The 124,013-nt window shown below is 36.7% G+C and overlaps 2 protein-coding genes across 4 annotated transcripts; both read left to right on the top strand.

Moving 5' to 3' along the window:
- The first annotated feature begins 12,709 nt into the window (after positions 1-12,709).
- On the top strand, positions 12,710-15,734 carry LOC127790133 (uncharacterized). The gene is made up of 4 exons (XM_052319424.1): positions 12,710-12,959; positions 14,458-14,520; positions 14,695-15,203; positions 15,303-15,734. The coding sequence occupies exons 1-4, from the start codon at positions 12,710-12,712 to the stop codon at positions 15,732-15,734; spliced, it is 1,254 nt and encodes a 417-aa protein (XP_052175384.1).
- A 14,624-nt stretch (positions 15,735-30,358) lies between these two features.
- Positions 30,359-123,454, top strand: LOC127790235 (1,4-alpha-glucan-branching enzyme 1, chloroplastic/amyloplastic-like). 3 transcript variants are annotated; one of them, XM_052319568.1, is made up of 22 exons: positions 30,361-30,648; positions 37,449-37,606; positions 40,157-40,449; positions 57,622-57,720; positions 61,006-61,048; positions 74,547-74,606; positions 75,670-75,750; positions 77,939-78,055; positions 78,752-78,835; positions 80,682-80,803; positions 80,953-81,072; positions 84,855-84,984; positions 85,098-85,208; positions 87,288-87,416; positions 90,643-90,746; positions 95,428-95,572; positions 118,459-118,606; positions 118,722-118,822; positions 119,179-119,256; positions 120,524-120,679; positions 122,634-122,708; positions 122,802-123,454. In XM_052319568.1, exons 1-22 carry the CDS (start codon positions 30,525-30,527, stop codon positions 122,952-122,954), a joined length of 2,631 nt encoding a protein of 876 aa, XP_052175528.1. In that variant the 5' UTR covers positions 30,361-30,524; the 3' UTR covers positions 122,955-123,454. The 3 variants fall into 3 exon arrangements, with proteins under 3 accessions (XP_052175529.1, XP_052175528.1, XP_052175530.1); XM_052319570.1 differs by having other exon boundaries at positions 30,515-30,648; positions 37,454-37,606; XM_052319569.1 differs by lacking the exon at positions 119,179-119,256 and having other exon boundaries at positions 30,359-30,648.
- Positions 123,455-124,013: the final 559 nt, after the last annotated feature.

Raw genomic sequence — 124,013 nt, 5'->3', positions numbered from 1 at the left:
TAGTTTAGTGTTAATTTAATTTAGTTTAGTTTATGTATATAGATATGTGTGTATTTGATTATGTGTATGTGTGTATCTAATTGTTTGTGTATCCTATTATTTTCTGTATTTTTTATACTGTTTTATGTTTTATGTGTATTATTTGATTATGTATACAGATATGTGTGTTAATTTAGTTTAATGTAAATTCATTTAGTGTTAATTTAATTTAATTTAGTGTTAGTTTACTGTAAATTAATTTAGTGTTAATTTAATTTAGTTTACTGTATACAAATATGTGTGTTTTTTATAATGTTTTATGTTTTGTGTACATTTGATATTTTAAAATTATTAATTTAGTGTATTATATAGATATACACGTGTGTGTGTGTTAATTTAGTGTGTTAATTTAGTTTAGTGTAAATTCATTTAGTGTTAATTTAATTTACTGTATACAAATATGTGTGTTAATTTATGTACATTTGATTATTTGTATCATATTATTTTGTGTATTTTTTATAGTGTTTTATGTTTTGTGTACATTTGATATTTTAAAATTATTAATTTAGTGTATTATATAGATATACACGTGTGTGTGTGTGTGTTAATTTAGTATAGTGTAAATTCATTTAGTGTTAATTTAATTTAATTTAGTGTTAGTTTACTGTAAATTAATTTAGTGTTAATTTAATTTAGTTTACTGTATACAAATATGTGTGTTAATTTATGTACATTTGATTATTTCTATCATATTATTTTGTGTATTTTTTATAGTGTTTTATGTTTTGTGTACATTTGATATTTTAAAATTATTAATTTAGTGTATTATATAGATATACACGTGTGTGTGTGTGTGTTAATTTAGTTTAGTGTAAATTCATTTAGTGTTAATTTAATTTAATTTAGTGATAGTTTACTGTAAATTAATTTAGTGTTAATTTAATTTAATTTAGTGTTAGTTTACTGTAAATTAATTTAGTGTTAATTTAATTTAGTTTACTGTATACAAATATGTGTGTTAATTTATGTACATTTGATTATTTGTATCCTATTATTTTGTGTATTTTTTATAGTGTTTTATGTTTTGTGTACATTTGATATTTTAAAATTATTAATTTAGTGTACATTTGATTAATTAATATACACGTGTGTGTATTAATTTAATTTAGTTTAGTTTATATATACAAATATGTGTGTTAATTTAGTGTATTTGATTATGTGTATGTGTGTATCTAATTGTGTATTTGATTATTCATTATGTACATTTGATTATGTGTATCCTATTATTTTGTGTACATTTGATATTTGATATTTTAAAATTATTAATTATATAGATATACACTTGTGTCATCGCCCCCGTTGCCCCTGCAGTCGCTCACACCCGTCGTCGCCGTCACCAGGCCACAATGCAGCTCGCCTCGCCATCCCCGTCGCCCCTGCTAATGCCACATATATGTGCATGTATTTTTGTGTATGTGCGCTAGAAATGATGGTGTTGTTGTTTACATACATATAAATATATTTTGTGTGTTTGTTGCTCACTATTAGATTGTGAAGGAAGTAGTCAAATGTTTAATGTTTTCAGTTTGGAATCTAATGTTTGCAAATCTATGTATACATTTCTGTTTGTTATTCTTTGTTTAATGTTTATGTATGTACAAAAGCAATATAATGTTTCCTGTTTAATGTTTGCTGCTCATTCGAGTTACGTTTGAAATCTAATGTTTAATCTATTTGACAGAAACGCTCCCATCTCAAATGAACTCCATTTGCATTAATGTTTAATGCAAGATTTTTTTCCTATTAATTCCCACTCCACTTCCCATCTCACTTCATTTTAACTGTTTCCTCATTTCACACAAAGATTTCTTTCACATAATTCTTAATGCAAGATTTTAATGTTTAATCCATTTGCGAATAATGTTTAATCCATATGGATTAACAGAAATGCATATATATAGCGTTTCTATCAAATTTTTAATTAACGAGCGTTTCTCTCTTTATTTGAGTGTTTTTGTCAAATGAAGTGAAATGGGAGCATTTCTATCAAATGGAGTTCGTTTCTGTGTATTTATGTGTATGTATTTCTATCAAATGGTTTCTATCAAGATCTTACTGTCACTTGAATGAGCAAATACATGTCTGAGTTATGAGCATTTTTATCAAAAGATGCTCTATTGTTAATTAAAAATTTAATTTATGTATGTGTATGTAGTAAAAGATGCTATGTATGTATATAGGCATCAAAAGATGTTCCATGGGTGGCAATTTTTAAATTTTTTTAATTAAGATTAATTGATTCTGTGCATACATAAACATTAAACAGTTTATAAGCAAACTAATGTGTATTTGTATGCACAGAAGCAAACTTATGTGTATATACATAATGTTTAGAAGCAATTAAAACATTATGGACTACATTACATGTTTATGTATGCACAGATGCTCACGTTTAAAATGTTTTTTAATTTTTAGTTTGGAATCTAATATTAAGTATTCTAAATATCAATTTTTAAAAAAATTATGGACTATAACATTTGAAATTTTTTAAATAAAAAAAAACAGTCATAAATGATTTAATTTCAAAAGAAATAAAAACTTCTTTCTTTAATGATGATGAAAGGTGATTTTAAATCGAAATTGGTTACTAAAAAAGAATTCATTTATTTGTGTTATTTTTTTATTTTATTAATTCTATTTTTTATTTTATTATAATCAATTTTTTTTAATTACAATAACATAAAAAAAATGTGTTCTCGACCAAGAGTTCCTGACTCATGGGGGTCAGGGAACACAAGGGTTCCCAACCACTCATAGTCAAGAACCCAAACTTCTTCGACCTCGAATTAGGGTTCTTTTCATTGATGGCCGTAGCCATGGCGGCCAGCAACGAGCGACGATTGCCATGGACTTTCTAAGTGATAATTATTCATACCAGGTTTTGATTTTTGTTTTAATTTCATTAATATAAAAGTGAAGTCAGTTAGGAAAGATAAGAGTTCAAATTTGAACAATTGTTGTGCTCCAATTTTAATTTTATCATTTTAATGTGATTGTTAAAATACATCTTGATTATAACCCGTTAAGTATTTTTTATGCATGACAGTTATTTATTTAAATAAAATATTAAATTTTATTATTTAACTAGGAATAACCCGTGCCTGAAGGCACAGTGCAAATAAAAAGAATTGAATATTGAATTTGAACCCGAAATAATGAAGCACTGAACTTGAATATGTACTAAACTGAAAGTCTAAACTCGTTTATATCACATATCTGAAGACAATATATATAATTTTTAAATACGAAATTATAAAAAATTGAATATAAACATGTCTAAAAGTACAATATAAATAATATTAAGATTAAAATGCAATAATGTTCACTAATATTGTAAAAAAAAAATGATAAGCACTGAACAAAAAATAGAAATTCAAGTTATTATATAATTGTTAACATTTTATAATAAAAAAATTACTAAATTTATATAATAAAACACATTTATTTACAATTTGAACTAATTAAATTAAAAATTAAATATCAAACCATACATATTAGCTGCTGCCGAGGACCCTTGAAGCCCCCAACCGTTGTTGGTCAGGGGCTTCAAGGGCCCCTGACAGCGGTCGGTCGAGGGCCCGTGGGTCATCTCAGACTACTATCGCCCCCTTACCAGCCCTCACAATGCCTTGCCCTCATCTGTTGTCGCCCTTCCCGCCCCCCTCATTACCGGCTTACTCGCCGGCACCCCCCCAATGTTTAGAATAGATATATTTTAACAATCACATTAAAACTGAAGGCACGGTGCAACTAAAAAAAATCATTAAATTTGAATACAAAATAATTAAACACTGAACTCGTACACGTACTAAATTAAAAACCTAAACTCGCCATATATCACGTGTCTGAAGATAATGATATAATTTTTAAACACGAATATAAACATGCATTAAGCTAAAAATTATTTGTTCAATTTTAATGTCATAACTTTAATGAAATAAAAATGATCAAAATGTGGATATTTTGCCAAAAATTTGAGAGGGTATCATCTGAAAATATGATGCAACAACATCATTCTTCCTACACAAACACTTATATCAATGCTTGTAAAAGTGACAGACAAAATAAACCTATACAAACTACTTTAATCACAAAACAAAATGACATAAACTACTTATAAATCAATCGCTATCTCAATGAATGAACAAAAATCAAGGGAGAGGTATTGAATTACATTTTGGGTCACTAAAAAATTTGCTTAATTCAAAAACCATGTAATGAGAGGGTATGCTTTGAAAATGTAAATTGAAATCAATATAAGAAATTTTCAATTTTTCGGCAGAATATCCTTTAAAAATATGATATCACAAATATATCAATTTGTCTACAAAATTTATAAATTTTATAATCATAACCAAACCATGTCATATGCATGCTGATTACCACAAAACATCATAATATTAACCATTGTCATGCTTAAACATGACTATTTATCAATTGCCTTAAGCATCAATACAATAATAATCATTGTTCTGCCTATTTCGAACTATTTACCATTGCAAAATAAATTCATAGTTGTGGCTAAACATAAATAAGATTAAAGAATGACCACAAAACGTAATTATATATAGTAAATTTGCAAAATGGGTCATTCTTTAATTTAGCGTATGCCCGTGCCTAAAGGCACGGTGTAAATAATATTAAAATTAAAATATATTTATAATTTATACGTATTATATTCTAATAATTTTACTTGTATTAAACGCTCTATAAAACTCAAATAAGAAACAAACATATAAGATTTATAATGTTCACTAATATTATAAATCAAAATATAAGAGCAAGTAAAAAAAAAAAATTGTAAACAATGAACAAAAGATAGAAATTAAAGTTATTGTATACTTATTAATATTTTATAATAAAAAGAAAAAAATTTCTAATCCATATAATAAAACATATCAATACTATGCACACCAATTAGTGCATAGTACTCTGCACAACAACCAGTACTTTATAATCTAAAAGAAATTAAAATTAAAATACACACCAATTAGTGTTATTGACATCAAATTGTAGCTATATAAGAAAAACAAATATTATATCGTCATAAACTAAAAAAGTGAGTTAAAACTTTACATGCTATACCCATGAGGTAAGGCCAAAATACACATGGTACCACTTAATTTTAAAAGATTACATTGATGATCACTTATTTCTAATTTCTGTAACAAAAAACTCCTATCATTGGATTATCGCAGATCAATTAAAAATGTATGAAATTTTCTTCTTTATCCTTTACCAATGAGCCCAAATCAATTTTGAATTTGTCAACCCTATCTGGATTTGGACTCAGACCCATATTAGGATTTCAACTCAATCTGTGCAAATCTAGATAAAAGTTTGCCTATATTTTGGTCACAGAATCCAATTGCTCTAGGTTTGTTAACAATTGAGAAAAGGAACAACAAAAAGGAAGAAGAAAGAAAGAAAAAGAACAAAAAGTAAAAGGATCAGGGTAGTTTGCCTAGAGCAAACCTAGATCTAGGTTTCTGACAACTTTCTCCTTCTCTACCATATAAGATTAGCACAAACTCTACCAACAGAGATATCTATTATCTATAAAAATCAAGAAATGTGCCATGTTTATTTTGACTAACCTCAAGCGCACTGAATATATTTACCCAAATAATGTTAAGCACAACCCAACTCTCTGTATATTAGAAAACTCAAATGGCAAATGCAAACAACCCATGAAACAAAAAGTCATACTATCAGGTAAAAGAAACGAAATGCATTTTAAGACCCTTGAATTTCCTTCTATAAAACCATAGCCCTGTTAAACCAGATATTTGTTCAAAAATAATTAATTATTCCAAAGTGAATATTAATAACAAAAAATTTGCCTTCAATGAAGTCATAACAGGCAAACCATCCATATAATTCATCCAATACTTCATAACCATGAGATTCAATTTCAACTATAAGCTTCTTCAAGAAACTTTTCAATTAAGGTATATGAAAATTTCATCCTGCATTAGTAACAGAAATAAAATGAATAATAAAACTCTGCAAAAGATAAATGTTTAAATATTGATTGTTTGAAAATTATGATAAAATAAATCAACAACAGTAGTAAATACATTTAAAAATTAGTATCACTTCTGCTTTATATGGAATAAAAAAGGTATAGTTCTAGTTAGCAAAAAAAATAAAAGAACTACATTTCTAAATTCATAAAGTTAAATTCAAAATCTCATTCTTAATCAATTGGTAGTCATCCCAATATATAAGATATGACAAATTTATGATTGAATCATCTATAAATTTAAAAACGAATTCATATTTACACCGTAACCAATTTCACATTTCTTTAAGTACCAAAAATTCAACACCTAAAGATAAAAATATTAAATTTTGAATTAAGTTTTCTATTTTTGATAAAAATATTTAACACACTAAAAATAATATTTGATCATCCATGATTTAATAAAAAAAAATTCTAAATGTCAAATTCTTAAAAAAAAATAAAAAACAGTGGTGTTTTTCATATTGTTTTTTTTAAAAAAAAATTACACACAGTCGTGTTTTTTTATTTAAAATTTAAAAATTATACTATTTTCTTTACTGTTGATTTAAAATTTATACTTGGATGCTAGGCACATGAAATCAAAACAAAACCCAGATCAAATCAAATCCAACTACATCGAAGGAAAATGCGTAAAGGCAAATTTGCAGCAGACTCACCATAATCAGACGCAGTCTTGAACGCACGGAGAAAATATGAAAGAGAGAGAGACCCAGAAATTTGAATCAGTTTGCATGTAGCGACATATGTCTAACATTCCCGCAAGAGAACAAAACCCAAAAACTATACTGCACAAAAAATCCACTGCGCTCTCCATCTACTTGAGACCAAATGGCAATTTATTTATATAAATATTTATGAATACAACAAATACAGACCCACATTATATTTTCTAGAAGAAAAAGAATATTTAAGTATTAAATACTTTAAAAATTAATTTTAAAACTACAAGAATATATATACATACACACAGTTGCGATATACATACACTTAGGAGAGAAAGAATGAGAGATACATACACACAGAAATAAAGGGATGAGAGATACATACACTATGACTTAGAGCTTCATGTGCGGCTGTAGACAGAAATTGAAAGCACCCCCGCCCGGATATCCCAACCACCCGGTCTATCTGAACGAAAATGCTTACGTAGAGGAGAGAAAAATAGACAAGACAAATATTCCCAGGCATGCATACATAGACAATACGACAGCAAAAGCAAAAATAGTAAACGAGCATGCCCACAAGTACCCCACTGAAACAGCGGTCATGGAGTATATAAAAATACATACAGACCCTGTGCCGACATTAGGAGATGCAAGTGACAACCTGGCACAGTCAAAATAAAAGATAGCAACTCTGTCAAGACATCAGAGATGATGGGGGCAGCTAATTGTACACCTTACCAACACGGCTGGCTGCTAGGTGGTACGATCCTCGCTCTCAACTCTGTCAAGACTCAACAAGTTTATATGAAAAGGAAGTCTATAACATGAATCGAAGAAGAGATCACCCCAAATACAAACCCACATGTACACACAAGCCATGTGACGCCACCAAACAATAGTGCCGCGAAATAAAAACACATACCGGTCCTTGGGGCCCACATAACACACCTAGCACCCATGTCCCATACCAACCTGCGGTTGCCCTGGAAGGCAACATATATCTCCATAAGTCTGTGCGCACTGTCCCGGGTCGGTACTCCCGTCACCCGTATCCCTGCCGGTACTTCCGACAGCTAAGCCAAAGGCTCTCTCGGAACGGTACTCCCGTCCGAGAACTAAATAATACCAGTATCCATGCAATGCACATAAAATGCAATGGCGTATTGAGCATCAACATGATACAAGGCGCCCATACATCCAGGCATCAGGCCATGCTCCGCCCACATAGTAAATCACACGCGATGCATATGCCCGTGCTGGATGCAACCTAGCCAACTAGAATGTCCGTGACCAAGTATAACCAAATCATGATAATCCCAATATGTAGCCCGTACCCATGTGCACATCATACCATGCAACAAGAATAAAATATAGCAGGCATGCTATGATCACATAACGGCAGAGCTAGTCAGCAGTGCCTGGCACTGGTCAGCAGTCAGTGACTAGGAGAGACCATCTGACGGCCTAAGACAGACCGTACGACAGTCACACCTACACCGAACAGCCAATCCCTGCCCCTACTGCACAACTGCTCTAACCAATAAATAACCAAAAATCCAATAATAATACCCAACAGCTAAGAACCTAGCCCCGGGTGAGTACAACATCATTCCCATAGATTTGGGGGTGGTACAAACCTCCGTAGGCAACCAATGGATAAAACCCTCGACACCCGGTTAATAAATTAAATTTTTAAAACACACCGTTTTAAATCCCATAATTTATTAACAGCTGAATCAAACGAAGGGAGGTCAAATAATTTGACAACGAAAGTAACGACGAGGTGGGTGAAAAGAAATTGCCTTAACAGAGATATCCTTAGGCTCGTTTGGTCCAAAAGCAGTAAAAATTAAACCAACTGCAATATCCCAATTAATTGCCAAAATTAACAAAATTGGACGCAAAACGAAATTCTGACCATACAGAATATTAATTACTAGCTGCTCTATATACCTGGATAATTAAATCTGGAATTAAACGCAATTTAATCTGAATTTTTCAACCCCCAAATCTCACAAATTTCTCCTGTGCGCGCGCTGGTTTTTCTCCGAAATTGCTGCTGTTTTTATGCTCAAAATCACGCCCGAAATCGGGTTTAAATGCTGCCAAAAAGAAGCGGAGGAGACGCGGCCATGTGGCAGCGCGCGGGCCAGCCATTGGGAGGCCACCGCCTCACCAAAACGACGTCGTTTCGGACGTCCAGTGGCTAATTAAAATCAGCCAAAAATTCTCCCCTCGCGCGTAGCCCCCGCGACTCGAAGCCGCGTCCACCGCCTGGCAGCCTCACGCGCGACCGCTCGCGCCCGCATGAGTCTTCGATATATATATAACTTATATTATATTTAAGGTGATTTTGAGCCTTTTCTGTAATACACGCCAGCACCCGAAACTTCCCATTAATTACACTCTCACCCCCTATAATAATTACAGTAATGCCTGAAACTTCCAAAAATCACAGAATTTAATTTATTTTAATTTTTTTAAATCCCAGAAATTCCTAAAATAACAAAATTAATTATCCTAATTTTTTATTTCCATAAAATCATATAATTAAATTTTTATTTAATCCCAACAACTTATTTCAATATTTCTTTTAAATCCAATTACCCCAAAATTAAATTAAATTGACATTTATGGGACGTTACAGAAATGAAGATCAGCAACCTTAGAGCAAAACGAACAGGAAAAAAAAAGAAAAGAAATCTAGATAAAGAATTTCCAACAAACAGATACAGAAAGAGAGGAAAAGGACTTTCGAAATAGAATAACAAAAAAACAAAGAATATAACATAACAGAAATGCACATACAAACATAAAATCTAAAGCCTCGACTGAGTGGAGTGAAAAGACTTAGCAACCAAATTGGAAGCAGCAGCAGCACCACAAGAACTAAACTTAAAGGAACTATATACATACAGTCGCAATGGATATACATACAGTTGCGACCGCCCCAAGCTGCTGCGCCACCGCCATCACCGGTCGATTCCGCGGCGACCCATCACGGCCGCACCTCACACGACCGCCTGCGCGCAGCTGCTGCTGCCATGGCGGACCCCCAGCCAGCCTCCAACGTCGTCGCCTGCTCGCCACGACCACCACTGGTAGCCTCCACCAACCGCCGCTGCTCTGTCGGCCATTGGTCGATCACTGCTGCCGCCCTACTCGCTACACCGCCACCGCCTTCGGCCGCCTCCACCGTTGCTGCTGCCTTAGCCGCCATCGTTGGTCACCGACGCCTCCTCCGCGACTCGCCGCTGCCACCGATCGACCGTCTCTCTCTCGCGATTGCTCTTGGCCACCTGCTATTTCTTCTCTCTCTCTCTTCATTTGCTCTCTCTTCTTCTCTCGGCCACAATCCCAATGCCTAAAGGTTTTTAAATTTTGAAGGCCACTGTAGAAACTTGGTTGTGTGAATGTGCGTTGGGCAGAGAGGGAAGAACATGTGAGTGTGGAGGATGGGATGGTTTTTGGAGGGGAAATGTGTTGATCTCATCCATTGAAGTTCTTGAAAATTAATCTCAACCATCCAAAAAATGTCTCCCTCACATTTGTCTTTCAATTTCAAAAACCATCCTCCCTTATTATATAGATTTAGTAGCAACTGATTTGGAAATAACATGACATTGCCAAATAAATCCATGTTAACTATTTCGTATTGCTAATTTTTTATTTTTTGGTGTCTAAAATTATATAACCAAATATTTTTAGGTTGAAGTACAACAGTTATGAACAATATCACTATTTTTGTCAAGTAATTTTTTTTTTCTTCATATAATTTTAAGTACCTCTCTTATAATGTAAGGCCTATTTTTTTTTTAAAAAAAAACTTATCATATCTAATTTTCTTCTAATAGAATGTTTTTTTCCTCATACTTTATAGGTGGATGGAGACTTACACCGAACCGTAACATCAATTCCGTTTATTAATTTTTTTATTTATGTGTATAAAATTTTATTTATCACTCTAACGTGTTTGTATGTATAGGTTCAATTTCTTCAAGAAAGAAATGTTAATATTGTTATTCGCGATGAGCGTGACCTTAATACTATTTGCATTCGTGAGGTAAGGATATACATTTTCTTATCATTTTAAAAATAATTTATAAATATATTTTACTTATTTTTTATTATAGACAAAGGCAAAGGAAAAAAGAAAAGGCTATCCCTTCTGGCAAAAGAAAGAAAAATGCACATCATGTGGTATGGTTTCTCAACAAGTTTTAAAAGTTTCTTTTTCGAATATTGTCATATTAATTTTTTTAGGAATTACATAGTGTCATGTACTCTTTTCTATGTACATTTTTAAAAAGTTTCTTTTCAAATATTTATTCAAAATTCTTTTTATTGAATGTGGAATGTTTTTCTAAAACATGTTAAAGTAAGCATTAATCTGAATTTTTAATATGTTTGTCTATTAAAAAGAGAAGAAAATTTATAAGAGAAAAACATAAAAAAAATAGAAAACTACATAATATAGTTTTTTTAATTTTTTATTTTTCTTATAAGAAATTTTTAGGGATAGAACATGAAGAATAAAAAAGAAAGTAGAAAACATTACACACTAAAGAGATGGGTAGTGTCTTTAAACCAACAAGTGCATACTCCTAAAATATTCTCATTATAGGCACACAATGATAATGTGTTATCAAAAGCTACATTGGCCCAACGTGCACGACGAGAACGTGAAAAAAATCAAAAGTCATGTTCTGCATACCAATTGGGACAACACCTACGACGAGAACGAGAAAGATCAAAGGAATGTATTAACCCAAGACAATCTTCTTTAACACCAATTCGTCGCGATCGCACTGGGCTGGAGTGGGAAACAATAACTGAAGATTCTTATTCGATAAAAAAACAAATAATGGTTACCCATCATTCTACATGTTCGTTTTCTATGCCAATCACATCTTTAACTCCGCAAAGAAATCGGTAAACTACTGTATATAATCTTGAAATACATACTTTTACTCATATCGTTTTGTTTTACAAATTTTTATTTATACACAAATATTCGTAGGTCTACTCCTATAAATCAATTTCTTCAAGAAGATTTATGTACTAATAATGAATTAGAAGACATGCCTATGAGTACATCAATTGACGTCCGGGTACACAAGGATTCTTGCCGCCATTATCTTGGCAAAATGGATGTATTATGTCCTTATTGTTCAGCCTTACATTGGATGGATGAAAAATTGACAAAATCATCTATGAAACGTCCCTTATTCGGAACTTGCTGTTTGAAAGGAAATGTTAGGCTACCTTTACTTATTATACCCCCTCCACCACTTCAGGCGTTGTATGATGGGAATAATGATCAATCAAAATCCTTTTGAAGTTATACTCGAGTGTACAACGCAGCCAATGCTTTTACGAGTCTTGGTGCTACATTAAATCCTAGAGTACTCAGTGGAATGGGCCCTACATCATTCACAATTCATGGGAATTGCGACATCGAACAGGATCACTATAACCACAACCAGGACAGGATGCGAGTTATGCTCAATTGTATATCTATGACCCTGATTCAGCTTTAGAAATTCGTAATCGTAGAAATCCTATCTTGAGAAGGGATATTCTCAAAACTATTCAGGATAGTTTGTTACAAGTCAATGCATTTGTAGATAAATTTCGCCAGGCTCATGTCATTTTACATCAATTAGACTCTGTAGGACACAATCTACCTGCTCATCTTCATTACAATTCAAGAACTGATTGACGTCGGTATAACCTACCAATTGTAGATGAGATTGTGATTGTAATACTGGGTGATGGAACAGAGATAAGTGGAATGAGAGATATTATCTTACATTTTCGAGGAAATAATGAGTTGATGCAAATTAATGAATGTCACCTAGCATATTTGCCATTACATTATGTTCTATTATTTCCATATGGTGAGCTTGGATGGGAACCTGAATTGAAATTGTGGAATGTTCAATATGATCGACCTTCAATTGATCAACTTACTCAAATGGATTTTTATAGTTATCGTTTGTTTGAACGACCCACAGAGTATTCAACAATTTTGAGAGGTGGAAAACTATTTCAAGAGTTTTTGGTAGATGCTTGGGCTGCAACTGAGCAAAATCGATTGACATACTACAAGCTTAATCAAGTGAAACTTCGGGCTGAGCTTTACCAAGAGTTGTCAGATATGGATCCAGATTATATGCGACCTAGTCAAATTGGTCAAAGGTTTATTTTGCCATCTTCATTTACTGGTAGTCCAAGACATATGTTTGAAAATTTTCAAGATTCAATGGCTATCACGCGATACAATCAACACCCAGATATTTTTCTGACCATGACTACAAATCCCAATTGGCTAGAAATTACTTCAGCATTATTACCACATCAAAAACCTATTGATCATCCTGATTTAATTGCCCGTGTTTTTAAGTTAAAGAGAAAATGTTTGATGAAGGTGATAGAAACAAATAAGGTGTTTGGAAATAAAATTGCACATGTTTTTATAATTGAATTTCAAAAACGAGGCCTCCCTCATACGCATGCACTTTTATTTCTTAAGGGTCCAAACAAAATTCAAACATGTGCGCAAGTAGACAAATTAGTCTATGCAGAATTTCCAGACCCAAAAGATGATCCTGTACTTTTTGAAACTATCAAATGTTGTATGGTACATGGATCGTGTGGTGCTCGAAATCCGCAAGCACCATGTATGGAAAATGGTAGATGCACTAAGAGATACCCTCGAGTTTTTATAGAAACAACAACTATGGATCAAGATGGATACCCTATCTATCGTTGTCGCAATAATGGTCAAGTACATACTGTGAGGGGGCAAGAAGTTGATAACAGGGATGTCGTGCCATACAATGCATATATTTCTAAACTTTTCAACTGTCATATAAATGTGGAAATTTGTGTCGGGATGAGATGTGTCAAGTATATACATAAGTACATTTATAAGGGTTATGATCGTACAACGATGGTGTTAGGAATGATAAATGAGATTCAACAATATCTCGATTCAAGGTATATTGGACCTCCAGAAGCTGCTTGGCGAATATTTGGTCATCCTTTGCATGCAGAGATGCCAACAGTTGTACGATTGACACTTCATTTACCCGGAATGCATCGCGTTGTTTTTAACCCAGAAGAGTCATTAGAAACGATTCAAATCTAGAGTTGGTCAACAAATGTCAACTCTTACTGGCTTCTTTGCATATTGTGCTAGCAGTGAAGATGAATGTCCATTCATTTATCAAGAATTTTCACAACATTATGTTTGGCTCAAGTCGGAAAAGAGATGGAAATCAAGAGAAAGGGGATTTGCAATTGGTAGAATGTATTTTGCTAGCCCTAATTGTGGTGAAAGATTTTATCTGCGTTTATTACTAACCGTTGTCAAAGGACCAAAGTCGTTTCAGTCTTTACGCACGGTCGATAATGTTGTGCATGATACATTTAAATTAGCATGTGTTGCAAGGGGGCGTTTAGAAGATGATGAAGAATGGATACAATGCTTGAAAGAGGCGGTAGTTATGAAAACTGGATATCAATTGAGGAGATTATTTAGTATTATTCTCACCCAGTGCTCTCCACTAAATCCATGTGCATTATGGAATCAATTCTCAACGCATATATGTGATGATCTTGCACATAAGATTCGTACATTGTTTGCCATTTCTAACCAAATTGAGGCTCAAATTAAAGATTATGGTCTCCATCTTTTGAATAAAATGCTTCATGAATCAGGCAAAAGTTTAATTGACTTCCCACCCATGCCACAACCTACTGCAAATTGGAGTGCAGTAATTGGTAATCAATTGATATTCGAACATCGATAATTGCAGAGTGAGGCACAACAGATAGATCCACAAATTTCTATTGATTGTCTCAACAATGGACAGCGGAATGCTTATAACACAATCACTTCTTCAGTTTTTCAAAATAAATGAGTTGTTTTCTTTCTGAATGGGGGTGCTGGAACAGGGAAAACATTTTTGTACAATATGATAGCATTAAAATGTCGCAACCTTGGGCATATTGTTATTACTGTGGCTTCATCTGGAATTGCATCATTGTTACTGGTCGGAGGTCGCACTGCACATTCAACATTTTCTATCCCATTAGATGTGTTGGAAAATTCAAATTGTGGGCTTAATAAACAATCATTACAAGCTGAGTTATTTAGAGAAACAAAACTCATAATTTGGGATGAAGTTCCGATGCAACATAGACATTATGTTGAGGCGGTTGATCGTACATTGAGGGATATTTGTGATAGTGACAAGCCATTTGGGGGTATTACTGTTGTTCTTGGTGGAGACTTTCGACAAATCTTACTAGTTATACCCAAAAGAATTTGTGAGCAAATTGTGAATGCATCATTAAAACATTCTGTTCTATGGAAGCATATACATATCTTAACTTTGGATTTGAATATGTGCTTGAATCATGAAGACCGTGAAAATGCTAATTTTGCAAATTTTTTGATGGAGGTAACACTACTATAACCTTTGTGTCATATTATATAGATTATTTTAAATTAATAAATTGTGTTTTCATTCTTATTTTTTTCTTGATTTCACTTTTTTTAGATTGGGACCAATCCTCAAGAAATCGTTAACCTTCCATCAACAATACACAAATGTCAAGATTTGAATGAATTACTCTCTACAGTTTACCCACGGTTGAACATAATAGAGACGTCAACCCCAACATTTTTAACTGAACGCACAATTTTGTCTGCGCGTAACAATGATGTCAGTGACATCAATACTACTGCATTGAATATCTTTCCAGGGAGATTACATACTTATCTTGCAGCAGATAAAATGTCTGAAGATAATGAAGTCGATCCTACTATTACAAATAGATATCCTAATGAATATTTAAATTCATTGGATCCTTCTGAATTGCCAACTTTTAAGTTCGAGTTGAAGGTGGGTTGTCCTATAATATTGTTGAGAAACATTGCACCGAAAGATGAACTATGTAATGGTACAAGATTGATGGTTACTAGTGTTTAGTTACATAGATCTTATCATATGCGCAGCGGAAATTAAAATTTAATTTGGAGGTATCCCGTTTTTCAGAAATTATGGTTTAATAAAACGAAGGCATAAACGAAAAATACCTCTTTGATGAAATCTTATTTCACCGTTAGATTTCCCGCCGTATAATCCTCCAAGTGTAGGATGCCGAGTCGGTCCACCCGAAATCACTTCTATTCAAGAATATCAAAGAGAGAAGATAAGTAGAAGAAATTTTTCACAAAAATTTCTAACTTACCTCTTGGATTCAAGAACACTTCTCCAAAATTCTCTCTACATTCAAGTGAATCAAGAAGACACTTATTAGAGAAAATAAGAGTTTGGAGCTATTTATAGTTCCAATTAAAAACTATTCTTCATTAAATGGGTTGGGCTTCTCAAGCCCATTCCATTTAATGCAATTGGACCAAGCCCAATCCAATGGAATTTATTTGAATCCAATAGTGCCATTGGGCCAAGCCTAATGTACTAGCAAAAGGCCCAACCCAATCTATGATTAAATAATTACATTCATAATATAATTATTTAATTACTCTTATTTATCCAATAAATAAATGCACTATAATTAGTAATTATAAAATTACTAATTTATTTATTTTCTCTTTGAAAGTAATTTCTTTTTGGGTGGGACTTTCTGGGTCCACAAATAAATTGGCAACAAGAATAATCAACAATTAATTCTCGTAAACCATGAGTGACATCTAGCAATATATCATGATTACCCAATTTATTGTGAAGCGGGTATTGTGAACCTTTTACTACGTTACCATACAATACGGTCCTTCTATCATCCTATATCCCGACAAGATATGAGATCATGGTCAGTAGGTCGAATCTCTTAATCTTGTCATATGACCAAATCCAAAATCAATCTTGACAAATTATGACACAACCCGTATGGAACAAATTCCATCGTCATATTACCTCGGCCAAGGATTTATCGTCAAGTGATTACTGGATCGCATAGGATATCTTCCTCATAAATCTCGAGGTGATAGATTCCATGTCTAATGCACACATACCTCATGTATCACTGAATCAGGCACATAGATACGTATGATTATCCTTGATTAGAACAACCACATGATATCGTTGATATCCTAATCCACCAATACACAGATATCCATGTCATCTCAGGTCTAAGGACTAGTTGTAAAATCGCAGCTAACATTAAATCATTGACCCGTGAGAAATAACCCATGTGATTTAATGTTAACAGTCCCGTTCAGTGAACTCGTTCTTGTAACGAGCACCCACTTATCTTCCTTCTATAGCTCATACAGAATGGCACGAGACTCACCAACCTTATCTTTCAGTATCTCATACTGAAACAAGGAGGAAGACAATGTGCTGGCCTTTACGAGTTGCTATCATCCATGATAGGAATTCTATGGCCAGGAACATGTTTATAGTATAACAAATTGTGGATTATCCGTAACTCGTATTCTTAACACTTAAGAATGGTATCCACTTCTTATTATACTAATGGATATATGTTTTATAATTTAAACCATATTGCAATTTAAATAAAAACATAAACTTGCCATTTAAATAATATTTAAAGAATTACAAGATCGAGTCCCTTTGTGTCACTGGAACTGGTCTTTAGGGCTCATATCTAACAATCTCCCACTAGCACTAAGACCATTCAGTGTGGTATCTCATACCCCACCTATCTAGATGAAAATCTAGTTGCTTCTGGTTCATGGCCTTAGTCAGTGGATCTGCTGCATTCTGTGATGTATCTATTCTCTGCACATTGACATCTCCTCTACCAATGATCTCTCTAATGAGATGGAAGCGTCTTTCAATATGTTTGGACTTCTGGTGAGACCTCGGTTCCTTAGCTTGCGCTATGGCTCCATTGTTGTCGCAAAACAAGGGGACGGCAGACTTTATAGAAGGAACCACTCCAAGTTCTGTCACAAACTTTTTGACCCAGACTGCTTCCTTTGCAGCATCCGATGCTGCAATATACTCGGCTTCTGTTGTAGAATCGGCAGTCGTATCCTGTTTGGAACTCTTCCAACTGAATACTCCTCCGTTGCAGGTAAACACATATCCAGAGATAGACTTTCTATCATCAACATCTGATTGAAAATCAGAATCTGTGTAACCCTCCACTTTCAATTCTCCTTCACCATAAGTAAGGATCAAATCCTTAGTTCTTTTCAAATATTTAAGGATATTCTTAACGGCAATCCAGTGTTGCTCACCTGGATTAGACTGATATCTGCTTGTAACACTTACAGCATGAGCAATATCAGGCCTAGTACATAGCATTGCATACATTAGGCTTCCTATTGCTGAAGCATAAGGAATCCTAGACATGCGTTCTCTCTCTTCTTGTGTCTTGGGGCACATATCACGAGAGAGGTGGATTCCATGTCTAAAGGGCAACAGTCCTCTTTTGGAATCTTCCATGTTGAACCTCTTCAACACTCTTTCTATGTACTTATTTTGGGAGAGTCCTATCAATCTCTTGGTTCTATCTCTATAGATCCGTATACCGAGAATATAGGCTGCTTCTCCCAAATCTTTCATGGAGAACTTACTTGACAACCAGACCTTTATTTTTGACAACAACCCTACATCATTCCCAATGAGTAAGATATCATCTACATATAAGACCAAAAATGCTATTGCACTCCCACTAGCCTTTTTATAAACACAGGGTTCATCAACGTTTTGTATGAAACCAAACGATTTGACTTCATCATCAAAACGAATGTTCCAACTTCTGGATGCTTGCTTAAGACCATAAATGGATCTCTTAAGCTTGCATACCTTCCCTGCGTTAACTTTAGGTGTGAAGCCTTCAGGTTGTTCCATATAGATTTCCTGATCTATATAACCATTTAAGAAGGCTGTTTTCACATCCATTTGCCAAATCTCATAGTCATAATGAGCAGCAATGGCTAGTAAAATTCTGATGGATTTAAGCATGACGACTGGAGAAAAGGTTTCTTCATAGTCAATCCCTTGTCTTTGTCGATAACCTTTTGCCACAAGTCTTGCTTTATAGGTCTCTACCTTTCCATCTGAACCTATCTTCTTCTTGAAGACCCATTTACATCCAATAGGTACTATACCTTCTGGTGGATCTACAAGAGTCCAGACTTGGTTCTCATACATGGAATCCATTTCAGATTTCATGGCTTCTAGCCATCTTTTCGAGTCGATATCTGATATCGCCTCTTGGTAAGTGGTAGGATCATCTGAGTGATCATTGTCTCCTACAAGGAACAACTCTTGTTCATTTAGAAAACCATATCTCTCAGGTTGATGGGGTATCCTCTCACTTCTTCTAATGGGACGTGCAACACTCGACCCTGGCTCCTCAATTGGTACTTGGACATCTCGTGGCATAGTTTCAGGCTCGGTGAACCCTTCACCAAGTTCTATTTTCCTTTCATTGCCTCTTTCTTGAATAAACTCTTTTTCAAGAAAAATGGCATTCCTGCTTACAACTACTTGTTGCAGTTCAGGAATATAGAACTTCATATCCTAAGGTATCTTTAGGATAACCCACGAAACTACCCTTTAAAGATCGTGTCTCAAGTTTCTCTGATTTAAGCTTTTTCACAAAAGCTGTACATCCCCAAATCTTAACATGTTTAAGACTGGGCTTCCTATCAAACCATATCTCATGTGGTGTTGTAGGAACTGACTTGGAAGAAACTCTGTTTAAGATATATATTGCAGTAAGAAGGGCGTGTCCCCATAGAAACAAAGGTAAGTCTGTACAACTTAACATACTTCGAACCATATCTAATAAAGTCCGATTCCTCCTTTCTGAAACTCCATTCAGTTGAGGCGTTCCTGGTGGGGTCCGTTGTGAAATAATACCTGAGACTTTAAGAAAATCTTCAAACTCGTTACTAAGATACTCGCCTCCACGATCTGATCGTAAGGCCTTTATCTTTTTACCAGTTTGATTTTCTACTTCAGCTTTAAAATCTTTGAATATTTCAAAAGATTCAGATTTATGTCTCATGAGATAAACATATCCATATCTAGACATATCATCTGTAAAAGTTATAAAGTATTGATAACCTCCTCGGGCTATTACATTAATAGGCCCACACACATCCGAATGTATAAGTCCTAATAATTCTGTGACCCTTATACCTTGCCCAGTAAAAGGCAATTTTGTCATCTTTCCAAGGATACAAGATTCACAAGTTGGATATGGTTCAGAACCTAATGGACCCAAAAGCCCATCTTTCTCCAACTTAGTGATTCTGTCATCCCCTATATGACCCAATCTGTAATGCCACAGAATTTTAGAATTTGGGTTATCACGTGGTCTCTTATTATTATTTGATACATGCAGATGCTCACTATTATCAACAGTCACATTCAAAATGTAAAGACTATTGACAAAATTACCAGTAGCAATCAATTTATTTCTAAAATAAATTTCACAAACATTATTCTTAAAAGAAAATTCATAATTTTCTTTCACCAATACAGGAATAGAAATAATGTTCTTAAAAGCTCCAGGTACACATAAACAATTGTTTAAAATTAAACTATGTTCATGTGATAAAATTAAAGATACAGTGCCGATAGCTGTGGCTGCAACTCTTGCCCCATTTGCTACCTTTAGCACAATCTCATTATCTGCAAGCCTTCTACTTTGTTCCAGATCCTGTATAGATGCACAAACATGAGTTGTCGCTCCAGAATCTAGAATCCATAAAGTAGAAGAGTAAGCAATGGAAAAATACTCATGAACTATCATCATACCTGTCGCTTCCTTCTTCAAGGAACTAAGGTAATCTTTACAGTTCCTTTTCCAATGTCCCTCTTTGCCACAATGGAAACATTTTCCTTTGGCAACAGTTTTTCCCTTCTTCTTTTCAATCACTTTAGTTGCTTGGGTGGCCTTCTTTTTACCTTTCCCCTTTCTAGTCTTACTAGTAGAGGACACAGCCATCACAGTGCCTGTTTTCATGGTACCCTGGGCCGTTATTAGCATATTCATAAGTTCCGCCGGGGTACACTCAATCTTGTTCATATAGAAGTTTGAAATAAAACCCCCATACGAATCTGGCAAAGACTGAAGAATTGCATCTATTTGAAGATATTGATGCATTGGAGCATCTAATTCATTCAGTTTATCTATCCAGGAGATCATTTTGAGAACATGGTCTCCAACTGATCCTCCAGCAGACATCTTTGCTCGAAAGATTGATTTAGATATCTCATATCTAGCACTTCGACTTCGCTCACCATACAACTCTTGTAAACGAGCAATAATCGAATACGCATTTGGCATCTTATTATGCTGCCGCTGTAACTCTTGACTCATAGTAAGCAAGATGTAACTCTTAGCAACAAGATCATCATCTTGCCACTTATTGAGTGTATCTTGTTCCTCCTGAGTAATATGTTCAACAGTTGGCTCAGGGATAGGCGTTTCCAAGATATATGTGATTTTTTCCAAGTTTGTAATCAATTTCAAATTTAGAAGCCAGTCGTTGAAATTTGGTCCAGTTAGCCGGTTTGCGTCAACAAATTTAGAAAGTGCATTTAGTGAAGCCATTTGATATATCTGCAGAAAATAAGTAGATTATTAGATATCTTGTTTTCTTAACTATCTGATTTTGGTCTTTAAATCAAATAGTACCTCCCACTGAGTTTTTCAAATTCCTTACTCCCATTTAAAGGAACAAGCAAATTCACATTGGCATGAATTCTAGTGGGTATTTGGATTCTTATTAATTTTATTACTCCTCACATAATAGATTCTTGGAATAATAAATTCAATAAGTGGACAACGCTTGTCCAGTACATCTTATGTATGGCCCAAATATTTTGTTTCGGCTCCCAGTCCAATGTACCTCACATAATAGTTTCTTGGCAATTGAACATAGTTAAATCATACCATCACGCTGACAAGTCTGCACAGTTGAATATCGATTGCCTCACATAATAGATTCTTGGGTCACGATATTTGTGCATCCCCATCTCATCAAATGTTTTAAATAGAAATTAAAGTATTTTAATCAATGTGCAACCCCTATGTATCCATAGCCGATCAACACACAAATTAAAAAGCCCCAATTTCTACCGTGATGGAGAGCCCCGATTAGATTGTCTTAACTCTTAAGGTCCAACCGGTTACAATTTAATTTTATAAATATGGGAGATTTTTTTAATTAATTGGTCTCACTTTTCACATGCAACGTTTTAACATACATCAACTATGTAAATAAACATTGCATAAAATTAGTCGATATGGTCATGGACTCAATCATGCATTCTAAGCGCAATTCCAGCCATTGGAATTGTGCGGTGCATTCGTGGGTGAATAAATAAGGAAACGCCTATAACTATTACAAGCATAACCCTTTCACATAGGGTCTTCATTTCCTTGATTATTTTGCCATCAATGACTTTACTCCAAGCCGTGCCTCGATTGATGTGAATCCATTGCTTTTACAATTTACTATAAACTACTTTTACAATAAAATTAAAACAATAAATAATTATTTTACAACCGTCATGAAAAAGACGGCTACCTTCGGCACGCAGGCCGTTAAATAAAATAATCCATACATCCACATCACACATACATCATCCATGTAGTGTCCTAAGTCCATGACCATTACCGATATGCAACAAGGCATCCACAACATGCTATTAACAATTAAAAGCATATTATAAGCAATCATATGATTATTGGACAATTGTATAACTAATTATACATTGGTATTTTTTTAAATAATAAAATAAATAAATAAAATAATAATAACAATTATTATTATTTATTTTATTCATTATTATTATTATTTTAAATAAAACAAATAAATAAAACAAATAATAATAACAATTATTATTATTTATTTTATTCATTATCATTATTATTTTAAATAAAACAAATAAATAAAACAAATAATAATAACAATTATTATTATTTATTCTATTTTTATTTTTAAATAATAAAACAAATAAATAAATGAAATAATAATAACAATTATTATTATTTATTTTATTTATTATTATTTTAATTATTTTAAATAAAACAAATAAATAAAACAAATAATAATAACAATTATTATTATTTATTTTATTATTATTTTTTTTATTAAAAAATAATAATAAATAAATAAATCTGCCAATGGCAGACAGAGGGGGGGGCAGCCCCCACTGCGCGCACAGTGCGCGCGCATAGTGCGCGCACTGCGCGCGCATTCCGCGCGGTGGTGCGCGGGCGGGGCCCGCGCACCCACCAGCGCGCGGCGCTGGTGCGCGGGCCCTGCCCTCGCACCTGCCCGCGCGGCGCGGGCTAGCCCCGCGCCTTGCGCGCATGGGCGCGCATCTGGGCGCGCCCATGCGCGCCCAGCGCGCCCAACGCTCGCGTCTGGGCGCGCTGGGGCGCGCCCAGCACGCACCCAGCGTGCTGGTTGCCCCCCGGGATGCACCCGGTACTGCCCGTCCGTCCCGAAACAAATTTCGATACTTCCAGCTACGCCAAAACTGATTCCAGCACTGTCTAACAGTGTTAAATCAGTTTTAAAACGCTGCCGGCATGCAACTCTTCTTCGGATCTCATCCAAAATTGTTTTATTTTTCAAAATACCAATTCAATGTCCAATAATCACATGAATAAAACCATAAAACTGAAAAACGATGGCTCTGATACCACTGTTTAGTTACATAGATCTTATCATATGCGCAGCGGAAATTAAAATTTAATTTGGAGGTATCCCGTTTTTCAGAAATTATGGTTTAATAAAACGAAGGCATAAACGAAAAATACCTCTTTGATGAAATCTTATTTCACCGTTAGATTTCCCGCCGTATAATCCTCCAAGTGTAGGATGCCGAGTCGGTCCACCCGAAATCACTTCTATTCAAGAATATCAAAGAGAGAAGATAAGTAGAAGAAATTTTTCACAAAAATTTCTAACTTACCTCTTGGATTCAAGAACACTTCTCCAAAATTCTCTCTACATTCAAGTGAATCAAGAAGACACTTATTAGAGAAAATAAGAGTTTGGAGCTATTTATAGTTCCAATTAAAAACTATTCTTCATTAAATGGGTTGGGCTTCTCAAGCCCATTCCATTTAATGCAATTGGACCAAGCCCAATCCAATGGAATTTATTTGAATCCAATAGTGCCATTGGGCCAAGCCTAATGTACTAGCAAAAGGCCCAACCCAATCTATGATTAAATAATTACATTCATAATATAATTATTTAATTACTCTTATTTATCCAATAAATAAATGCACTATAATTAGTAATTATAAAATTACTAATTTATTTATTTTCTCTTTGAAAGTAATTTCTTTTTGGGTGGGACTTTCTGGGTCCACAAATAAATTGGCAACAAGAATAATCAACAATTAATTCTCGTAAACCATGAGTGACATCTAGCAATATATCATGATTACCCAATTTATTGTGAAGCGGGTATTGTGAACCTTTTACTACGTTACCATACAATACGGTCCTTCTATCATCCTATATCCCGACAAGATATGAGATCATGGTCAGTAGGTCGAATCTCTTAATCTTGTCATATGACCAAATCCAAAATCAATCTTGACAAATTATGACACAACCCGTATGGAACAAATTCCATCGTCATATTACCTCGGCCAAGGATTTATCGTCAAGTGATTACTGGATCGCATAGGATATCTTCCTCATAAATCTCGAGGTGATAGATTCCATGTCTAATGCACACATACCTCATGTATCACTGAATCAGGCACATAGATACGTATGATTATCCTTGATTAGAACAACCACATGATATCGTTGATATCCTAATCCACCAATACACAGATATCCATGTCATCTCAGGTCTAAGGACTAGTTGTAAAATCGCAGCTAACATTAAATCATTGACCCGTGAGAAATAACCCATGTGATTTAATGTTAACAGTCCCGTTCAGTGAACTCGTTCTTGTAACGAGCACCCACTTATCTTCCTTCTATAGCTCATACAGAATGGCACGAGACTCACCAACCTTATCTTTCAGTATCTCATACTGAAACAAGGAGGAAGACAATGTGCTGGCCTTTACGAGTTGCTATCATCCATGATAGGAATTCTATGGCCAGGAACATGTTTATAGTATAACAAATTGTGGATTATCCGTAACTCGTATTCTTAACACTTAAGAATGGTATCCACTTCTTATTATACTAATGGATATATGTTTTATAATTTAAACCATATTGCAATTTAAATAAAAACATAAACTTGCCATTTAAATAATATTTAAAGAATTACAAGATCGAGTCCCTTTGTGTCACTGGAACTGGTCTTTAGGGCTCATATCTAACAACTAGGTGCGACACTCGCATAATTGAAGCTCAAATTTTAACTGGAGAAAAGTTTGGCAATTTGGCATTCATACCAAGGATATCTTTGGCACCATTTTCTTCAGAAATGCCTTTTTAAATGACAGGACGTCAATTTCCAGTCCGATTGGCATATGCCTTGACTATTAATAAATCTCAAGGACAATCTGTGAAATTTGTTGGGGTTGATTTGAGCATACCAGTGTTTAGCCATGGGCAATTATATGTGTCATTGTCCAAATGTACATCATTTGATCGTATAAGTATCATGCTCCCTAAAGATTGTTTGGATTCTACTACAAATATTGTTTATCCTAAAGTGTTGTTGTAATGTTCAGAAGGTAACCGTGTAGATTTATTTCTATTGATTATATAACTTTTTTAAAAATTTAAATTTGATAATAATTTGAAATATGGACTTTTGTAGGATTGGATGGAAAAATATATGGAGCTTAAAAAGAAAAATACAACTATCTTACTTCGATGGGGATGTAATAAGGTAATTTCAATCTCAAAGTATATTTTTATGTGTATATTTCCAACAAATGTACTAATCTATATTTTTTTTATTTCACAAATTACCAGATTATTGTGCATGTTCATCATTGGGGATACATACAAGTTGATACGAAAACTTTTTGGAAAGTAATGAGGAGGAAGTTTGGGCAAACACATGTTTGAAGACATGTTATTGACATTTTTTTGTAAAGCATACATATTTTGTAAAGGTTTAACCTATTTTTTGTAAAAGTTTAACCCACTCTTTTGGTGAATGACAATATAATGTTTATTTTTTTTTATAATTATAATTTGATTGGCAGCAGTAGCACTAATTGGTGTGTATTTTAATTTTAATTTCTATTTGCAGCAATAACACTAATTAGTATTTGATATTTTATTTTTTTTTATATTTGATTGGCAACAATAACACTAACTAGTATGTATTGTTTGATATTTAACTTTTAATTTAATTTATTCAAATTGTAAAGTATTTTTTTAATTTAATTTTTATTTTTTATTATTTTTTTAATCTTAATATTATTTACGCCGTGCCTTTAGGCACAGGCATTCCCTAGTATAAAATAAGGCAGCACTGTTTTTGAATTGTCTAACACAAATGTACACAAATGTGAGCAAGACATTTTTTGAATGGTTTAGATGAGTTTTGAGTGTTAGTGAATGGTTGGGATTAATTTCACTTCTCGCCCAATATCAGAGACATCTTTCTCTCTCTCACCACCCACCCACTCCCTCAGTCACTGTCTCTCCCTCTCTCTCACAGACGCACCCACTCCCTCACTCATTGTCTCTCTCTCCCTTTCTCTTTCTCTCTCTCACCCACCCATGCCATCGCCGCTCCTCTCTCCGTCGTTCGCTGCACCCCTTCTTGGTCCAGCCCCGCTGTCGTCGTTGCCCCCTTCCGCCGTTTCGGCCCAGCCCCAACGTCACATACGCATATACACACACATACGCATATACGCATACATATATATGCGTCTTTCTCTTGGCCGTTGGTGGCAGTCTCCTCATGGGTGTTGCTGGTTTGTGGTCGACCATCGATTGTAGATCCGCCATGGCCGACAGCTAAAGCTTCTTTGATCGATCTTCCGTCCGCCTTGGTTTTGTGTTTGAGATGGCTGATATGTGGCCACGAAGTTCTGAGGTGGTGAGCCCGGGGCTAAAGCCGCCGACAATGAAGAAAGAAAGCAGCCGGCGTTGGAGAACAGAAGCTGTGTTAGCGACGGTGCAAGGAGGAAGATGCAATCGGCGGCAGTGCAAGAAGGAAATGAGGCAAGAAGAAACATAGCTAAAGAAAGAAGAAGATGGGTTTTATTAGGTCGGACTAGGCTATCAGGTCGTATCTGGGCCGCCCGATCTGTAAAAGATCCATTACAGGATCTGGGGTAGTTAAAGAAAATGTATAAAATGGATCAGAGTTGGGCTTGGGGCATTTCAGCTAAAGAAGATGGGTTTTATTTCAAATGGGCTAGGCTTGAATCTGGAGCATTTATTTTATTAAATAAAGTGGACCAATTTTATTTTTAGGCCTCATTTCACTATCTCAACCCATCTATATATTGAGCTATATTTTTATCATGGATTTTATTTAATTTGTTTTGATTATATTTTTAGCTATTAAGTTAATATTTGATTTTGAGCCTAAAATTATAAATTAAATAATAAACTCAGTTTTTTATTTAAAAAAATGAGATAATTAATATTAATAGTCTCATTTAATTATTCGGTGCATATGATTCTTTTTTAAGGCATGAATTTGAAAATGTATAAAATGTAAGAGATGGATATTTTAATGGTTGAAATGAATTTTATATATTTTTAATAACTGATATTACTTTGTATTCCAACAATTTTTCTTTATCTTTCTTTTCCGTCTCTATCTACCTTCTATCTCAACTTTTGCTTTTCCTCTCTGTTTTTTTGATACAAGCACATATATATACACTCATATATATATATATATATACATAGCCCCTCTTGCTCTTGTTAGGGCCAACGGCCAATGATTACCATCGCTCCCAAACACACACACACACATATATATATAGATATATACACACCCGACGAGGGTTTGAGGAACCCCTAACCCGTGGGCCCTTGATTGGCTACTGTCGAGGGCCCTTGAAGCCCTTAACCAGCGACGGTTGGCGGCTCTCCAATTTTTTTTAAAAAATTAATATACAATTTTTTTAATTTCTAAATATCAATACTTCATTTTATTTGAAAATTTTTAAATAAAAAAACCATTAAAGATGCAAATATTCAAAAAGATTTCACTTATTAGTATTATTTTTTTATTTTTAATTTATTTTTATTAATTTTTTTATTTTATTACAATAATTTTTTTATTTTATTACAATAATTTTTTTAATTAAAATAATATAAAAATCAAAAGGTTCCTGACCACTTACGATCGAGAACTCAAGACTTCTCCAACCATGCACTGTATATATAGATAGATATATACACACCCATTGCCCCCGATCGGTAGCGACGGGGGGTTTGAGGAACCCCGACGAGGGTTTGACAAACCCTTGGCCCCAACTGATCGCTATCGGGGGCCCTTGAAACCCTCAATCAGAGACGGTCGTTGGCTCTCCAATTTTTTTTTAAATTTAATTTTTTAAAAATTTAATTTACAATTTTTTTTAATTTCTAAATATCAATACTTCATTTTATTTGAAAATTTTTAAATAAAAAACCAATAAAAATGCAAATATTCAAAAAAAATTCAATTATTAGTATTATTTTTTTAATTTAATTTTATTTTATTATAATAATTTTTAATTAAAATAATATAAAAATCAAAGAGTTCCTACCCACTCACGATCGGGAACCCAAGACTTCCCCAACCATGTACTGTCAGGGAACTCAAGGTTCTCTCTGATATCGAGCCGGGGTTCCCCCATTGATGTCAATAATACTAATTGGTGTGTAATTTAATTTTAATTTCTTTTAGATTACAGAATAATGACGGTTGTGCATTATTTGATATTTAATTTTTTTTATATTTGATTTGTTTGAAATTATATAATACAAGTTGATATGTATTGTTTAATATTTAATTTTTAATTTAATTTATTCAGATTGTAGAACACTTATTAATGTACTTTATTATATAGATATAGTATTTTTTTATTTTTATTATAAAACGTTAACAAATATACAATAACTTTAATTTATGTTTTTTGTTCGGTGTTTACAATTTTTTACTTGCTCTTATATTTTAATTTGCAATATTGGTGAACATTATAAATCTTATATATTTGTTTCTTTTTTGAGTTTTATAAAGCGTTTAATACAAACAAAATTATTACAAATTATTCACAAATTTTTACATGATATATATAAATTATAACTGTATTTTAATCTTAATATTATTTTTCTTATGTAGTTATAATTTGATGTCAGTAGCACTAACTAGTGTGTATTTTAATTTTTTTTAGATTGTAGAGTAAGTGAGGTGTTGTGCATTATTTGATAACCATGTTTAATACTTGATTATTTCGCATTCAAATTTAATGTTTAATTTTTTTTAGTTATGCAGTGTCTTCAGGCACGGGTTATTCCTAATACATATATAATATATAAAGAGAGAGAGAGAGAGAGAGAATAAAGAGTCGGTGATGGAGCGATAGTGGCGGTGACAAAGGAGAAGATCGAGGCAACGACGCTCAATTAGATACAATAGAGATCTAGAAGCTAAAGGTGGTGATAGAGAATATGATGATAGTGACGATGTTGGGTTGAAGGTGACAACAATAAATGCAACGAATGAGGAGATCCAAGCGACGATGATAGCAAAGGCGTAGGGCTGGAGCAACAGGGATGGATCCAAAGGGAGGGCTATAGCTTCAATGTAAGGGTTTGTGGGTATATATATATATATATATATATCTATTTATCTATTTATATAAATGTTTTGGTTGAGGTTGACATGGACTGAAACCCTTGCCAGCCCTTCCCTAAATCCGCCACTATAGAGTAGTGATGATGAAAGTGGACAATGGAGGATAGGCGACCAATTAACTATTTCATTTTGTATTTTATTTTTTATTTTTTTTATTGGTGTACATGTGAGTTCACTTATATAGTTTTTAATGGGAGGTGATGTGTCACATTATTAATGATAGATGTTTTTTAAATTGATTTCAGACATTTAATAAAATTTGATAAAATTGTAGAGTAATTTGAGATATAATTATCAAAATTTAAATATTTAGATAAAATTAAAAAATGCAAAAATATTTTAAATTTTATTGCTATTTGCCCTAAATTTATCTAGTAAATTATTAAAATTATAATAAATTTAAAAATTAATATTATTTTGTAATTTTATTCTTAAAAAATAAATTATAAAAAAAGTTAGAACTTTTTAAAGGGTAGATACTCCCAGTCCCAGCAAGTTACGTGAAAACGTCCTTTTTGCCTTTCTATCAAAGGATACCCGATGCTCCCCAGATACCTTTTCCAATCTCACCAGGGCGCTCATGCTGGTGGCCTTTCGTTTCTGATCTTTCAGGGAAACACCGCGCCCACGTGTAGGGTCTCTGCCTTTCTCTAAAAAGAATACAAATAAAAGACAAACAAATAAATAAATAATAAAATAAAAAAGCCATGAACTCCAAGTTGACGCCTCGACGGTAGGCAGGGGCCTCGCTGCCTCAGCTGGGCCCCACTGACATCATCTCCTATCATTGGTGCCCTCCACACCGTCCACGTGTCCCCCCATTTCACAGCGCGCCACTCCGCCAGTTCACGGTCACCACACCACCTTGAACTCAGCAAATACTCTCTCTCCCTCTCTGCTTAGATCTGAATTCTGTTTTTGATTTCTCTCACTCTCTCTCTCGCAATACTCGCGAGTCTCCGCTGAGTCTCCTCCTTTCGCTGTGTTTTCTGGAGGAAGCCCTAGAAAATGGTATACTCTCTGTCTGGGATTCGGCTTATTTCTACGCCGTTCGTGTACAGGCCCGCCGGATCGACCTCTCAAGGCGACCGCAAGACTCCCAATCTCTCCCTCTACTTGAAGCATCCATCGCGTACTCCCTCTCCCTCCCTCCCTCCCTCTCTCTCTCTATATATATATATATACATGTACACACACAGAGACACAACATTTACGTGCATGTATTGTACAGATTATGATTCGCATACCGTTATATGTACTTGATTCGATTTTATATAGTGTGTACTTGATGCTTACAGTATATACGTACATGTGTGTGTGTAGGAGTTGATAGGCTCCGGCTGTACATGTACTTAGGCTTGTTTTGTTGGAGAACGGAATATCCTTACTCCAAATATGTTGGAGAAAGTTTTGTGCGTCTCTGTGAAGAAATCAATAACTGGGAAAATAAATCTGCTCAAAACAGAGAAGAGAGAAATGGAATAAAACTTCTCTAAATCATAATCTGTCAGTTCAAGACTTATGCCTACTAAAATATATATATATAACATGACTAATCCTCTACATCCGTTTCTATTTACATACACTGCTGCTGCTACTGTACATATATGTAAATAAATCTAACAATATAACCAAGAGCCCCCCCTCAAGTTGGAGATTGGGGAGAGCACAAGCCCAACTTGACAACCATAGATTGATGATGAGCAGCTGTCAAAGGTTTGGTGAACAAATCCGCAAGCTGCAATTGAGAAGGAACAAAGAGTGGAGCTATAAAACCTTGTTTGAGATAATCGCGGACAAGATGACAATCAATATCAAGGTGTTTGGTGCGCTCATGAAAAACCGGATTGGCAGCGATGTGTAGAGCAGCTTGGTTGTCACAATGAAGGGTAATCGGCAAGGGAACCGAAATATTTAGATCCTTGAGAAGATTAGAAATCCAAACAAGCTCACAAGTAGTGGACGCCATGCTGCGATATTCAGCTTCAGCAGAGGACCGCGATACCGTAGGCTGTTTCTTAGTCTTCCAAGAAATCAGAGCACCACCCAGAAAAACACAAAAACCTGTTAAGGATCGTCGTGAAAATTTGCAAGAAGCCCAATCTGCATCACAATAGGCTGAAAGTGATAGGCTGGTAGAAGCTGGATAAAAAAGACCATGAGAAGCAGTGTCCTTAAGGTATTTAACAACATGGAGAGCTGCATCAAAATGAGGCTGACAAGGAGATGACATGAATTGACTCAAGTGCTGCACAGCATAACTAATGTCTGGCCTTGTAAGATTAACATATAACAGCTTACCAATTAGCCGTCGGTATTGATCAGGATTGGAAAGAGGAGTACCTTGATCAGGTTCTAAAGATAAACCCTTAGACATAGGGAAAGAAGAGCCTTTAGTATCTTGTAAACCAGTTTCAAGAACAAGATCCATTATGAACTTATGTTGAGATAGAAATGTTCCAGAAGAGGATCTAGCAACTTCCAAGCCAAGAAAATATTTGAGATATCCTAGATCCTTAATAGTAAATTTCTTATCAAGAGCTGCCTTAGTGGATTGAATGAAATCAATATCATCTCCAGCAATAAGGACATCATCAACGTAAACAAGTAAGGCAACAAAATGAGAATCAGTTTTGTGTGTAAAAAGACAATGATCATAAGGAGATTGAACAAATCCAAGCTGAAAAAGAAAACCACTAAACTCCAAATTCCATTGGCGTGAGGCCTGTTTTAGCCCATAAAGGGAACGTTTCAGCAAACAGACCTTGCTGGGATCAACAGAATAACCAGCAGGTGGAGTCATATAAACCTCCTCATCAAGATGACCATGTAAAAAAGCATTATTAATGTCAATCTGATAGATAGGCCAAGTTTTGACAGTAGCCACTGCTATAAACAACCGAACAGTCACTAACTTGGCAACAGGAGAAAATCTATCCTTATAATCCAGACCTTCTATTTGATTATATCCTTTGGCTACTAATCGGGCTTTGTATCGATCAATTTCTCCATTTGGTTTATATTTGACACGATATACCCATTTGGAACCAATGGGTTTCTTACCCTTAGGTAAATCAACCATTTCCCAAGTACCATTTAACTCTAAGGCCTGCAACTCATTCTCCATTGCTGTAACCCAGTTAGGATCTTGAGATGCTTGATGAAAAGTACATGGCTCAGGGGCTGAAGATATATTGTTTAGGAAAGAAATATAGGCCGGAGAAAAAAAGAAAAGATTCAGATTGAGAAAGATGACAATTACCTGTAGACGCAGAAGTGGAAGCATAGGCAGGTGAAGTTTGAACCAAGCTGACAAAGTCACTAAGCCAAACTGGTCGTTGTGGGACACGAGTACTGCGGCGAGGTTCAGGTAAAAAGGATTGTAAATTTGAAGTTGGAGAAGAAACATTTGATGTCCTGTCAGTCAAAGGAATAGAAGGCAAACCTGAAGCTGGAACAAATTCAGGTGTAGGTAAGCTGATTGGAAATTGAGGTAATGGTGTATCTAGTTGACTGGACGAAGATACTTTGTCTTGAAAAGGAAAGGTAGATTCAAAGAATGTAACATCTCTACTAACAAAGATAGTGTGGGTGGCAAGATCAAACAATTTGTATCCTTTGTGACAATGAGAATAGCCAATAAAAACAAATTTAATGGCTCTTGGAGAAAATTTATCTTTATGAGGGAAGGTATTTGTGGCATAACATAGGCAACCAAAGGTTTTCAAAGAAGCATAATCAGGTTCTTTATGAAACAATCGAAAATAAGGGGTTTCCCATTTAAGAACTGAAAGAGGCATTCGGTTTATAAGGTAAGTAGCAGTAAGCACACATTCAGACCAAAATTGTTTAGGTAAATTAGAACGTAGTTGTAAGGCTCTTGCCACTTCAAGTAAATGTCTATGCTTGCGTTCAACCACTCCATTTTGCTGTGGAGTGTAAGTACAGGTTTTTTGATGCAAAATACCTTTAGATTGCAAGAAAGTAGACACAGAGTGGTTAAGAAACTCTGTACCATTGTCTGTTCGAATGGATTTGATTGAGGTTTGAAATTGGTTTTCAACTAGCCGAATGAAAGCTTGAAGAAGAGAAAGGCTTTGACTCTTGTGTTGAGCCATGTAGGTCCAAGTGGCTTTTGAATAGTCATCAACAATAGTAAGAAAGTATTTGGCACTAGTTAAGGAAGGAGTTGAATATGGACCCCAAAAATCAACATGTAAAAGTTCCAAAGGATTGGTGGTTTTAGGATCATGAAGAGGAAAAGGCAACCTGGTTTGCTTTGCTAAGGGACAGACATCACATGAAAAAGTACCATCAAACAAATGCTTCAATGTAGGTATGTATTTCAGGTTTTTAACAGGCATATGCCCTAATCTGTTATGCCACAAATCACAACTAGAAGTAGTAACAAAGGAATTACCAAAGTATGGTAAAGTAACAGGTAGAACACAACTAGAAGTATTGGTAAATGCTTTATTCTTGTAAGAAATTGTTGGTAAAGTATCTGATACAAGAGGTAAATTGAGAGATTTTAGCTGGAAAAGAAAGCTGGTTATAGTGTCCACAAGGAAGCTTGACTTGTCCAGCTTGTACAATCTCCCTTCAACCTTTCCTACCGCCAACACTTTATGCGTCCTCAGGTCCTGTATGAGGCAACCAATAGGAAAAAAAATTACTTGCAAGTGATGATCAAAAAGCAATTTACTAACAGATAAAAGGTTGAAGTGGAATGAAGGAATGAATAAAACATCTTGAAGCTCAATAGCAGGACTTAAACAAATAGTTCCTGTTTGTGTAACAAATGTGGTGGTGTGGTTAGGTAAATGGATTGAAATTTGGTGTGACAATTTGTGTAAAGAACGAAACAACCTTTTATGATATGTAATGTGGTCAGTAGCACCACTATCAAGAATCCATGTACCCTCACCAAGCATATCAAAAGAACAAGAGTTAATAGATCTTGGGTTACCAGCAAAATCATTCAGAGCAGTATTGAGTCTAACATTTGCAGCATTGGGCTTGAGCATTTTTAGAAGAGCCGCTGCAATTGAGTTTCCCAATTCTTGATTATCCGACCAGACAGCATCTAGAGGTGTATCAGAAGTTAATTCAGCCTTGTTAGTCACATTTGCAATAACCTTTTGTGTTGAATCTTTATTCATCTTCTCCTTATACCAATCAGGATAACCAATCAATTTGAAACAAGAGTCCTTCAAATGCCCATTCCTTTTACAGTTTTCACAAAAACTTTTGTTCTTGAATTTCTTCTGATCTCTCTTATTGTTTGGACTTTGCTTAGAGAAAAACACAGCTCCTTCATTAGTTTCATTCAAGGTAGAAACTACCTGACGTTGTGACTCTATTCTCAGAATCATCGAGTAAGCCTTATTAACACTTGGCAAAGGATCAAGTAATAAAATCTGACTCCTCACCTGATCATAACCATCATGCAACCCCATAAGGAATTGCATCAACTTGTTTTCTTCAGCAAATTCAGATATAGCCTTAGAGGCACCACAAGAGCAGTTTGGTAAAGGCTTTACTGCAGCCAATTCATCCCATAATCGTTTGAGTTGAGTATAATACACAGATACAGAAAAATTATCCTGACTAACGGAGCTTATCTTGCGTTGGAGTTGATACACAAGTGCTCCATTACTTTCCCCAAATCTCTCCTCTATCTCACGCCAAAGTTGTCTAGCATTGTTAGTGTAAATGAAGGCATCTACAAGATCCTTAGAAATCGAATTTAACAACCAAGAGGTAACCATATAATCGCACCTCTTCCAGAGATTAAACTCCTCACTATTTTCATCCGGAATCGGAATTTCCCCATTTACAAACCCTAGCTTGTTCTTAGCACCTAGGGCAATTTGTATTCCTCTACTCCACGATCTATAATTGAGACCAGTTAGTGGAGCAGAGACTAAGATCATACCTGGATGATCTGAGGCATGAATTTGTAGCGGATCTCCTGCCGCAATATTAGATCCGTTCGAAGCCATGAAATGCTGTCGTTGGTTTGATTAAAACAGAGAATCTGAAATTGAAGATCGCTTCGATGACGGATCTGAGAACGTCAAATGAAATTGGTGAAACAAATCAAGCAGATCCCATTGATCTCTGCTCTGATACCATGTGAAGAAATCAATAACTGGGAAAATAAATCTGCTCAAAACAGAGAAGAGAGAAATGGAATAAAACTTCTCTAAATCATAATCTGTCAGTTCAAGACTTATGCCTACTAAAATATATATATATAACATGACTAATCCTCTACATCCGTTTCTATTTACATACACTGCTGCTGCTACTGTACATATATGTAAATAAATCTAACAATATAACCAAGAGTCTCTTTTCTTTTTGTGGATTTGTGATCATAGGTGAATTGGATTCTCGAGTGTTATTCATTTTAGTTTTGTAGTTTGTGGGATTGAAATATCCGGTAACTTGTATCAAATTTGATTTACTCTTTTATGGCTATAGACGTGGATTGGACTTATATATGTTTTATGAAATCGGTTAACTCCCAGGGTTGGCGTGCTGATAAGAGGCTATAGTGGCCAGGCATCCTCTCCCACCAGGGTTCAAACCTTCCACCAGGGTGCTTACCTTGGTACAGGAGGTTTGTAGGGTAGTGCACGTGCTCGGCGAGTCTACTCAGTGTACACATTAAGGGTAGTAGTTGTGCTCTATCATTGACAAAAAAAAGAAAAAAAAAGAGAGATAAGTTGTTTGCTTGCTTATGTTGCGTCTCAAGGGGTGAAATTTTTAAGAATAGTTTGCAAATAACTTCACTCGTCTCTAAAGTCCATATAGAATAAACTAAAAAAAAAAAAAAAAAAATTTCTGGCGGCCTGTCAGTGGACTAAGTCTAGACCTGAACTCGATCTGGTTTTGATCCATTTAGCCCTGTTTGTACTAAATATATATCCACTTACAGATATAATAAGCGGTCTGGTTATGGATTTATTAGTTCCTACTCTATAGGAGCCAAATCCATTTAGAATTTAATATATGATATATTGTATAAATATATATATGTATATTTATATGATATATTATATGATTATTCATGAAATATTTTATATAAACATAAATGTATGTTACAGTTAACTGGTTCTGCTTAAACGGATTGGAACTTCAGTCTTATATGGATTTGGAGGCAAACCTACATATTGAGACCATTTGGGTAATTGGACAGGTCCTGGAGACATAATCAGAACCAGGTCTGGATTTGGCAGTTTCGACCGGTTTACAGGCCAAATTCTGGACCTGGAAGGTGAAAAACAAGAATGAAAAACTCATCAATGTGGTGTTGTTTTCGTTCTTACTTCTTATTTCCTTTATTTATTTTGATGGGGGGGGGGGGGGGGTGTAGGGGGTGGGGTGTGAAATATGTTAATGGTTGTGTAACATGACCATTTGAAATGATACCACTTTGTAAGTGCCTTTTTTCTTTGAGAATAACATGTAGAAGTCAAGATGCTGTAACTGCAGTGGAATTGCATTATTTGTGCCTTCTGCTTTTAATTCTTAGTTTCCTTTTTCTTTTGGTGGGGGGATAAAAATGTTAATATATAACTCAGTATCTTAATTGCTAAGATGTTTCCATTGGTGATATTAGTAAATTCTACTGGATCCTTGCATTATTTGTGTCTCATTAGTATGGACATCAATTTAGTTTCTTAAATGCTCGGATGTTGGCAATATCAGAAAATTCTATTTTTCTGCAAGGACTCAACGGCATATAGCAACCCTGCTAGGACTATTAGATTATGTTCTTCTGCAGACATACTGAACTGGTCCTTCTTTCAACTACATAGAATCTAATCATCTACTATGTTCCCTAGCATCTCTTAGGTATTTGCGAATCATAAATGCCTATATATCAGGGGGATGTGGAGCTAATTTTCTGCTAATTTGTAGGGAAGATTTTTGTCCAAAAGTCGTCTTATGATTCCGACTCCCCTTCTTCTACGGTTGCTGCATCTGAGAAAGTACTAGTTCCTGGTGGCATGAGCAATGGCTCTTCATCTACAGCTGATCAATTGGAAGTTGCTGAAACAGTTTCAGGAGATTCCCAGGTGTTTGAATATACATATCACGCACTTATTCTAGTTCTCTTTTTTACACATGCCAAGACCTTAGTGTGGCCCTTTGTTGCATTTCTTCTGGTTTCATATATCATTGTTTGGTTATATTCATCTTTGTTAGAAAAGTAATTGCACATTTAGCATAGCAATTGTGGACAAGCATTTTGCTAATGAAGTGTGCCCAATATAATTAACCATATGGACACTCAAATGATTATGATGTACTATCTTCCGTACACATGAAGATTAACTGTCTAGTATTCATGCCATTATCTCTTGCTATGAGATGCTTTGAATTTGGTAGCATTCTGAACTTTGAAATTGTACATGTGTGAAAGGTAATGACTTTAGAGTGTGGAAGATATCCAGTTATATGTTAGAAGAATATGGTGTTCCATCTAGAACTGGAAATGAGATGACTGATATAATTGACCCTGGGCAAAAGAAAAAGGGAAAAAAGAAAAGAAGGAAAAAAAGAAAAGGAGGGGGAAAAAATTCCAGTTGGGGGGGGGGGAATGTCAACTCCCTTATAAAGCAACTCCATATTAGGGCTTGTTTAGCTAAGATGAGGAAGTTCCAGCACATGCTAAAACACAAATCAATAGGATATGTCAATAAGCCTGAAAAACTTGTTTTGCCGCTTATAGAATTCAACATGGTTCATAAATTATGTAGGAATTTACTCCATAAACTATGCTGTAATTAGTTTTTGAATAAAACCCTAAAGGTGCATACTTATTCATTGCAGGCCTATTTACCTCTCTGGTTTAGATGTGTTACTGACATTCTTCGTTATTTTCCTTGGGTTTGTGCCTGGAATGTCAACCTTATTTCTTCTCTGTTCTTCTTTTTTCTTCCATCCCAATGAGAAACGCCACAGTTTTTACAAAGAACCTCTCATAAAGGGATTAGGATAGTATTCAACCTCGTCTAAGCTTTGAAGCTAGGTTTTTAATCTACTTTTAAACCTCAAAACAGTCTAGCTGAAATGGTGGTCAATTACTGATCTGAAAAATCCTGGCTTAAGCCAGTTTCTGAGTTACAAAATTCTCATCTACTCTTAATCTATAAATTATTACCTCTAAATGGTATTAAGTGAAACCTATATGGTTGCAATAGACTGACCTATTTGGTACCTTTTTTATGATATGTCAAAATTTAGAATTCCTTTGCAATTTGATTATTATTTTGTTGTCCTAGTATTCCATTTCCCTGCGCTATCTAGATATTGTGAATCTAATTTTTTGCCCATTAGATATTTTTAATCAACTTAAAGAGTACTGCATTATTTTGGGTGGTTTTTTTGTGTGAAATGCAGTTAGCTCTAGAGAAACAGAACAAGATTTTGTTTCAGTTTCTGAAATCAGCCAAAATGTTTTCTTTTCCTAAGCAAGTGACATAGATACTTCATTTAGAAACAAAATTTCAATGTTTCTGTCAGAATATGCCAAATGCACTGAAACTACAAAGCAATGCTTGGTTAGGCAATATGAGAAATATTGACAAGGGTTACCATTATTTCTCTTTTCAATTATATGAATATATTTTGTGACAAGAAAAAAAGATTGTGATATACAAAATATAAAGTTGAGTGAATGTAAAATGGAGGAGATTTTCTTTGTTTTACACATGGGTGCTTTCCTTACAGAAATGTTCTCATTGTAATTTTTTTTTTTTTTTTTTCTGTACTACACAACTGTAGTCCAGCTTCTTTATGAATCATATTCCAAAACTAACCAGGTAAAACATTCGACTCCAAGTTCATAGCCCTCATTTTCTTATTGAGCTTCATTCTTAAATATATTTAGAAAAGAAAATTAACTATATTTCATTAAAGACTGCCCACATAAATGATGTAATCTTTTGTACAAAATATATTGTAGTTATTGTTGCATTTGTAAATTTTCTTTGTTTGGAACCTTGTGTATATTTAGAATATAGGTTCTTGTGGTTCATATAATTAGTTTATTTGACACTCATGGTTGGCTTTACTTTCAAATTTTTTTCTATAATGTTATATAAAAAGATGTGTAGACTTCAGTGATTGAGTTTTTATGTCAGAAAACATTATGTTAATTACAGAGTTTGTACCAAAACTTATATAAGCACTAGTTTTTGTTTCCAAAATTTTCACAATTTCAGTTTTTTAAACTGTTCTCCTCATGTTTGAAATGAGAATGAGTTTTGGTAGTAATGGTAAGGTTGCTCTTTTATAACCAGGAGGTCATAAGTTTGAGTTCTGTAAATAGCCTCTTTCCAAAGTAAGGGTAAGGTTGCCTATATACACCAACCTCCCCTCAACCTTGCAAAGTAGGGAGCTTCGTGCATTAGGGTCGCCCTTTCCTCATGTTTGAAGTGTTTTCAGAACATTTCCGTTTCCAAACTAATTGAAAAAATGCATTGAAACAAAATATCAATCCTCAAATAGAGGTCATTGGCAATGACTGCTTTAAATATCATACTATTTTTGAGATCTATGTTGAGTGGACTATAATTTCCCACTCTAATTTTATCTATTCTATGCTCATTCTTTGTTTGCAGATTTTACCTGATATAGATAGTATCGAGATGGAGGATGATAGTGAGATAGAAGATGATGATGTACAAACACCCAGTGGTTACCAAGAGGTTGCTGGCAAGCAGGATTTTGTTTCTTCTTCTACTGAAGAGAAAGATGTTACAGTTGCAAATGTGGAAAAATCTGTTGCTTCATATGATATAAGCATGGAAAAGGATCTGGTTCGGCAAAGATCTATTCCTTCCCCTCACACCGGGCAAAGGATATATGAAATAGATCCACTTCTGAGAAGTCACCGTGAGCACCTTGATTATAGGTCAGATTCTTTTCATCTCTGGCTTTATATGTAATTTTCATGCTCTTATTGGAAGAATATTTTAGCAACATGCTAAAGTATTTGTTGGAGAAAATAAAGGAAAAGCAGCTGAGAAGATAAGGGATCGTGACCAGCTTGAAGAGAGGAAGATATACTCTATCATAAGAGAAATTCTAATCCTTATTTCTCCTAAAATTAGAGATTATTGTTGTTGTAATCTATACCTAAAAAGTAGGAAATTATCTAGTCCTATATTTTAGGAGATTTCTTAGGAGATCATGTGTATAAATGAATCCTTTATATTAAGTTTGACGGAAGTAGTTTTCTAGTCAAGGAACTTCCGATTCATCTATTTTATCATGGTATCAGAGCTCCAGGTTTCATAGCAAGGTGGTCCTCTCGTTTTTTTCATTATCTTTCAATTGGTCTAATTCTGTAAGTTCTCGATATGACTAGAGATTCATCAACTAGTAGAACTTCTACCCCCCAACCAACTGTTACTAGTCTCTCAGGTTCCTCAACCTCCAACCACTCTTGAAAATCATGCTTTCCAAATCACCCAGCATAAACTAATTGGAACCAACTTCATGCAGTAGTTACAATTTGTGTTGCTGGTAATTCGCGACAAGGGCAATATCAGATATCTCAATGGAATGATCTCTAGTTGAAGTGCTGATTCAGAAACGTATAGTATATGGGAAGCTGAAAACTCGATTGTTATGGCATGGCTAGTCAACTCCATGGAGCCTAAGATTGGAAGAACTTATTTATTCTACCAAACATCCCAAGAAATATGGGAAGCCGTGCAGGAGATCTACTCAGATATAGAGAATACTTCCAAAGCTTCCAGCTACGTTCCACTCTCTGAACAACACGACAAGGTAATAATTCGGTGACTGAGTATTACAATACATTAACCGAATTATGGCAAGAAATAGATTTGTTTCATGAGATTGAATGGAAGTGTGCTGAAGATGGAAAGAAGTTTGAAAAGATGATAGAAAAAGAGAGTTTTTTGATTTTTTACATGGTTTAAACTCTGATCTTGATGAGGTGAGGGGGAGATTGTTTGGAACAAAACCCTTCCCAACGATAAAGGAAGTGTTTTAAGAAGTAAGGAGAGAGGAAAGCCAAAAAAGGGTAATGCTCAATTCCTCAGGGGTTATTCATTCTGATGTATCTATTCAGTCATCAGCATTAGTAATGTTGAGGCTAAGAACTTTCGGTCCACCTAAAGGTGAGCCATTGAAAGACAAACCTTGGTGTGATCATTGCCATAAGCCATATCATACCAAGGAAACTTGCTGGAAGATTCACGAGAAACTATCAAATTGGAAGCCTAGAAACGTACGAAAGGGATCGCAAGCAGCCTATGGAGGAGAGTCAGAAGTTGGAAAAATAACAAATTTTACTATATTGACAGAACAATTGGAGATGTTACAACAACTTTTACGTCAAACTAAGGAAACAAAATCAGAGACAAGTGAAGGATCTAATCCAGTAGCATCTCTTGCTAAGCAAGGTATATCTAAACACTCACTAATCTCATTTAAGTTCCCTATAGATTGCTGGATACTTGACACAGGAGCCTCAGACCACATGACCGGTTCTATGCAATTGTTGTCAATTTATGAATCATTTGATCGAGGAATACCAGTCTCTATGGTTGATGGTACTACAGCTGTGGCTGAAGGGAAAGGCTTAGCCAAAGTAGCAGGCTTAACCCTAAGACCAGTGTTATTTGTGCCCAATCTAAAGTACAACTTATTGTCTGTAAGTAAGATAACAAAACAACATTAGTGTGTGGTAATTTTTTCTTCTTTTGGATGTGAATTTCAGGATCAATTTTCGGCGAAAATGATTGGTAGTGCTGAGGAAGCAGGAGGCCTTTACTATGTTACAAAGAATGGTCAGTCTATTAGATCTAGCTCCCAACCAACAACCTCTTTGTCTACTGTTTCAGATTCTGCACTTATGCTATGACATAAGCATTTAGGGCACCCTAGTTTTCATTATCTCAAGACTTTGTATCCTTCTCTTTTCATCAATAAAAGCAATCATTCTCTTCATTGTGAGCAGTGTATTCTTGCTAAACAAACTAGAATTGCTTATCCTTCTCACGCATATAAGCCTACAAAACCATTCTACTTGATTCATAGTGATATTTGGGGACCTGCAAGAATATCTAATTTAACAAACACCAGGTGGTTTATCACTTTCATTAATGACCACACAAGGGTTAGTTGGATATTCTTGATGAAAGATAAATCTGAAGCTTACGCTACATTCAAATAATTTCATCAAATGGTTCGGAATGTTTTCCAGTCCTTTATCCATGTGTTACATTCCGATAATGGTAGAGAATATTTTTCCAATGAATTTACCAATTATCTAACTAACCATGGAATTATCCATCAAAGTTCATGTCCCTATAATCCTCAACAGAATGGTGTGGCAGAACGAAAGAACTGCCATCTCCTTGAAACTACTAGAGCACCGCTATTCACTAATTCAATCCCTAATGTTTATTGGGGGGAGGTGGTTCTCACATCTTCTTACCTCATTAATAGACTTTCGTCCAAAGTCCTTTCTTTTAGAACACCTTTAAGTGTTCTCCTTGATTCCTTTCCTCACTACAAATGTGCCTTAAACTCTCTCCTTCCAAAAATTTTTGGGTGTACTGTATTTGTTCACAACCACTCAATTTCTCAGTCCAAGCTTGATCCTAAGGCCCTTAAATGTGTGTTTGTTGGGTATTTTCCTACTCAACAAGGTTATAAATGCTATAATCCATCTACTAAACGGTTTATAGTGTCGTGTGATTTCTCATTTCTTGAAGACCAACCTTTCTTTTCCATCTCTCATTTTTATTCTATCACAACTCGAGTAGAACAATGGGACTCTCTTTTCTCTTCTCACCAGTTCCAAAGTCTCGAATCCTCTTCTATCATTGAATCAACCCTTGAATCGTGTTTTCCAACTCCCAGTTCAGTCTTGGATAAACCACTCTTTGTATATTCTAGAAAGCCTCATGACCCTTAGTCAAATCCAACATCTGATCCAGAAGTTGGTTTAGAAACAGAAAGTGCTGACAATATACAGGAGGCTGAGGCTACTTCTAATGAGGAGGATCTTCTTCTTGATGTTCCTATAGCCATACGGAAAGGAGTAAGGTCATGTATACAACATCCGATTGCTAACTATGTGAGATATTCTAAACTCTCTCCGCAATTCAAAGCATTCAGCATGAGTATAGAGGAAGTGGTTATTCCTAATGACATAAATCATGCGTTGCAAGATGAGAGGTGGAAGGAAGCAGTGATGAATGAGATGCAAGCCTTGGAGACTAATAACACATGGGATATAGTAGATTTACTGGCTGGAAAAGTTGTGGGAAGCAAATGGGTGTTCACAATCAAATATCACTCAAATGGGAGTATTGATAAGTATAAGGCAAGATTAGTAGCCCAAGGGTTTACCCAAACCCAAGGACTCGATTATGAGGAGACATTTGCTCCCGTTGCCAAACTAAACTCTATTTGAGTGTTGATTTCAGTAACTATTAACCTAGATTGGAAGTTGCACCAACTGGACATCAAGAATGCATTCCTACATGGAGAGTTGGAAGATGAGATCTATACGAGGATTGCCCCCGGTTTTGAGAAAGAAGACACAAGAGGGAAGGTATGCAAATTGAATAAATCACTATATGGCCTAAAGCAATCACCTAGGACCTGGTTCAAAAGATTTAGTGATACTATTATTCAGTTGGGATATACACAAGGAAAGGCCGATCATACCCTATTTACAAAGGTGGAAGAAGATGGCAAGAGGACTGTTCTTATTGTATATGTTGATGACATAATCATTACAGGAAATAATGATCCCAAAATTGAACGGTTAAAGAACAACATGAGAGCTGCTTTTGAGGTAAAATATTTGGGGGAATTAAAGTATTTTTTGGGCATGGAAGTAGCCAGAAGCAAGGCTAGTATATGCATATCTCAAAGAAAATATACACTTGATTTGTTAAAAGAAACGGGCAAGCTTGGGTGCAAACTAGCCAATACACCATTAGAGTCTAATTGGAAGAATAAATGAGACAACAAGCAGGATTATCCAGTAGACAAGGGCAGATATCAACGTTTGGTGGGAAAACTAATCTACTTATCCCTTATAAGACCCGACATTACATATGTTGTGAGCATAGTAAGCCAATTCATGCATGCTCCCAAGAAAAGACATCAAGAGGCAGCTTATCATATACTTAGGTATCTCAAAGGAACACCAGGAACAAGACTCCTGTTTAGAAAAAGCTAAAATAGAGGAATTTGTGGATTTGTGGATGCTGATTGGGCTGGTGCTATAGAGGACAGTAGGTCTACATCTGGGTTTTGCACAAGATTATGAGGGAATTTAGTAACCTGGAGGAGCAAAAAGCAATCGGTAGTGGCAAGAAGTAGTGCCGAAGCAGAGTTTTGAGCCATTGCACAAGGAATATGTGAGCTGATTTGGGAAGAAAGAATAATTGAAGATTTACAGCTACCAATATCCTCACCAAAGATGCTGTATTGTCACAGTAAATTGGACATTAGCATTGTCAACAATCCGGTCCAACATGACCGGATGAAACATGTAAGGATCGATTGGCATTTTGTCAAGGAAGAAATAGATAGAGGAGAGGTAAGCCTAACCTATATACCTACCAAGAATCAAGAGAGAGATATCCTTACTAAAGCCATGAATAAGCAAGGGTTTGAATCCATTAGAGACAAGATGGGAATGATAAATATCTATTCACTAGCTTGAGGGGGAGTGTTGGAGAAAATAAAGGAAAAGTAACCGAGAAGATAAGAGATCGTGACCAGCTTAAAGAGATAAAGATATTCTCTATCATAAGAGAAATTCTAATTCTTATTTCTCCTAAAATTAGAGATTATTGTTGTTGTAATCTATACCTAAAAAGTAGGAAATTATCTAGTCCTATATTTTAGGAGATCACGTGTATAAATTAATCCTTTATGTTTCAATAATTTATGTTTCAATAAGTTTGACGGAAGTAGTTTTCTAGTAAAGGAACTTCCGATTCATCTATTTTATCACTATTTCTTGGCAATGAACTAGTGCAAGCATTTGTAGTAAGTTCCTTTTGTCCGATTTCTCTCACACACAACCAAGTGTGTGCTCTTTTTATTTTGAAAATGGTAGACTCACCTGAAAGATTTGGGGGCACAAGTGTTGCAATGACCCTTCCCCCCAGGTGTGCCACTGTTATTTACAAAATTTGGGTAATTCTTTTATTATCTAGTTCTTATTTATTTAATTGTTCCACCCATCCAAGGTTAACCTGACCATACTAGGGTTTCACACTTACCCTAATTAGATTATACATCCACCTTGGGTTATCCACTTGGATCATCTTGTTGGGCCTCAACTACACCCATGGTTCACGATATACTTTTTTTTTAGTTGGGCCAAAATTAAATCTTATTGGGCTCGAGTTCTTTTAAAGTGGGCTACAGGTTTTTCAGCAGTTTTTAGGCCCAATTTGTAATTTCTCTTGGGCCTCACCTTAAGCCCAAGTCACCCATTCTCTTTAATTCTAAAACAATCCCAAATCCTAAGCCCTTTCTTTGCAACTGAGCCCAACACTCTAAAGCTCAAACAGACCCAAAGTCCTGCAATCTCCATGGCCTATAAACAGCCCATAGCTAAGCGGCAATTCTAGGAGAATTTCGACCCGTTTATTTGTTGGAGACTCAAGTCTTCTTTAACCATTTTGTGTTCTCTTCATTCCAAACCCTCTCTTGGTGCAGTATGGGAGGAATGATCAACAAAACAAGTGTAAAAATTGGCAAAAACAGTCTAAGATCAATTCCGGAATGACGATCTTAAAATTAGGGTTTAAGAAATCCTCAAGGTTGAAATAGAAATAGAATATGTTATAAATTGAGAGCACTGATAGCTTTTAATCCTCTCAAGAAACCGATCAAACACCCCTCACAATCACTCACAACTCATCGACTAACACACCACAACACAAGCAGTTAATAAAGAATAGAATTTAAACAAGAAACAAAACAAGAAATGAAACACGCAAACCACATGAGGAGACATAATTTTATCCTGGTTCATGCCACGTGAATGACACTACATCCAGCTTTGAAACCACCACCTAGCAACCTTCTTTATTTGAACCACGTGAATGACACTACATCCAGCTTTGAAACCACCACCTAGCAACCTTCTTTATTGATGGATAACAGTGCAAGAGTTTCCCTCTTTCTCTCTCCCACGATACAAGCTTTTCCAAGAATGAACAAGATTTTTCTAACTCACAGCCTTCTCACTCCCTTGGCTCTCTTGAAAACAGAAAGAGAACATGCGATAGATCGACCCTTAGCCCTCTGTCCTATTTATAGAAAATAGGGTGATATTTCCTAAGGCTGGTTATGATATTACCGAATTTGCCCTCCACTAATAACTAATATTACAAGAGTACCACCCTCTTGTTAACTACCCCATAACCACATACAAAACATTGCACGTAATCTTATCACTAACTCGAGACAATCTTCAACAAATCTCCACCATTGTCTTGAGTGTGATATATTCTGTTGAGTTATATGGTTATAGTCTAGGGTTAATCCTATGATAGAGCCCATGGCCCATGACCCATTGTATTTGTATATATATAGGTGTATAGTCTATGGATTTAATTAAGTGGTTTTATACATATTAAAAGCTAGGTTTATTTCCTAAGCTTCACATGGTATCAGAGCCAAAACACAAACCCTAGCTTTTAATACAAACCCTAGCAGCCACCATACAAACCCTAGCCGCCGCCGCCCACATCATCGACGAACACCGTCGATCGCGTCGCCATCGACCGCCGCAGCCTGTCGTGCCACCACCGTCGCCGCCTATTGCGTTTCTACCATGCGCGCTACTGGTCAGCTGTAGGTCTTCACCGTCTGGCCACCGATCACGCACACCACCACCGCCATTGTGTTCACCGGCCTCCGATCTGTTGACCCCGGAGGATCGTCGCCGTTGCCGCCGCCACGTGCCGCCTCTCTCACACTATTCACGGAGACGTTTTTGCTCCGATCTCTCTCACCAGTGCTCCGATTGCAACGCCGTCTTCACCATTGGACTCACCTACTTCAGTCCATCCCAGCCCAGGTGGTTTCGTTGCCATCCGCGGCCGCCGATCACCGGCATCCGCCATCTACCGTCGCTCCAGCGTACCTGTTCTCTGTGCTAGATCATCCAACCTTTATTTTTTGGTTTATTTGACCCTTTGGTTTCAGATCTGTTGATCTTGTAGGGCTCCCTTTTATCCAACATGGCTGGTACTAGTAAATCTAGCTCATTTTCTGGTATTTTGTCTCCCTCTCCAACTATTGCTATTGAGAAGTTGATGGGTAGTTCCAATTATATCTCTTGGTCGAAGGCGGTTGAACTATGGTGTATGGGTCAAGGCTTACAGGATCATCTAACTACCAAGGCCGAGAATGTGACCATAAACAAACCCGAGTGGCAGAGAGCTGATGCTCTGTTGTGCAGTCTCTTGTGGCAATCAATTGATCCCTCTCTTCATCCGATCTATACTAACTATACCACGTGCTGTGAATTGTGGGCTCAGGCCAAGGCATTATACACTAATGACATTCAACGTCTGTATTCAGTGGTGTCTAATCTACTCAATTTACGACAACAGGGTTTGACTCTTCCTGATTTTCTTGGTCGGATGATCTCTATTAAAGCTGAATTTAACTCCTTGTTACTTGCTGGTAAGACTGCTGCAGAGGATCTAGCTCAGCGGGATACGTTCTTTATGGTGTGTACTCTTGTTGCCATTGGTCCTAAGCTTGCTCCTGTTCGTGATCAGATTCTTGCTAGTCCTACTGTACCTACTATGGATGAAGTGTATTCTCGTCTTCTTCGGGTTTCATCTGTTCCTACGATGCCTCCTTCTTCTGCAGGTGATCATTCAGTCATGGCTTCTCAGGTTCAGAATAGTGGCGAACAGGGCGGAGATCGTGGTACTCAGGGAAAACGTCCCAAGTGTAACTATTGTCACAAGTGGGGGCATACTAAGGAACAGTGTTATAAGTTGCATGGCCGCCCTCCTCGTGTTAATGTTGCTCATGCTGATGGTTCTCCATCTGAGTCTTTTGATGGTCATCCACCGCAATCTGTCCTTCTCACTGGGGCTGACTATGATGAGTATCTCAAGTATAAGACGTCCCAGCAAACCTCATACACAGTTGCTTCTGTCGCCCACTTTAGTGATTTCACTGCCTGTCTCGCTCAGTCATCCTCTTTGGGACCATGGGTCCTGGACTCAGGTGCTTCTAACCATATCTCTGGTAATCCCCATTTGTTCTCTCATTTTACTAATTCTATTTCTTTACCTTCTGTAACATTAGCCTATGGGTCCAAAGCAGTTGCTAAAGCTATTGGCACTGCCAAACCCTTACCTTCTCTGCCTTTAGATTATGTCCTTTATCTTCCTCATTGTCCCTTTAATCTTGTCTCTGTTAGTAAACTTACGCGTGCCTTAAATTGTTCTATCACCTCTGATGATTATTTTGTTACTATCTAGGATCGCAATACGAGACAGATGATTGGCGTCGGATGTGAGTCGTAGGGTCTCTGTCATCTCAACCTTCTTGCATCGCCTATTGCTTGCTCGGTGGTTGAATCTCCTGCTCTTCTCCACAATCGTTTGGGACATCCTAGTTTGGCTAAGTTTCAGAAGATGATCCCCAGTTTATCTAGTTTGTCGTCTTTTCATTGTGAGTCTTGTCAACTTGGAAAACAATCTCGCACTTCTTTTCCAAAGCGTGTCAATAATCGGGCTGTGTCCCCATTTGCTTTAGTTCATTCTGATGTCTGGGGTCCTAGTCATGTCGTGTCTATTTTGGGTTTTCAATATGTTGTAACGTTTATCGACGATTATTCTCGTTGCACATGGTTATATTTAATAAAAAATTGTTCTGAGTTATTCTCAATTTTTGAATCCTTTTGTGCTAAAATCAAAACGCAATTTCATACCTCTGTCCAAGTATTGCGTAGTGACAATGCCCCTGAGTATTTTTCTATTCCCTTTACTACCTTTATGTCTTCTCAGGGGATCTTGCATCAGTCGTCTTGTGCATATACACCACAGCAGAATGGAGTTGCTGAGCGTAAAAACAGACATTTGATTGAAACTGCTCGCACTCTTATTCTACATCATCATGTCCCCTTTCGCTTTTGGGCTGAAGTTGTCCTTGCTGCTTGCTATCTCATTAACAGGATGCTCTTATCGGTTCTTCAACACCAGATTTCTCACTCTCTTGTTTCCTGATCAACCATTATATATTCTTCCTCCACGTGTCTTTGGTTGTATCTGTTTTGTCCATAATTTGTCTCCTAGTCATGATAAATTGTTTGCTCGGTCCATCAAGTGCATTTTTCTTGGTTACTCTCGCCTTCAGAAGGGTTATTAGTGTTATTCTCTTGACACTCGCCGCTATTTTCTTTCGGCGGATGTTACCTTTTTTGAGTCGTCTCCTTTCTACTCTTCACCTCATTCCGAGTGTTAACCCATTTCTAAGGCCATCCCTCTTCCCACGAGTCCTCCTGCTCCTATTCTCCCTATTCCTTCTTCTACCCCATTGCAGGTTTATCATCAGCGTCATCAGCCTCGGTCTCCTCCTGGTGGAGATGTTGCTGCTGCGCCTTCTCCAGCATCTCTTACTACCTCAGCGACTCCTGCTGCCTCACATCCTGCTCCAGTCTCTCCACCTGCCGCGGTCTTGCCTTCTGAGGATTTGCTTCCTATTGTCCTTCGGAAAGGTACCCGTTCTTCTTGCAATCCTCATCCCATTTATAATTTTCTTAGCTATCACCGTCTCTCGTCTCCTTTTTGTGCTTTTGTGTCTTCCTTATCCTCTGTTTCAGTACCTAAGACTGTTAGTGAGGCACTTTCTGATCCGGGGTGGCGACAAGCAATGGTGGATGAGATGACTGCTTTGCATTCCAATGGTACTTGGGATTTGGTCCTTTACCCCCAGGGAAATCTCTTGTCTGCTATCGGTGGATCTATACTGTCAAGGTGGGTCTTGATGGGCAGGTTGATCGCCTCAAGGCTCGTTTGGTTGCCAAAGGGTATACTCAGGTTTATGGTCTTGACTATGGTGACACTTTTTCCCTTGTTGCTAAGATGTCATCTGTGCGTTTGTTTCTCTCTATAGCAGCTATGCGCCACCGACCATTGTATCAACTGGACATTAAGAATGCCTTCTTACATGGTGAGCTTCAGGAGGAGATTTATATGAAGCAACCTCCTGAGTTTGTTGCTCAGGGGGAGTCTGGGTAGGTTTGTAAACTCCGTCGCTCACTATATGGGTTGAAGCAGTCTCCTCGAGTCTGGTTTGGTTGTTTCAGTGCTGTCATTCAAGACTTTGGTATGACTCATAGTGAGTCTGATCATTCGATTTTTTATAAACACACATCACATGGGAGGTGTATATATTTGGTTGTCTATGTGGATGATATTGTTATTACCGGTGATGATCATGATGGTATTATTCAGTTGAAGAAACATCTTTTCCATCATTTTCAGACTAAGGATTTGGGGGTTACTTAAATACTTTCTTAGCATAGAAGTTGCTTAGTCCAGTTCTGGTATTGTTATTTCTCAATGGAAGTATGTGTTAGACATTCTGGGAGAAATTGGGATGCTTGATTGTAAACATATAGATTCTCCTATCGACCCTAATGTAAAGCTCTTACCAGGACAGGGAGAGCCTTTTGCTGATCCTGGAAGATACCGCAGGCTAGTCGGAAAACTTAATTATCTCACTATCACTCGCCCAGATATTTCTTTCTCAGTCAGTGTTGTCAGTCAGTTTTTACAGTCTCCTTGTGATAGCCACTGGGATGCGGTAGTCCGGATTCTCAAGTATATTAAGGGAGCTCCAGGTAGAGGACTATTGTATGAGGACAGAGGTCATACTCGAGTAGTCGGATATTCTGATGCTGATTGGGCAGGTTCTCCTTCTGACTGACGGTCTACTTCAGGATATTGTGCTCTAGTTGGAGGAAACCTAATATCTTGAAAAAGTAAGAAGCAGGAGGTTGTTGCTAAGTCGAGTGCCGAAGCAGAATATCGTGCTATGGCCTTGGCAACATGTGAATTTATCTGGTTAAAACAATTGCTTCAGGAGCTCAAGTTTGGGGAGATATCACATATGAGATTAATTTGCGACAATCAAGCTTTATTACATATTGCTTCCAATCCAGTCTTTTATGAGAGGACCAAACATATCGAGATAGATTGTTACTTCATTCGAGAGAAGATTTTATCTGGTTGTATTACCACAGATTTTGTCAATTCCAATGACCAGTTAGCAGATGTTTTCACTAAGTCTCTCAGGGGTCCTCGAATTGAGTATATTTGTAGCAAGCTTGGCGCATATGATATATATGCTCCAGCTTGAGGGGGAGAGTTATATGGTTATAGTCTAGGGTTAATCCCATGATAGAGCCCCATGGCCCATTGTATTTGTATATATATATATAGGTGTATAGTCTATGAATTTAATTAGGTGGTTTTATACATTTTAAAAGCTAGGTTTATTTCCTAAGCTTCACACCTTCCATCTTCATCCATCAAAACCTTTGGCTTGCTCTTCCTCTGGTTTCCCACGTGATAACCTGACCATCAAAACAATCAATATCAGCAAACATTAAGAACATCAAAACCATGCTATAATTTTCATCAATGGATCACTTTGGACAATACTTCCAGCTGCATATCCTTTACATGCAACTTTAATTAGGATTTATTCCTCCTTCTCAAGGGGTTTTCCTAATGAATATATTCCTGACATCAATATGATTGATCTCTCCATGGTGGGACTAAATTCTAAACCAATTTGATCTGCCCATTGACTATCCCAACTTGGCATCACCTTTAGGGTTTCTGCTGTACAAACCGCAATCTATACCCCCTAAAAAAAATACATGGCTTTTCATCTAGGTACACTCCACCATAAACCAAATCTATACTCAATGTTATTCCTTAATCCCAAAGGTTCCAAATTTTTACACGGCATCACATCAATAGTGCACCATACTTAGATTGGACTTAACATTGCTAGACTTACTCCTAACTTCCCAAAACCGGTCTTTAGGCTTTACCACTGTCCTGCCTCTCATGTTTGTTTTAAACTTAAAAGCTGCTCATCTTTTTCTTTTAATTCTCCTCTATCTATCAACTTAACAGAGTATGTTTAAGTTTGGGTAATCCTAGGCTGCCATAAGCTGTCCAATTCCTATTCCAACCTCTATGCCTTAGAATTTCCAGCTTCTCCTTTATCCTACACTCTCAAACACTGACCTAAGTTCTTAGCTACACCTTGAGAGTCCTCATGGACAAATTTCCAAAGAAGTTTCCTTACATTTCACTAGGCATACCATTGGAATACTCACAGCTTCCTCGTGCACTCAACTCAATTTTAACTCTTTTGGACTCTTTCAATCTTATATCTTACCTAAAGAATTACTATCATACCTAGAGAGACCTTCTAAGCAACCAATCCTTACTTACCTTTCCCTCTAGCCTCTTATTTCTTGGCTACACTATAAGATCACTTTCCCCTTAGTTTTCACATGGATAATTAGCTGTTCGTGATACCTATTTGATCCAAAGTTACGCCTTTATGAGCTGTCATACCTGATGGCCATTTGCCTAGCCTTTCTCCGTAGGCTTTCCCATCTCCAGCATTTCCTTAACTTACAAATAGACACTTACGTAGGCTTTCCCATCTCCAGCATTTCCTTAACTTACAAATAGACACTTACGCAACACTCCACACATTTAACCTATGGGATCTTCCACCCAAGTCCAAGATTCTCCCCAAATTTACATGGCTCCATGCCATTCATTTGGACAAGAATGCTTCACCTCTTCTTATACGAAAGGTTCCATTTTTCAGCCTATTCCTTAGCACTCAAACCAGAGCCTAAGCATCCTTCAAACCCAACATTCCATACCTCACTAATACTTTATTGTGGTTCTATCTATTCCTCGTCCTATGCAACGCTCTAAACCTTCTACTCCCTTGTTCATTATCAGCTTGATGATTCTATTTCCCTTTCCTTGCTTAGTCTGGACTTTGATCAACAATGGCTACACCATACAAGATAACACTTGTACACACCATTTCCCCTCACTGTTCACAAGGACCCTCATTGCAAGAGCCAAAGCTATCTTGAACACTAGCTTTCTCGCTCTCACAATCCAGCCCATGCTTACACAATGAGAATGAGAATTTTTTTTTCCAGATTTCCTTATTGCTGTACCCTGGTTCATAGGCTAGTTTCGGACATTCCCAAAGGATTCTCCTTGCTGTTTTTCTTTACACGGCATTCCAGATTCCATCCCTTGCCCTTAGCTTTAGCTAATTTCATGTCCTATTGATAGAGTTTTCCCTCATAGGTAAGTTCCCTTAGCTTTAGAAGACCTAGGCATACCTATTTGACAACTCCACAACACCTAACCCTTCACACTAGAAGCAATTTCCAGCAAGCTCATACTCAATTCCAGCAAGCTCATATATGCTTGGAAATTCCTTAGGGGCACACCATTTCCACTAGGTTCACCTCACCTAGCTCCACCATGAGACAAGGCCTAGATAGGTCCCCCTATATCGTAGAAACTGATCTCTAATGGGCTTTTGACATATACAAAGTCTGTTTTGGAGACTTCTACTTTGGTGACCTTACCAAACTATATGGTTCCTATTCCCTTACACCTGCAAAATTTCCTCTCCCTAATATCCCTAACGTTAGATACCTTTCTTAGTCCTTGCACACCATTGTGAGCCATCCTCAACAAATGACACAGCCTAACCTTATCATAGGCTATCCTTTAGTGGCTGCAGCTTATCCACATATAAATGCAAGCATGCACCACATAATCTCCATTCTTGAGGGTTGCTTCCATCTCTTTAAGAGATTCTTATGCAGCTTCTTAGGACTCCAATTCTCCTCTATAGGAGAATACCTTTTTCTATCTAATTCTCCTAGGGAAATTAGGTTTATGATTAAACAGGTATAAATTTACAGCTTCTAAAATTTGGAACAGCTCCACCATGCATCCTAATTTCTCCCATCTCTAATTCACTTGACCTTAATTTGTTGCCTAGACAAACATTTTCCCCTTCCACCATGTCTCTATGGGTAAACACCCATTTCCTATGAGAGGTACACCCTAAACGTAGGACCTATGCTACTTTTCCTGCATACCTAGAAAAACTATAGGACATCCGCCCTCTCATAGCCAAAACAACACATGGTGTTTGAACATTCGGGGCTGGTTCTCTCTTGGGATTCTTTCTTTCTATTTGGGCAGGCCTTCTTCATATGCCCTTCTTCATGGCAATGAAAGCATTTAACCTCTCTCTTGCCACTCCTAGACTTAGACCGAGACCTAACTTTTAACCTAGGGTCTCTTTTTTCTGTTCTAGAGTTCACTGCCAAAGCTTCTATGGCAGATTTTTTGGGACTCTACCATGTGTTGTAAATCCTTGGAATTCAAAGCTCCTATCACGTCTTCTTGGGTCAGGTTATCTCTTCTATGCTTCAAGATATCTACAAAGGTCTCATAAGACTTAGGAAGAGAGTGCAATAAGACCAAAGCCTTATCCTCATCTTCATACCTAATATTTATATTCTCAAGATCCAAACACAGTTTATTTATTAAAACTGTCCATATGATCTTGTGACCTTTGACCTTCACTCATCTTGAAAGAAAAAATTGTGTTTTCAAGTACAACCGGTTAGAGAGGGTTTTAGTCATGTAGAGTGTATCTAACCTATTCCAAAGCTCCTCCACGGTTGTCATCTTTGACACCTTCCACAAGACTTTGTCTCTTAGGCTTAGAATAAGGGTGTTAAAGGCTCTTTTGTTGGTCTCTATCCTCCTATCCCTGATTTCCTTTTTCTGGACTTTAGTTAGGGTTTCAAGCATAGGCTTTTTAGCCTCTAAGGCTTCCTCCAATCCAAGATTTCCCAACAGAGCTCTCATCATCATCTTCCATAGGCCAAGATTGTTTTGGCCATCATACCGTGCGATAGAGGCTATAAGAGCCATTCTTGCGGGTATGTGATAAAATTCTAAGTTCTTGATGAGAGACCCGGCTTTGATAGCAATTTGTTATAAATTGGGAGCACTGACAACCTTTAATCCTCAAGAAACCGATTAAACACCCCTCACAATCACTCACAACTCACCATCCAACACACCACAACACAAACAATTAATAAAGAACATAATTTAAACAAGAAACAGAACACGAAATGAAACACGCAAACCACATGAGGAGACAAAATTTTATCTTGGTGCATGCCACGTGAATGGCGCTACATCCAGCCTTGAAACCACCACCTAACAACCTTCTTTTTGATGGATAACAGTATAAGACTTTCCTTCTTTCTCTCTCACGATACAAGTTTTTCCAAGAATGAATAAGACTATTCTAACTTATAGCCTTCTCACTCCCTTGGCTCTCATGAAAACAAAAAGAGAATATGCGATAGATCGACCCTCAGCCCCCTCTGTCCTATTTATAGAAAATAGGGTGATATTTCCTAGGGCTGGTTAGGATATTATTGGATTTGCCCTCCACTAATAACTAATATTGCAAGGGTGCCACCCGCATGTCAACTACCCCATAACCGCATACAAAACATTACACGTAATCCTATCACTAACTCGAGACAATCTTCAATAGAATAGAATGGCTGCCTACAAAGTCTCTTAAAAGACTACTTATATACTAGATTACTAATCCTTGATCACATAGGAATCCATCTAATCTAATGAATCTTTTTTTTTTTAATAGTCACATGACTACTTATTAAAACTAATAAATAAAAAAGTATTTAAAACCTAGTAACTTAAATACTAAGCATAATTAAACTAATAAAAATAAAATAAAAACACTAATAACTAAAAAACTGCTCCTGCATCATCTCTAACTACCTTTGGTATCTATTATGGACTGAAATAAACACTATTTCACCAGTTTACAACAGCAGAATAGTTCGGAAAATCAGTCACTAACCTTATCTCTCAAGTCCAATGACCAGTTCCTTGGCTTTCCAATTATACTACCAGCCTTTTGAACCACAAGTGTAGGGCACTGTAATGCACCTTTTTAAGGGCACTTAAGACAGTTTTTAAACTGTAGATTTATCGTCCTAAAAAAGCAACCATTTCAGCAACTTTCCAGCCCAAGTAGCTGAATCCCACCATGCTCCAAAGTTAATATATTTTGGTACTTTTTTGTTTTAGTTATTAAACCAACTTAAGTGATATGAGAGAAATGCTTTTAATAAATAACTTTAGGAGCCTGATTTTTAGGCAGTAAAAGCGGTCCCATGTTTGTCTGTGTTTGTAAGGTGCATAGTAACCGCGCATTGTCTTTGGTGACATGCCTGTGCTTCTTAGGATTTATCTTTTTATTATCCAAATCTAATAGAAAATTGGAGAAGCTAAAGTGAGGTGGAATGAGTTCTGAGCAGTTTGCAGGATTTGTTCCTTTAACTTTCCAATTGAATCATGCCCCTGCTGCCCCATCAATGGGTCAGTTAACTGGTAGTGTTACTCTTGGTGCTGTATTTGACCTAATATCACTGGTTGGATGGCCTCTTTAGGGAAGATCTATTGTCTGAACCTTTAAGCTGAATTTTCTGCAGACAATCACAATTTTGATCCTCCAGCCTTTGTTTTATCTGCTATAAATATGTTCTGCTTGTAATGAAACTTCCAATTGTTCCCTGTTTGAAGATGTTTCTTTTCCTTCTCTTTGCATGTATTTTATGCCATCATGGGCTTGCATGATTGTTTGTATATGGTCAAAATTGCATGGGTCTGTGTATATATATGTCTACAAACATGGTGTATATAGATATTTCTACTTTTATATACATCAGATGATGGCTTTTGTATAAATAAATTCAACATCTAAAGGTTGCATGGCTTGTACATGTCTTTCTTATTTTGTACAACAACAATCAGAAGCTTTAATCCCTCATATGGGGAAATATTAAAAAATTAATACCAAAGAATTATCAGCCTGATATTTTTTTACACCCATCTGCCTGCAGATATGCACATTATAGAAGAATGCGAGAGGCAATTGACAAGTATGAAGGTGGTTTAGAAGTGTTTTCTCGTGGGTATGAGAAGTTTGGTTTCACTAGCAGGTATATTTGTTTTTAGAATTCTATTCCTTGCTGATTCTACACCTTTTTTATTGTGTTATTTTATTTCATATACGTTGTTGTCTATGAGTATGTTAAGCATATAAATACAAAGTCTTATAGCCACTACTCATTGTCTTCATTCTTTATTTTTGGCAAAAATTTACTAAAAACATGATGAATGGTACAAATGAAAATGTGATTCTGAAGGAAAAGTGGGTAAGAAAAAACCAGGAGCCATAATTTCTATACATATGACCATGATGTTTATTTACTGCACTCCAAAATTACAGGCCATTTTGAATATGGAATACTCAGGCCATTTTAAGATGTCATAATCTTGTTGGTTTGAAAGCATGAGATGTTTTAACCAAAATAATTTATGTTCTAATGGAAGTAACCATTAAAAATGGGAGCTTACTATCAAATCTGTTGTCCTAGGGTGGTACCATGCACTCAGGATGCATCAGGATTAAACCCCAAAGGAGGGGAGTGGGGTGTTAAATTAAATAACAGTTCAATTGACATGTTGGTATTTACCACCTGAATGCTCCACTAAGAAGCATGAACATATCAAATCAAATCAATTCAATAATCAAAAACTATTGTAAATTACATCCTAAGTAAAGAACTATTTATTGGCAACTAATAGCTATCTGGCTATAATCCTTTCCTAATTAGGATTCCTTAGTGCCAACCTAACTTGGATTCTACTAATGGAAACAAAAGAAACTAAGAAACAAACTAAAATACGAAATAAACAAAAGAAATAAAAAAAAAAAAAACTAATTCCTAATATTTACTCTTCTGTCCTACATCAATTATTTGCTGTAGAAACACAAACAAGAACACAAACACTCAATCAATAAACTCAAAATCAATTCAATAATCAAGACTACTGTTAGTTACATCTTAAAGAACAATGGATAATGATAGTGTCACGTTCCTTGGGGTAGGGCAATAATTGTGTTTTTTTCTCTTATGCTTGTTGATTGTACTTAGTTGTTATAGTGGTTGTGCTTTATCTGCTAGGCTATAAGTAAGCCATAGCTAGAGAAGGGAACACATGTTGAGAAATGAATTGAATCCTTTTTTGTTATCTCTCTCTTTCTCTCAAACTTTCTCCCTTTTTCTTGCTGTTTCCCTCCTTTTCCATTTGAATTCTCTCTCCAAATTCCCTCTAATTCCCAATTCTTCCTAAACAACTCCCTTGCCAAATCCGAAGATCTAACAATTGGTATCAGAGCCAGTGGTCCTCTAGCCACTGGATGGTGATTGTGGTGATAGGGAGGCGCAAGCTAGGGCAGATCCGAGCGATCTTGTAGCAATAGGGATCGCGATTAGTTGCAGAGGATTCAGTGATCGGATTGATTTGAGGGAGTGCTAAGTCGCAGCCATTGATAGTCCTAATTAGTGGCGAGTGCAGATTGGAGGAGATGGTAATTGCAGATCAGAGCCAGGCGATTTTCGGCTGTTGAAGGAGATTCAGATTCTGGTGAGAAGCAATTCTGGATGATTGGAATTTATCATGATCGTTATTGGAATTGGTAATTGGAACTCGTTATTCACCTGTCGATCAGATCTCAATCCTTGGTACACGTTCTAACCTAAAGCGTGATCGATAGAGTCGAAGATGGCATAGGGCACTCGAATGAAGCAATTGGAGACTTGCTTGGATGCTCTAAAGATGGGGCTTCTCCAAAATCAAGAATAGTTGGAGGATAAGTTGTATATGATGGAGTTAGGCCTTCGCCAAACTAAGGAGGAGTTGAATCAAGGTAGGGCAGACAACTTGGCCACTAGAGAGGAGGTTACTGGTGTTAAGGTAGTGGTTGGTAACCTTCAAGTGGATGTCGTCGGGAGCCTCAGAGAAGAATTCTTTGGGTTTGGCCAACAATTAAGCACTATATTGAGTTTGTTCTCACGATTGCCTAATGCAAGCTTGTTGGTGGACTTCCCTCCAAGGTCCACCTCGGTTTCGATTTTGACAGGGTCAAGAATCTGGCAACGTGCCCTTGACCCTCTAGAAACGGAGGAACAAACGGAGTTTGTATCGGAGAATTCCGCTTGGGGAGCACATGGAAGGATTAGAAGAAGAAAAGGAAGAAGACGATGAAGGGGTGTTCTCAAAGCAGAAACCCGTGAGTGCAAGGTGATCACCAATAAAATGTTGCAGAAATTATTACAAAAAGGGATTCCAGAGTCTCAGCTGCACTCTATACAGGCTGTTGAGTTTGAAGACAGAACTGAGGTGGAGAAGGAACATTCAATGGTCGCGAACACTGCTACACTTCAATTTCTCCACGAGGAAATGCAAATGAGAAAGAAAGAAAGAAGAATAAACTAGGCAGTGAAGGATGGAATTGGTTGATCTGTGGATCTATAGCCAGCTTTTGACATTTCTTGGGGACAAGAAATGTTTCAAGGGAGGGGGTATTTGTCACGTTACTAGGGGCAGGGCAGTAATTGTGATTTTTCTCTTATGCTTGTTGATTGTAGGTGGTTGTTATAGTGGTTGTGCTTTACCAGATTGTACATTCTGGATAGATGTATTGCTAGGCTATAAATAAGCCATAGCTAGAGGAGGGAACACATGTTGAGAAATGAATTAAATCCTTCTCTGTTATGTCCCCCCCCTCCCCCTCTCACTTTCTCCCTCTTTCTTGCTGTTTCCCTCCCTTTCTGTCTGAATTCTCTCTTCAAAGTCCCTTTAATTCCCAATTCTTCCTAAACAACCCCCTTGTCAGATCCGAAGATCTGACAGATAGTTTCACCGAAAAACAACAATGGACTCATCTTGTGACTTGACAAAATGTCTGTTTTACCTTATTCAATGCTCTCTCCAACTGTCCCAAAAATGTTGTTTCTCCCTTGCAGTTTCTCTCCTCCTGTCTGCTTCATTCATCCTTCGGCCAGACAAGCACCCAGCAGGTTGCTGAATACATTTCATAGGGCATAGTGTGGAGACACAGATGGAAAATCTCTTAATTTATTGCTACTGTGTTGGTATCAACAAAAGGATTCTGTGCTCCTTTTTGTATTGTGTTTCATTGTAAGCATTATGATGTTCTTGATAAGCCCATATCCTATGTTAAAATGCATTGTGGTCTAATTGTTTGTTGGTAAGCCTGTATTTTCTCAAAACAAGAATCCAGTTGTAGTCTATGTGGAGTGGAACCTTGCTTTGTTCCTTATTTCTGTATTGAAGCTTTTTTTTTTCCACAAAATGGTCATTTGATGGTAGAAAAAATATCTCAGTTGTTGATTTTGTGTAAATTGTTTTTCCAGTGCTGCAGGAATTACATATAGAGAGTGGGCACCTGGAGCCAAGGTTAGTTTTGCTTCACTTATGTATTGCAAGGTTCTTTCTGCAATTTTCAAATTTCTGTTTTAATTCTGCTTAAACAAATCTATTTATCCTTATGAAGTTTTATTTTGGCTTTGCTTATATTTAGACCTAAAAATCCTGACTGTAATGTTGCCAGAAATTTGGATCACATGTGTGAATTGTTTCACAGAGCAACCTAATAAATAACTAGAACAGCATTTAAAAGAAGAGGATGCTGAGATGTGCTTTTCTGTTTTTCTTGAACAAATAACAGAAACTAAAGGTAGTTAATTTTGTTAGGAGCATAATTACCAAAGGTGCACTGAGGCACAAAGAGTGCTTGGAGTTGAGGCACTAGGAGCAGGCATGCGCCTTATAGACGCAAGGCACATTTATTCAACGTGTGTGAAATACTTTTACCCCATTATTTTCAACATGTAACTATAAAGAGGTAAATGCAAACTCATACAATCATGAATGACAAATAATCAACACTATAATACAAATAATCCACTGCCGGTCCCAAGCCCGGATAAAGGAGGAGGGTTGTGTTAGGTAGCCGACAGCCAACGTAAAATTTAGTCGGATCCAAAACATGAACTCTAGACAAATTATGAAAAATCGTTTGGGCGTGGGCGTAACCCTTCATAGCGACGCGCTACACTGTCCCCGTATAGTGACAAGTGAGCTAGAGCCGCTGCATCGGCGCCCGGATGTAGTGATAAATGAGCAAGGGTTCCCGCATTTGCTTGGACGGATGTGGGTAAAGAAGCTAGTCCAAAATCAAAACCAAAATCAAAACCAAAACCAAAATCAAAATCAAAAACAAAATCAAATTCAAAGTCAAGGCCAAAAACAAAATCAAATCCAAAGTCAAGGCCAAAAACAAAATCATAGATTAAGGATTGGGTCATGGAACATAGGAACATTAACAGGCAAAGCTATGGAAGTGGTGGATGTGATGATTAGGAGAAAAATTAATATTATGTGCCTTCAAGAGACGAGATGGGTAGGGAAAAAAGCGAAAACTTTATCAGAAGCTGGATATAAAATATGGTACACAGGAACTGATCGAGCGAAAAATGGAGTGGGGATTATTATGGATAAAAGCTTAATAGATGAGGTAGTGGATGTAAAGAGAATAGGGGATAGGATTATTATGGTGAAGATTAGTCTAGGAAGAATGACTATGAATATCTTTAGTACATATGCATCACAAGCGGGGTTAGGTGATGAGATAAAAGCAAAATTCTGGGAGGACCTAAAGGGACTCATACAAATGATACCAAGAGGAGAGAAAGTGATTATAGGAGGTGACCTAAATGGGTACGTGGGTAGAGACGGAAACGGATATAGAGAGGTACACGGAGGGTATGGATTTGGGGAAATTAATAATGAGGGTAAATCTATCCTAGATTTTGCTATGGCATATGGGCTCATTATAACCAATACTAGGTTCAAAAAACGGGACGAACACTTAATCACATATAAAAATATCACCTCAAGCACCCAAATAGATTACTTCCTCATGAGTCAAGAGGATCGGTTATGTTGTAGGAATTGTAAGGTGATATCGGGAGAGTGTTTGACTACTCAACATAGACTTTAGTACTTGACGTCCAAGTAAGAAACTGGAAGAGAAAAAATCAAGACTTTAGTACTTGACGTCCAAATAGATTACTTCCTCATGAGTCAAGAGGATCGGTTATGTTGTAGGAATTGTAAGGTGATATCGGGAGAGTGTTTGACTACTCAACATAGACTTTAGTACTTGACGTCCAAGTAAGAAACTGGAAGAGAAAAAATCACATAAAACAAAATCCAAGAATCAGGTGGTGGAATTTAAAAGGGGAGAAACAACTAATCTTCAAAGAAAAATTAAGGGGTAGAAGGGAATGGAATGGAGAAAGACAAACAAACCAAATGTGGAAAGAAATGGCTAATGCTCTGAGAAGCACGGCAAATGTAGTCCTTAGAGAGACAAATGGTAGAGCCCCTAACCTTAAGGAGTCTTGGTGGTGGAATGAAGAGGTACAATTGAAAATTAAAAATAAGAAAACTTGCAATAAGGCGGTATATCAATGCAACAATGAAGAAAATCAAAAAAATTATAAAGAAGCAAAAAAGGCAGCAAAAAGAGCTGTTAGTGAAGCAAGATCAAAAGCATATGAGAATCTATATAAACGACTTGATACAAAAGATGGAGAAAGGGATATATATAAATTAGCTAAAGCAAGAGAAAGAAAAACACGGGATTTAAATCAAGTGAAATGCATAAAAGATGACAATCAAAATGTTTTAGTAAATGAGGGAGCGATTAAGGAGAGATGGAAGGAGTATTTCACAAAATTATTCAATGATGGTGGTGACACAAGAGTTAGGTTGGGACATCTTAGTAACTCTGAAGGGAATGTGAGCTACACATTCTATCGACGCATAAGTTCAAATGAAATAAGGCAAGCATTAAAAAAGATGAAAAATCATAAGACAGTGGGACCGGATAATATACCAATAGAAGCATGGAAATGCATGGGAGAAGAGGGCATCTCCGGGCTAACGCAACTATTTAACGCCATCCTTAAATCAAAAAAGATGCCAGATGAGTGGAGGAAGAGTACTTTGGTTCCTATATACAAGAACAAAGGAGATGTTTAAAACTGTGAAAATTATAGAGGAATTAAGTTAATGAGTCATACCATGAAACTCTGGGAGAGAGTAATAGAGCAGAGGCTCAGAAAGGAAACAAAGGTGTCAGAAAATCAGTTTGGTTTCATGCCTGGTAGGTCAACAATAGAAGCTATATATTTACTGAGGCGTCTAATGGAAAGGTATCGAGATCATCAGAAGGACCTACATATGGTGTTTATAGATCTAGAAAAGGCCTATGATAGGGTCCCTAGAGAAGTATTATGGAGGGTTTTAGAGAAGAAAGGAGTCAAAATAGCCTATATACAAGCCCTTAAGGACATGTATCATGGTGTAGAGACAAGGGTCAGAACATGTGGAGGGGATACTGAACCATTTACAACTACAATAGGACTGCATCAAGGTTCTGCACTAAGTCCATACTTATTTGCCCTAGTAATGGATGAACTCACTAAAGATATTCAGATAGATGTGTTATGGTGTATGCTATTTGCAGACGATATAGTGTTGGTGGATGAAACAAAAGAAGGAGTGAACACTAAGCGTGAGTTGTGGAGAAACAATTTAGAATCTAAAGGATTTAAATTAAGTAGAAAGAAAACAGAATATATGGAATGCAAATTTAGCAAAAATGCAAGAGTGGATGATGTTATAATAAAATTAGAAGACCAAATCTTACAAAGAAAAGACCATTTTCGATATTTGGGATCAGTGATTCAAAAAGATGGAGAAATCCACGAGTATGTCGTACATAGAATTAAGGCAGGTTGGCTAAAATGGAGAAATGCATTGGGGGTGTTATGTGATGGTAAAATCCCATTAAAATTGAAAGAAAAATTTTATAGGACAGCTATAAGACCAGTCTTGCTGTATGGCTCAGAATGTTGGGCAGTTAAATATCAGCATGAGCAAAAGACGAGTGTAGCGGAGATGAGAATGTTAAGATGGATGTGCGGACATATAAGAAAGGATAAAATTAGAAATGAAGTTATTCGTAATAAGGTAGGAGTAGTGCCAATCGAGGAGGAGATGAGAGAGACTAGACTAAGATGGTTTGGTCATGTGAGAAGGAGACTAAGAGACGCTCCTGTGAGGAGAGTTGATGAAATGGAACAATTAGTCACAGAAAGAGGTAGACCCAAGAAGACTTTGGGAGAGACATTAAAATTTGATATGAAATATATGGATCTAAATGAGGATATGATAAAAGACAGAAATACATGGAAGTCTAGAATTCATGTAGCCGACCCCACATAGTGGGATAAAGGCTAGATATATTGTTGTTGTTGTAAATTACTGTCTATACATTAACAAAAAGCATTGTTTCAAAATTCAACATAGGCAGTCAAATTCATAAAATGAAGAGCAAGTGAAAATGAAATACAATTTGCAAACATAATAAACTACAAGAATTTTTAAATCAGAGTAACTTCTCAATTTTGTGTTAAAAATTACACATTATACTCATTTCTCGATCCTCATAATCAAATTGATTTTCAGTATCAAATTGATGTTCAAACTGAAATGTAATAAGAATAAATAAACAATTAGTTGCATAATGGCATAAAAATTAGTTTCATAGAGCTGTATTAGTAAGAAAAGCAACCAGAAAAATAAAAAGATAAAATAAAAAACCTCAACTGAATAACAGAAGTTACAGAACAATCTAAACGGAAAAATAAAACTAGATATTAGGAAAAAGGAAGAAGAAGAAAGTACAACCAAAGCTGTGAACAGTGAATATTTGGCCCCATTCGGTATTGCTGTGTTGTGGTGTGCTGTGCTGTTCTTTGAAAGTAATGTTGATAAAGTAGTGTTTGGTAACTGGATGTTGTGCCGTGCTTATTAATGTTTGTTGGAAGGAGATAAGGAAGAATGAAGGGCACGGCTGTGCAGATCAAGATAACCACAAAAAGGATAAGAAAGAATGAGGATAAATCAGTCTTTGATTATCCAGATTCTTGCTAATCTAAATCTGTAAATTAGGTAGCTAAAGTGTTGTAATCTACTCCTATAAAATAGGAGAAGAATCAGGATATTTTTTAGGAGTTTTGTGTATATAAATCTTACATATCAATGAATTATTCACGGCGGAAGAGTTTACCATTCCCCTAACCTATTCTTTTATGGTATCAGAGCCATGTCCTTGTGGCACCTGATCTTTTGTTTCCTACTACATAGAGGAGTCTCAAAGTCCATGATATGGCTGAAAAACAAACAACTAGTGAGACTTCTACAACTAATCCTCCTCCAATGAAGGAGAATCAAGTTCCGATTGTTCCTACAACCATTGAAAGCCACTCTCTCCAGATCACTCAATGCAAGCTGAATGGAACCAATTTCAGAGAATGGTCCCAATTAGTCTTATTAGTAGTTCGAGGAAAGGGAAAGGTAGGCTATCTAACCGGTGCAGTTTCAAAGCCTAGTCCCGAGTCAACAACCTATGGCATATGGGAGGCCGAGAATGCCATTGTTATGGGTTGGTTGGTTAATTCCATGGAACCAAAGATTGGAAGGACCTACCTATTTTACAAGACAACTAGTAAAATATGGAAGGCAGTCCAAGAAATTTATTCAGATCTGGAAAATACAGCCTAATGCTTCCAGATCCGGTCACTTATTTGAACCACAAGACAAGGTACAAATTCAATTATTGAGTACTATAATACCCTAATAGAATTGTGGCAAGAGATGGATTTGTTTTATGAGATTATATGGGAGTGTTTTGCTGATGGAATGAAATATAACAAGATGGTGGAGAAGGAGAGAGTTTTTGACTTCCTACATGGTCTAAACTTAGACCTAGATGAAGTAAGAGGAAGGCTACTCGGGACAAAGCCTTTTCCATCCATGACAGAGGTATTTGTAGAAGTAAGAAGAGAAGAAAGCAAGAAGAAGGTGATGTTATTAGGTTTAGGGCACTCTAACAGTGAGGTCTATACTCCAAACTCAACCTTGAATATTTCTTGAGGGAAAATACTTACCACAACTAAAGGAGAGCCTCAAAAGGAGAAATAGTGGTGTGACCACTACAATAAACCTTATCACACTAGAGAAACTTGCTGGAAGATTTATGGAAGGCCAACAAACTAGAAGCCAAGGAATCAAAGGAAGGGAGGACAATCTACCTACATGGTGGAGGCTGAAAAGGGAAATCCAACAAACATCACCCTAACAGTAGACCAGTTGGAAGTTTTATAGTAGTTGTTAAGCCAAACCAAGGTGATTAAGTCTAAAAATTCAAAATAATTCTAATTCGATGGTAGCCCTAGCAAAACAAGGTAAAATGCTAAATACTCTCTTATCTCCAAAAATTATTCTACAAGCTGTTGGATCATAGACACTAGAGCATCAGATCACGTGACAAGTTCCCTTAATATATTGCCCAATTATGAACCTTGTGATCAAGACATTATTGTTTTTATGGCTGATGGAACAACATCCTTTGCAAAAGGAAAATTAACATCTTGTATAGCAAGATTAACTCTAAAATCAGTACTATATGTACCTGATTTAAAGTGTAATTTGTTATCAGTTAGTAAATTAACTAAGGAAAAGGGCTGTTCAGTGACATTTTTCCAATCTTATTGTGTTTTTCAATACCCATCATCGGGTAAGATGATTAGCAATGTTGAGGAGAAAATAGGACTCTTATCAAACTCCAAGACTTGATCATTCTACTGCATTTAGGCCAGCTATTCAATCTTATTTATCTACTGTTTCAGATTCCGAAATAATGCTTTGGCATCAACGTTTAGGACATCCTAGTTTTAATTATCTTAGGATTTTACATCCTTCTCTTTCTAGAAATAAAATCCCAAATTTCTATTGTGAACATTGTATTCTTGCAAAACCTTTTCACTTGGTGCATAGTGACATTTGGGGACCAGCCATAACTCCAAATCTGACTAATACTCAATGGTTTATCACTTTCATAAATGACCATACGAGAGTTAATTGGGTTTTCCTAATGAAAGATAAATCTGAAGCCTATCTTGTGTTCAAAAGGTTTCATCGAATGGTGCATGATGTATTTCAAACACCAATTCATGTATTGAGGACTGATAATGGCCGAAAATATTTTCAAATGAATTTAATCAGTATTTAATTGAGCATGGTATCATTCACCAAAGCTCATGTCCTTACAACCCCCAACAAAACAGGATAGCTGAAATAAAGAATCGTCACCTCTATGAGATAGCCAGGGCCCTAATGTTCACTCATTTAGTCCCAAATTCTTATTAGAAAGAAGTTATACTTACATATACTTATCTCATCAATTGACTTCCCTAAAAAATTCTAAAGTTTAAGACTCTCCTAAATGTCTTTCTTGAATCTTTCCCTCATCATACTCAAGTCTTAAAACTCTCTTACTCCTAAGGTGTTTGAATGTACTGCCTTTGTACACGAGAACGAACCCATTCAATCCTTAAACTCTTTTACTCCTAAGGTGTTTGGATGTATTGCCTTTGTACACAAGAATCAACCCATTCAATCCAAATTGGATCCTAAGGCACTCAAGTGCATTTTTGTGGGCTACTCTCCTACTTAGCAGGGGTAGAAATGCTACAACCCAATTACTCAAAAATTCATTGTTTGTTATGATGTATCTTTTATTGAGAATAAACTATTCTTTCAGAATCTTGTTATAAATAGGGAGCACTAGCAGCCTTAAAACCCTCCAAGAAACTGATCAAACACCCCTCCAAACACTCACAACTCACAGCCCAACACACCACAACACAAACAGTCAATAAAGAACAGAATTTAAGTAAGAACAAAACAAGAAAGAAACATTCAAACCATATAAGAAGACAAACTTTTATCTTGGTTCATGCCAATTGAATTAGCACTATATCCAGCCTCTAAGATCCTCCCGAGAGCAGTCTTTATTTCTAGAAATCGATCAGTACAGTAGTGGCTCTTCTCTCCCTTCTATTCCCGAGCACCCCAATTGTTTTCCCCCCAAGATTACAAAGCTAACAGCCCTAACATTTCTCTCAGAAACAATCAGCACTCGTTACAAACAGAAAAATGAGAACTCTCTCTTCATTTGCTACCCCTTGCCTTCTATTTATAATAGTGGGTGGATATCCCAATGAATATTATTAGATATTTACAGTTTAACCCCCAAACTATAACTAATTACAGTTTAGGTTACAACTTCTAACTAAAATCTTTAAAAAAGAACTCTAGCAAACTGCCATCATTCACTGCTACTACCATCATCTTTTTCTTATACCATATACTCGAGACAACCTTTGATAAATCTTTCTCAGCAAGGGAACATAACTGAACCAAAACACCATTGGGACCCAATGATGCCTACTTCAGATTGTTCCACTTCATTACCTACACCTATTTCTATTTTTGTAGGCTACTCTCCTACTTAGCAGGGGTAGAAATGCTACAACCCAATTACTCGAAAATTCATTGTTTCTTATGATGTATCTTTTATTGAGAATCAACCATTCTTTCATAATCATTCTCAACAAGGGAACATAATTGAACCAGAACACCATTGGGACCCAATGATGCCTACTCCAGATTGTTTCACTTCATTACCTACGCCTAGTCCTAATTTTGAACCATCTCAACCTATACCTGAATGCTGTCAAACACCTATTTCTCCAGTCCAAAACCATAAAGGGGAGAGAATAAGGAAAACCAAATTTGGGAGGATGATCAGGTTCAAAGTAAACCGCCATTGATGGTTTACTCAAGAAGGCTTCGTGACCCTCAACCAACCATATTTTCTGAACCAAGGATAAGTCCAGAAGACGCAATTATAAGAGATGTTGAGGCTCTTAACAAGGAGGAAGACAAAGAAGGGAGTGAAGAGTATGATCTCAATATCCTAATTGCTCTAAGGAAAGGGGTAAGATCTTGCACCAAACACCCTATTTCAAATTTTATGGGATACTCAAAATTATCCCCTCAGTTCAAATCTTTCACAGCTAGTATCGATGATGTGGTTCTTCCTAAAGACATTTATCATGCACTACAGGAGGGGAAGTGGAAGGTAGTAGTCATGGAAGAGATGAAAGCCCTAGATTAAAATGATACTTGGGAGATAGTGAGACTTCCAGATGGGAAGAATATAGTAGGCAACAAGTGAGTGTTTATCGTGAAAGTACAAATCAGATGGAAGTATTGACAGGTACAAGGCAAGACTTGTAGTTCAAGGTTTTACTCAAACTCAAGACCTTGACTATGAGGAAACATTTGCACCAGTGGCTAAGCTCAACTCTATTTGGGTATTACTATCTTTAGCAGTGAACTTAGACTGGAGACTACTTCAATTAGACATTAAGAATGCCTTCTTAAATGGAGAGTTAGAGAAAGAAATTTATATGGCGATACCACTTGGATTTGAAGGAGAAGACACAAGAGGAAATGTATGCAGGTTGAAAAAATCTTTATATGGCCTTAAGGGCATGGTTTAAGAGGTTTAGTGGTACTCTAAACCAACTTGGATATAAACAAGGGCTGGTTGATCACACTCTTTTTACAAAGATGGAATCTGATGGAAGGAGGGCTATCTTAATAGTCTTTGTAGATGACATAATCATCACCGAAAATAACACACAAGAGATTGAGAATTTGAAGCATCAACTAAGGGAGGCATTTGAAGTAAAAGAACTGGGAGAACTGAGATATTTCTTAGGCTTGGAAGTTGCTAAAAGCAAGGAGGATATTTTCATATCACAAATGAAGTACACCCTAGACTTGCTAAAAGAAACAGGCAAGCTCAGGTGTAAGCCTGCAAGCACTCATCTAGAGCCCAATTGGAAGAATAAAGAAGAGAAAGAAGGATATCAGGTTGATAAAGGGAGATTTTAGCGTCTAGTAGGGAAGCTCATTTACCTATCTCACATTAGGCCGGATATTGTCTATGCTATAAGTATTATTAGCTAATACATGCATTCACCAACTAAAAGACATCTTGAAGCAGGTTACCGTATTCTCAGGTATCTCAAAGGAACACCTGGGAAGGGGCTGCTGTTCAAGAAAAATCAGGATAAAGGAATTATTAGCTATGCAGATTCTGATTGGACAGGTTCTATTGCTGATAGTAGATCCACATTAGGGTATTGTATCAAGTTGGGCGAAAACCTAGTAACATGGAGAAGCAAGAAGTAACAAGTGGTTGCTCGAAGTAGTGCAAAAGTTGAGTATCGAGCTATTGCTCAAGGGATTTGTGAAATAATATGGATAGAAAGGCTGATGAAAGATCTATTTATGCCTATTTCCTCTCCTAAACTTTTTTACAATGACAGCAAGTCAGCTATTAGCATTGTAAACAACCCAATACAACATGACTGGATGGAACATGTCAGAATTGATAGGCATTTTGTTAAGCAAGAGATGGAAGGAGACATAAGACTCACTTATGTTCCTATTGAAGATCAAGAAGCAGATATCTTGACTAAAGCAATGCAAAAACAAGGTTTTGAATCACTTAGAAGTGAGCTGGGATTGATTTGACATTTATTTACTAGCTTGAGGGGGAGTGTTGGAAGGATATAAGGAAGAATGATGGGCATGATTGTGCAGATCAAGATAACCACAAAAAAGATAAGAAAGAATGAGGAATGAGGATAAATCAGTCTTTGATTATCCAGATTCTTGCTAATCTAAATCTGTAAATTAGGTAGCTAAAGTGTTGTAATCTACTCCTATAAAATAGAAGAAGAATTAGGAGATTTTTTAGGAGTTTTGTGTATATAAGTCTTACATATCAATGAATTATTCACGGTGGAAGAGTTTTCCATTCCCCTAACCTATTCTTTCAATGTTAAAAGCAAGCAATAAGTGTTTGGTTAACATTTTATTGTTGTGTTCTAGATTAGTAAAATGACTAAAAAAGATATTAAGATATTAAATAGTTACTTTGTAAGGTAGCATAATTATAAAGACATATAATGGTTATAAAAGTAAATACTATTAATGATTGTGGGTCCCATTAAAATCTGTTGTGCTTTTTATAAAAAGCAAGGAGTCCCTTGCTTTTGCTTAAAAGCAGCTTAACCTACTTTTTTTGGAAGAAGAAACTGTGTTTTAAAAGCACAACAATACCTTACTAAATGGTGCTTTTTGAAAAACGATGATAAAAAGCTGTTGTGCTTAAAAAGCATAACAATGCCAAACAGACAATCACATAGAAGAAGTAATGAGGTAGAAAGTACAAAAAGGTACTGATATATTAAAACTTACTAACACAAAGCATCCTCCTTTTGGCTAAAAGTCTCTTTAAAAAATATGCTTTAACTACTGTTTTGCTTTGGGATTTTTCAATTTCTCTAGGTTTTGATTAGTTGGATTAGTACTTAGCTTTGAAGTTTGTGGTTTGGAGTAATCATGAACTATATGTACACACTAGAAACTGGGCACGCAAAACTTTCACATTTCACTGATGAAAAAGAAGGAAACAGCAATAGAGACAATTATCTGGTGGTGGTAATGATGCTGATGGAGGACGAGATATAAAAGAACGGCTTGACTTTTGTTTAGGCCTCTGCTGTATAATTAACACAACTATCTCTGTGCCATTAAAAACAATAGAAGAAAATTGCACAAGTTGTAAATTTAAAAAAAAACAATATTTTGGTGTTTTGATTATTTTAGCTATAAGGTTAGTGGCATACTTCACGGTGGCAAATTATTTTCTCCTAAAGGAAAAAAATTGATGTCTTGCTCAATTGCTAGGGGTGTGCAAAATTTCGCGTAACCCGAACTAACTGAATTGAATTGGTCAGTTCAGTTCGGTTATTCTTGATAGATAGTTTGGTCCGGTTACCAATTTCCCACAAAATTGGGTAGTCGGTTCGGTTCGAATATTGCAGTATGAATAACTGTAAAAATTGAACCGTACTGTTCGACCCCTGGCATACCCCCCCCCCCCCCCCCAACCTAACACCCAACCCAACCCAACCCAACCCCTCTGCACTTGAATCTCCAATCCCACTCTAGAGCAAATCGATTCAAAACCCTAACCCTCGCTGTCGTCATCAATCGGAAGACTCGGAATCGATTGCTGTCAACACCCCCCCCCCCCCCCCCCCCCCCCAGCCCAGCCCAGCCCAGCCCCCCTGCACTCGAATCCCACCCAAGGGAGCAAATCGAAACCCCAAGTCCCTAACCCTCGCCGTGGCCGTTGGAACCAATCACTATCACCATTAGCTTTTGAGTAGTCACCCACCCCACCGACACTGATAGGCGAGACCGATAGACCCGACACCATCGCCCCTTCTCTCTCGAGCAATCATATTCGGAGCACAGAGGGAGAGAAGAGAGACAATATCGAGATCAGTATCAAAGCTTCCGTCCGCTTCGATTCCTTGACTGATTTAAAACTGAAGGTTAACAAGTACATATATGTGTATATATATAGTTGTATAGTGCATATATAGGTGAATGATATGTATTGCAAGGTAGGTTTTGTGTAACTTTTATTGAATGATCGTAGAAATCAACTGATGCTATTTTATTAACCATGAATGAAATTTACCCAATTGTCCTTCAATTTTAGATTTGGATGCAAAAGCTTTTATAAATAAATGAACATTGATGTTTAGATTGATGTTGTGGATGGATGCTGTGTGTTTATATTCATATATGTGTGTTTAGATTGATTGATGCTGTGTGTTCGGTTTATTGTATTTGAATAGGTAGCTTGTCTTTGGTTCGGTATATCGGTTATGGTGGGTTATTGTACTGATCGGTTACCAAAAATTCAAATTTGGTTAGTTTAGTTTGGTTTCGGTTAGTGAATAGGTTTGGTCGGTTCAGTTTGGTTCGGTTAGGTATTTTCGGCCTGGTTCGGTTCAGTTATAACCGAATTCGGTTCAGTTATAATCGAATGCACACCCCTATCAATTGCTTTTATGAATAGGCTACAACTCTTTCCTTTTGTTATTGATGATCTTTAAAGTTTGGGCACCTTTCTAAAAATAAATCTATTCTACTATAAAAACCAAACGCCAATTTTGGTGGTCTTTGAAGTTATGTTGAGTTTTCAATTTTCAAAAATGCCCTTCAAATGTGCTGCCTTTATAAGAAAAAAAGGACTGCGGCCACCCAACAGCAATTGCAGTGAAATGTAGCTGAATATACAAAGGGTAATAGAGTGGAGCAAACATTCTTCTCTATTTAATATAAAAAATTAAAATTAATTATAATTTAGAGTAAATTATATTGACCACCCCTGCTGTTTGCCTTAATTATAAAGATTACCCTCCATGTTTTAAAAATGACAATAGCCTCCCCTGCTGTTTAAAAAAGGCTAAAATGACCATTTTACCTTTCCTTTCTCTCTCTCTCTCTCTCTCCTCTAATTTTAGAAAAATTAAAAAATATAAAAAAGGAAAAACACCAGGGGAGGCAGGCAATGATCATTTGCCATTGGCGCCAATGATGGCTGAACCCCAGTTATCCGTGGGGATTCAGTAATTCCATTGCTGGAGATACAGGAGACAGAGAGGAGAAAGGGGAGAAAACAAGAAAATAAAAAGGCAATTAAGTTATAGACATGATCCATGTGGTTGATCGGAAGGGATTTGAAACAAACTAAAAAGGCAAGGGTATTTTGGGAGTATTGACAACCCGACAGAGCTTCAAAATGAGATAAAACCAAAAAGGATGTTTCCTTTTCATAATAGAAATATCTTTTCTATTTGAGACTTTTGTGGATTAATCTTCTAAAATCTGTTCTTAGTTGTAATTATCATTACGTTTGCGTGGTCGTTATCGTGTTCCTGCATTTGACATTGCTTATAGCTTCTCAACCATTCTCATCATTAGTGAGTTTGTGGAGTATATTACATATTGTTCCCTCTTTTTACTAAATTTACAGTCTGCAGCCTTGATTGGAGATTTCAACAATTGGAATCCTAATGCAGACGTCATGACTCGGGTATGTTGTAATTGCTTAATTGTGTTTAAGGATCAGTGACAGCTCAACTTTCTTGTTAGTAATTTAATTGTTGGATTTTTTTTTTTTTTTTTGCTGGTAATTGTTGGATTTTTTTTGTTATATATTAATAAAACTAGCCTCTATATATGAGAGGGAGAGAGTGTTAACTGTTTTGACATTCCTATTAACCGCTCACCCCTACTCCCAACCAACCAGAATAAATAAATAAAAAGAAGAATAAGAAGAAGAGGTACATGCAAAATTAAAATTGGCTTTTTTTCCTTGGATTCTACTCCATTCTTTATGGTGTTCTTATCATAAAGTATTATTATTACCTTGTTCCTAAATGCATATGGTACATCCTTAATGTTGATGCCGGAAGGCAAACACTGTAGATTCCTAGGCAATTTTGTTGTGCCATCATCCATGGAGATGATATCAAAATGGCAAGAAGCATGGTGTGAGGAGTCAATGGTGTTGGAAATTATTTAGAATAAAAAAATAAATAACTAATCCCGTATTTTTGATGGAAAATTGTTTAGTTAATGATAATGTCGGAAGGGGTCCGCACGATATTGTTTCTTAATTATTATTCTCACTCATATAACTTAGTCAGCTTGTACACATACATATGTGTGTAAGTTGAGGATAATGACAAGATGTATTTATACATGAATGTGATCCAGATGCATGAATACTGACTATGCAATGAATGCATGCTTTAATGCTTCAATTAATCTTAATTTAAGTAATTTCCAACAGTTTCTATGATTCAGTGAAGGAAGATATTAATGTGCACTAACTAACAGGGAGCCGGATTTTGTATTGCATCACTGGAAATATCAGATTATTTTCAAAATAATTCCAATATTGCTTCTATTGGATATTCATAAAACCATTTATGTAGGCTGGTAAAAGCGTGCAAGCCAATGGGCATTATATGAGTTTGATTCAATGATCTCCTATGATTGTGCAAACTTTTTGTGCTATTTCCTAAATAGTTCCAGTTAATGTTGTCTATTGACCAATTACAGAATGAAACTAATTGAAAGTTTGTGGACAGAATGAGTTTGGAGTGTGGGAGATCTTTTTGCCTAACAATGCAGATGGTTCTCCACCAATCCCTCATGGTTCAAGAGTGAAGGTAATATTTTCACCTGGATGAGCTTGTAAAATGGTAATAGAATTTCAGATCACATTGTGATTTTGATGTTTATGCTGTAAAAAAAATAAAGATAAAAATAATTGGATTGCGTCTTCCTATTATGGTTTAAAGATTTAGTATAGTTGGTGGTTACCAATCCAACATGGTGGGAGAGCAAGCAAAGGTTCTAGTTCAAATGTAACTGCATACCAATCAATTGTAATGTCACATATTTGGCTTGCCAATGAACAAGAGTCTAGCTGCAGTGAGGGGCAGATACAAATTATATTACACTGTATTACTTCGCATATTGAAGATATAAATAATTAGGTTATCTTTCTCTCTAGCAATTTTGAGTCTTTAGATGAGTTGGTGGTTAATAATTCAACAATTTATAATTCTTTAGTTTCTTAATGGGAAACAATTCTAAAAGATCATTTCTCTTTTCTGAGCTATTTAATGCATGCCAATCATTTTGATTTATGAAGTTCTTCTATTCCATGATTGTTTTTTAGTGCATATGGCTCTATAAGTGGTGCTGCTCAGAATATTTTCTTTGTTGATTATGTTCTTTAACTTTCCAGGATAACCTTTGCAAAACACACCCTTTATTATGATGATTAGGCTTTTAGATGAGTTGGTGAATAACAATACAACAGTTTTTCAATTATTAGTTTCTAAATGGGAAGAAAGCTGAAATAAAAAGTTGTTTTGTTTCTCCAAGCAATTTAATAAATCCCAATCTTTCTTATTTTGATGTCAACTTTCTGATTGTGTTCTCTAACTTCAAGGAATGACTTGTGTTGAACAAAGTGCACTCTTCAGTGTTCTGGTTGTGAATTTGTATGCCCTTGAACATCATTTATATGAAAACAGATGTAGAGATTTTGTCAAAAATATGGTAATCGCTCCAATTGGAACACACATTTCTTGCTTTGTTGGCAAGATAGAGTCTGGTTGATGATGTCCTTTAATAAACTTTTTGGGTGGTCAGAAGTAGAATGAAAGAAAGAGTCAGCTGAGTACTGTGCTTCACCTTTACTACCTTGGTAGCTGTGTCTGGGTCCCCTTTATTGGTGGGAAAAGTAGGGTGGTTGATTTAAGAATCATGCTGATTAACCTCTATCGCCTTTTTGGTGGTGAATAAAATGTACAATTTGGATATGCTATATGTTGTATGTGGTGTAAATAAAACTTTTTCTCTTTTGCAAGGGCGGTAATCCCAAAACTTTTTCTCTTTTATGTTTATGTTTTTGTTTTTCTTTCCACCAATGGAGTGGTTGAATTAGATGGATAGTGGGATAGGAGTTCTAAATTCAACAGCAATGACTTTTTGGGCCCATTTGGCCATCCTTTTTTCTACATGACCAAATTTTAGAGATTAAAGTGAAAAATTAATTCCAGGATGGGATGTTGGGGGACAATTTGTCCAGGGTCATCCACTCCCTGCTATCTCCCCTATTCTCATCTGCAGAACAAGTCAAAAACCACAGCCATGTTACCGTGTAGACTATTTCTGGTATCATATGCTAATTGCCCTTTTTTTTTATGGTTCACTGATGTCTCAGGTATAACTGTATGGTTGTATCACATGGTAGAAGCGTTAAAGATTCCTAATTTTTTATGCAGATCTTTCCAGCATTTCACTTATGCTGACACTGATCTAAAATTCACTTCTTCTGATGTGTTTAAATTGATTTCTAGGTAGGTAGAATTTCTGATGTGGGTATCTTTACTAAAACCCAAGTTACATTTGCTGCCTGATATGTTCCATCCATCATGGAACTCACATGAGTACTGAGTTTTGTTATGGAGTTGTCACGAGTTCCTGATAAGTCTTCTGCTCTTGCAGATTTGACCATTTCAGCTTTTGTTAGTTTCAATCTTACCAATGGACCAGTACTAATAGGCTCTGTATACAGATGTATAGCTAGCTTAATTGCTGTAAGAATTTGACACTGTTAATTGGTAGAAGTTGATCTCATACTTTGACACAAAACAATATGCAGTTCAATTTCACCACTTGTGGTTTATTAAGTTCTGACTTGGGTATGCACTAACACTTTGGGCATGCTGATTAGGGTTTGTGATTCAGTCTGTACAGTGTCGTAACTTTTCTTAGCAGGCACCATGTTATCAAGTCTTTGTTTTTATGCTTCTAACATGGCTATTTTAACTATGACTGTAGATCCGCATGAATACTCCATCTGGTATTAAAGACTCCATTCCTGCTTGGATAAAATTCTCTGTACAGGCTCCTGGAGAAATTCCTTATAATGGGATATACTATGACCCTCCAGAGGAGGTAGTGTTCCGCATATTCATCCTGTTGATTTTTCTGCATGCTCAATTGAATCCAGTATTCGGAATTACTTGATTCTGTGGAAAAGATGGTTTAAAGAAGTAGAAAGGAGGAAATAATAATATTATCTGGTGGCTTATGCAAGCAATTTTGAGAACGTTCAAATAATGAGAGAAAAATAATGATATGTTGATTTGTAATGTTAGAAGATTCAAGTTTAAAAACTTTTTTGTCCCCTTTTTATTTCTGTTTTTCAAGGGGGGAAAAAAGAAAAAGAAGGGCCTGTTCAGTTGTAGAAAACATTTCCTAATTTTCCAACTCCAGTTTTCTATGAATGATTGAATCTGTAATTGGAAAACAGAAAACTCAATTTTCCAAACTTTTTAACTTAATATTATGAATTGGAAAATATAAAAAATATGTTCTCTAAATTTTTTCGAAATGAACGCTATTACTTTTTGAAACATAAAATTTTAGGACTTGTTTAGTTGAAAATTAGAAAATGTTTTCTACAACTGAAGAGGCTCAAAATGTTTGCGAAACTTCGATTGATTGTTGTAAACTTGTAGTTCATTGAGGAATACTTTCATGCAGTAACAAAAGTTTTGCAAGACCATAAAGTCAAAAAGTTTTACTTTTTTCTAATAATTTTTTCCATTCTGTATTTTGCTAATGACTCTCTTGTCACTTTCTTTATAGGAACAATATATATTTAAACATCCTCGGCCAAAGAAACCAAAGTCTCTAAGGATATATGAATCACACGTTGGAATGAGTAGTACGGTGTGGATTACTCCCTCTCTCTTACTTGGTGCTTATAGTTTGTGCATATTTACTTTTCCTATCTTAGATATGTCATTGTCCATGAAATGGTAAAACACATTTATTCTTAGATTTTTTATGCATGTGGGAAGTTTTTAACTTATTTTATCCATAATATATGAAGAAAACTATCTTCATTGTAGTGCTTGGGTCTGGGACAATTTTAGCCACTTATTTATTTATTATTTTCTGCAGTTTCCTTGAGTGATAATGTTTATGCAGTTTGCCTTTTCTTTTGCCTGTACTTGTTGAGAAATTTAAACTTCTATGATGCTTGTGGGGTTACTAAACCATTTTGCATAGCTTGTTTTCACCACGTCATTTACCATTGAACTGTATGTTGATGAAAAAATGATGCTCAATTTATTGAGAGCATGTGAATAGTGACTCAGCTTTTGATCATAGCTAGTGATGGTTTGAATCTTGTAGAGTTCTGTGGTTGAGTGATGTTTGAGAAGTCAAAAATTTCCCGTGATATATTTTGTTATTACCTCCCAATCACTTGGGAAAATTGTTTACTAGCGTTATCATTATTATAAATGGCCTTACACAAGATATATGGATTGAGATGATAGGAAAGCTAGAAATTCATATAGTTGAACCACCTAGTGGGATTCTGGCTTGGGATTGTGTTGTTGTATTGTTATCATTGTCTGTATTGTGTGTGTATCAGTTTTACTTTGAACTTGAAAAAGGGGCTAAAGCCTGAAGTCCTCCAGATGTATACTAATTAAGCAGACATATGTTATATATCTTATAACTAAATGCTACCATAGCAAAAAGGTTCCAGCATAAGAATTGAAGAATAAAATGAACATTTTCCTAAAACACGGTTCATTCAAACTAGATTGGAGGTCCTCTTGATGTGGGACAGCAAGAAAGATTGCAGAAAGTTGGGGAAGAAGAGAACAAAGTCGAAGAGGGAAGAGAAGAGATCTGGGGAAGAAGAAGAGTGGGAAAGTGAGAATTCAGTAAGGCAAGAAATCCTCAATTGTGTACCAAATCAATCATCTCTTTGATTACATCACTATTGTTTATATATAGGCTGAAGTTTAACTAAAAGATAAATCAAATTTCCAAACAAATCTTACAAAAAATAAAACCTAAAATCGACAAAAAAATAAAAGCTGAAATTTAAATAAATGTTACTAAAAATAAAAGCTGAAATCTGAATAAATATTTCTAAAAATAAAACCTGAAATTTAAAATCTAGTAAAAAATTAATCAAATTTTCTATTAATTTTCTCTCAGTAGGAGAAAACTTGATCTTGAGTTCTGTTGGAACTTTGCTTCTCAATCACCCTACCATAAAGTGGTTTGATGGCCTTATCTTGCGAACCTTCCGTCTTTCCTATGTTAGCTGATGGTTCAGGAATCAGGATTAGTTTTTTTGCTTTCTGCTTTTTGTGCTTTTTAGGGGAAGGATCAGGACTTTGGTGTTTGGTCACTTCTTCCCCATCTGATATTGAGTCATGTCCAAGAAAATTCCATTTTTAAGGTTTAACAATTCTTCATAGCCATCTATATATAAAACCTTATGCTTCTTTTTAGCAGGATCAAATGAACCAATAACACCATGAATCCAACCCACTAATGCCTATTTATTATTTTAGAACTAGCTGATAGACCTATATCCTTTATAGTTCTTTCCATTTAATTTCTGGGTTAAATTCCCTTTCACTCAAGAAGTTCAAATTATTGAAATGGTTTGATCTAGTTCAGGAAAATTTTCTGTATCTTTCCTTTTGGTCTTTCAATTGATCCAAATGCTTCTTGTCTTAGATGAATCTATGACTTTGAGATGCAGGAACCAATTATAAACACATATGCAAACTTTAGAGATGATGTTCTACCTCGGATCAAAAGACTAGGTTATAATGCTGTGCAGATAATGGCTATTCAAGAGCATTCATATTATGCTAGCTTCGGGTAATTTGCATTGATATACATATTTATTTCATTCTTGTAAGAACACAGCATAGTTCTCAAGATGTGGTATGGCTGTATTCTACATTCTTGGGTCCTGTAAACTTATTATTATTTACTGAAAGATGTATAATTTTATTTGTCTGCCTCAGGTATCACGTCACTAATTTCTTTGCACCCAGTAGCCGCTTTGGAACTCCTGATGATCTTAAATCGTTGATAGATAGAGCTCATGAGTTAGGTCTGCTTGTTCTCATGGATATTGTGCACAGGTAATTTTTAACTTTTCTGCTCACACCGTTCTAGCAAATTTAAGATTTACCAGTGCTATTGCCCTCCTGTTGTAAAATATTTCTTTTTTTTTTTGGGTGATGAATTAGCATTTATGGTCAGTTTGGTGGGTACAGATGTACAAGAACATCTACCAATGCATGCCTCTTAAAGTGTATGGTACTAAAATATTCTTTTTCTTGTGATAAATTAACATTTATATTCAATTTTGTGGGTGCAGATGTACAAAAACATCTGCCAATGCATGCATGTTTAAGTGCACTCACATAACATTTTAGATGATAAAGAGATTTGTTTTTCCTCTACGATCAGATCAAATGAGAGAATGTAGGAGGACAAGGTATTATTTGAATGATAGTAGAATGATGAACAATATATATCCAGCTTGACAAGGAAGCTTATGACCACACTTGCTGGGATTTCCTGTTGTGCATGCCTCAGAGAATGGGGTTTGGTCTAGAATGGCATAATTGGGTTAAGTTTTGCATACCTATTGTGATGCAGAACAACCAGAAATTTGTGAAGGATTGAAGGAGAGAATAATTGAGAGAGAAAAGAAGAGAAGGCCCGAGAGATAGAGAGAGGAGACATTCAAGGAGAGTAAATCATATTCAATATTGATCCAAAGTGCACGATATCTGATTACATCACAATCCTATTCACAGCCTGCAATGATAACTAGAAGATACCTATTCTAACTACGATCATCTCAAAAAAAATTAATAGATAAAATCTAAAATGTCACGTGTTGTTAGGCTTTCCATGTTTCCAAAATGGGTCTTGCATTTTTTTCCCCATGGTGTATAGCCTAGAGGATTGACGTAGGGGATTCCCCCCTGGCTTCCTTTATTTATTTTAGTTGTGGAATCTCTTAGGCTGTTGTGCAGAAGTAGAGATGTTGGGCTGGATTAGTGATTTTCAAGGTTAGTAACTAACAAGGGGTTAGAATCGGGATGTCTTACCTGCCTTTGCAGGTAATACTATTATTTTCAACTAGGGTTGGCAATGGTTCGGTTTGGTTTCAGTTTTTGCTAAAACCATAACCAAACCAAACTTAAAATACTAAAACCAAAACCAAACCATTAACCCATTGGTTTTAAAAATTAAAAACCATAACCAAACCATTTGGTTTCGGTTCGGTTTCGGTTTTAACCATGGTTTTTTTAGTTTGATCCATACCAACAAATAAAGACAAACTCTTGCAAGTAGCATTCACAAAAACTTGTTGATCTGCATGCACTACATTATGTCTTTCACAGTTGTGGCAACTAACAATAACATTATGCAAACATATATCTAACTATTAGATGAAAATCCTAACATTAACCTAGAGGTGTCAAAAGGGCCGGGCCGGCCCGGCCTGAGTCGGCCCACGGGCTTTTTAAACGGGCCGGGCCCTTAGCCCACAGGGCCTAGCGGGCCGGGCCCGGTGGGCCCGACCCTTTTTTTCTTTTTTCTTTTTAAAATAATTTTTTAAAAATAATGCATATAATATATACATATATAAATATCAAAATAATACATATATAAAAATCAATTTTTTTCTTTTTAAAATATTTTCTATCTTAATTCTTAAGTTTTAAATATTATTTCATCATTTTATATTTCAAAATTCTATATGCCTTATAAATTTTCTTGTGAATTGATATGAAAAATAATGTACATATGAAAAGGAGAATGTTTATTTATAATTTAAATATATAAAAAATTTTAAATAAATTGATGGTTATTATTTATAAATATTGCGAAATGTAAATTTTTTAGTATCCAATATCAATAATTACTAAAGAATAACAAAATTTTAAAAAAAAATGAGTGAGGGCCTAACTGACTGGCCTATAAGGGCCTCATGGGCCCGGCCCATAAGGGCCCAACGGGCTGGGCCATGGGTCGGGCCCTTAGCTGGGCCGGGCCGGCCCATGGGCCTAATTTCTTTGCCCCGCCCGACCCTTTTGACACCTCTACATTAACCCCATGCTTTTGGCTTCAAATTGACTGTGCCTCCTAAATTGCAATAATTTAATTTATTTATACATCTAAGTGACAAACACAAACACACCCACAATATATATTAATATTTGATAAAAAAAATCGATGCAAGTGCGGAGGGAGGAAACAAAAAGTTCGACCTTCCAATTCATTGTAGTAAGGGGAAAAAGAATCAAAACGGAGGAGTAAAAAAAGAAATAACAAACACAAACACATTCTTAAACATTACAGATTTACATAAAATTCATTATAGAATGAAAGTTAGATTAGATTTAGGCATTTGCGCATCAATCAGACCAAAATAATAAATCAAGTCAGAAACTCTAATTTGTGAGTTACCGAGAGAGAGAGAGAGGGGAGAGGGAGGGAGAGAGGGAGACCTTGCTATCGGCGTACAGAGATAAATTGCATAAGGCAATTCAAGTGTGATGCTCAGAAAACGAAGGTTCACGACTCCCGACTCGCTTGGTCGACGCTTCTTGTGTTTCGATTATTGCTCTCAAAATTGTATTTGTATTACAGAGAGGGCGAGATAGGTAGCAAGCAAGAGTGAGGGCGAGCAACAGAACGGATCGAGAGAGAAGGGGAGAGGGAGAAGGGTTTGTTGTTGTTTGCAGGAGGGGGCGGAGCGAGACCAAGAGTGAGGTAGAGAGCGAGGGCGAGCGCCAGCGAGTGGGGCCGAAAACAAGGGCGAGCGAGAGCAATAGAGGCAGAGAGCGAGGGCGAGCACAAGAAAGAGGGGTCGAGCCCTAGCGAGAGCAAGAGAGAGCCAGCGAGGGCGAGCAAGAGGGAGAGTGAGAGCAAGACTCCAAGAGAGAGGTAGAGAGCGAGGGCGAGTGCTAGCGGACGAGCAAGAGAGCGAGAGGCAGCGAGGGTGAGAGAGAGTGAGAGCGAGGTCGAGAGAGGAAGGAGAAGAGAAGGGTTTGCAAGTGGGGTGGGGTGGGTTTGGGGCTGGGTTTTGCAGCTGCCCCTCTAATATATAATATATATATTTATATATTCGGTTCGGTTTGGTTTGGTTCGGTTACCCATATAACGGTTCGGGTTTTGCCAAACCATATCTATTGAAACAGTGTTCGGTTTTTTCCCAAACCAAACCATTACTCAGTCAAATGGTTTTTAACCGCGTTGACCGGTTCGGTTTCAGTTCGGTTCCCCACAGTTCTGGTTGCAATTGCCATCCCTATTTTCAACCATCCCTAGTTTAGCGACTCGGGCCTTTTGACAGTATTGTCAGGGTACTCCACACAATCCTAACTCATGGTTAGCTCCAAGCATTCTATCTTTGTCTAAAGTTGCTGGATAGTGGATCTGACTGGTTTTGATAGTACATCATGGACACTAACTAAAAAGTACTAGTTGAAGTTAATCTTGGGCTTGTGAGTCAAGTGATATTCTCTAAACTTTTTATTGCATTATTAATATGGGATTGGATTGTGATAGCAGGGCTGTTATCTATGAATTTTTGGAATTCAATTGACTGCATACAGGACCATCAGATTCTATAACCTTTATCAGTGCTTTTGGAGGGGTGGGGGGTTATGTATTGCTTTCATATTGCAATTCATTTTGAGGAAGGAGGGATGGCCAAGAACAGGAAACAGATTTTTAATCTCTATCATGTATTGATCATTGCTGTATATTGTTTATAATGTTATGGCAACAAAACAATCTCTATTGTGTCTTGATCATTGTTGTTTATTCTTTATAATGCTGCATTAACTGTTTAGTTCCGTCGTACTCTCTGCCTAACTGGAACACTTAATGATTTCAGCCATGCTTCAAATAATACGTTGGATGGGCTGAACATGTTTGATGGAACTGATAGTCACTACTTCCACTCCGGATCAAGGGGTTACCACTGGATGTGGGATTCTCGTCTTTTTAACTTTGGACATTGGGAGGTATGGACAAATTTCTGAGTCATGGTGATGCAATGAAATTTAGTTTTTCTATTAATTTCTATAGGCTTAACTCTTTTTTTTTTTTTTTGGTGTGGGGGCACTTGCCATTTTAGGTACTAAGGTTTCTTCTTTCAAATGCAAGATGGTGGCTGGAGGAATACAAGTTTGATGGGTTCAGATTTGATGGTGTTACTTCCATGATGTATACCCACCATGGTTTGCAGGTACGAGTAAACTATCACAGAAGTACACCTGTGAAAGCTGCTACATAGAAATGAAGCTCTAGCCAATTCTTAATACTCAACTCAAGCTTGGTGTGTGAGGCGTGGTTATGTTTAATGTCAGAAATGGTCTTAAAAGCTGGCTGAGTCTGCTTTAAGCTAATTAGTGTCCTGTAATTACCTGGTTGTTCCTTTCCTCTCCTTGCTCCTTCCCCTTCCTTGCTTGCCTAATGGTCCTGATAGCTACTCAAACCCCGTTCACCACCTTAGCATAATTTTCATTGTAATTTTTTAATTTAAGGCTTGGTCAGTGATTTGCTATTATGATTCTTTATGGATAAGAGGTATCTGTTGTTCTTGGATCCTTCATCTTATGTTATAATTGTATCTCATTTTTATAGTTATTTGTAAGAGGACAAGCTTGGTAGTAATGCTACGGTTTCTCTTTTGTGATTGGAAGGGTAATGCTATGACCCTTGCAAAGTGAGGTGCCTCATCTTCTGTAGACACCCTCTTTTATATTTATTTATAATTGATTATGTGTGAACTTCAAAAGATACTGATTTGGGGTTTTTTTTTTTTTTTTGGGGGGGGGGGGGGGGGGGGGGGGGGGCGCTAGAAGCTTAGGCTGCTATAGTTATATTGTCCTTTTAAAATTAGTCTATTCCTATATTTTTATGTTTGCTTGTTGCTTCTTTCTTCTTGTATTTTTGGGTGTTCTAATATTCTTCATGAATTGGAAAGAATGAAATGCTCATGGTTCATGCCTTAAAGGTGAGATGTAGGATAAAAATAGATCATTCTTCATGGAGGTTTTGACAGGCATTTCAGTTTTTATTTTCTGTTTTCATTCCCATTTTTTTGTTAATGTAAATGTAAGTAGTTTCGTTTTCAAAAAATGAAAACAAGAAAAAACCGCTTTCAAAATTTTCATTTTGCTTTCATTTTCTTCTCCTCCCCTACTCTCCCACAATGGGTTCTTCTCTGATACACTTTGTAGTAGTGTTGCAATTACCAGAAGCCATGGGGTGTTGGCAACTCTAATTGGAGTCACCAGTGACTCACTGGTGAACTTCAGTGACTCTAGTTGCCAACTACAGGAAGGGTAGGGAGGTAAAAATACAAAAAAACAAAAAGTCAAAATGCTGACTAAATCCTATGGTGCATTGACTTTGTTACTTCAGTTAGTGGGTGTTGGAGAGTCCTAGCTGCTAAGGAATTATCAGAAAAGAAGAAACCGTAGCTGATATGCAGCAAGAGAAGGATAATCCAGTGAAGATAAGGATCAAGTGCAGTGAAGATAAACTCCTAAAAATCAGGATAAATAATAGGAGAAGATAGGAGTAAAATTAGCTATTATCTTGATTAATTTATTCTCTAAAATCTGTTGTACATTATCTCCTAAATAGTAGGACTAGATAGCATAGAATCTTGTATAAGTAGAGTTCCTATCATTGAATGAAAGTATCGAGAATTTTCATCTCATTGCTCAATCCAAATCCTATGTTCCTGGTTTAGGAACTGATTGTGTTTAGTGGGTAAGGCTGAAATCTTCAATTTTTACAAATATGTTGAGCTCCTGAATTATGATATATCTCAAGACTAGATAAAGGAGGAGGATTACATTAGGTAGTGACGACCAGCATAAGACTAGATAAAGGAGGAGGATTGCATTAGGTAGTGACGACCAGCATAAAACTTGTTGGAGCACCCAACCCCAAAAACAAAAATAGAATAAAATGAAGGGAGGATAGTTTAAGCAAATCAATGTTCAATAATTTTTTTACTATTATCTTGTGTGATATATAGAACATAAGGCTATAGATAGAAATGATTGGTGTTAGAATTCACGTGGCTATCCACACATAGTGAGATTTAGACTTGATATGTTGTTGTGGAACAAAGCTGAGGAAATTCAACTTCTTGTCAACGATAACAGGGTGTTTCTAATGCTAGCCTTGCCTTGGGATGATACGTTGTTATATTGACAGATATTTAAAATGCTTGCTCCTCTTATATTTATTGAATGGTAATGGGAATCTAACACTTCTCTCTTTCTGTGTGTGTGTTAATTATGGTTAGGTAGCATTTAGTGGAAACTACAATGAGTATTTTGGATTTGCTACTGATGTTGATGCTGTTGTTTATCTGATGCTGGTTAATGATCTTATTCACGGGCTCTTCCCTGAAAGTATTACTGTTGGTGAAGATGTAAGTATATTCTTTCCTTTTAATCATTAGATAATTCTTTATTCTTTATACACCTAGGTGTAATGAGTAACTTGCTCATATATTTTTCTTTTGCCCTTGTTGATATGCTTGACCTTTTTTACATGTATTTGTTGAGGCTGGCCTGCACTTTTGGTGGTGTAGGTGTGTGGCTAAATGCCATATCCCTGTAACTACTCAAAATACAAAGATCACTGCTTGTTTTGGAATCCTCAGGAAATTGGGTGGCTGGTATTTTTGACAATGACTATTACAGATGATGAAAAATTGTCAAAATTGTTATTTTAAAAAGTAACAAAGATTGCCATTATTCCTGGTTCTGTCTTTTCCCTTTGAAAGTTGAAATTGCAATTCTATAAGCCAATGAAGGTTAGTGTTTTAGAGGTGCTAAGAAGAATAGACATTTTGGTGAAGGTGAGAGTTCAGATACAACACTAATTGAACACTTCCAATTGCTTGTAGGACACTCATCCAATTTTATTTTATTAGTTTTTAATATATTTACTACCAATCACCCTATAAACACTCGGGACACTCTGTCCATCACAAGATGTAGCTTTCATGCAGTTTAACAAATTAGAACCATCTTATACTGTTAAAAATTGAAGTTAAGAATCAACATGAAATAAAAAATATGTATGTCTATTGGTCTTCCCTCATATATTCCGGAAAATTTAGTAATCTTATATTCCGGAAAATTTAAAAAAGGGTTTTGTTCCATATATATTATACATTTTAATCTTATTTATTTTGTACTAATATGATGTGAATTATTTGTATGCATGTGTTTAAAATATAATTTTTTATTCGACACACCCTTGCATATCATGTCTTAATCTTTTCAAAGCATACTGTGTCAGCCTGTCTGTTTTATGTTGTCCATGTCTTGTGTCCCTATTTGTGCTTCTTTTAGAGGAGGAATAGTTGTGCAACAATCGCCATGCATTCCTTCCCATGTGTGGAGCACTAAAAGAGGGTACCTCTATTTGGTTAATTACGGTTATCAAATACTGGAAAATAGGGTATTAAATAAAAAGTAGGCACTATTCCTCCTCCAGAGTTCTGCCCAACCCAAAAGACCTGGGATGACTCCTCGTTCCACCTCCTGCTCCTCCCCTTAATTTTAACTCCGCTCCTCAGAACTCTTGTCACGACCCTAGGATTTCCTAGGGTTTGAATGGGAAATTGAAGAAGAAAGAACAGAATTGGAGGGAGAAAACAGAACAGAAAGATGGAGAAGAAAGGGGAGAATTTAGACGTACAGAGGGAGAGAGAATGTGTTATTCAATCCACTGATGATTCTCCTATTACTGCTGTAGGTCTCTTATAGAGCCTCTAGCAACAACCATAACAGCAACAACACCCCTAACTAACATAACAACAAGGCAGTACTGTTAGCTGACTCCCTATCCTCCTAACCCCCAGCTAGATAACAACTAATGGCTACTATCAACCCCTTTACTGATTTACCCTTAGGGTTGTGACATCTCTCTTGATATTTCTCCCTAACCTCCTGATCCCAGGTCTGAATGAGCTGAATTTCCATATTTAGAGTGGAAGAATTGCAACAGATTCACAAGACTTCCAGACATCTTCCAAAGGCTCTTTGAGACTAGCTCAGAGTACAGAGACTGTTTACAACAGCATTATTGCTTATGTGGATGTGCAAAGTCATGTTGTTCATGGCAAGATGATGGCTAGTTGGCTATCATAAGAGCATTGGTGATAAGAGTGGTTATTTTGTTTTGTGATGCTAGCAATTAAAGGTGGTGATGGTGCTAAGAGTGCTAATAGTTATGGAGGTCCTCATGGAGGGGTTGCCTTGAATGAAGTTTAAGGAAATGAATTGTCGAAGTGTAGATATTTGCTTAGGAAATTGACTTTGGTTGACTGTGGTGTTTCATCTCTTGTCAAAAGAAGAAAATGAAAACAAAATAAAAACCTCAGGCATTTCTGGTAAAAATTGGGTTAGGACTTGCTAGAGGCTCATACCGCTGGTGCTTGCAACAATCAATGAAAATACTAGCACTGAAGTTCTTGAAATAAAGGTAGAAGAATTGCTGGACCTAGGTTTCAGTCACTTCTCAAATAATCTGAAGCATGTTCAAAGCTCGGCCGAAGTGGAGTTCAGAAAGATGATTGCTACAAATGAGGAATAAGAGACAAATAACCAATAAGGGGATGGCTACCTGCGATGGGCAGGATAAGTGGATACATGCTTTCATCTGTGAACAGTAAGTACTAGAAGCACACATATCCTTTGGTACAAAGTGTTAAAAACTGAGTACTAATATAACTCAAGAAGCACTCAATGATCTCACCGCAATCAATCACAATATAAGATTTAATGACAGAATTGAAAAGATAGAAATGCAAACCAGAAAGTAGTACACCAGATTTATCCTGGTTCATGCCATACACATGGCACTACATCCAGCAGTCCAAGAAGCGAACAATCCACTAAGAACGTAGAAAACAGTACAAGAATATCCCTATCTCTCGCCTCCTCTTGCCTCTCAAATACAATCCTCTAAAGAAGACTACAAGAACTATCTTATCACAGCTCTCTTACTCGCTTCTCACTGCACTCGAACACAAGGGAATGAGATGATGAATGATTGATGATCATATCTGACCTCCACACCCTTCTATTTATAAACTAGAGAGGCGGAACTTCCTAAGGGAAATATCCAACTTACATAAAGTCTAAACTACCCTTATTAATTACAATTAGTTACATTTAGATCCTGCAAACTAACTGCCACCGATCATCTCTATTCCTTCCTGATTTCTTTCCAGAATTCCGGCACATTTTTACTTTGGGCAAAACAATAACACAAAGTAAAATAAAAGAAAGAAAAAATATATAGAAAAGATCATATGTTTAAATTTGAACTAGTTGCCTATTCTCTATCATATTTGTGCCAGCAATGCTGGTGTGGTATTGTTCTATTTTCTATGCACATATGTGCTTATGAGGGACAGGAATGAAAGACAAATGAATGGCAACTTCATAAAATTTAGTCTTAACACATCTGCTATATTGTGAAGGACAATAATAAATGGGAACTTCATAAATTATTGCCAGCAGCGAAAAAATAGATCAGAGGACAACTGTGGAAACTACTGCTACTCAGTAATCACTGTCTGTAGAATGCGATGGCTGGTCTTTGGCCATTTTTATTAAATAACCTCTATTACTTTTCAGGTAAGTGGAATGCCAACATTCTGTATTCCGGTTCAAGATGGTGGGGTTGGATTCGACTATCGCCTGCACATGGCCATAGCAGATAAATGGATAGAGCTTCTCAAGTATGTTGTGAAACTTCCAATGCTTATTACTGAAAGTGTATTGTTATTGTGAGTCTTAAAAATTGATTATTAACTTAGTATTGACAAAAAGTTTGCAACCAAAATGAATGTGATTTCTGTTCTATGGATAACCAAAAACCTTTTATGGAAACAAGAAGGGAAATTGAAAGTTGCAACTCTGAGAAGCCAGATAAATATTAGCTACCATATATCATAGTGTGAATGTTGTAGAATGGCTTTGAAAAACCCATTTATTCTGTCTATATTGCTAGGGAACTTGCCATCCTTTAGTCTTATACCAGGCATGCATCTTAAATGTTTATCCTCGTCACCCCTACTATTATAATTTTATACAAAAAAAAGTGAGTCTATTTGTAGTAAAAAGCGTCAAGGATTTGCATCTACAGAAGGGAGGTTAGATTTATGATATCCTGCAGGAATCTAAAATAGCTACCAGGAAAAGGAGGGAGGGATACAAGTTGATCTGAAAAGAATTGGCAAATTCTTTGATTTGATCAGAATTAAAGAACACTCTGCAAAGTCTTCAATCAACACAAAAGCTCCACCCTGTTGGAGGTTCTTTTTTTTTTTTTTCCTTTGGACTTCTTTACTTGCTTAAACAATTGACATTAAAAAGGAGTACATAAACCAGCTTTCCTTATCCCAACCTGTCACCCGGCCAACCTTATATAGAGCTACCTATATCATAAGAAATGATCATTTCCATACCAAACAACAATAGTAAGTTCGGCAAACTTATTGCCACCTCAAAATGAATAAGAATATATGCAAAGTGGATTCACCTGAAGAGCTGCAGAAACAAAAATTAGCAATAAGCTGTTTTCTACTGATGAGATCATAATTAATGAAATTAGTGATGATGTGGAAGAATATTTAACAAGGTAATTGATTACAATTGTCTAAAGAGTGGAAAGTTTGCTCAAGTATGATGGGACGTTAGTAGGATCAGTGTAAAGGGAAAATTGGTACATTTATCCCCATCTTATGTGTGCAGTACAACTTGCAAGTGTGTATGGTTGCCACATTGAAAATGTTGTGGACAGACGAGATGGCAGAGGTATATGTACTCCTGCATAAATATGCAAGAAGGAGGGAGTCTGCATAAGGGAGAAGGTGGTCACAGTATGGCGGGGTATGATATGTGGTATGGTGGTATGATAGGGTATGTGATGTGGCATGTGTTGTGGTGTGCAGGGTAGTGTAGTTATGTTGTCCATTAAATGGGGATAGATTGGTGTTTCCACCCCACCCTAACCAGTGCCTAGGTAAAACCCTAAATGGAGAGTGTTGTGAACTTTTCCTTGATAGGGCATGTGTGAGGGTGTTACAAGCTTGTGTTGGGGGTTCTCTTGTACGCATGAGGGTGTAGGGTGTGTGAGTTGTCTATATAGCATTGTGTCCCTGTGGCCTTGTTTGCGTGCTAGTAGGAGAGGAGTCTTGTTATTGGAGGTTGTGAAGAGCTTGAAAGAGGATTTTTGGCATATTTCACTACGAGATCACTAATCTTTACATGCATTTGCATAGCATAAGCAGTTTGGTAGTTTGCATGAGATATCATGTAGATTGGCTTGTGATACATGAGTCGATATGTTCAGTAGTGTGTGAGCATGCAAAAAGGTTTTCTGTGTTTATAGGACCAAGCCTTGTGCAATATTTTTCCTCACAGGTTGGACTTTAGGTCATAAGGGTCACCTGAGAAGTGGTTGTCAGCCAGGGGGATGGATTGAGCATGACTGCCTTGTGGCCATAGGGGTACTCATTTAGTGAAAGTGGTTTGTTGGATGGCACTACTTGTTTGTGGTTTACTGAGTTCTCATACCTTATCGCATGTCATTTATTATTTTTAACATATGAAATAGTTGGAGGACAAGAACAAGAGGTGGTCTAGAGGCCTATCCAAGAGGTGTGCATGGCCATATAAGTTATTTATTTTTGGGACTCTATGTCGAAGTATATAACTGTTATAAATCATGTTGTACTCCAATTTTGGTAGCCAATAAGTGCTAAGTGATGTCTATGTTGCAAAATTCACCTCACATATGAGGTTGAAATGGATATTCATGATGCACTCATATTTCTGTTAATTTTCATGTGATTGACATGTTGAGCACCTTTCACATGCTATTTGAGCAGACTGGTTGGGGTTTGCAATATGTGAGCATTGAACAATGGTTGACTATACTTACAGAAAAAAACAATGGTTGACTAGGGTTTGAGTGTTCCCAGTGAGTTATTCTAAGAGTTCATGTAAGGGGAATGTGGTTGGTAAGAAGTAAAGGGTAGGAGGCCAGAGTTCAGGCAGTAAGAGATGAGGAAAGATAGAAAAAGATTATGTATGGTCAGTAGGGCCCGGCTGTTGAATGGCCAGGGAAAGAAGAATATAAAAAGAGGAAATGTAGTTTGGGCTTATCCCTACTACGCAGTAGTGCCTGGATGGTGGGTTCCCAGCTTTGCTATTTGTTTTGCAGTCAACTATGGACATGATATTTGGACAATCAAGATAATAAGATACAGGGTGTGAGGAGTCGATGGAATTGAGGAATTATCTAAAAGACAGAAAATTTTGCCCCCATATTTTATTAATTGAATGAATTTCAAGATGTTTTTATGTTTTAGATAGGGTATTAACATTTGGTAATCAGCAAGGGCCCACAAATTTGGTATCAGAGTTTTGTATTTTGGGGGCACACCCTAAAATTGTGGTATCAGAGGTTTAATTGAGGAAAATTTTTATCAACCCCATAATATCAATGGATAATTGATGGATTAAGGGTAAGTGAGGAAAGTATCCTGCCAGGTGTCCCATGCCTGCAAAAAGGCATGAATATGGTTTCCCTATGGTCTAGATGCCTTTCACGAAACTTACCTTGTCTTACTCAGAAAGAATTCACTTCTAACCTGCCATTTTCTCCCGTCTTGAAATGAATGTAGTCCTTCTGCAGAAGTCCTGAACTTACAAAGCAGATCAAGGAAATTTGTCAAATGGTTGAGCTCCCAGTACTTCACATTTCTACATAACACTACATCCCAAAACACCCTTGATGTGTTATTCAGATATGAACTGCTGTTGAAGCATCTTTATCAACTGCAAGCTGGAAGGTAAAAGGCAAGATTACTTCCAGAATTGTTTACCCACTAGTACTTGTGGCTTTTTATCACTGCTTCCCATTTTCAAACAAACATATCTTGTATTCATCTCCAACCTCTAGATCCCTTTCCCAAGTCCTTTATTAAGCAAAATGTTTACTTCAGACGAGCACTATTGACCCCAAGCACCTCTATCTTGGCTATCACACCTATGATCTAGAATCCATCATTTTTACTAGTATATTTTCTATTTACTTCAGAGATTCTCATTAGGTATAGCCTGCCATATATGCCTAAACCACTTCTTTTTCTCCAATGGTAAGTGTGCTCCTTTAATTGAGAGAAAGAGGATCATAACTTGCAGATGTACAGGCTGAGAAGCATTAATGAATCTGCAAAGGTTCCATAACTGTGTCAACAATGGTCTGAACACTGTCATAGTAAATATCACATTCTTACTCATAAAAGTAGGAAGTCCACCCATCTTTTGTTTCTTCTTCAAATGTGTAAGCTCACAGGTTTTGTACAGGTTTCACCCTTTCCATGGCAGCTTTTTGTTAATATTACATTCTTATACAAGATAAGTGTTTTAGAATGTGGTTTTTCTGGATGGAGACAATATAAGGCTTTTAAAAGCTGATAGAAATTATCTTGAAACAAATTGAAACAAGAGATATTCAAGAATGAATTCTTCTCTCTTGATTTTTTTCATTTGAGCTGATCACATGTATATATACAGGTTTGACAGCTATCTCCTAAGAATTTAAAACAAGGAAAAATCTATCTCCTATAATCAAGGAGATTCTTATTTTTATCTTCTCCTAACAAACCTAACAAACCTATCTTATCTCTTATCTCCTGTAATCAAGGAGATTCTTATTTCTTATCTTCTCCTAACAAACTTATCTTCTTATCTTCTCCTCTCCTCCTCCTTATCTTCTCCTCTAACAAACCTAATCTAATCACTTGAATACCAAAATACAGAAAATAAGAGATAAATATCTAGCAAATCATACATCTCCAACACAAATACTTCTCCCCTACCATGTTCATGTACTAGGTAAAATAAGGTGAGCAGTTCATGTGGCTATATGAATGAAAGGTAAACCACCTTTAATCAGGAAATGGCTAAATGTAGTGATCACCACCATCCATGCATACAAAAGTAAGACTGCGATGGCATGAGTTCAGGAAATTGAGAAAGGTGGGACAAACATTTAAACAATATGAACTTACTATGAACATCTTGATGTCTTAAAATGCTGAATGGCACATTGTAAGAACGGAGTCCCTCAGAATACCCCAGCAAAAAGGCAACTTGGTTTGACAGTGCAGAAAATTAATTATTGACAAGCATCCTATATGAGGTTTATGGCTTTAACACATGGTTTTGGTTGTATTTTCTATTCTGTAATCCAAGTTGATGATTATTAATTGAATGTAAGGAATGATAAACCATTTGAATGTTTATAATATGTAACTATTGGTTCTTGAAGTCGGTATACTACTGGTCTTCATATGTATTCTTACTCCCATATATTTTATGCATACTTTTGTTCTGTTTTTGGAATAGGAAAAGGGATGAGGACTGGAGAGTGGGTGATATTGTTTTCACGCTCACCAATAGAAGGTGGTTAGAGAAATGCATTTCTTACGCTGAAAGTCATGATCAAGCCCTAGTTGGTGATAAGACAATTGCATTTTGGTTGATGGACAAGGTACTTTAACTTCTTTTAGGATTTGCCCATCACTTTGCATGAAGGACATGATGTGAAATATAACAGCCTGTTGTTTTCTGCTGAGAAAGCATTAGTGTCAATTCATGTTTGGAAGTTAAAGGAATGTAAGTTTTATAACTATAACATCCCAAAAATGAATATATTACTCAAGGCAATGATATGGCTGTCATATGTTAATAACTTCCTATGCCATATATAGAGGAACCCAAATCCTTCATAGGGCAGTGCTTCATAGTTGCACATTTCAGATGAAAATTTACTATCCTGCGCAACAAATTTAAAATGGCCAAAATTTCAAGTTGATCTCAACATTTAATAATATTGTTTTTCTTGAGTTTTCTTGAAAACAATTCATAAACTTTCTTTTACACTCATGCATGGGATGATGCCATTAAATTCATAGATAAGAATTATGTGTTCTTCAGCTTTCTTGATATCTAGTCTTATTTTGTAAACCAGACACATGGAACTATTTAATTGATATGGTTTATTCTGGTTATAAGAAAAGGCTTGTTCATTTTTAATTTATAGGTAAGATACTGTCTTAGACATTAATTAGATAAGGATCTAGATTATAAAATGAGATTTTGTTTCCTAGCTTGTTTATGTGTGAGGCTTGTTTTCATCAACACTAACTGACAAGTCATGTTAATTTCATTGAATCAGGTTCAAGATGGCCTGGCATTTTGCAAGTTAGAAAAATGTAATTGGTTTGATAATATACAAAAACTGATGCTCTTGTTTCAAATTATAGGTGAAATATGCAAGTATGATTTTTATTTTAAGAAAAAAATAACGATATTAATCGCTGGTCTTGTTATTTTCTTAAAAGGGACTTCTTGATAACTTTATATGTATAATATCAAATGGTAATTGTGATAGAACAATGTATCTTTTCCCTTCACCGTTGAATGGTTTGTACAGCCTTTATATACATGAACTTAAACCACTAAAAAGGGAAATAATATATCCTACATATATTTCTATATTCTCTATATCCTACATATATTCTATTTATCTCAATACATATATTCTATGTATCTCAAGATTATGGTTACTATACCATAGAGATCCTATATACAAATCATATCTTAACACTCTCCCTCAACCTAGAACATAGATGTTGAACATGCTTAGCTTGGTGCATATGTAGCTCACACGAGAACCTTTGAGAGACTTAGTGAATATAGTAGCTAACTAGTCATGAGAACCCACAAATGTTGGGACAATATCTTCAAAAAATAACTTTTCTCTAATAAAATGACAATCAATTTCAATGTGCTTGGTTCTTTCATGGAACATGAGATTAGAGACAATATACATTCCAGCTTGATTGTCACACATTAACTACACAGACTTGATTTGAATTACTCCCAAATCCCCTACTAGTTGTTTCAACCATGTCAACTCACACGCTGCTAGGGCCATAACTCTATATTTAGCCTCTATGCTAGATATGGCGACAACGCTTTTGTTTCTTGCTTTTCCAAGAGACTAAGTTGCCACCAACAATACCCAATATCCAGATGTGGATCGCCTGTCGCTAGGAGAGCCTTCCCAATAAATATCGGTGCATCCCACAATTTGACTGTAATTCTGATCCTTATACAATATACCACGATTAGGGGCACCTTTATGTCGAAGATCATAAAGATGGCAGATTGGATGCTTAAGTTTAAAAAGAAAAGATAGGGTGGTTGAAAGAATTCATGATTTAAAAGAAGATGAGGCAGCCTAGAAGATAGGATAAGCTCCAAAATTCAAGGAAATGATAAAGCTTGAAAGAGGAAGATAATTTAGCATTTCAAATATCAGTTATTGATATCTTAATTTGAATTTATTCCTGTTTTCTAGGAGATAGCATTGATATTTTGTACTTGTATAAATACCCCTACTCAGATTCAATAAAATTTCAATTAGGCCTTCTCCCAAATTGCTAACATGGTATCAAAGCTTTAGGGAACTCTCCATGGGCAATGCTTTTCTGACCTTGCCAATTATTTCCCTAACCTCCAACCTTCATTGCTGTTCAGTTTTCCAGCCTAACCTCCAGCCTTAATTGCTGTTCAGTTTTTCGGCCTTACCTCCAGCCTTCATTGTTGTCCAGTTTTTTCAGCCTTCATCACCCTATCACCAGTTGCCCTAAATTTTTTAGCTGCCTGAAAGGATGTCATCCACGTCTGCCGAAGTTCTCTCTCATAGCACCGAAGAAGTACCTGCAACCCCAGTCTCCGGCGAACTGCAGCAAATCAGTGCTGCATATCGGCTCCCTGGGAAGAACTATCTAAAATGGTCATAGATGATCAAAACCATTTTAAAGGGCAAAGGCAAACTCAACCATATCATCGGAACTGGTCCTAATGAAGGAGATCCCAGTTTTGTCTCATGGGATGAGTAGGATTCAATGATTATGGCTTGGCTCTGGAGTTCTGTCTTTAGAAATAAGTGACACATGTATGTTCCTACCAACTGCAAGGGAGGCATGTGAATCAATCCAGCAAACTTATTCAAAAGTCAAGGATGCAGCCTAGATCTATGAGTTGCAAATTAAAACTCTGTCAACGAAGCATGGAGAAAAGATTGTCACTGAGTATGTAAACCTATTGAAGGGGCCGTGGCAGGAAATTGATCAATATCGGGTGATAAAGATGGAGGACAGTAAGGATGTTGCATTCTTGAAGGCATTCATTGAAAAGGATCACACATATGATTTTTTGGCAGGACTGAATGCAGATTTTGATCATGTAAGAATCCAAATCTGGTAAGGATGAACTGCCCAATCTCAATGAAGTAGTTTCAATTATCTTAGCAGAAGAAAGTAGAAGAGTAGTTATGTTGGAGACGAAATCACTAGAGACATCAGCCTTGCTGACAAAAACTGCAACCCGAGGATCGAGAGAAAATTGGAAGGCTGAATCCAAAACAACAAGTGGGGAAGATAAGGACACTCTATGGTGTACCTATTGTAACAAATCGAGGCATTCCCGGGAGAAATGCTGGAAACTGAATGGAAAACCACCTAGCAAAGAGTGGGGAACCAAAGGAGGACAAAATAAGCCTTACAAAGGGAAAGCATACTAGCTGATTGCACAGCAAGAAAGGCCTAGAATCAACAGATCTCAATAAAGAGGAGGTTTAGAAGTTGAGGAATGTTTTGGCAGCCCTTGAGAAACCATTAGGTACCCCACCTCTCACCTTTACAAAGGGCAAGCATACAAGTTGAGGAATGTTCATTGGTACATTCAGGTATATCTCCCACCTCTCACTGTTTAACTGCCTTAGAAAAATTGTTGACATTCATGGATTATTGACTCGAGACAAGAGTCACATATCATATGACCCATGCCTGTTATAATTTCAACACTTATACTCCTTGTCCTAGTAATAGGAAAATAGTCACTACAGATGGCTCTTTGACCACTGTAGCTGGAATAGGAGATATAAGACTCAGTCCAAATTTCACCCTTAAAAATGTTCTTTATGTTCCTAAACTGTCCACAAACTTGTTATCTATCACCAAGATTTCTCAAGACTTAAATTGCAAAGTTACATTTTTTCCATCACATTGTTTATTTTAGGATTAGGACTCGGGAATGATGATTGGACATGTTGAGGAAAGGGACGGATTGTACTATCTGAATGTGCCTGAGACACCTGACATCAAGAAGTAGAAGCCTCACTCTCCTCTTTGAACACCATCAATCCACTACTAAAGACCTGATTTTGCTCCACCATTATAGGCTAGGTCATCCTTCCTTCCTTTACAACTCTTGTTGTTATCTTTCCTTTCTTGTTCAAAGGATTTGAAAATAAATACTTTGTGTGTGAGATCTGTGAGCTAGCTAAACACGAGCGTTCAGTCTTTCCACTTATCAATAAAAGAAGTTCAGTTTTTTGAATTGATTCATAGTGACATTTGGGGTCCTACTCCAATTCGTAGTCTTTCTGGAGCTCGCTAGTTTGTGACATTTATTGATGATTGTACTCGAGTGACTTGGTTGTTTTTGCTCAAATCCAAAAGTGTAGTCAGTATTGTATTGCTCTTCTTTCTTTCCATGATCAAAACCCAATTTGGTGTCCAAATTAAACGGTTTCGTTCAGACAATGCTGGCAATTATTTTAATCACACTCTTGTCAACCTATTTCCAAAGGGAAGTGAGCATTCACGAATCTTCTTATGTCTATACTTCTCAATAAAATGGGGTAGTTGAAAGGAAAAATTGTCACCTTCTCTCCATAACCCAGGCATTACTATTCCAACGAAGTGTGTCAAAACATTATTGGGGGGAAGCAATTCTCACAACCACTCACATTATCAACCGCCTCCTTACTTAGTATTGAATCACCAAAGCCCTATGGGTGTCTTGTCATACCTTTACCCGCATCTTACCATTACTCTTCATCTTGCTCCTAGAATATTTGGGTGTGTCTCCTATGTTCATATACATAGTCAAACCTGGAAGAATTTGGATCCCAGAGCGCTCAAAACTATCTTTGTGGGCTATTCTTCCACTCAAAAGGGTTACAAATGCTACCATCCATCTACTAGAAAATTTTATGATGTTACATTTGATGAGTCCACATCTTTTTTTCCTCCACCTTCTCGTTAGAGGGAGACTATGCTTGTAGACAATAAGGATTATTCTCTACTCGAGCTAGATCTACCTCCTACCCTTGAACCTTAACAACCCAAACAATGCAAGCTTGCTCCTACCCTTGGACCTCAACAACCCCACCTTGGTGATACTCGGCCTAAACCTGAACTGGGACATGTATCCTTAGTTGAAAGGAATACAGATGTGTTTAATAACAAGTTTCCTTAGGCTTAGTCAAGGAGGAAGAGTCCTGAACCAAGGTCAGTTCAAGCATTAGAACGTAATCTTGAGAATGAGGTAGTACTTTTTGATCCTTCTCAATCTACATCTGAATTGGATTGGCTAATTGCCATAAGGAAAGGAACTAGGGCATGTACCAAACAACCAAGGTATCCATTTTCAAACTTTGTGTCATTTGCACGATTGTCTCCTTGTCATAAATGCTTCCTCACAAATTTAAACACCGTGTCAATTCCTAATACTCTTTCTGAGGCTTTGACCTATGAGAATTGGAGAAATGCTATGAATGTTGAAATGCAGGCCTTGGAGAAAAACAAAACATGGGAAGTTGTAAACCTAACAAAAGAGAAGAAACTAGTAGAATGCAAGTGGGTATACATGGTGAAATATAAAACAGATGGGACATTAGAAAGGTATAAAGCAAGGCTAGTAGCAAAAGGGTACACACAGACATATGGAATAGATTATCAAGAGACATTTGCTCCAGTAGCAAAAATGAATACAGTGAGAATTCTGTTATCCCTAGCTACGAACTTTGATTGGCCACTCCAGTAGTTTTATGTAAAAAAATGCCTTTTTACATGGAGACCTCGAGGAGGAAATATATATGGAAATCCCACCTAGATACGCTAAAAATATAGCTCCTGCTAAGGTGAGCAAGCTTAAGAAAGCATTGTATGGTTTGAAGCAGTCACTTAGGGACTAGTTTGGAAGGTTTACTAAAGTAATGGGAAATATGGGCTATAAACAAAGCAAAGGAGACCACATTTTGTTTATCAAGCATTCAGGCTCAGGCAGGGTCACAGCTCTCATTGTATATGTGGATGACATAATAGTAATCGAGAATGATCAACATGAAAGGCAAAGTCTAGGACAAAACTTAAAAAAGGAATTTGAAATCAAAGAGCTTGGAAATCTTAAGTACTTCCTAGGAATTGAGATGGCTCGTTCCAAGATAGGGATCTTTATCTCTCAACAAAAGTACATTACTAACCTCTTAAGGCATATAGGAAAGTTGGCATGCAAACCAATTAATTCACCTATAGATCAAAACCACAAACTTGGAGAAGCTAAGGGGGACAAAGCAGTAGATAGAGAGGTGTATCAAATGCTTGTTAGCTGATTGATCTATCTATCTCATACACATCCAGACATTACCTATACAGTAAGTGTTGTGAGTCAATTTATGCATAAGCCGAAGGAAATACATTTACAAGCAGTCTATAGAATATTGCATTACTTAAAAAGGGACTCGCAGTCTATAGAATATTGCATTACTTAAAAAGGGACTCTTGGGAAAGGCATACTATTCAGGAAGCATACCAAGATTACACCTGAAGTTTATACTGATGCAAACTAAGTTCAGTGATAGATAGAAGAGCTATTTTTGGGTATTGCACCTTTGTTGGAGGGAATCTAGTCACCTGGAGAAGCAAGAAGCAAAATGATGTCGCAAGATCAAGTGCTGAATCTGAATTTCGAGCTATGGCACAGGGTATATGTGAATTACTATGGCTAAAGATTATCTTGGAAGACTTAATAATTAAGTGGGGACAGTCTTATGAAGCTCTACTGTGACAATAAGTCAGCTATCAGTCTAGCACATGATCTCGTACAACATGATCGAACAAAACATATAGAAGTTGACGTACACTTTTTCAAGGAAAAGCTGGACAACGGTCTCATTTGTACTCCATATGTGCCTTCTGGATCACCGTTAGCAGATGTGTTTACCAAAGGAATCAATAATCCCCAATTTCAGGCATTAATTTCCAAGTTGGGAATGGATAATTTCTAGTCACTAGCTTGAGAGGGAGTGTCGAAGATCATAGAGATGACATATTGGATGTTTGAATTTATTCTTGTTTTCCAGGAGATAGCATAGATATTTTGTACTTGTATAAATATGCCCACTTGGATTCAATAAAATTTCAATTAGGTCTTCTCCAAAATTGCTAACACTTCAATATATCAAAGGATATGAATCACTACATCCTAGTGGTTGTCACAAGGAAAATCCAAAAATTAACTTGCTACATTGACAACAAATGAAATGACAAGACGAGTGATTATAAGGTAGTTAAGTTTGCCAACCAACCATTGATAATGCTCAGGGTAAAAAATAGGCCCTCCTTGCCCTAGTAACAGCTTGATATTTGAATCCATAGGAGTATCTAATGGCTTGCATCCGAGCATCCCTATTTCTTCAAGCATATTTTCGTTGATAGATAGATACCAGTCTTTGATCACGCCACTTCAATACCCAAAAAATATTTTAGGTGACCGAAATCCTTTGTTTGAAAGTGTTGTTGGAGATGCATTTTTAACCTAATGATGCCCACATCATCATCCCCAGTGATAACAATATCATCCACATACACCACCAAAAGAATGTGACAACCAGATTTAGAGTGGTAAAAAACTAAATGATTAGCTCTACTCTGAGATAATTGAACTAAACCTTCCAAGCCAAGCTTCAGGAGATTGTTTAAGGCCATAAAGAGATTTCCATAAACGACATACCTGCCTAGACTCCCCTTGAGCAACAAAGTCAAGTGTTTGCTCTATATAAGCTTTTGCTTGTAAGTCATCAAGAAGAAAGGCATTCTTAATATTGAGTTGATAGAAAGGCCAGTTGTACAGTGCACCCAAGGGTAGGAATAACCGAACAGATAAAATTTTGGCTTGTTGGAATTTGAGTCAATAGGACGATAAGTGCGATCAAATTGGTTGCACAATGAAGGGTGGTTGGTGACAACAACGACGACGCAGATTCAACAAAGATGACTAACAACAATCGATGTAACTAAGCAATGATAATCAGCGATTTGGCTGGCTGCGACGAAAACCGGCGAGGTTGACTAGCTGCTAATGAGACTGATGACATTATCTTGACAAGGTGTGCAAGGATGGCTAGCGACAAATAGTGCTGGATGCAGTTGCAAGGGCCCAATGGTTGAGACAAGGTTGGTGATGGATGACGACTATGATGGAAGATGGTTGTTGCTGCTTCTAACTTGTCATGATCCCAAGGGCGTAGGAGTAATTTTTCTACTTATGTATTTGTCTTTGTTGTACCTTAGGCTATTAGGTGTTGTACCTACAATTAGTTACTAACTAAAGGGATGTTGCAACTTATAAATAGGTTGTAGAAGTAAAGAATGGCAACTTATGAATGAATTTGAATTCCATTTCTCTCTCTCAATTCTCCTAACTCTCTCTCGGTTTCCCTCTCTTCTCCCTCAATTCTCTCTGTTCTGTTCTGTTCTATTCTGTTTTTTCTCTCCCTCCCTTGCTGCTCTTTCTTTCCCACGATCTTACCAAATTCCTTCCTAAACCTTAGCCAAACCCTAAGGTCGTAACATTTGGTATCAGAGTCGTCGTTCCTCGACTGTGATTTTAATTGATTCTAGATGTGAAGACAGGCATAGGTGATTATGGAAATCGGTAGTTGAGGCGAGTTCAATTAGTGATTTTTTTTGCATTTCAGATCTAAGTTGGAAGGAGACAAGGATTGATCGAAACCGAGATTCGTTGGTGAATTCTGATCAATTATTAGCTGTAATTTCAGTTCGAAATTTGAAGGCAAATAGGGTCGATCAGTCCTCAATCGTGAATTTTCGACGATACAGACGAACTCTCGAGGAACTTCAACAGATCAGATCGGCCAACATTTCTTATCCGATTCTGAAGGATCTTATGGCTGATCGTAACCAAGCGAGCAAGCAATTCTCAGCAGATTTGGAAGGCCAATTCCGACTTCGATTTATACTAGCGGTGCATGATGGCTGCTAGAAATGGTTTCAAATCGGAATTGCCGCAATTCAGGCGCCACTTGGTAGCAAATAAGTGAATCTAGAAAATTCATCAAAGCCTGTGGTTCTCTGGCCTTGAAAGGTGATTGGGTGAGAAACGAAGGCACTGAATTCAGGTGAATTTTGGCAATTATTGGGCTATGATTGGGTGGCGAATCCACTGGGGATCTTGATTGGCGTTGATTGTGGGGAGATAGCGACCAGTTGCAAGGTGGAATTGAACTTAGATTTGGAAGGTGAAGTCGAGCAAAGCAACTCGGCTCGGAATTGAAGACGTGAAGGTGAAGGTTGAGCGAGGCGAGAAGGAAGGTGCAGTCATTGCATGTGACTTTTTCTGTTGTTCCAAAGCAATTGAATCTAGGTCACTGCATGTGACCAAGGTGAGAAGGAAGATGCTATTGGAAATGGATCTTGAGTGATCACTCAACAAGAGCGAGTGCGCATTTTTGGGGAATACAGGGAACGATTGCAGCAGGTGCTTCAGGAGGTTGAATCGGATCTATTACCTAGCCGTTCATTTTGATTGGAAATTGAAGGTTTCTAACTGACGGACAATTGATTCTAGGAGGTGAATTAGGCTTGTTAAATCAAGGACTGAAAGCAATTTCAGAGATGGTCCTTGGAAGCTACACAAGAGGCGATTAGCAAGAGGTTGCTACAGAGGAGGAGTGCAGAGAGACTGGGAGAGGTATCGGGAGATGATGGAGCAACATGGCCAGCAAATCAACAACATGATCAACATGTTGTCTTCTCTACCTCAATTCCAGTTATCATCGGATTTTCCTCCTTGGACAGTAGCTGATCCAATTCTGCCCAACCATGGTATCTTCCCTATGATCTATGGATTGCAGGAGATAGAGGAACTCTCGGCCTTGGAATTGGATATTCAAGTAAGAGGATCATACATTCCCAATCATACCCTAATGCCTAAGGAAAGGGAGGTTAGGTGGATTGCTTTTGCTAAAGATTTGTGTGACCGATTTGGGGAGGAGAACATGATTGATGTGATTGAAGAGTTCAATAAATTAAGGTAGGAGGGATCGGTGATAGATTATCAAGTTAGATTTGAAGAATTAAGGTCCTTGATATTGACTTAGCAACCTGCCTTAACAGAGCAATACTTCGTCTCCAATTTCATTAGTGGTTTAAAGGACGAACTGAGATCAATGGTCAAGATGATGATGCGTGCGACCGTGAAACAGGTGGCTGAGAAAGCAAGGTTTTAGGAATGTGCCTTGGAAGCCATTTTTAGAAAGCATGGGTTGCAGCCTAACGGATTTACGGGGAGCAACCAACAGATTGAAGGAGCCTCTAAAGCTGCAAATTAGGTCCAGCAGGAATCTAAGGAAAAATGGGAGCTGGACCGGCTAGTTGTAATTGAAAACTCCAGCAATGAAGAGAGATCAGACATGAATATCGGTGGGAATCACATTTCATATTTGCACTGAAGAAGTAGCATTTGAAATTGAGGATGACGTTGCAGATAGGTTCCATGCCACTAATGAAAGACAACCATGCAATGAGAACTTGGACCAAACAAAGAAGCGAGAGGCTGAGGACTTGCGCAATCATATTGCTGCTTTGAGCAAGAACAACCATGTGGTTCAAAAGATGATGGAAAAGGAGGTTGCTGCCACACGGTTCAGGAGTTCGGATATTGGAGAAGGGATAATTGACATGCAGATCTTGGAAGTCTCTATTGAAGATGAAGAAGGAGAAGAGGTTGTGATGATGGGAGAGGATAGGACTACACCAACCTTAGAGTTTGAAGATTACAATGGTGAGGGAATCGGTGCTTTAATCAAAGTGAATGCCCAATGGAGTATAGTTCAAGGTTGGTTAGAGATTGACGGAAAATGCTTGTGCTTGGAAGAAATTCTTGTTAAGGGGAACAAGATTCATGCTGTTTTGTTTATTCCTATTCCAATTGGAGAGCTGTAATGTCAAATCAGATTTTGGCCTGCAGAGAAGTTTGAATTTCTTTCTAGGATGGGAAATGATATGGTTACAGGAATGACAACTCAATTGGAACCATTTTCAATGGTAATAGGGAAGAGGTGGATGGCTAAACTTGGTGTTGTAGCAAGTTATATTACTGTTATTGTTGAGGAAAAAGAAAAGGATAAGCCCAAGAAAAGGAAAATAAGAGACAAGAATAAGAAATGACGCAGAAGAAACCAAATGGTGAAGATGGGCATTGGATGAAGAAACAACTTCTCGGTTGAAATAAGTTTATTGGAGACAAAAAAACCTTTCAAGGAGAGGCCCTAAGGGCATAGGAGTAATTTTTCTATTACATGTATTTGTCTTTGTTGTATCTTAGGCTGTTAAGGTGTTGTACCTATAGTTGGTTACTAACTGAAGGGATGTAGTAGCCTATAAATGGGCTGCAGAAATAGAGAATGACAGCTTATGAATGAATTTGAATTCCATTTCCCTCTCACAATTCTCCTAACTCTCCCTTGATTTCCCTCTCTTCTCCCTCAATTCTCTTTGTTCTATTCTTTCTCTCCCTCCCTTGCTGCTCTTTCTTTCTCACGTTCTTACCAAATTCCTTCTTAAACCTTAGCCAAACCCTAGGGTCGTAACATAACCTAACTTAACTAGGTTAGAGTTATGGCTCTGATACCATGTGGAACAATGCATATTTTCCCTTCACCGTTGAATGGTATGTACAACCTTTATATACATGGACTTAGACTACTGTGTGAAAATGGAATAATCCATGTGTATTGTTCTCATTACGATACAACCCTAGAATAGGGTTGTGTATTTACAACTTAGAAAAGATTACTACACCACAATTTAGGAAAGTATCCTAAATTGAAATTAAGAAACTATCCTAAACTAAATGTAGAAATTTCTTAAAAAAAACATAACATTTTAGATTAGCTTCCAACACGTTAAAGCTGCTTTCCTTTCCTCTTTCTCTTGAATTTCTTACAAGAATTAACACTCCTCCTCAAGCTAGTAAATGAATATCAATCATTCCCAGTTTGCATACCAGGTCTTCAAAATTTCTAGTAGCCAGCCCCTTTGTTAGAAGATCAACCATTTGTTTCTCAGATGGAACATAGGGAATCTAAATCAAACCTTTCTCAAGCTTTTCCTTTATAAAATGTCGATCAATCTCTATGTGTTTTGTCTAGTCATGTTGCACAAGATTATGAGCAATGTTAATGATTGATTGATTATTACAAAATAATCTGATTAGACCATTAGCATTAATTTTCAAATCCTCTAGAACAATTCTTAGTCATGATAACTCACATAAACCAAGTGCCATAGCCCTGAATTCTGCTTCATCACTTGGCCTTACCACAATACTTCGCTTCTTACTTTGCTAAGAGACCAAGTTTCCACCTATAAACACAAAATATTCGGTAATAAACTTTCTATCAATTAAGGATCTAGCATAATCCGCATCTGTGTAGCCTTGAATGTCCAAAGCATTACTTGATCTGAACAAAATACCCTTGCCTGGTGTTGTTTTCAAATAACACAATATTCTTCTTACAGCTTGCATATGATCCTTAGTTGGATTGTGCATAAATTAGCTTACCAAGCTAACTGCATAGGCAATGTCTGGCTTGGTGTGTGATAGGTGGTGTGTGATAGGTAGATCGACTGGCCCACCAACCTTTGATGCCTTCCTTTGTCCAACCTAGATTGCTAGTATCTCCTCCCAATTTAATGGTAGGTTCCACCAGAGTGCAAGCTCATTTTCCTCGCAACAGACCTATTTCCTTTAGTAAGTCTAGAATATACTTGCGTTGGGATAGAAAAATACTTGCTTTAGAGTAGGCTACTTTTATTCCCAGGAAGTATTTGAGTGGGCCAAGGTTTTTGATTTCAAAATTTTGAGCTAAATTGTTCTTTAGGACCTTCTATTCTTCAATATCATTCCCTATGACAATGATGTCATCTACATAGACTAACAAAGTTGTCACCTTTCCCTATAGTGAATGCTTAATGAAGAGAATATGGTCTCCTTTGCTTTGATGATATCCCATGTGTCTCATGGCCTTGGAGAACCTATCAAACCAGGCTCTCAATGATTGCTTGAGGCAATAGAGTGCCTTTTTGAGCTTGCATACTTTATCTGAATTTCCCTTCTTGAAACCTAGTGGTGGTTCCATGAACACTTTTTCTTCTAAAACACCATGAAGAAATGCATTCTTCACGTTTAGTTGTTGTAATTGCCATCCATAGTAAGCTACTAAAGATAAAAGAATCACAGTTGTCATTTTTGCTACTAGAGCAAAAGTCTCCAAGTAGTCAATTCCTTAGGTTTAAGTGTAGCCTTTAGCCACTAGCTGAAGTCTTGTATCTCTCCGAAAACCCATGTACATTATACTTCAAGTTAAAAATCCATCTACAAGCCACCGGAATCATCCCCTTTGGTCTAGGCACCAGATCTCATGTTTTATTTTTCTCCAACGCTCTCATCTCCTCTTGCATAGCTTGTTTCTAATTCTGATCTTTTAAAGCATCATCCACCGTTTTAGGGATGACAATGGTGTCTAGTGAAGTCAGGAAGCTTTTATGCCTTTGGGAAAGTCTGCGATAGGAGATATAGTTGGCTAGAGGACGTTGGGTGCAACTTCTAACCCCTTTTCTGATAGCAATAGGGATATCCAAATCATTAGGGGTAGAATTAGAAGAAATTGAGTGATGAGTAACTTCAGTACCTGGATGGGAATCAAATGTTGATCCTTGTTGAGACTGTAGAATAGGCTGAGTTCTTCTTTTGTACACATAAGGAGAGCCTTTGAACCTTATATGGGATGGAACCTTAGGCTTACCTACTTGGTCAGGAGTGTCATGTTCACCGGGAATAGGAGAGTGTGAGTTTGGCTTAGTGATTTCTTCTGGGTCTGTCTCGGTAGGAACTAAGTCCAAGTTAGGAAGAATACTCCCTTGGTCACCCATCAATTACGTATTGTAACGAAACAGAAAAAAATGTAGGTATCAAAGGGGTTTCTAGAAGACCATTAGACCTTCAATTACGTATTGTAAGATAACCGCCACATGTATAAGGCGACTATTGGTTCTATCATTGTAAGTTTCGCCCTCTATGGTTTATAAATAGAGGGTTGGGGGTCTCATTCGATACACTGATTTTCATTCTATCTTGAGAGAAAGAGTATGTGTTGTGTATGTGAGAAAAGCGTGTATAGCTTTGTAATCTCCAAGATTAGACAGCTTGTGTATAGGCTGTGTGTGAGAGTGCAGTACATGTAATATGTTCTTGTGTTTTTCAAGATAGTGAAGAGAAAGATCTGAACTAGGATAAATCTGGACGTAGGTTCTCCAAAAAAGAGGGAGATCTGAACTAGGATAAATCTCTAAATCTCCTTTTTTGTCTCGTGTGTGTTGAATTCTGTGTTGTTTCTTGTTGAGAAAAGGAACCGGTATTCCTTATAATTTTATTGATGTCAATGATAAAATTTATACACAAGAGGTTCCTAAGAATTCTTCTATATTTTAGGACTAGATTACATTCCTACTATCTAGGACTAGATTACATTAATTTAAATACAACAAGAAGATAAAAAACACAAAGATAAATATAAAGGTAAAACTGAAATAATCTAAACAAATCTAAACAATCAAACAATCTATCACTTAGGATTATCTTGATCTTGATCTCGGCTAGTTGTTAGTTTCGGTTTATCTTGAATATTTCAACACTCCCCCTCAAGCTGGTGAGTGGATATCCTCCATTCCCAGCTTGCTTACTAGTTCCTCAAATTTCCTAATAGGCAATCCTTTAGTGAGAAGATCTGCCACCTGTTGATTAGTTGAAACATAGGAGATTTGTAGCAGCCCGGATTCTAGTTTTTCTTTAATGAAATGCTTGTCAATCTCAATGTGCTTGGTTCGGTCGTGTTACACCGGATTATGAGCAATATTGATTGTTGATTGGTTGTCGGATAGCAGCTCAAGCGAATATGGTATTTGAATCTTTAAATCTTCTAGGATAATCTTCATCCACAAGAGTTCACATACACCAAGAGCCATAGCTCTGAATTCTGCCTCAGCACTTGACCATGCTACTACTCCTTGTTTCTTACTCCTCCAAGACACTAAATTTCCTCCTAGGAACATGCAGTACCCAGTTGTAGAACATCTATCAACCAAAGAACCTCCATAATCTGCATCCATGTACCCTTGAATTTTTAGACCATCTCCTGGTGTAAAGAGAATGCCTTTGCCTGGTGTAGCTTTCAAATAATGAAGAATTTTCCTTACTGCGTTCATGTGTTCCTCATTGGGGTTGTGCATGAATTGACTTACTAGGCTGACTCCAAATGCTATGTCTGGCCTAGTATGTGAGAGATATATCAGTTTTCCTACCAACCTTTGGAACTGCCCTTTACCTATTGCTTCTCCCGAGTAATTTTCTTGTAGCTTGATGTTTGGATCTACTGAAATCTGAGCTCCCTTTCCTCCTAGCAATCCAGTCTCAGTCAATAAGTCAAGAGTGTATTTACGCTGAGATAGGTAGATCCCTTTTTGAGAATAGGCCACCTCAATGCCTAAGAAATACTTTAGCCTTCCAAGATCTTTAATCTCAAATTCCTTAGCTAGATTTTTCTTTAGGTCTTCTTGCTCAGCTTCATCATTTCCTGTCACAACAATATCATCAACATAAACTAATAGGGCAGTTACCTTATCTTTCGTGTGTTTTAGGAAGAGGGTGTGGTCCCCTAGACTTTGCCGGTATCCCATTTTATGCATTGCGGTAGAAAATCGCCCAAACCATGCTCGTGGAGACTGTTTAAGTCCATATAATGCTTTCTTCAATCTACACACTTGCCCTTCTTTGTTATGAGAAAATCCAAGGGGTAATTCCATAAATACTTCTTCCTCTAAATCCCCATGCAAGAATGCATTTTTAACATCTAGTTGTTGTAGTTTCCACCCCAAATTTGCTGCTAATGATATGAGGACTCGTACTGTTGTCATTTTTGCTACTGGGGCAAAAGTCTCAAGATAATCAATCCCATAGGATTGTGTATAACCCTTGGCTACTAGCCTTGCCTTGTATCTCTCAAGAGTACCATCAGCTTTGTATTTCAAATTAAAGACCCATTTGCAGCCCACTGGTTTAATTCCCTTGGATTGAGTCACCTTCTCCCAAGTTTGATTCTTTTTCAAGGCCCTCATCTCTTCTAACATGGCTTCTTTCCAATTTGGATCCTTTAGTGCCTCTTCCACTGATTTTGGAATAACACTAGCATCCAGGGTTGTTAGGAAGCTTCTATAGGTAGGAGAAAGGCGATGGTAGGATAAAAAATTTGCAACGGGATGTTTGGTGCATGTTCAGACCCCTTTTCGAAGGGCAATAGGCAGGTCCAGATCAGGAAATTCTGAGTTTGTTTGGCTGATGTTTTGTTCGTCAGATGTGTGCTCTTCTAGTCTTGGATGAGGGGCTGCAACTGGTGTGGACTGAAGATCATCATTAGGTTGTCTTCTCTTATACACATAGGGTGAGCCTTTGTATTTGTTGGTTGTCAGTTGCTGGTTTGAATCAGTGTTATTTGGTGGAAAAATCTTAGGGAAATGAGGGACAGAATCATTTGTGGAAGTAGGGAGTTCTGGAAGAAAATCTGGAAAGAAATTATCCATATTTTCCAGTTGAGTATGCTCCCCCTTAGGCTGAGAATCAAAGAAGGATTGGGACTCAATGAAGGTGACTCCTTAGAAATATAGACTTTCCGGGAGATAGGATCATAACACTTGTATCTTTTTTGGGTTGGAGAATACCCTATGAAGACACATCTTTTTGCTCTAGGATCAAACTTGTCTCTATGGACTTTAGGTATGTGAACAAAACATACACATCCAAAAACTTTAAGAGGCAATGGAGAGTGCAGTTTCAGGTCTGGGAAAAATTCTGTTAGACTTTGGAAAGGACTTTGATTGTCAAGGATCTTGGATGGGACTCTATTAATGACATAAGTGGCTGTCAAGACTGCCTCCCCCCATAGATATTTTGGAGTATTATGATGATGAAGAAGGGCTCGAGTGACATTCAAAAGATGCCTCATCTTCCTATTGGCCACTCCATTTTGTTGTGGAGTGTTGATGCATGAAGATTCATGGACAATTCCTTCGTTTTGGAAGAAGAGATGTAAATGAGCATTGAAATAATCCCTTGCATTATCTGTCCTAATTTTTTTAATTTTAGTTCCAAATTGTGTGTGAACCATTTTGCAAAAGTAAGGGAGAACAGTCCCAATACTAGCTTTATCTTTTAAAAGGAAAACCCAACACATCCTAGTACAATCATCTATGAGTGAGATGAACCACTTGGCCCCCGACTGATTTAAAATTCTTGAAGGACCCCAAACATCCTAATGAATCAAATCAAAAGGTCTAGATGATAGTTTATGGCTAATTGAATAAGAGGTTCTATGATGTTTGGCCATAACACACACATCACACTGAAAATTGCTAGGACTAAGAGTTTTAAACAAAGTAGGAAACATTTCCTTCATTAAACTAAAAGGAGGATGACCTAGTCGAAGATGATGAAGCCAAATGGTAGCTCGGTCAGAGGCTGTTTTTTGGGTTGAGTAGGCTGCCTGCAGTTGATCTTTAGGCTTAGTGCTCCCCCCTTGTAAGATATACAACCCATGTTGCTCTTTAGTCACACCAATCGTCCTCCCCGTGTCCATGTCCTGAAATTTACTCACATATGGAGAGAAAACAGCATTGCAATTGAGGTCTTGAGTGAGTTGTTTTATAGAAATAAGGCTAAGAGTTAAATCTGGTACATAAAGGACTGGGTTGATTGACAAATTTGGACCAAAGATAACTTTTCCTTTTCCTTTAATGGGTATTGTGGTTCCATCGGCAATAGTGATCTGTTTGGATGATGTAAAAGGCTCATAAGTATCAAAAAACTGGAAATTTAGTGTCATATGGTTAGTAGCTCCTGAATCCAAGATCCAAGTGTTATTCCTACCAGTTTTGGAGGCTAAAGAATGAGTAAAACTGATTTGTTTACCTTGTTGAGCCATAGAGCAGGATCCCCCTCCATCTTGAATGGTTTTTAGAAATTCCTTCAGCTTATAAACTTCTTCTTTATTGAGCTGACTGAAGTCCATACCAGTTCCAACACTCGGCCTTTCTTCTTTTTTCTGCTTCTCCCTCTTGTTCTTTGTTTGAAAGATAGCTTTGAGGGTAGTTTTGCGGAGGACCTTGAGTCCTTATATTCTTGAATCCACCAAGTTTATTGAGGACTGCTTCCTTTCCATGCAACTTGAAGCAAGTCTCCATAGTATGCCTCGGCTTATTACAGAAGGTACACCACTGCCCCTCTCGTCCGGATTTATTTCGATTGGTTGACTGTTTCCATGATCTGTTGTTGGAGAGGAGTGTTGATCCTTCCATATTGGATCCACCAAGCATGGCTCCTCTCCTATTTTCTTCACTTCTAACAATAGCAAACACCTCATTTAGGCTAGGTAATTTATCCTTACCAAGAATTTGAACCCTTACCTGATCGAACTTGGGATTTAAGCCAGCTAGGAACTCTACTATTCGGTCTCTTTCAAGAATTTGATTGAGAGTAGTAGTATCCGCTTGGCACACCATCTTTATAGCTTGGTATTGGTCAAGCTCTAACCATAGGCCTAGCATCAGATTATAATACTCGGTGATTGTTAGCTGACCTTGTTTTGAACCATTGATCTTTGTTTTGACATCAAAGATCACAGATGCGTCATTGGCCTTTGAGTAAGTCTGATAAATGGTCTCCCAAACTGCTCGGGCAGTACTAAGGAACATAAAGTTCCTGCTGATGTCCGGTTGTATGGTGCTCCATAGCCACGACATGATGCGGGAGTCTTCCACATCCCATGCGCTGAAGCTTGGATCGGTTTCTGGTGGAGGATTCCCAGTGAAGTGGGTACTCTTTCCTCGGCCTTTAAGAAGGGTTTTGATTAGCTGCGACCATTGAAGAAAATTCTTACCATCTAGCCGATAGGATTGATGAATACTTGGTAGTTCGCCCGTGAGAGGAGAAGGTTGGTCTACTGCAGTATTTTCTCCAGTGATGATAGTAGGTGAAGACGATGGGTTTGCTGATGTTGAAGGAAGAATAGAAGGATGAAAAAAAGTGTGGAACGGCAGAAAAAAAATGGGTGCTATTAGGGCACAATGCGATGAAGGCATTGAAAAAACAAAATCGTGCAATGAAGGCACCGATTTCTTAGAAAAACAGGCTTGGATTTGCAAGCTCTGATACCATGTTGAGAAAAGGAACCGGTATTCCTTATAATTTTATTGATGTCAATGATAAAATTTATACACAAGAGGTTCCTAAGAATTCTCCTATATTTTAGGACTAGATTACATTCCTACTATCTAGGACTAGATTACATTAATTTAAATACAACAAGAAGATAAAAAACACAAAGATAAATATAAAGGTAAAACTGAAATAATCTAAACAAATCTAAACAATCAAACAATCTATCACTTAGGATTATCTTGATCTTGATCTCGGCTGGTTGTTAGCTTCAGTTTATCTTGAATATTTCAACATTTCTTGTTTCCTAAATCCTGTCCTTTTTTCTTGTGAGTGAGCATGTAGTTCTTGAGGGATATTCTAGGGTGTGTACGTGTGGGAATTGTTTCAACAGATTCAACAAATGTCGCATCCTTAGATACAAAGAATTTTCTAGTGGAAGGATGGTAGCATTTGTAACCTTTTTGGGTAGGAGAATAGATCTAAGGGCCCTAGGATCATCTTTGTCTCTGTTTTGCTTGGGAATGTCAGGAAAGTAGGATGAAAGACACTGGAAAGGACTCTAATGACCAAGGAGTTTAGAAGGAACTTTGTTAATTAAATAGGCTACTGCGAGGACTGTCTCTCCCCAAAAATGTTTAGGGACATAATGATGATGGAGAAGGGTTCTAGTGACATTTAGAAGATGTCTCATCTTCTTCTCGGCCACACCATTCTATTATGGAGTGTTGATGCAGGAAGATTCATGGACAATCCCTGCCTGTTGGAAAAATTTATGCAAGTGTTGATTGAAGTAATCCCTTGCATTATCAGTACGAAATTTTCGAATAGGAGAGCCAAATTGCATTAAGATCATCTTATGAAAATGAGGCAAAATAATACTAATAGCAACCTTTTCTTTTAGAAGATACACCCAAGTCATTCTAGTGCAATCGTTTATGAAAGAGATGAACCATCTAGCCCCAGAACAAATTGGGAATCCTAGATGACTCCCAAACATCAAAATGAATTAATAAAAAGGGATGGGAAGACAGTTTATTACTAATGGGATAAGATACTCGATGATGTTTTGATATTTCACACACATCACAATGTAAAGTACTAGTATCTAAATTCTTGAATAAAGTAGGAAACGTGGTTTTTAGTAATGGAAAAGGAGGGTGTCCCAGGTGATAATGGTGAAGCCAGATGTGAGTGAGAGTAGTAGAAGACTAAGATGAGCAAGCTAGCTTATGTTGAGTCCCTTTAGGCAAAATACTCTCCTTCTTTAAGACATACAGCCCATTCACTCCTCAGCAACACCAATCATCCTTCTTGTGTCCATGTCCTGAAATTCACAAGCATGAGGGGAAAAACAACATGACAATTGAGTTCCTTAGTAAGTTGATGAATAGAAATCAAGTTGGTAGATAGGTTAGGAACATGCAAAACTTGTTTAACAGGAAGAATAGGGCTAAGAGTGACTCTGTGTCGACCCTTTATAGGAATAGAAGTCCCATTGGCTATGGTACTATGTTTAGGAATTTCCAGAGGCTTATAAGTGTCAAAAATAGTGAAATCATGAGGCATATGGTCAATAGCCCTTGAATTTAGAATCCATAAGTCATCCTTATTGGTCTTTGAGACAATAAGAGACTTGGAGTGAAAGCAAGTACCTTGTTGGGCAAGAGAGCATGACCCATCTTGAATAGTTTTCAGAAAACCCTTGAGTTTGCTGATTTCATCAGCATTTAGTTGATTTAGGTCTGCTCCAGCAACAAATTCTGCCTTATTGATGACTTCCTCTTGCTTGTTTGAAAGATAGGCCTAATTTTTAGAGGGTAAATTCTTGAAACCCCCTATCTTTTGCGGCACGACCTCCTTTCCATGTAGTTTAAAATAGGTCTCCCTAGTGTGTTTTGGTTTCTTACAATACGTGCACCATAAACCTTCTCGCCCTTGTGGCTTGGATGGCACATTGGGCTTCCCTTGCTGAGGTTTGAATCTAGTTCCTTCTCCTTTATTAGTTAGCATAGCTGACCCTTCAAAACTAGTCTCGCCAAGAATAGCTATCCTCCTATTCTCCTCACTTCGGACAATAGAAAAAACTTCATAAAGGGATGGAATTTTTTCCCTTCCAAGAACTTGCACCCTAACCTGATCATATTCTGCATTGAGACTTGCCAAGAACTCCACAATTCTATCCCTCTCAAGAATAGAATTAAGGGTGGTTGCATCTCACTAAACACAATTTTAACATCTTGGTAGTGGTCAAGTTCAAGTCAATATCCATTCATTTTGTTATAATATTCAGATACTGTGATGGCCCCTTGCTTAGTACTATTTAACTTCATTTTAATATCAAAAATCACCTAAGCATCCTGAACCTTAGAGTATGTATGTCTAACTATCTCTCAAATGTCTTTTGCAGTAGACAAGAACATGTAGTTTCTGCTTACCTTAGGTTGCATAGCACTCCACAGCCATGGCATGATCATGGAGTCCTCTTTATCCCAAGTTGGGAATCCGGAATCTGATGCCTTGGGGCTTGGTGCTTTCAAGTGGGCTATCTTTCCTCTTTACTTTTAGAAAGGTCCTCACCAATTGTGCCCGCTATAGGTAATTCCTGCCATCTAAGCGGTAGGAATGGTCCATCCCTGGTAGATCGCTGGTAGGAAGACTCCCCGTTGATTGATCAAACGGATTAGTCTCCCCTGTTTTTATAGATGGAGCAATCTCAGAGATTTCTGACATATTTGGTGGGATAAATGGAATAGGATGGTGCACTGAAGGCAGAACAAGGAGGAGTAGTTGATGGCACTAACGGCCAAAGGGTGCCATGAAGGCTAGGGAAAAACACAGAGTGCTGGAGTCAAAAGAATGCAATGAAGGCCGAGAAATTTTTTTAGGAACATGGCTCTGATACCATGTGAAAATGGAATAATCCGTGTGTATTCTTCTCATTAGGATACAACCCTAGTTGTAGGGTTGTGTATTTACAACTTGGAAAGATTACAACAACACAATTTAGGAAAGTATCCTAAACTGAAATTAAGAAACTACCCTAAACTGAATTTAGAAATTTCTAAAAAACATAACATTCTAGATTAGCTTCCAACACGTTAAGGCTGCTTTCCTTTCCTTTTTCTCTTGAATTTCTTACGGGAATCAAACTATTGAAAAAGTAAAAAGGATGTCCTATATATATTCTCTATATCCTACATATATTTTGTATATCTCAAGATGTATGGTTATTATATTGTAGAGATACTATGTACAAATCATATCTTAACAGCACTATTGTGCTGTTTTGTTGTCCACGTTGCTGGAAAACTCTCTTTTGGTTCTATGTTAATAGAAGAAACTCGTGGCATATTTAATATTTGTTCTGTGTGCCTTTTTTGGATTTTATCTTGGAGATTTGACCATGACTAATTTTGTTTGCTTCCCACTAGCTCTTGTTAGGGAACGAAACAAGCAATAAGAACTTGGAACAAATCATACACACAAAAGACTGAATTTACGTGGTTCAGCAAAGAATGCTTACATCGATGGCCACACTAGGTGTTTTTTCACTATTTGAAAATGTTACAATTATATGAATTATACCCATGTATTTATATACAAAGACTAGGCAAAAATAGAACTTCTAATTCGAGCTTGTTTAGGTTTCAGGGGCTCCTCCCTTGAGCCCCTGCAAGGGGTGCTTCCGCCTTGATCCCTGCCCGCTGACCGAGTAGCAAGACCCCCATACCAGTTCTGCGTAGGTGTCATAAATCGAATCAGGCTCCACATCTCCAACAGCTGTAACATATATGGATGACTGGATTGCTTTCTGATTTTGTCTTCTAATCTGACTGAATTTGAATAAGAAGTTTTCATGGCATATGTACTATAGTTACGAAGCATTTATGGAATAAACAAGCTTATGGAAGTTTATTGCCTTAAATATTTGTGATGTTTTCCTTTCAGGATATGTATGACTTCATGGCTTTGGATAGACCAACAACTCCCCTTATAGACCGTGGAATAGCGCTGCACAAAATGATCAGACTTGTTACTATGGCATTAGGTGGAGAAGGTTATCTAAATTTCATGGGAAATGAATTTGGACATCCTGGTAAGGATAAATGATTTGCTTATTCATTATTAATTTGGCATTTAGCACGTATTGTACTGATTTTGGATTCAATAACTATGCTTGGTTGCTAATTTCCTGTAATTCACTTTATCAGAATGGATTGATTTTCCTAGAGGTGATCAACATCTTCCTGATGGCAGGATTATCCCTGGAAATAATAACAGTTATGATAAATGCCGGCGTAGATTTGATCTTGTAAGTTAATTTCCTTTGTTTGTGCTATGATGAAATGATTTTATTCATAAGCATCAGGAAGTTTTGTGATGTAAAGATTCACGATGCCAATATGATTCTCCATTGCTTAATATGCAACAGGAAATTTTCTGATGTTTGAGAATATTTCCAGTTTGGAATCCTGAAATGGATTTTCAATCAATTTATGACCTTTAGATATTCACTGCATTGTGACTACCCTGCACTATTTTAGTAAAGAAAAAGTCTATTTGGCTAGTATTTGATCCACTTTTAGAAGTTATTAGATGTTCATCTCTATTTTGGAATCTAGTGTTTGTGATGATAAGAAGAGCTTTTAAATCATCTTGTATAACCAGGGAGATGCAAATTATTTACGGTATCGTGGGATGCAAGAGTTTGATCAAGCAATGCAGCATCTTGAAGAAGCCTATGGTGTATGCCTTCCTTGCACCAAATATCTAGCTCTTTTTCTTTTTCCAATGCCATAGTTATCTATTCTTTAATAAATTTGTTAATTTGAACTTGCAATATTTTTTTAGTAATGATGCAAAATGTGGGCAGATTATTGGAAACTTTCTTTCCACTGAATGTTGCTCATGTGGGAAATAAGTCCTCCATATTATTCCTATATGTCAAGGGAATTAATCTATTGTCTTCTAGAATTGAGCGTTTCTCTTCTGACCTATAGGTAGTATCTTTTTTGAACTCCAGGGACCTGTTAACATGCTAAATTGTCTTTTTTTTTCTGTAAATGTTACATGTTAAATTGTCAAGGGAAAGAGACTGCTTGTCTTCTCTCACGCAGGGGTATTTGGTTTTTTTTTTTTTGGGGGGGGGGAGATACTGTTGGACCATTTACAGCAATTTCGTTGTCTCTAATAATCTTTGTAGAGAATAAGGTTGCGTTTTCTTTACCGTTTTCAAGTCATTTTTAGTTTTCAGTTTTCTAAAATATTGAAAAAACGTTCTCTTTGTTGTTTTTAAAAATGTATTTTTGAAAACAAAAAAAAAATTATAAAGAAAACTAAAAACAACAAAAAATTATTTTAAGTATTTTCATCCAAAACAAACTCAAAACATATTTATTTATTTATTTATTCATATTTTATTATTTTAATGAGAAAAAATATTATAAAATTCATTAACTTTAAAATGTATATATATTTTTAATAATATATTAATATTAAATATTTATAATTTACTTAATAATCAAATTTATTGAATAAAATATTATTAAAAAAATATTTTCAAAATTTCAAAGAGAATGCATTTTCTAATTTTCTGTTTTGAAAAATAGTTTTTTAAAATGACAAAGAGAACGCATTTTCAATTTTCTAAAAACTGACTACCAAAACAGAAAATTGAAAATAAATTCAAAACTCAAAACTGAAAATTGAAAAGTAAAGAGAACACAGCCTAAGTGTTTAGGGTTCTTTTGGCAGTATGATAAAGTCAAGCTGACAGCTGGTGTTCAACTGTATTCCGTGTGTTATATTTATGAATGTTGAGTACATACTTGGAATAGACTATACAGACATTACTTCGTTTTTGTACAACATTGCTTAGCACAATGGACTTTGAATTTCAATTTTCTTTTTTTGTTTGGAAGGTGTTGTATCTACTGACATATTATACTAAAAGCAGATATTTTCTTGTATTACAAAAGTATATCCCAAATAATAAATTGTTCTGCTTGTGCAGTTCATGACTTCAGAGCACCATTATATTTCACGGAAGGATGAAGGAGATAGACTGATCATCTTTGAAAGAGGAAACCTGGTTTTTGTCTTTAATTTTCATTGGTGTAACAGTTATTCAGACTATCGGGTAGGCTGCTTAAAGCCAGGGAAATACAAGGCAAGTGTACTTCTATGTTATCTCTCTCATGTTCTCAAGTTTACTGAAAGGATTATGTAATTTTAGATTTCCTCTTACTTATGATTTTTTATTTTAATCAATGCCAACATAATTACCACCTCATCAATGTGCTTTACTCCTAAGTGTGTTTCTAATTGATCTAGGAAATTATGTAGTTGGACCTCTTTAATTGTACATTATGGGGGTAGTCCAATTGGTAGAGCTAGTTGAATAATTAAGTTGGCCAATATTCTGTTACAAGAAATCATAAGAATAATCTAGATTGCTAGAACATACTATTAACCAGCAAGGCAAAATTTCTCAAACCACTTGGTTAAATTACTTTGGAAAGGAAAAAAAAAATGTATTTAAAGAATTGGCCAAAGCCAAGGGTTGGGGCAAGGGTTGTGATAAAGAATGAGTTTTGCTAATAGGAAAAAATTATTGTCTCAAGTAGTTATAAATTCCCTAATAATCTTATGACATTTATACTCTGTTTTTTAGTTTTTATTATGTTTGCTGCTATATAACTATACTGCCATGTAAATAATCAATTTAGCTTTAACCTAATGGGTGTATTAATACTTGGACAATCTTGAATTAAATATAAAGAGGAGGTTCAGTGGGAGGATAGGCAATACAGTAGTAATATTTTGCTGCTGCTTTCATTTTGAGTGTGTATATATGTACAGTTGAATAAATTGCCTCGATCTCCTGTGGTTTGGGATAATTGCATGGAGTCCTCTTGTGGTTTATCTTTTTTTGCTTGGACACACCCTTTGTTGTTAATTAAACCAAAATTAATTCAAAATTAAACCAAAAAAATAAAAATTCAAAAAAAAACCTATGCTAATGGTGGGTGATGATGCGGCAATTATTTGCCGCCTCATTGTTCACATCAGTGCTTCCTTGATGCTTGGTAGCATTTAACGATAAAAGCTAACAGATTGTAACAATGTTCTTCAATTGAAGGTAAAAGATAAGTTTGGTATGGCTATTGAAAAAATTGTAAGTTCAGTCTAAAATTAAAACTGAGCTAAACGTTTGGTAATTTTTTGGTAATTTAGCTAAAATAGTTTAACAGGTTGGATCAGATTGTAGTCCCCCCAACCCATACCCATACCCTACCCTATCCATTGTCATTATTGTACTAGTGTGAATTCTTGACCTAATAGGTGCCACTTTTCAACTTTTTTCCAAAACTCATGATATTAACCATCATACTTTTCTGAATGTTGCTGATCAGCTTGCATGAAATTGTTGTTGCAAAAGTGACTGCCTAATTAGGAGTCTATCCACCGTCTCTATCATAAATAACATGTACACTGCAGTGAATGCAGAATTATGAGATACAGGCAATCTGATGGGTTCATGTACACAAAAATGGCTAAGTGATAATTCTGTGGCCATCTGAAATTTCTTCATTGGAATCCCTTGAAAGGCTTCATCCAAGTGTTTTCTAGATCCTAGACTGTAATAAATCTATCATGACTGATGAGGATCTAATGTAATTTCTTTAAATGCTTTATTGAAATAATGTAATCCTCAAAGTTATGTTCTTTTTTCAATTGCCAAACTGTGAATTTGCTCAAGTGAGACCTGAAGAAAACAGAAAAGATAATTGAAAGGCATCTTCCTTCGGAACTAGAGCACATTTTTGTCAGTAGGCCATGCATTTTGATTTTGTCCAATGTTCTTATTAGTAGCTTTCCTTTCCTAATAATGCACAACTGTATTATGTGAAAGACTTTATTATTTGAATTCTCTATTAGACATTGTCTGCCTGTAAATCGAGTAATTCCCTCTTATTTACAGCTGGTCCCAAGCTAAGGGGGAGGGTTGTGTTGGGTATCCAAAAGCAAGTGTAAAACTTGTATGATCACCTAGTGGGATTTAGACTTGTGACTGTTGTTATTGTTGGTGCTTCTATTAAACATTATCATGGCTGTTTCAGATTGTCTTGGATTCTGATGATCCGTTATTTGGAGGCTTCAGCAGAGTTGATCACAATGCCGAGTACTTCACCTCTGTAAGAATTTTCATTCAGGATGTAATGAGAACCGTGCATGTATATTTTGTGTAAGAAACGAGAGTTTCCAGGCTAAATCCGTTGCATGTGCAGGAAGGGTGGTATGATGACCGACCTCGTTCTTTTCTAGTATACTCACCTTCTAGAACAGCAGTAGTCTATGCTCTGACAGAGGATGTACCAAAACCAGAACTGGAAGGTCCAGAACTTGAACCAGAACCAGAACCAGAACCTGTAGAGAGCTGAACTCTAAGAAATAGCTTTGCATTGGTGGGAGATTGCTTTCGCGGGAGACCGTCTAAGAATCTTTCCGCAGCCCTTTTGGCAGGTTTTTGATCGGAAGTATGCAATCATCAGAGGGGTATTACCATGAATATCAACAGTCCCCGCATAACCCCAGATGGAAAGAACAACATTAAAGATAACTATAAAATACGTACAAAATTACAAATTTGGCCTTAGCAGTGGAGCATCCTTTTATGTAGGCAGCAAATAGTTATCCCATGGAACCGTGTAAATTTGGTGTGTATTTTGTTCTTCTATAACAATAAGCCGTGACTGCCTGTGGGTCAAAAATGTCAGGGAGATATCCATCCATGTACAGCACTTTGAATACTACTGCAACTGGATTGTCATCTGGATTTAGTAGTGCAGTGCAGGGAATTGATCCGCCCTGGCTTTCACAAGTTCATTATTCATGTTCTCTTTTTTGATTCGCCTATATTAATATTACTCAGGTTTCTTAACTAGGAGTGAGAATCTTGCCCATCTCTTCTATTTGGCCTTCATCTAACAGAAACAGAGACCAGAGTTATGATTTGACCATTTGAACCATCGTCATAATCTGACCATTTGTGGTGCCAGTATGATTTATGATTTACTGGTGTATGCATATATTGGAGTTGGTACACTGTACAATGTCTAATAATTAATGTCTATTCAAAACAAGAAGATAAATTATACTTCATTAGCCAGCCTCGGCGGTCGTACTGCAGATGGTTCAATGACCTGTCTAGGTTCGAAGGGGGAGAAAAGCTCATTTGCCGAAGAGAAGACACATTTCTCTATTTACTTGTCTCTAACTGAGCCAGTGAACTGTCACGGTTTTGGAACTCACCAAGCTAACTGTGTTGGTCTTACCTCACAATTACCTTTCTGGCAATGGCTAAGTCAACCTTCTTCTTTGGACCACTCCCGCTTTGTGACTGTTGTTTGTGATACCAAACATTCCAAGGCTATGATGATCATGTGGGCCACTTTTGTGTGGATTCAACCCAATGTACAGGTCACCAAATAGAGAAGCAA

The sequence above is a fragment of the Diospyros lotus genome, chromosome 14 (genome assembly GCF_014633365.1).
Source record: "Diospyros lotus cultivar Yz01 chromosome 14, ASM1463336v1, whole genome shotgun sequence".
In the NCBI taxonomy this organism is placed as follows: Eukaryota; Viridiplantae; Streptophyta; class Magnoliopsida; order Ericales; family Ebenaceae; genus Diospyros; species Diospyros lotus.
This window is presented reverse-complemented; position numbering and strand designations above follow the sequence as displayed.

What these genes read in the sequence shown, in the direction of transcription:
- LOC127790133 (XM_052319424.1), top strand. Translation starts at nt 12,710, where the DNA reads ATGGATTTTTATAGTTATCGTTTGTTTGAACGACCCACAGAGTATTCA. An exon ending in AAATTGGAGTGCAGTAATTG is followed by an intron (nt 14,521 to 14,694) that starts GTAATCAATTGA and finishes GTGCTGGAACAG; the next exon opens with GGAAAACATTTTTGTACAAT. An exon ending in TTGCAAATTTTTTGATGGAG is followed by an intron (nt 15,204 to 15,302) that starts GTAACACTACTA and finishes CACTTTTTTTAG; the next exon opens with ATTGGGACCAATCCTCAAGA.
- LOC127790235 (XM_052319568.1), top strand. Translation starts at nt 30,525, where the DNA reads ATGGTATACTCTCTGTCTGGGATTCGGCTTATTTCTACGCCGTTCGTG. An exon ending in CTACTTGAAGCATCCATCGC is followed by an intron (nt 30,649 to 37,448) that starts GTACTCCCTCTC and finishes GCTAATTTGTAG; the next exon opens with GGAAGATTTTTGTCCAAAAG. An exon ending in CTCATGGTTCAAGAGTGAAG is followed by an intron (nt 75,751 to 77,938) that starts GTAATATTTTCA and finishes CTATGACTGTAG; the next exon opens with ATCCGCATGAATACTCCATC.